At 44.4% G+C, this 123219-nt stretch overlaps 4 protein-coding genes across 9 annotated transcripts; 3 read left to right on the top strand and 1 right to left on the bottom strand.

Moving 5' to 3' along the window:
* The first annotated feature begins 27892 nt into the window (after positions 1-27892).
* Positions 27893-40775, top strand: rgmb (repulsive guidance molecule BMP co-receptor b). The gene is made up of 3 exons (XM_021606201.3): positions 27893-28548; positions 36937-37460; positions 39323-40775. Exons 1-3 carry the CDS (start codon positions 28440-28442, stop codon positions 40073-40075), a joined length of 1386 nt encoding a protein of 461 aa, XP_021461876.3. The 5' UTR covers positions 27893-28439; the 3' UTR covers positions 40076-40775.
* A 10426-nt stretch (positions 40776-51201) lies between these two features.
* erap2 (endoplasmic reticulum aminopeptidase 2) lies at positions 51202-64973 on the top strand. 2 transcript variants are annotated; one of them, XM_036979917.2, is made up of 20 exons: positions 51202-51444; positions 52112-52686; positions 52794-52963; positions 53155-53293; positions 53392-53526; positions 53618-53738; positions 55164-55318; positions 56192-56305; positions 56437-56568; positions 56741-56872; positions 57247-57315; positions 57447-57622; positions 57718-57797; positions 58344-58527; positions 61244-61400; positions 62329-62513; positions 62680-62841; positions 62914-63054; positions 63260-63341; positions 63465-64973. In XM_036979917.2, exons 2-20 carry the CDS (start codon positions 52339-52341, stop codon positions 63609-63611), a joined length of 2829 nt encoding a protein of 942 aa, XP_036835812.2. In that variant the 5' UTR covers positions 51202-51444; positions 52112-52338; the 3' UTR covers positions 63612-64973. The 2 variants fall into 2 exon arrangements, with proteins under 2 accessions (XP_036835812.2, XP_036835813.2); XM_036979918.2 differs by having other exon boundaries at positions 51385-51575; positions 63465-63886.
* A 5777-nt stretch (positions 64974-70750) lies between these two features.
* Positions 70751-89149, top strand: LOC110525774 (leucyl/cystinyl aminopeptidase). 2 transcript variants are annotated; one of them, XM_036979920.2, is made up of 22 exons: positions 70751-71279; positions 75659-75753; positions 75892-76094; positions 76248-76359; positions 76612-76869; positions 77113-77303; positions 77484-77622; positions 77865-77999; positions 78165-78285; positions 78523-78674; positions 78874-78987; positions 79083-79220; positions 79345-79476; positions 81377-81537; positions 81624-81712; positions 81901-82084; positions 82415-82571; positions 82672-82856; positions 83210-83371; positions 84457-84597; positions 84766-84847; positions 84942-89149. In XM_036979920.2, the coding sequence occupies exons 1-22, from the start codon at positions 71258-71260 to the stop codon at positions 85071-85073; spliced, it is 3105 nt and encodes a 1034-aa protein (XP_036835815.1). In that variant the 5' UTR covers positions 70751-71257; the 3' UTR covers positions 85074-89149. The 2 variants fall into 2 exon arrangements, with proteins under 2 accessions (XP_036835815.1, XP_036835814.1); XM_036979919.2 differs by having other exon boundaries at positions 70830-71279; positions 79345-79485.
* A 13844-nt stretch (positions 89150-102993) lies between these two features.
* On the bottom strand, positions 102994-118105 carry slc14a2 (solute carrier family 14 member 2). Of its 4 annotated transcripts, XM_021606199.3 has the most exons (10): positions 116529-116663; positions 114790-114861; positions 108020-108215; positions 107226-107415; positions 107005-107133; positions 106291-106483; positions 105562-105709; positions 105306-105440; positions 105126-105175; positions 102994-103719 (listed from the first exon to the last, which is right to left on the bottom strand). In XM_021606199.3, exons 1-10 carry the CDS (start codon positions 116550-116552, stop codon positions 103342-103344), a joined length of 1515 nt encoding a protein of 504 aa, XP_021461874.2. In that variant the 5' UTR covers positions 116553-116663; the 3' UTR covers positions 102994-103341. The 4 variants fall into 4 exon arrangements, with proteins under 4 accessions (XP_021461874.2, XP_090093819.1, XP_021461875.2 ...); XM_090237693.1 differs by lacking the exons at positions 114790-114861; positions 116529-116663 and adding an exon at positions 117819-118105; XM_021606200.3 differs by lacking the exon at positions 114790-114861 and having other exon boundaries at positions 116529-116707.
* Positions 118106-123219: the final 5114 nt, after the last annotated feature.

Genomic DNA, 123219 nt, shown 5'->3' on the forward strand with positions numbered 1-123219 from the left:
TGTCGAGCCGGCTCTGGCTCCGTGGATCCCGGGCCAGACCGATGCTCCTGCGGTTGAGGAGTGGTTCAGGTGCGCAGAAGAAGTGTGGAGTTAGGCTCACGTCAGACTACAGTGCGCCATCAGAAGGAGCAGGCAGGCCGCCACCGCAGTGAGACTCCAGTGTTCCATCCTGGGGATTGCATCTGGCTATCTACCAGGAACCTCCCACTCCGCCTGCCCTGCAAGAAGCTGAGCCCCCGGTTTGTGTGGCTGTTCAAGATTCCCCGGAGTGTCAACGAGGTGACTTATAGGTTACAGCTTCCCAGTGATTACCGTATCTCACCTTCTTTTCATGTCTCCCTTCTCAGGCCGGTGGTTCCTGGTCCCCTGGCTGATGCTGTCCATCACAACACCCCTCCGCCCCCCCCTGGGTGTCGAGGGAGGTCCCGCCTATGCCGTCATATCCCTACTGGACTCCCAACGTCGTGGAGGTCGGCTCCAATACCCGGTGCCCTGGGAGGGGTACGGCCCAAAGGAGTCGTGTTTGATTCCAGTGGAGGACATTCTGGATCCCAACATCATCCGTGATTTCCATCTTTGCCGCAAGGACCGACCCACTCTTCGTCCTCTGGGCTGTTCCTCTGGCCGGCGGCGTCTTGCGGCTGGAGCCGCGCGTCGGGGGGTGGGGGGGTACAGTCATGTCTACTCCCGCTCCTCCCCTCCGGCGTTCGACGTCGCCGGTTTATTAACCACTGGTCCTGGGAATCATCATTACGCACACCTGTTCTCCATTATCTCACTCATCACCTCCCCTTTATTTGGCAGTATTGTTTCTGTTTCTGTTTGTTCATGTCTAGATGCTACTCCTACGTCGTATCGTTCCATGTTTGTTGTTATATTAAACTTACCACCTACATCTTCTTCTCGACTCCCAGTGTCTACGTTACAGGATGAAACAACTAAAAAAATCCTCGGTACACACTACCCCATAATGACAAAGCAAAAACTGATTAACATTTTTTGGGGGAAATGACTTATTTACAAGTATTCAGACCCTTTGCTATGAGGCTCGAAATTGAGCTCAGGTGCATCCTGTTTCAATTGATCATCCTTGAGATGTTTCTACAACTTGATTGGAGTCCACATGTGGTAAATTCAATTGATTGGACATGATTTGGAAAGGCACACACCTTTCTATGTAAGGTCCCACAGTTGACAGTGCAAAAACCAAGCCATGAGGTCAAAAGATTGACATTTTTTATTTTTTATTGAACCTTTATTTATCTTTATTTAACTATGAAAGTCAGTTAAGAACAAATTCTTATTTACAATGACGGCCTACCCCGGGCAAACCCGAACAACGCTGGGCCAATTGTGTGCCGCCCTATGGGACTCCCAATAAAGGCCGGATGTGATGCAGCCTGGATTCAAGCCAGGTACTGCAGTGATGCCTCTTGCACTGAGATGCAGTGTCTTAGACCACTGCACCACTCAGGAGCCCTGGGGAAGGGTACCATCATACCATCATTCTTAAATGGAAGAAGTTTGGAACCACCAAGACCCTTCCTAGAGCTGGCCGCCCAGCCAAACTGAGAAATCGGGGGAAAAGGGTCTTGGTCAAGGAGGTGACCAAGCTCTAGAGTTCCTCTGTAGAGATGGGTTAACCTTTCAGATGGACAACTACCTCTACAGCACTTCACCAATCAGGCCTTAATGGTAGAGTGGCCAGATGGAAGCCACTACTCAGTAAAAGGCACATGACAGCACGCTTGGGGTTTGCCAAAAGGCTCCTAAAGATTCTTAGACCATGAGAAACAAGATTCTCTGGTCTGATGAAACCAAGATTGAACTCTTTGGCCTGAATGCCAAGCGTCACGTCTGGTGGAAACCTGGCACCATCCCTATGGTGAAGCATGGTGTTGGCAGCATCATGCTGTTGCTATATTTTTCAGCGAGAGGGACTGGGAGACTAGTCAGGATCAAGGCAAAGATGAACGGAGCAAAGTACAGAGAGCTCCTGTTCCAGAGAAAACCTGCTCCAGAGCGCTCAAGACCTCAGGACAACGACCCTAAGCACACAGCCAAGACAATGCAGGAGTGGCTTCGGGACAAGTCTCTGAATGTCCTTGAGTGGCCCAGCCAGAGCCCGAAATAGTTGCGCAGCAACGCTCCCCATCCAACCTGACAGAGTTTGAGAGGATTTGCAGAGAAGAATGGGAGAAACTCCCCAAATACAGGTGTGCCAAGCTTGTAGCATCATACCCAAGAAGACTCAAGGCTGTAATCGCTGCCAAAGGTGCTTCAAGAAAGTACTGAGTAAAGGGTCTGAATACTTTGATATTTCAGTTTTTATGTTTATTAAATTAGCAAAAAAATCAAAAAAACTGTTTTTGCTTTGTAATTATGGGATATTGTGTTTAGATTGATGAGGAAAAAAAGCAATTTAATCAATTTTAGAATAAGGCTGTAACTTAACTTGAAAAAGTCTTGGGGTCTGAATACTTTCCGAAGGGGCTGTATATGGTTACAGGGATGTTATGTGATTTAAGGCACAGCCAGAGGGAGAGTGAAGCTGTGAAATATGAACGCTCTCATTAGCACAATTCCACTGAGAGTTTGTTAAGGTTTCAGGCCAAACGAGCATTTAATGTGTGACATGATTTAATGAGATGATCATTCTACACTCTCTGTCTCGCTTTCTCTCTGAGCTTTTTTTTCACCCCAGTCCCAATTCTCTGGTCTTTCTCCTGAAGAGTGCATTTGGGTACTCATTTGAAGGCTTTTGAGTGGTATAAGTATGGGCAGAGGAGTTTCCACCCTATATTCTTAAACTGGCAGGCCTTTGATGCTCATTTGACTCTTTGGTCCGCTGCAGAGATAGACAACATTACAATTATTACAGACATGTGTTGATCTTGTTGACTGAGATTGTATGACTGGCATTGTTCAATGTTTTTTTTATGATTGATATATAGAAATGAATAGAAAGCCTATTAGTCTTATGACCCTATTTCCACATGATTCCCTCGCTGTGTGTCTGTGTCTCAGTGTGGCAGCATTGATGTGAATTGACACATTGATTAAAAATATATCTGTCTGAATTATTCAGCATGTTATTTTAGTGTCAGCATGTGTGTGCGCTTGTGTGTGTGTGTGTATGTGCGTGTGTGCGTGAGTGAGTGAGTGTGTGTTTAGGTGTGTGTACGTGTGTATTTGGAGGTCAAGGGATTCACTGAAGTCTGGTTGTCACAGAAATCTACTTGAATAATAATGACTCCACAGCTGAGTCCCTCTGAGGGAGCGAAAGGGAGAAACAGAGAGAGAGAGAGAGAGAGAGAGAGAGAGAGGGAGTTATAGAGGGGTAGAGAGAGGGGGGAGAGTGAGATACACACAGAAACATTCACATTGGAGCTATGATAACGCATACTGTAATGCACGTCTTTTAATGAGTAGCTCAACCTGACTGTCTGTCTGTCCGTAGACGATGAGAAACACAACTTTCCATGTCTGACTAAAGCATCTCACTGAGACCAGGCTGTTTGTGTATGTGTTTGGTGTCCAGGGAGCAGTACAGTAGAGTCTGGAAGAACAGCTGTGGGGAGATCTGGGAACTGAGACATGCTTTTTCCACACACACACACACACACGCACACTTTAGTGTGTATTTCACATTATTTCATCAGCAGCAGTGCTGAGGATGTTTTCTTCACTAATGCGACACAAAGAAAATGTGCTTCTCGGCGAGAAAGAGAGAGAGAGAGAGAGAGAGAGAGAGAGAGAGAGAGAGAGAGAGAGAGAGAGACACAGACAAGGGGGGGGGGGGAGACAATAGAGTTGAGGGGAATTTGATTTTTTTGTAAAACATGTTTCATATGCAGGATCCGCATCAGACATCAGCAATGGATCTGTGATGCTGTGAAGGTGTGTGACAAAGGGGTCTAACAATAAGAGTTGTGGTGTAATATTCTCCTCGGGACTAGTCTCCATAACAAAGCTGTTTGGATCTCAGTGGGACTCCAACACCCACGATGCCTCAATCTGTCTCACATGTCAGGAGATGAAAGACATGCTAGAACACACTGCTCTTCTGTGGGACACACACTGGAGCTACAGTATGCTGTGTGTGCTGATTTACACTGTTTTCATCATCTTACCCTATACACTGAGTGTACTAAACATTAAAAACACCTTCCTAATTATTAGTTTACACCCCTTCAATTTCTCAGGCATGGAATCCACAAGGTGTCGAAAGAGTTCCAGAGGGTTGCTGGCCAATGTTGACTCCAATGCTTCACATAGTGGTGTCAAGTTGGCTGGATGTCCTTTGGGTTGTGGACCATTCTGGATACACATGGGAAACTATCAGTGGCGACCCGTCATTCAGGGCAGGTGGAGCAAATATATTTTTTGGGGGACTTGCCTGTTTTGCATGTTATTTTGACATTAATACATGTCACATATCAGTTTGCAAACAGGGTAAAAAACATATAACATTGTGTTAATAAAGCTGCATACAAACATGTTCTCTTTTTTGTTTTCTTGAGTAAGGCAGCTCCAAAATACAGGTGTTTCAGCCTAGCTCAGTGCTTTCTATTGTGGTGGTGCAAGCCAGCAGAAAATACGGAGCGTTGCACCATGATTGGCTCAGTGTTCTGTCACTCATTTGGACACCATGCCACCACCAAGTCTAAGGGTAGAGCTAGAACATTCTAGCCCCTTGGGTGCTACCGTAGAGTTACATTAGAAGTGCCCATCCAAGAAGGCTCAAGGCCATTGACCACATATAAAATGACATCAAATCACATTATATGTACAATAGCTTTGATTGGACTGATCATGTCAACATCATACTTTACATTTTTTTAGCTAACAGTCATCCTCATGAATCAAGTCGACAATCTACTAGCAAATCCTTTTTAATCTTTGTCACATGGAGATTAATAATGAAAATAAATTATAGATAAAATGTATCGGTGCTCATCGGCCAAAAACATTACACAACAAGTTGGAAATCGCAAATTCAACAATGAGTGGTTTGGAACGAATCAGTGAAAGTGGCTAACTACAAGCATTGCAAAGCAATCACTAGCCTGCTATTCAGTGGAGTGGCTGTGTGGTCCCAAATCTGGGATGAAGTGGCTAATTTCCAAGTTTAAAATGATAAACATTCAACATTGGCCATGCTGTCAGTGAAGCATGATTTGTGCCACGCTCAAAACAACTGTTAACCCGGAACTCTGAAAATTTGACTTCAGTGAGTTCAAGACAACTGGAATAAGGAATAAATGAGCTCCGACTGGGAAAATATGTTTTGAACGGTCATCCAACTCGGAATTCTAAATCCAGCCTCTTTCTATGACATTATCATGATTTAACCTTGTTTTTTTTCAGAGTTGCTAGTTGTTTTGAAAGCACCATGAATCCATAGAATGCAAGACTTTGATGACGAAATTGTCCCATGAAGGACCGCGGCACCACCTTCCAAAAATGTATTGTATGGTGCTGCATAAATTATGCAATATGCCAGGGAGATATGTATACTGTAGCTAAGAAAGTAATACTAAGTATATGTTGTGTAGTAAGATGTTAGTAGTCCATGTCTCTCACCCAAATCATTTGCTATATTTGCCCCTCTTAATTTCGCCTATTGTTCTGACTTGGTGGTGCACTTGTTTTAGAGAAATGTAATCATTGAATATTGTAAGAGCTTTCATTGTCTGCTTATATGCCCCCTTTATTTATCCTACGGTTCTGACTTGGTGTACAGGGAGAACACTGTAAGAACGGCCCATGTTCTGAATTCTGTTGCTGTACATTTCAAAAGTGCTAAACAAATAGTTATATTGACTACGTCTGTCCTAGCTCACTCATAAATGTCTTAATCGAAATTACGGATCGCCTCTTATCCGCTTGACATCCCCTTTATTCCATAGTTTGTACATCTCATTTGTCATTAGAAACCACATTTGTTTAAGCAAGTCAGCGACATCAGCTGTTTTTTTAAAGGCAGGTTAAATAACAAATTAGGCTGAGTGAACTGTTTCGCTGCCAGACAAGGCTCCGCTGATAGCCAGGTGAAGCAGAGGTAAACTGTTGGGACTGCTGTTGGGACAGCTTTATGTAGGCCCTAACAGTTTGTGGGCACCGTTTGTTACTGTTATAGTGCAATTAATGTATTGTTTAGTGTATTTGCTTTGCTGGCATGCATCCCCCCCCCCCCCCCCCCCCCCCCCCCCAAGATTTACATGCTAAAATCGCCACCGGAAACTTTTGAGCGTTTTAAACCCAGCGGCATTGCAGTTCTTGACACAAACCGATGTGTCTGGCACCTACTACCATACCCAGTTCAAAGGCACTTAAATATTTTGTCTTGCCCATTCACCCTCTGAATGGCACACATACACAATCCATGTCTCAATTGTCCAATGGCAACAACAAAAAAATATCCTCCCCTTCATCTACACTGATTTGAAGTGGAGTTAACAGGTGACATCAATAAGGAATCATAGCGTTCACCTGGATTCACCAGGTCAGTCTATGTCATGGAATGTTTTGTACACTCAGTGTATGTTAATTAATTCCCCTGGGACCTGACTTTCTCCTCTCCTCTCAATGCTTCCCTTCTCAGGATTGTTTTCTCATTCAGGTGGGATGTGTGGACTGCTACTATCCCCCTCTCTGTGTGTTGTCTATGTCCCTGTCTCATAGCTGAGAATCTGTGTGTACACCCATTCTGTCTATCTGTACTATGGAGTTCTGTCTGAGCTAGATCTAGTCTGTATGTTTGTTTTCCATTAGATATGCTTCGTTAAACAGACACACATCATAGCTCAGATTCCAATTATAACGCATAATGACACTGATTAGAAAAGATTTAACATCCACATGAGATATAAAATGTACATAATCCAATGTGTAATATTCATTTGTGATATTCTAGCAATAGAAGCGGTCTATTTTTGCATCTGCAGACTGTAGTGCTACTGGTTGGAGACTGGCATACAGTACTCTGATCTGTTGCCTATTGCCAAGACCCCCACACACACACGCACACACACACACACACACACGCTGTGGGTAATGAAATGCTTCACAGCTCGTTTGGCTTCTGCTCTTCAAAAAAAGCTGCACGGCACTGGGTCTAAAACACAACTATTAGATCTATAATGACTCTCCTGCCTACTCCCTATGGAACTACACACACATACCCACGCATACACGCACACACACACACACACACACACACACACACACACACACACACACACACACACACACACACACACACACACACACACACACACACACACACACACCCCCTGTTAAGTCTATGCATTATACATTCCACCCATCTGCCACTCAGAGCTCTCAATCCCATAGGGGGGCAGAGGAGGAGAGGGAGAAGAGAGGGGCTCCCTTCATCTGTTTTTAACAGCTGGAAAAAGGAGGGAAGGTTTAGCATGATCCTACAGATGTAGGATCTTAATTTTAGCCAGTTTGCTCAAGTCGGAAAATAGTCCTGCAGCAACAGGAAATGGGAATTGTTAAGTGGATTATAATTAATGGATTTTTTTGTAGGGGATGATACATTTTTCATTAGGGCAAATCAAGTCTAAAACTTAAAATAATGAATTACAAACTTTAGAAGCCTTCGCAGGAAATTATCATTAATAAAGGAGTGATCAAATTAAGATACTACATCTGTATTTAGAACTTTCTTTCTCCCCCAAACCCAGTCACTTTCCCTCTCTCTATTCCCCATCTCTCCTCCTTTCTCAGCCCTCTTTCTCTCAATGGCCTCTCCTCCTCTCTCTTAACCCCCCCGCACCTCTCTCTATCCCCAATCCTCCCCTTTCTCTTACACTCCATCTCCCCCCTCTCTTCCTCTGTATATCTGTCAGGAGCCTGGCTTGTGGAATGTGAGGCCTTCACCTGTGTTTGGGCCTCATTAACAAACACCCAGAGAAATACACTATGTGTCTGCTCTATGAGTGATTTATACACACACATACCGCCATCTCTTTCTCTCTCTCTAGCTCTCTCTCGCACTCTTTCTCTCTCTCTAGCTCTCTCTCGCACACTCTTTCTCTCTCTCTCTCTCCTCTCCCTCTTTCTCTCTCTAGCTCTCTCTAGCTCTCTCTAGCTCTCTCCCTCCCTCCCTCACTCCCTCCCTCCCTCCCTCCCTCCCTCCCTCCCTCCCTCCCTCTCTTTCTTTCTTTCTTTCTTTCTTTCTTTCTCTCTCTCTCTCTCTCTCTGTCTCTGTTCTTCTCTGCTCATATTCCTACATTACACATACACCTGCTTTGTCTGTCTGTATGTATGTCTGTGTTCCGTTCTCCGGGGGATCAGGAAGCTGCCTGGAGACCAGACCATCTGCAGCCTGGAACCTCACTATACCTCTGATCTGATCCCTCCATCTGGGAGAGAGCGAGAGGAAGGAGAGGGAGAAGTCTGTGAATGAGCCTGTCTCATTGTCTCAGAACCATGATGACTGTCATGAGAATCAACTCAACCCACACCTCCATCAGGTGTGTTGCCTAACCTACACCTGTGTAACAACCCTGCCTCTGACTTCTTTTTTTATAAGTGTGCAACAAGCTCTCACAGTCTCACTTCAGAATCCGACGTTTGTCCATAAACATCACATTTAGAAGGTTAAGTTTAGCATTAATTCCAAATGTTTAAGGTAAGGGTTAAGGTTTGGGATAGGGTTAAACCAAAAACAACGCAACTGTTACGTTTAGTAATTAATTCCAAATGGTTAAGGTAAGGGTTAAAAGTATACTTCAGGATTTTGTCAATGAAGCCCTTTATCTACTTCCAGGCGGCAGGTAGCCTAAGAGTTAGAGCGTTGGGACATTAACTTGAAGGTTGATTGTTCGAATCATGAGCCGGCAAGGCAGTTAACCCCCACAATAACTGGGGCTGATACATCTGATGTCGATTAAGGCAGCCCCCAGCACCTCTGTGATTCACTCACCATTGCCCCTAGAGGCTGGTTTTGAAATCATCTCCCGACGTCCTGGCTACCTGGACAGACGTCCAATTTTGCCTTGGATCTTGAGCAACTTGGCTGGTGTGTGTATACAGTGGGGTCCGAAATGATTGACACCCTTGATAAAGATGAGGAAAAATTACTGTTTAAAATAAATAATTCAAATACTGAGCTATACTGAACAAAAATATAAACGCAACATGCAACAATTTCAAAGATTTTGCTGAGTTACAGTTCATATAAGGAAGTCAATCAATTGAAATAAATTCATTAGGCCCTAATCTATGGATTTCACGGCTTGGCAGGGGCACAGCCATATGGCGGACCCACTGGGGAGTCAAGCCCCAGCCAATCAGAATTAGTTTTTTTGTTCAGTGTATATTGTATACTAAAAAAAATTGGGAAATTATATAATTTAATACTAATGCAATTGCTCAGAGAAAGAGATTTCGTTTAGCAAGTAATACTTTTTTCTCTCAAAAAAATTATTGACACCCCTTTTTTCAATAACTTTCAATACCTCACCTTGCAAGGATGACGGCACTGAGCCTTTTTCTAAAATGTTTTATGAGTTGGAGAACATATTGGTAGGTGTCTTAGACCATTCCTCCATACAGAATCCTTCCAGATCCTTGATATCCTTTGTCTGTACTTAAGGATGTGTGAGACAGACACACAGCTGCCCTGACAAACAGACACACAAACACTCATCCAATCCAACCACTAACTGCATGATCTTACTCTGCCTTTTTACATTCCTCAGCTGTTCCACTCAGTGTGTGAGTATGGTCTGGATGAGGACACAGGTTTTGTTGTTTTCAAGTGGCACTGTGCTGCTTTTATTAGTAATATGTACAGTATACTCATGGTATACATCGTTCAACGAAATGCTTACTTGCAGGTTCCTTCTCGACAAGACAACAACATTAAGAAATATTTTTTTTAAATAAGAATACGAACATAAAGTGAACATATATATATATATATATATATATATAGATATATTGTAGCATAAATATAATACAGGAAGGAACTATTTATAGCACAATATTTACATGTGTATTGAGGAAGGGGGGATGGGGGACAAGTATGAGTCTGGTAGCAACAGTTGTGATGTGTGCTAAGATGCAGAGAATCAGAGCAGGTGGTCAGTCCATTTCAAGTGTTCAGCAGCTTGATGGCTTGTAGATAGAAACTCATGCTCCGATACTGCCTGCCCGATTGTAAGAGCGAGAACAGCTAGTGGCTGGATTGTGTGGGCACCTTGATGATGCTGCGTTCCCTCCTCAGGCACCATTTCGAGTAGATGTTCTGGATGGGTGAAAGCACGGTCACAGTGAGGTGCTGGGCCATCTTCGCCACCTGCTAGAGGGCCTTGCGGTCTTGGATGATGCAATTCCCGTACCAGGCCATGATGCAACCGGTCAGGATGCTCAGAATGGTGCAGCGGTAGTATTTGGAGAGGACCCGGAGTCTCCTTAGGAAGCAGATTTGATTTGATTTATTAGTATCCCCATTAGCCGACAGCTAGTCTTTCTGGGGTCTGGTTCGACATATAACGAAAAAGACATTACAGACAGAAGACTCTACATTTTACAGTGCCTTGCAAAATTATTCATCCCCTTGGCACATTTTCCTATTTTTTTGCACTACAACCTTTAATTTAAATGTATTTTATTTGGATTTCATGTAATGCACATACACATAATAATCCAAATTGGTGAAGTGAGATGAAAAAAATAACTTTTTCCCCCAAAAAATAATAATAAAAAATGGAAAAGTGGTGCGTGCATATGTATTCACCCCCTTTGCTATAAAGCCCCTAAATACGATCTGGTGCAACCAATTACCTTCAGAAGTCACATAATTAGTTAAATAAATTCCACATGTGTGCAATCTAAGTGTCACATGATCTGTCACATGATGTCAGTATATATACACCTGTTCTGAAAGGCCCCAGAGTCTCCAACACCACTAAGCAAAGGGGCACCACCAAGCAAGCGGCACCATGAAGACCAAGGAGCTCTCCAAACAGGTCAGGGACAAAGTTGTGGGGAAGTACAGATCAGGGTTGGGTTATAAGAAAATATCCGAAACTTTAAACATCCCACGGAGCACCATTAAATCTATTATTAAAAAATTGAAAGAATATGGCACCAGAACAAACCTGCCAAGAAAGGGCCGCACACCAAAACTCACAGACCAGGAAAGGAGGGCATTAGTCAGAGGGGCAGCAAAGAGACCAAATATTGAAGATTGTAGTATCTGTCCATAGATCGACTTTAAGTCGTACACTCCACAAAACTGGGTTTTACGGAAGACTGGCCAGATAAAAGCCATTGTTTAAAGAAAAAAATAAGCAAACACATTTTGTGTTCGCCAAAAGGCATGTGGGAGACTCCCCAAACATATGGAAGAAGGTACTCTCGTCAGATTAGACTAAAATTGAGCTTTTTGGCCATCAAGGAAAACGCTGCGTCTGGCGCAACACCATCCCCACAGTGAAGAATGGTGGTGGCAGCATCATACTGTGGGGGTGTTTTTCATCGGCAGGGACTGGGATACCGGTCAGAATTAAATGAATGATGGATGGCACTAAATACAGGGAAATTATTGAGGAAACCTGTTTCAGTCTTCCAGAGATTTGAGACTGGGACGGAGGTTCACCTTCCAGCAGGACAATGACGCTAAGCATACTGCCAAAGAAACACTTGAGTGGTTGAAGGGGAAACATTTAAATGTCTTGGAATGGCCTAGTCAAAGCCCAGACCTCAATCCAATTGAGAATCTGTATGTATGACATAAAGATTTTTGTACACCAGCGGAACCAATCCAACTTGAAGGAGCTGGAGCAGTTTTTCCTTGAAGAATGGGCAAAAATCCCAGTGACTAGATGTGCCAATCTTAGAGAGACATACCCCAAGAGACTTGCAGCTGTAATTACTGCAAAAGGTGGCTCTATAAAGTATTGACTTTGTGGGATGAACAGTTATACACACTCAAGTTTTCAATTTTTTTGTCTTATATCTTGTTTGTTTCCCAATAAAAAATATTTTGCATCTTCAAAGGGGTAGGCATGTTGTGTAAATCAAATGATACAAATCCCCCAAAAATCTATTTTAATTTCAGGGTGTAAGGTAACAAAATAGGAAAAATGCCAAGGGGGTGAATATGTTCGCAAGCCACTGTACATACATTTAAAAACATTAACATGTAGCCAGTGTGTGTGTGTACATCAATTAGTTACACATACATGTCAGTACATACACACAACATGTAGGTCACATGGGGAAGAGGAGTTGTGCCGTCAGGTGTTGCTTTGTTTGTTTTATGAAACCATGTTTGCTGTTCATTTGCACTATATACTGTAAGATGAAAAAGAGTTCCATGCACTCATGGCTCTGTACTGGACATGGGGACTGTGAAAAGACACCTGGTGGGATGTCTGGTGGGGTAGTGTGTGTCAGTGCTGTGTGTAAGTTGACTATGCAAACAGTTTGGATTTTCCAACACATTAATGTTTCTTATAAAGTCAGTCTTTCCTCAACTCTTAGCCAAAAGTTTAAGTGGCTTCATTAGCTGTGGTTGCTGATATGTATATGGTTGAATCATCAGCATACATATAGACACACATGCTTTATTTAATGCCAGTGGCAGGTCATTGGTAAAAATAGAAAAGAGTAGAGGGCCTGCGGTACACCACACTTTACTTGTTTGACATTAGCGAAACTTCCATTAAAGAAAATATATTAGATAGATAGCTCTGAATCCACTATATGGCAGATGTTGAAAAGCCATAACACATATGTTTTCTCAACAACAGGTTATGGTCAATAATATCAAAGGCTGCACTGATGCTGTTGCGCCTTCATGACAAGAGTGGAGAATCTCTAAAACAATGGGTTAAAGTTATGTATTGTAACTCTAGGTGTAAAATAGTAAATATGGCTACATCTCAGAGTATTAAATTGTCAAGTGGAGAAAAACAAGGTTGTCCATGATCAGCATATCTATTTATTAAGGCCATCGAAATGTTGGCTATTAAAATTACATTGAACAATAATATCAAGGGTCTAGAAGTCCAGGGCTTAAAATCAAAGGTGTCATTTTATGCTTATGATTCATATTTTCTTTTAAATCCACAATTTAGATCCCTCCAGCATCATAGAGGATCCAGATAATTGTTCTAATATCTCTGGAATACAACCAAATTATGATAAGTGTACTGTTATGTATTGGATCACAAAAAAATACAACTTTTACATTACCGTGTAGTTTGTAAAATATACTGTGTCCAAACATACTATGTAAAATATACTGTGTCCATAAAATGTATATAGGTTCAGAACTTTTGTGAAACAGCACAAGTTGAAAAATATATGGCAAATACAAATCTAAACTGGATGGTCTTCAGAGGTAGATGGGAGGGGTTGAGGGTCACTGAAGGATGGGACTAAAAACAAATAAAAGATAACTATTGTAAAATATACTGTGTCTGTAAAATGTGTTTAGTATGTATAAGTTGGAATGGAAGCCTGATTTTGTTGTCCATTAGTTTAGTTGAATTAGGGGAGGGGTGGTAGGGTTAGTGGAAAATATATTTACAAATATTTTTTTATGTGTTGGTGTTATTGGTCCGTGACAAGCCCTCAGTGATGTGGATGCCAAGGAACGTACAACTTGTGACTCTCTACTACAGTCCCATTGATGTGGATTAGTGCATGTTCCCTCCACTTCCCAAAGTCAAAAATCAACTCTATCAGAACTGAGGATAAGACCCAGATGCAGATAGCTAGTCACAGATTAATATTGACCCAAACAGGGGGCAGGCAAAAGACAGGTCAAAGGCAGGCAGAGTTACGTGATCCAGGGCAGAGTCAATAAGGTACAGAACAGCAGGCAGGCTCGGGGTCAGGGCAGGCAGAGGTTCGTAAACGTGTCAGAGTCAGACAGGTACAGAACGGCCGGCAGGCTCGGGGTCAGGGCAGGCAGAATGGTCAGAACCGGGGAAACTAGGAAACAGAACTTGAGAAAGCAGGGAGACAGGAAAACACGCAGGTAAGACCTGGCAAGACAAGAAGAACTGGCAACAGACCAACAGAGAACACAGGTATAAATACACAGGAGATAATGAGGCAGATGGGCGACACCTGAAGGTGTGTCAAAGACAGATGAAACAGATCAGGGTGTGACAAACTCCTTTGTTTTGTTGACATTGACAGAGAGGTTCTTGTCATGACTCAACAATGCCAGTTCACAGACCTCCTTCCTAGGGTTCCCCTGTGTTAAGAGTAAGTGTGGAGGAGGTGTTGTTGCCAACCCTCACAGACTACAGCCTGTAGTCTGCCGATCAAGAAGTCTCAGATCCAGTTGCAGAGAGTGGTGTCCAGACCCACAGCTTTTGGGGTCAAGCTTGGAAGGAACAATAGTGTTGAATGCCTAACTGTAGTCAATTAACAGCATTCTCACATGGGTGTTCTTCTTGTCCAAATTTGTTGCGGCTGTGTGAATAGCAATGGAAATAGAATCTTACGGGGATCTGCTGGAGCGGTAGGCAAATTGGAGTGGGTCCAGTGTGCCTGGGATGCTGCCCTTGATGTAGGCTATGACCAGACTCTCGAAGCACTTCATGATGACCGAGGTCAGTATGACGGGCAATAGTCATTTGGGCATGTCACCTTGTTTTTCTTGGGCACTGGGACGATGGTGGTCTCCTTATTAATGCAGCTGGGCAGCCTGGGACAGGGGTAGGTTTAAGATGTCAAAGAATACACCCACCAGCTGGTCATCACACACTCTGAGGATGCGGCCAGGGGGCCGGGATCAGAGATGAACTCGCTCAGGTAGAACAAACTTAAACTTGCGCCTTTTTTCAATGCTGAATTGAACTTCATTGAGAAAACAGAAAGGTGTCAATGTTTTTTTTCCGTAAACATTCTTTCTGAATTTAAAAGTAATCCAAGTAATCATCTATTTTTTTTTAAAGTATCTGTAAACAATATTTTTGCTGGTAACATAAATGATTACATTTGCAGTTTTTTTGTAATCAGCTTACATGTAATCAGTTACTCCCCCGCCCTGTTTGTCTATCGGCTGCCTGTTTCAGATGTTGTAGATGCAAGGCCTAAATGAGAGGAAAAGATGGGGGAAAAGAAGAGGAGGAGAGGAAAAAGAGAGGAGGAGAGAGAGAGAGGAAAAGAAGACATTGAGGAGGGTGAGTTGAGGACAAGATTGCTCCAGAGAGTGAAAGGGAGGTGGAATAGGATAATTAGGGATGGAGAAGGAGAGAAGGAGAGTGATGTGGAATAGGAGCTGTGTTGTCTTCCCTGCCAGGGGGCCGGGACCAGCGATTAAGGAAGCTCTTTGTATGGCTGGGAGAGGTACAGCTCTGCTCTGCTCTGCTATTGGTCCAAAATAATGTAGGAACCAATCAGAGACAAGATATCTGTGTCACATCCACCCCAACCATCTTACACATTCTTCAACAATGTGATTTACATATCTATCTCATCTATCTCTCTTTTTTCTCTACCTCCAGTTCCTCTTACACTCTCTTTCTCTTTCTGTCTCACCTGATGAGTGTTATCTAGACACACAGTCCAGTCTGATAGCTGAGTGTAACCTAAGGTACTGAGCGGTAAGGCACATGTGAGGTAAGGTGAGTATGTAAGGTAAGATAGGTGGTAAGGTAAGATGTACTGTAAGAGACAGAGATATCCAAGTGAAACACACCATTATAGGGTTGAGTTACCTACTAACCTCACAACACAGAGACACATGTTGTCATAGGGAGCTTTATCATTGACTCTCATCAGGTCGCATCAGATACCTGTGACTATCGTACTCTGACCATCCCTGTGTGTGTTTGTGTGTGTGTGTGTGTAGCTCAGCGTTCTCCTGTCCTGTGATTTTATGACCCCTCACGCCCAAACACAAACCCAGGGCTGGTAATGGCCCCTTGTGTGTGTGTATGTGTGTGTGTGGTGGGGGGAGGGGGGTTGTGTGGGGTTCTTTGCTATTTAGCACAATAATAGCTGCTGTCAGTTCCCAGGTGAGTCCCAGGGCTAGGAGTCCCGAGACTGTGGTCTTATTCTGTTCCAATCCTACTCTGCCAGGTAAATGAAAATTACATTTAAACTGTTTGTATCTCTTATCATCCATGTACCAGTAGACAAAAGAATATGTCTGTGAGGCTGTATTTACTCAGGAAGGGCCTGGCTAATGGCTGGCTCACTGTGTCTCTGTGACCCCTGCTCTGGATAGACTTTGGGGTCAGACTGGAGCAACAATAGCTACTTACACAGGTCACAGGTGTTCCCTGACCTGGTTTTAAAAACTGAGACATACAGGTGAAGTCGGAAGTTTACATACACTAGGTTGGAGTCATTAAAACTTGTTTTTCAAACACTCCACACATTTCTTGTTAACAAACTATAGTTTTGGCAAATTAAATAAATCATTCTCTCTACTATTATTCTGACATTTCACATTCTTAAATTAAAGTGGTGATCCTAACTGACCTAAGACAGGGAATTTTTACTCTGATTAAATGTCAGGAATTGTACCAAACTGACTTTAAATGTATTTGGCTAAGGTGTATGTAAACTTCCGAGTTCAACTGTACAGTATCAGTCAAAAGTTTGTACACACCTAATTATTCAAGGGATTTTCTTTATTTGTACTATTTTCTACATTGTAATAACAGATATGGAATCATGTAGTAACCATAAAAGTGTTAAAACAAATCCAAATATATTTAATATTTGGCATTCTTCAAAGTAGCCACCCTTTGCCTTGATGACAGCTTTGCACACTCTTGGCATTCTCTCAACCAGCTTCATGAGGTAGTCACCTGGAATGCATTTCAATTCACAGGTTTGCCTTGTTAAAGGTTAATTGGAATTTCTTTCCATTTCTTTCCTTAATGCATTTGAGCCAATCAGTTGTGTTGTGAAAAGGTAGGGGTAGTATACAGAAAATAGCCCTATTTGGTAAAAGACCAAGTCCATACTATGGCAAGAACAGCTCAAATAAGCAAAGAGAAATGACAGCCCATCATTACTTTAAGACATGAATGTCAGTCAATCCGGAAAATGCCAAGTATTTTAAAGGTTTCTTCAAGTGCAGTTGCAAAAAACATCAAGCGCTATGATGAAACTGGCTCTCGTGAGGACCACCACAGGAAAGGAAGACCCAGAGTTACTTCTGCTGCAGAGGATACGTTCTTTAGAGTTAATTGCACCTCAGCTTGTAGCCCAAATAAATGCTTCAATGAGTTCAAGTAACAGACACATCTCAACAACATCTGTTCCAAGGAGACTGTGGGAATCAGGCCTTCATGGTCGAATTGCTACTAAGAAACCACTACTAAAGGACACCAATAATAAGAAGAGACTTGCTGGGGCCAAGAAACACGTGCAATGGACATTAGACTAGTGGAAATCTTTCCTTTGGTCTGATGAGTCCAAATTTGAGAATTTTGGTTACAACCGTCATGTCTTTGTGAAATGCAGAGTAGGTGCATGGATGATCTCGGCTTGTGTGGTTCCCACCGTGAAGCATGGAAGAGGAGGTGTGATGGTGTGAGGGTGCTTTGCTGGTGACACTGTCAGTGATTTATTTAGAATTCAAGGCACACTTAATCTGCATGGATACCACAGCATTCTGCATCTACAACAGGGCAATGACCCAAAACACACAAGAAGGAGAGTGATGGAGTGCTGCATCAGATGACCTTACCTCTACAATCACCTAACCTCAACCCAATTGAGATGGTTTGGGATGAGTTCGACCACAGAGTGAAGGAAAAGCAGCAAACGTGCTCAGCATATGTGGGAACTCCTTCAAGACTGTTGGAAAAGCATTCCTCATGAAGCTGGTCGAGTGAATGCCAAAAGTGTGAAATGGTGCCGAAGAGGATGGATGACGTTTTACATGCTCCTAACCAACTGTGCTATTTGTGAGTTTTTTTGCATTGTTTGTCATTTATTTTTTAAACTTATTTTGTACATAATGTTGCTGCTACCGTCTCTTATGACCGAAAATAACTTCTGGACATCAGAACAGCGATTATTCACCTCGAACAGGAATGAGCTTTTTCTTTTAACGAGTCCAACGAGAAGGATATACTGCTTTCCCGGGAACAGGCCCAAATCCACGTCATTTGCGTGAAGTAAAGACGGAGTTAAAGGGGGCGGAGGTCGGGCCTTCTGAGAATTCGTAGGCGAGTGAGTAAACTCCCACTGCCATCCGTTCTATTGGCCAACGTGCAATCATTGGAAAATAAAATTGATGACCTACGATCAAGATTACCCTACCAACGGGACATTAAAAACTGTAAAATCTTATGTTTCACTGAGTCGTGGCTGAACCACGACACGGATAATATAGGGCTGGTGGGATTTTCCAGGCACCGGCAGAACAGCGAAGCCACGTCTGGTAAGACGAGGGGTATGGGGGGGGGGGGGGGGGGGGGTCTATTTGTCAATAACAGCTGGTGCGCAATGTCTAATTTAAAGTCTTGAGGTATTGTTCGCCTAAGGTAGAGTATCTTATGATAAGCTGTAGACCTCACTATCTACCAAGAGAGTTTTCATCTAGTCGTGGCCTTCTATTTACCACCACAAACCAATGCTGGCACTAAGACTGCACTACACCAACTCCAAAAAGGCTATAAGCAAACATTAAAATACTTTTCCAGAAGCGGCGCTCCTAATGCAGTCAAACTTAAATCTGTTTCACCTCATTTCTACCAGCATGTCACATGTGCAACCAGAGGAGAAAAACTCTAGACCACCTTTACTCCACACACAGAGATGCATATAAAGCTCTCCCCTGCCCTCCATTTGGCAAATCTGACCATAATTATATCCGCCTGATTCCTGTTTACAAGCAAAAACTAAAGCAGGAAGTACCAGTGACCTGCTCAATACGGAAGTGGTCAGATGATGCGGATGCTACGCTACAGGACTGTTTTGCTAGCACAGACTGGAATATGTTCCGGGATTCATCCAATGGCATTGAGGAGTATACCACCTCAGTCATCGGCATCATCAATAAGTGCATCGACGACGTCGTCCCCACAGTGACCGTACATACATATTCCAACCAGAAGCCATGGATTACAGGCAACATCCGCATCAAGCTAAAGGCTAGAGCTGCCACTTTCAAGGAGCAGGACAGTAATATGGAAGCTTATACGAAATTGCGCTATGTCCTCAGACGAACCATCAAACAAGCAAAGCGTCAATACAGGATTATGATTGAATCCTACTACACCGGCTCTGAAGCTCGTTGGATGTGGCAGGGCTTGTAAACCCAGATGTGAGCTGCCCAGTGACGCAAGCCAACCAGATGAGCTAAATACCTTTTATGCTCGCTTCGAGGCAAGCAACACTGAAGCATGCACGAGAGAACCAGCTGTTCTGGACAACATATACAGAGCCGCGGGGCCAGACGGAATACCAGGACGTTACTCAAAGTATGCGCGGACCAACTGGCAAGTGTCTCCATATTCAACCTCTCCCTGACTGAGTCTGTAATACATGTTTACATGTATTACTGCATGTTTCAAGCAGACCGCCATAGTCCCTGTGCCCAAGGAAGTGAAGGTAACCTGCCTAAATGATTACTGCCCCATAGCACTCACATCGGTAGCCATGAAGTGCTTTGAAAGGCTGGTCATCGCTCACATCAACAGCATCCTCCCGAAAACCCGAGATCCCCTCCAATTCGCATACCGACCCAACAGATCCACAGATGACGCAATCTCAATCGCACTCCACACTGCCCATTCTCACCTGGATAAAAGGAACGCCTATGTGAGAATGCTGTTAATTGACTACAACTCAGCATTCAACACCATAGTGCCCCAGAAGCTCATCACTAAGCTAATGACCCTGGGACAAACACCTCCCTCTGCAACTGGATCCTGGACTTCCTGACGGTCCACCCCCAGGTGGTAAGGGTAGGCAACAACACTTCTACCATGCTGATCCTCAACACTGGGGCCCCTCAGGGGTGTTCACTTAGTCCCCTCCTGTACTCCCCATTCACCCACGACTGGGTGGCCAAACACAACTCCAACAACATCATTAAGTTTGCTGACGACACAACAGTGGTTGGCCTGATCACCGACAACAATGAGACAGCCTATGGGGAGAAGGTCAGAAACCTGGCAGTGTGGTGCCAGGACAACAACCTCTCCCTCAATGTGAGCAAGACAAAGGAGCTGATCGTGGACTACAGGAAAAGGTGGACCAACAGGCCCCCATTAACATCAACAGGGCTGTAGTGGAGCGGGTCGAGAGTTTCAAGTTCCTTGGTATCCACATCACCAACGAACTTTCATGGTCCAAACACACCAAGACAGTTGTGAAGAGGGTACGACAAAACCTTTTCCCCCTCAGGAGACTGAAAAGATTTGGCATGGGTCCCTAGATCCTCAAAACATTCTACAGCTGCACCATCAAGAGCATCCTGACCGGTTGCATCGCTGCCTGGTATGGCAACTGCTTGACATCTGAACTTGACGCACTACAGAAGGTAGTGTGTATGGCCCAGTACATCACTGGGGCCAAGCTTCCTGCCATCCAGGACTTTTATAATAGGCAGTGTCAGAGGAAAGCCCCAAACATTGTCAGAGACTCCGTCACCCAAATCATAGACTGTTTTCTCTGCTACCACACGGCAAGCAGTACCGGAGTGCCAAGTCTAGGACCAAAAGGCTCCTTAACAGCTTCTACCCCCAAGCCATAAGACTGATGAACAATTAATCAAATGGCCACCGGAATATTTACATTGACCCCCCCCCCCCCCCCCCGCCCATTATTTTTGTATATTTCTGCCACTCGCTGTTTATTATCTATGCGTAGTCACTTCACCCCTACCTACAATTACAAATTACCTCGACTAACCTGTACCCCTCCCATTGACTCTGTGCCTGTATAAAGCCTTGTTATTGATATTTTATTGTATTACTTTTTATTATTTTTTACTTTAGTTTATTTGGTAAATATTTTCTTAACTCTTCTTGAACTGCACGGTTGGATAAGGGCTTGTAAGTAAGCATTTCACGGTAAGGTCTACACTTGTTGAATTCGGCGCATGTGACAAATTGTCACGTGTGCTCCCTCGCCGGCCTCTAGGTCACCAGGCTGCTCATTATGGCTCACATCTGTCACCATCGTTAAGCACACCTACGCGCCATCAGGCTCACCTGGACTCCATCACTTCCCTGATTACCTTCCCTATATATGTCACTCCCTTTGGTTCCTTCCCCAGGTGTAATTGTTTCTGTTACAATTTCATATCTGTGCGTTGTTCATGTTTCTTGTTTTGTATTGTGTTGCGTTTATTTATTATAACACTCACTCCCTGAACTTGCTTTCAGACCCTCAGCACACCCGTTACAGAATAACGCCTCACCTAAGGGAAGCATCTGGGAGTGTTTTTTTTTTAAAAATGGTTTCGGTGGGAATGATGTCAGGTCCAGGAGCCGCTACAGACTTTCATGCCTCAGCCAGATCGCCAGGCTCTCCTGCCTTTGTCGGCTCATCAGGCTCTCATGCCTCAGCCGGGTCGGACCGCCAGGCTCCCCTGCTTCCACCGGCTCGTCAGACTTTCATGCCTCAGCCAGATCGCCAGGCTCTCCTGCCTTTGTCGGCTCATCAGGCTCTCATGCCTCAGCCGGGTCAGACCGCCAGGCTCCCCTGCTTCCACCGGCTCGTCAGACTTTCATGCCTCAGCCAGATCGCCAGGCTCTCCTGCCTTTGTCGGCTCATCAGGCTCTCATGCCTCAGCCGGGTCAGACCGCCAGGCTCCCCTGCCTCAGCCGGTCTGTCAGGTTCCTGTGTCCCAGCCGGTGATAGGTTCCCGCGCATCAGCAGGGGTGACTGGTCCATTCCTGATCCCCGGAATCGTCCCTGGGGTTGGCGTCCTGCGGCTGGAGCCGAATGTGCTGAGGAGGGGGTACCGTCAGATATGCTCTATCTCCGGCGCTCTAAGTCACCATGCTCCTGCATCTCAGCTGGATTGACAGGTTTCCCGTGCCTCTGCAGAGGTATCTGGTCTGCTCCTGATCCCCGGGATCGTCACCTTGGTTGGCGTCCTGCAGCCGGAGCCGCGCGTCGGGGAGGGGGTACTGTCACGTGTGCTCCCTCTCCGACCTCTAGGTCACCAGGCTGCTCATTATGGCGCACACCTGTCACTATCGTTAGGCACACCTGCGCGTCATCAGACTCAGCTGGACTCCATCACTTCCCTGATTACCTGCCCTATATGTGTCACTCCCTTTGGTTCCTTCCCCAGGCGTTATTGTTTCTGTTCCTGTGTCACGTCTGTGCAATGTTTGTGTTTCTTGTTTTGTATTGTGTTGCGTTTATTTATAAAAACACTCACTCCCTGAACTTGCTTCCCAACTCACAGCGCACATTGTTACACAAATAAAGTTTGATTCGATTTTGATTTGAGTGTGCAAAGCTGTCATCAAGGCAAAGGATGGCTACTTTGAAGAATCTAAAATCTAAAATATATTTTGATTTGTTGAACACTTTTTTGGTTACTACATAATTACATATGTGTTATTTCATAGTTTTGATGTCTTCACTATTATTCTACAATGTGGAAAATAGTAAAAATAAAGAAAAACCCTTGAATGAGTACATATGCACATACATACATACATACATACATACATACATACATACATACATACATACATACATACATACATACATACAGACACAGACACACACACACACACTCACATACACACTCACATACACATACACATATGCAGGTGTTCCCTGGCTGACAGAGGTGTGAGTCATGTAGTGACAGACGGGCTGTTTGAGGGAATGGAGAGAGGGAGGGAAAGATGGTTAGATGGAAGGAGGGAGGGATTGAGGTGTGGAGGTGTGAAGAAACGGTGTGTGTGTGTGTGTGTCAGTTTCAGCCTCCCCTGCTCTCCAGGCTCAGCTGTGGATGTAATTAAATGGATTGGTATGGAAATATGAATTTAGCTTGATGAATAGAGTCAAGTATGTGCACAGTTCGAGTGTGTATTTGTGTGTCTGTGTGTGTGGTTAGAATGTGTGTGTGTGTATCTGTGTTTAGTAAGAGATGTTACATTAGCCTTAATGAATAGCAGATGAGAGCTGTAATTGAACCAAGCAACATTTGTACCTGTTGCTGAAATGACAGACCAGGTAAAGAGCGTTTACCTGATCGCTCCAAAATAACATTTGTGTTTTCTCCCCTCTGAAATAGACTAATGTTGAGATAATTATCCACATCACGTCATGTTGTGTAGAGCCAGCTATGTGACTCAATCCCAGAAGATGTGAAGAGACTGTCCCCAGAGCAGAGAGGAGCTAACAGGAAACAGCAGATGTAATTTAATATCAGTGTCTGGTTAACGAGGATAATTTCCTCTGGCCATGTCCAACGAGTTTAGTTGTGTGTGTGTGTGTGTTTGTGTGTGTGTGCTGAAGGACAGTGGGGCGTATGTGCGGTGTGTGCTGTGAGTATGGGGGGGGTGTACATATGAGTCATAGCTGTAGTTATTACATGATCGGACTCCCTGCATTTGCCTTTTATTGCACTGACTCTATGCACACTCACTGGACTCTACCCACACACTCACACATACTTACACTGGCATCCCAACACACACACGGCACAGCACACGGACACATGCATACTGACGACACACACACACATTCACACTCACCACATACGCTGCTGCTACTGTCTATTATCTATCATGTTGCCTAGTCAATTTACCCCTGCACGCGTATCTGTACATAGCTACCTCAAATACCTTTACCCCTGCACATCAACTCAGTACTAGTCCTCCCTGTATATAGCCATGTTACTTTTACCCTTCATTGTTATCGGTTTTTCACTGAGAATGTATTCTTCATGTCACTCCGCATTTTAGAATGTTTGTATCTTAACTCTGCGTTGTTGGAAAATGACCCATAAGTGAGCATTTCACTGTTAGTCGACACCTGTTGTTTCCGAAAGCATGTGACAAAGTCAAATGTGCTTTGATTTGACCAACCTATAACACACACCAAACATACAGGTAACTGCCAAAATAGAGGATACACTTGAGCAAATGAGAGATACAAAGTACAGTGCCTTGCGAAAGTATTCGGCCCCCTTGAACTTTGCGACCTTTTGCCACATTTCAGGCTTCAAACATAAAGATATAAAACTGTATTTTTTGTGAAGAATCAACAACAAGTGGGACACAATCATGAAGTGGAACGACATTTATTGGATATTTCAAACTTTTTTAACAAATCAAAAACTGAAAAATTGGGCGTGCAAAATTATTCAGCCCCTTTACTTTCAGTGCAGCTCTCCAGAAGTTCAGTGAGGATATCTGAATGATCCAATGTTGACCTAAATGACTAATGATGATAAATACAATCCACCTGTGTGTAATCAAGTCTCCGTATAAATGCACTTGCACTGTGATAGTCTCAGAGGTCCGTTAAAAGCGCAGAGAGCATCATGAATAACAAGGAACACACCAGGCAGGTCCGAGATACTGTTGTGAAGAAGTTTAAAGCCGGATTTGGATACAAAAAGATTTCCCAAGCTTTAAACATCCCAAGGAGCACTGTGCAAGCGATAATATTGAAATGGAAGGAGTATCAGACCACTGCAAATCTACCAAGACCTGGCCGTCCCTCTAAACTTTCAGCTCATACAAGGAGAAGACTGATCAGAGATGCAGCCAAGAGGCCCATGATCACTCTGGATGAACTGCAGAGATCTACAGCTGAGGTGGGAGACTCTGTCCATAGGACAACAATCAGTCGTATATTGCACAAATCTGGCCTTTATGGAAGAGTGGCAAGAAGAAAGACATTTCTTAAAGATATCCATAAAAAGTGTAATTTAAAGTTTGCCACAAGCCACCTGGGAGACACACCAAACATGTGGAAGAAGGTGCTCTGGTCAGATGAAACCAAAATTGAACTTTTTGGCAACAATGCAAAACGTTATGTTTGGCATAAAAGCAACACAGCTCATCACCATGAACACACCATCCCCACTGTCAAACATGGTGGTGGCAGCATCATGGTTTGGGCCTGCTTTTCTTCAGCAGGGTCAGGGAAGATGGTTAAAATTGATGGGAAAATGGATGGAGCCAAATACAGGACCATTCTGGAAGAAAACCTGATGGAGTCTGCAAAAGGCCTGAGACTGGGACGGAGATTTGTCTTCCAACAAGACAATGATCCAAAACATAAAGCAAAATCTACAATGGAATGGTTCAAAAATAAACATATCCAGGTGTTAGAATGGCCAAGTCAAAGTCCAGACCTGAATCCATTCGAGAATCTGTGGAAAGAACTGAAAACTGCTGTTCACAAATGCTCTCCATCCAACCTCACTGAGATCGAGCTGTTTTGCAAGGAGGAATGGGAAAACATTTCAGTCTCTCGATGTGCAAAACTGATAGAGGCATACCCCAAGCGACTTACAGCTGTAATCGCAGCAAAAGGTGGCGCTACAAAGTATTAACTTAAGGGGGCTGAATCATTTTGCACGCCCAATTTTTCAGTTTTTGATTTGTTAAAAAAAGTTTGAAATATCCAATAAATGTCGTTCCACTTCATGATTGTGTCCCACTTGTTGTTGATTCTTCACAAAAAATACAGTTTTATATCTTTATGTTTGAAGCCTGAAATGTGGCAAAAGGTCGCAAAGTTCAAGGGGGCCGAATACTTTCGCAAGGCACTGTATATTGAAAGCAGGTCCTTCCACACAGGTGTGGTTCTTGATTTGATTATTAAACACATAAAACATCCCATCAAGCTTAGAGTCCTGTATAAAAATACCCAGTTGCTCATTACCTGGGCTACCATGGCAAGAAGAAGAGATCTCATTGAAGGAGGGTTCTCAAAGGAGCATAGGGGTTTTAGGGTGTGTGTGTTTGTGTGTGTCTCAGTCACACGATCTCAACCCAACTGAACACTTATGGGAGATTCTGGAGTGGCGCCTGAGACAGCGTTTTCCACCACCATCAACAAACCACCAAATCATGGAATGTCTCGTGGAAGAATGGTGTCGCATCCCACCAATAGAGTTCCAGACACTTGTAGAATCTATGCCAAGGTACATTGAAGCACCTGGCGGCGCTGGCGGCTTGCGGTGGCCCAACGCCCAATTCAGACACTTTATGCTAGTGTTTCCTTTATTTTGGCCGTTACCTGTACCACACCATCCACAGAGCCGCTCTGTTCCATACTCCGGCAAGCCTACAGAACACACACACACACATCGTGACCACACTGAGTAGAAGTGATGTTAATGTGAACAGAGATTCCTACTGGTGTCTAAGTGTTCCCAACACCTGACACATTCCAACTGGACTAAAGGAGAGGATTAACAGACACACACACACACGCACACACGCACGCATGCACGCACACACACACACAGTGTGTTGCTGTGAAGCAGAGAAACCTGAGATAGACTCACAGGAAGCATATGATGAGGCAGAGAGAGGGGTCATAAATTATGAGTGTCGGTTTGAAGACGTTTCGCCATGATAGAGTGTCATCATAATAATGAGTTAGGGCTAGTAAAACTTCACATTGTCTAAATCTTTGTCTGGCTTCTGGAAATAGTTTTTTTCAGGCTAGTAACAGCTAGACCTACATATAAGATGATCCACAATGACTTGAAATGCCTTACTGCATCTATACATGATCGTTATTATTTTTAATAACTGAACACTGTTCCTCTCTCTCTCTCTCTCTCTCTCTCTCTCTCTCTCTCTCTCTCTCAATTTAAGGGACTTTATTGGCATGGGAAACATATGTTTACATTGCCAAAGGAAGTGAAATAGATAATAAACTAAAGTGAAATAAACAATAAAAAAATAGCAGTAAACATTACAATTTCCAAAAGAATAAAGACATTTCAAATGTCATATTATGTACATAGTCAAATATTTTCTTAATTTTGGGTCAGTCACAGTGGTCAAGTATTCTGCCCAGTTTAGGGCCAAATAGCAATCTAGTTTGCTCTGTTTTTTTGTAAATTCTTTCCAATGTGTCAAGTAATTATCTTTTTGTTTTCTCATGATTTGGTTGGGTCTAATTGTGTTGTTGTCCTGGGGCTCTGTGGGGTCTGTTTGTGTTTGTGAACAGTCAGGGACCAACTTGCTTAGGGGGCTCTTCTCCAGGTACATTTTTCGGATGATGGCTTTGTTATGGAACGTTTGGGAATTGCTTAATTTTAGGTGGTTGTAGAATTTAACTTCTCTTTTCTGGATTTTGATAATTAGCGGGTATCGTCCTAATTCTATTCTGCATGCATTATTTGGTGTTTTACGTTGTACACAGAGGAGTCTCAATTTGGTGTTTGTCCTATTTGGTGAGTTATTGGTTGGTGAGCGAATCCCAGACCTCACAACCTATAACTGATTCAAGTATTTTTTAGCCAGATCCTTATTGCTATGTCGAAATTTATGTTCCTTTTGATGGCATAGAAGGACTTTCTCGCCTTGTCTCTCAGATCGTTCACAGCTTGGTGGAAGTTACCTGATGTTTAGGCCAAGGTATGTGTAGTTTTTTGTGTGCTCTATGGCAATGGTTCTCAATCCTGGTCCTGGGAACCCAAAGGGGGGCACATTTTAGTTTTTACCCTAGCACTACACACCTGATTCAAATCATCAAAGCCTTTCGATGAGTTGATCATTTGAATCAGCTGTGTAGTGCTAGGGCAAAAACTAAAATGTGCACCCCTTTGGGTTCCCAGGACCGGGATTGAGAACCAGTGCCCTAGGGCAACGTGTCTAGGTGGAATTTGTATTCTCTCTCTCTCTCGCTCTCTCTCTCCCCCGCGAAGCCCAAGGCTGACAGGGCGGGCGGGTCCTGCTCTCTCAGAGGCGGGTTTTCCGCAAAAGGGTTGGTTGATTTGCTATCGATCTGAGGAAGAGAGGAGAGGGGAGGATTCTTAGGTGAGGCCTGGAGAGAAAGAGAGAAAGAGAGAGGGAGAGGGGGCGAGAGAGAGAGAGCGAGAGAGAGCGAGAGAGCGGAGCCGAGATTTATTGCTACAACAAGACTCAACTCAACCAGGACGGAATAGCGCTGCTAGAGACAGGAAATATGATGCAGGGAGCGAAGAAGGAGTGAAAGTGTTTGGTGGAAGGACTGCTATTTTTCAATCGCTACTGTTTTCCCCCTTTCCTCCTCTCCTTTTCTTTCCATTCCTCCTCCCTGACCGATCGCATTCCGCGTAGAATCTGCACTTTAATGCCCCTGCGCACCCGAGGAGTGGAAGGAGAGAAGAGCAAGGAAGAAGAGAGCGAGGGAGAACAGAGCGAGGGAGAAGGAGAGCAGAGGCCTGACTTTAACGGAAACCCCGCCGCCGCACCTCACCCCTCTCCCCCGTGGCTGCCTGTCCCCTCTCCCCTCCTGGCCCTGCATGGACGGGGATGGGGAGAGCCGGATGTTGTTACCGCGGGGCTGAGCGCCTCGCATCCTCGCCTTCCCTGCGACCGCTGCTGCTGCTGATCGTCGCTCTCTGTTACGGGGCGCACAGAGGTAGGCTAACTAGATAACTTCAAATGTTGTTAATTTTCCTCAGTAGCCTCATCGGGACCTAGTTCCTTGTCCGCGGAAAACTTCAGATCGAGCGCTGTGATTGTGACTTAACAGTTAGAGGCTAATGGTGAGTTAATAACCAGTTAATAATGCCAAAACTAGGTATTTCGGATTGGCCTAGCATTTGGTTAAGATTAGTCTATAGTGCATTTTATAGGCCTGTGTGTTGTAGCCTATTGGAGTGTATTCGAACCTGAACCTCCCGTTGTCGTTGTGTTATTGTCTGATATTGCTTGTCTCTTTCTCTCTCCCGCGGACCGGGAGCGCAGCAGTCAGAAGGGAAAGTGTTTCCTCCCCCATCGCTCTCTTGTTTCTCCGGAGTTTCTCCAGTGGTGGCTCTGCCGTGGGTCGCTATGGCTGACAGAGAAAGGGAAGGGTGGCTCTGCCGTGGGTCGCTATGGCTGATAGAGGAAGGGAAGGGTGGCTCTGCCGTGGGTCGCTATGGCTGATAGAGAAAGGGAAGGGTGGCTCTGCCGTGGGTCGCTATGGCTGATAGAGAAAGGGAAGGGTGGCTCTGCCGTGGGTCGCTATGGCTGATAGAGAAAGGGAAGGGTGGCTCTGCCGTGGGTCGCTATGGCTGATAGAGAAAGGGAAGGGTGGCTCTGCCGTGGGTCGCTATGGCTGATAGAGAAAGGGAAGGGTGGCTCTGCCGTGGGTCGCTATGGCTGATAGAGAAAGGGAAGGGTGGCTCTGCCGTGGGTCGCTATGGCTGATAGAGAAAGGGAAGGACTGGCTCTGCCGTGGGTCGCTATGGCTGATAGAGAAAGGGAAGGGTGGCTCTGCCATGGGTTGCTATGGCTGATAGAGAAAGGGAAGGATGGCTCTGCCGTGGGTTGCTATGGCTGATAGAGAAAGGGAAGTGTGGCTCTGCCATGGGTTGCTATGGCTGATAGAGAAAGGGAAGGGTGGCTCTGCCATGGGTTGCTATGGCTGATAGAGGAAGGGAAGGGTGGCTCTGCCGTGGGTCGCTATGGCTGATAGAGAAAGGGAAGGACTGGCTCTGCCGTAGGTCGCTATGGCTGATAGAGAAAGGGAAGGGTGGCTCTGCCATGGGTTGCTATGGCTGATAGAGAAAGGGAAGGATGGCTCTGCCGTGGGTCGCTATGGCTGATAGAGAAAGGGAAGTGTGGCTCTGCCATGGGTCGCTATGGCTGATAGAGGAAGGGAAGGGTGGCTCTGCCGTGGGTCGCTATGGCTGACAGAGAAAGGGAAGGGTGGCTCTGCCGTGGGTCGCTATGGCTGATAGAGAAAGGGAAGGGTGGCTCTGCCATGGGTTGCTATGGCTGATAGAGAAAGGGAAGTGTGGCTCTGCCGTGGGTCGCTATGGCTGATAGAAAAAGGGAAGGGTGGCTCTGCCGTGGGTCGCTATGGCTGATAGAGAAAGGGAAGTGTGGCTCTGCCGTGGGTCGCTATGGCTGATAGAGAAAGGGAAGGGTGGCTCTGCCGTGGGTCGCTATGGCTGATAGAGAAAGGGAAGTGTGGCTCTGCCGTGGGTCGCTATGGCTGATAGAGAAAGGGAAGGGTGGCTCTGCCGTGGGTCGCTATGGCTGATAGAGAAAGGGAAGGGTGGCTCTGCCGTGGGTCGCTATGGCTGACAGAGAAAGGGAAGTGTGGCTCTGCCGTGGGTCGCTATAGCTGACAGAGAAAGGGAAGTGTGGCTCTGCCGTGGGTCGTAATGGCTGATAGAGAAAGGGAAGGGTGGCTCTGCCGTGGGTCGCTATGGCTGATAGAGAAAGGGAAGGGTGGCTCTGCCGTGGGTCGATATGGCTGATAAAGGGAAGGGTGGCTCTGCCGTGGGTCGCTATGGCTGACAGAGAAAGGGAAGTGTGGCTCTGCCGTGGGTCGCTATGGCTGATAGAGAAAGGGAAGGGTGGCTCTGCTGATGTCTTGGTGTCAGGTCCTTTACATCCAGCCAGACTAACAAAGGCTTGTTGACACAGTTTTAAAATAGTGTAGGCTTATAATAATAATGGGAATGTAAATTATAATTCGGTATAATTATGTCACAAATGTATACATTTTAGCCTACTTTTACTTTTAATACACAAAAGAATATGAGTTCAGTGTAATAGGACCAAATGGAGACAATAGAATAGAATGACATGTAATAAACCAGAAAAGAACAGAACCAAATGGAAACAGTGTCATCAATAATCTGTTCTTAATTAAATTCATATGTATCAATAAAGGTTAAATAGAAAACAAAACAGAATATAATAGAACCATATAATCTGGAATATATTAGAAGGGAATCAAATCATACAGAAACTCTAGGATTGGTAAATAGAATAGGCTAGAATACCAGAGGGTGGTAGTAGGCTACTTGAAGTCATCCTATAGAGGCTGGGTTTGCCCTTGTGACCCAGAGCTAGCTGACTGCTGTGCCTACACAGAGAGGCCTGTTCTGGACTGGCACTGTGACAGCCCACCACCCCTCTCTGGATGTCCCCCAGCCATAACCCAGACCCCAGGCCCTGTCATCCAGCCCGCGCTCATTGACTCTTGCGCGTATTTGTGTGTGTGTGTGCGCAGCAGTCACACCTCTGGTAATTCATTTAACACAGTCCCAGGCAGCTGGACATGACACTGTCTGTGCACAGTTCTGTTCAGTAGGGGGATGGGGACGGTTTGAGAAGCATGAAAAGCATGTTGACGCTCCCTGCCAATAAGAATTTACATTTGAAATCAGTTACATTTCAAATAATCTATTTAGAAGTTGGTCCTATTTCACTTTTCTAAGTTAGTTCAGGACGCCATATAACACATTTTACATTATAATTACATTTAATTGATTGACACTTTTCATTTATCAGCATGTCCTGTCTCATTGTGAATGTCAGATGTTGCAACGAGGAGATATACACAACACACTATTTAGATGACTTGGTGTGTGTGTGTGTGTGGCTAGCTAGTAACAAGACTTGGTGTGTGTGTTATAGTGTGTGTGTGTGTCTGTGTAGCTAGCTAGTAACAAGACTTGGTCTGTGTTATTGTGTTGAGGGTGTGTTGTGTGTAGCTAGCTGGTCTGTGTGTTATTGTGTTGAGGGTGTGGTGTGTGTAGCTAGCTGGTCTGTGTGTTATTGTGTTGAGGGTGTGGTGTGTGTAGCTAGCTGGTCTGTGTGTTATTGTGTTGAGGGTGTGGTGTGTGTAGCTAGCTGGTCTGTGTGGTATTGTGTTGAGGGTGTGGTGTGTGTAGCTAGCTGGTCTGTGTGTTATTGTGTTGAGGGTGTGGTGTGTGTAGCTAGCTGGTCTGTGTGTTATTGTGTTGAGGGTGTGGTGTGTGTAGCTAGCTGGTCTGTGTGTTATTGTGTTGAGGGTGTGGTGTGTGTAGCTAGCTGGTCTGTGTGTTATTGTGTTGAGGGTGTGGTGTGTGTAGCTAGCTGGTCTGTGTGTTATTGTGTTGAGGGTGTGGTGTGTGTAGCTAGCTGGTCTGTGTGTTATTGTGTTGAGGGTGTGGTGTGTGTAGCTAGCTGGTCTGTGTGTTATTGTGTTGAGGGTGTGGTGTGTGTAGCTAGCTGGTAACAAGGCTCCACAGCTGTCTTCTCATAGTGCTCATCACCACCGGACGCATCAGACCAGCTGGGGAGTCATCAGCTATCACTCCTGATATTATATTGCAGTGTCATTACCGCCAGCCATCCCCACAATTTACCGTTATTCAGCCCTGTGTGTGTGTGTGTGTGTGTGTGTGTGTGTGTGTGTGTGTGTGTGTGTGTGTGTGTGTGTGGGTGTGTGTGTGTGGACTTAAACAGAAGTGAGTGTTGTCTGAAGCGGAGGCCAGAGCAGCTGTGTATTGTCCCACAGTCAGTCACAGTTATCAGTACGTTCATACTAGACTCACTGCACAAAGACCAGTGTGATCAGAAAGACCTGGAGACGCACGTGTTTGCTGTGGAGTTTTACTCTCAAGATTCAGCCTGAGAATGAGAATGTGTGTAGTCGTTCACTCATTGTATCTGTGAGTAACTCTCTGTGTGAGTGAGTGAGTGAGTGAGTGAGTGAGTGAGTGAGTGAGTGAGTGAGTGAGAGAGAGAGAGAGAGAGAGAGAGAGAGAGAGAGCAGTGGGCTCTGGATCCTTGGTGTTTAAGTAAATACAACACTGATCAAAGAAAAACGTTTACTTTAAAACTGGAAATCAACCAATCCTCCATTGGTAACACAATGGAAAGGCCAAGTGCTTTATTATCTAAATGTTGGAAGTGTGTGGGCGACGAAGAGAGACGACATGGTGCATGTGACCATGAGGCAGAGAATGGTGTGGGTGCTGGAGATGGGGGTATGAGCAGGTGGGTCTGGGCATGGTCATGTCCTTAATGTTTGTTTGTGTTTGTATGCTGTCATTTGTATGTGTATGTTTTGTATTGTTTGAAAAAAGATATACAACACGGATCAGTGGCTGGGAGGAGAAGTGACTCCTGGACAGGGAGAGGGGTGGGCTATGTCTGGCCTCTGCCCACACACGGCTGAGTGAGACTGAGTCGGGATCTCTCACCAGGAGTCCAGTTTGAATGTGTCATTCTGTAAACACTGGGATGTAGAAAACTCATTTGTCCATTAAGGGAAGCCTGGAAGGGTCAGACGATAATGTTAGCATTGTGTGGATGTGTGTGTCTGTGTGTGTGTGTGTGTGTGTGTGTGTGGCATCCAGTTGTTATTTGATTTCCTTATTTCAGTAAAAATCTGTTTGATATGGGGAAAGTGGAGATTGATCGACACAGAGATACCAACTGTACGTAGACACACTCCACCTGGAGAACTAATTGAATCATCAGTTATACTGTAAAAATAGAGTTGGATTCATGATGAGGATTTGGATTAGTTCTAAGGCTCTGGGTCTAGGCTTTCAGAGGTGTGTGTGTTTGTGGCTGTGTGTTAGCTGAGGAGTAGTGTCAGTATTTAACACACTGGAGGGACATTCTAACCCAGAGTGTGAGTGGAGTGATATATTGTGTACCCTCCCTCTAATACCCACCACAATACTGCCCCCACCTGGTAGGATCAGGTACTGACACACACAGTGAGAGAGGGTTGGCTTTCTGCAAACATTCCTCTTCTCCTTTCTTATCCCTTTATCATATGGTTCAGTGCATTCACACCAAGACAACTATGGACGTGTTTGCTTTATCTCTGTACACACCAGGGGAACTAGGCCTATTGTTAGCATTAGTTCTATGTGTGAATAGACCTATGCTGCGTGTGTATTCATGTGGCTGTGTGTGTGTGTTCATGTGGCCGTGTTTGTGCTGGTGTCTGTTAGTAAATCATGCCATAATCAGATGAGCTTTGACAGTGCGTGTTGTTGGCAGTGGAAGCAGAGCCAGGATCCTTTCAGAGATAGTTATTAGTGTGTGTGTGTGTGTGTGTGTGTGTGTGTGTGTGTGTGTTTGTTTCTGCTTTAGAGAGCCTCTGGTCTAATCTAATAGGAGCTCACTGTGGCTGATACATTAGGCCTGGCCTCTCCTCTTCTCTCTCTCTCTCTCTCTCTCTCTCTCTTCTCTCCTCCTCTTCTCTCTCTCTCTCTTCTCTCCTCCTCTTCTCTCCTCCTCTCTTCCCCTTCTCTCCTCCTCTTCTCTCTCTCTCCTCCTCTCCTCCTCTTCGCTCCTCCTCCTCTTCTCTCTTCCTCTTCTCTCCTCTTCTTCTCTCTCTTTCTCTCCTCCTCTTCTCTCCTCCTCTCTTCTTCTTCTCTCCTCCTCTTCTCTCTCTCATCCTCTCCTCTTCGCTCCTCCTCTTCTCTCTCCTCTCCTTCTCTCCTCCAGTTCTCTCTTCTTCTCCTCCTCTTCTCTCTCTCTTCTCTTAGTCAGGCTGACACTGAGACCTCTGAAGAACTTCTAGATCTTTCCTCTTTTATAGCTCAGACACACCAGGACAACGGTTCAAAGCAGTGGGTGGCTGTCGTATCACCCCTGACCAAGATATCAAACTTCTTTCAACAACAACAAACGATGAGACCATACCATGAACACGGGGCCATGATAGTCTGGAGAAGGACAAGCTTCATCAGACAGCATAGAGGATCTAACAGTGTGGATGTGTGTGATCTGTTATTCTTCCACTCTGTGTCTCAGCCTTATCTCTGGCTCTGTGGGAAAGTCTGCAAGTCTCTATTTGAGTCTCTCAGCACTGCTCTTTGTTCTGGTTTCTAAAAGTCATAAAGCAGTGTTACTGTACACACACACACGCACACACGCGCCCGCACACACACACACACACACGCCAGCCTGTTCTTTCTCAGCTTTACTGGTTTAATATAAACAGGCCAGTAGCGTTGTGTTAATTTGGGCCATAGAGATCAAAGCTCCTAACCGACCTGACTCTGTGTGTGTGTGTGTGTGTGTGTGTGTGTGTGTGTGTGTGTGTGTGTGTGTGTGTGTGTGTGTGTGTGTGTGTGTGTGTGTGTGTGTGTGTGTGTGTGTGTGTTTGTGTGTGTGTGTGTAAATGAATGTGAGAGCTTTCCTACAGATGTATGTCATGCCAAAGCCAAAACCCAATGACTATGAGTTTCTATGACAGCCTTGGTCTGGCACACATACAGTGCCTTGCGAAAGTATTCGGCCCCCTTGAACTTTGCGACCTTTTGACACATTTCAGGCTTCAAACATAAAGATATAAAACTGTATTTTTTTGTGAAGAATCAACAACAAGTGGGACACAATCACGAAGTGGAACGACATTTATTGGATATTTCAAACTTTTTTAACAAATCAAAAACTGAAAAATTGGGCGTGCAAAATTATTCAGCCCCTTTACTTTCAGTGCAGCAAACTCTCTCCAGAAGTTCAGTGAGAATCTCTGAATGATCCAATGTTGACCTAAATGACTAATGATGATAAATACAATCCACCTGTGTGTAATCAAGTCTCCGTATAAATGCACCTGCACTGTGATAGTCTCAGAGGTCCGTTAAAAGCGCAGAGAGCATCATGAAGAACAAGGAACACACCAGGCAGGTCCGAGATACTGTTGTGAAGAAGTTTAAAGTTGGATTTGGATACAAAAAGATTTCCCAAGCTTTAAACATCCCAAGGAGCACTGTGCAAGCGATAATATTGAAATGGAAGGAGTATCAGACCACTGCAAATCTACCAAGACCTGGCCGTCCCTCTAAACTTTCAGCTCATACAAGGAGAAGACTGATCAGAGATGCAGCCAAGAGGCCCATGATCACTCTGGATGAACTGCAGAGATCTACAGCTGAGGTGGGAGACTCTGTCCATAGGACAACAATCAGTCGTATATTGCACAAATCTGGCCTTTATGGAAGAGTGGCAAGAAGAAAGCCATTTCTTAAAGATATCCATAAAAAGTGTTGTTTAAAGTTTGCCACAAGCCGCCTGGGAGACACACCAAACATGTGGAAGAAGGTGCTCTGGTCAGATGAAACCAAAATTGAACTATTTGGCAACAATGCAAAACGTTATGTTTCGCGTAAAAGCAACACAGCTGAACACACCATCCCCACTGTCAAACATGGTGGTGGCAGCATCATGGTTTGGGCCTGCTTTTCTTCAGCAGGGACAGGGAAGATGGTTACAATTGATGGGAAGATGGATGGAGCCAAATACAGGACCATTCTGGAAGAAAACCTGATGGAGTCTGCAAAAGACCTGAGACTGGGACGGAGATTTGTCTTCCAACAAGATAATGATCCAAAACATAAAGCAACATCTACAATGGAATGGTTCAAAAATAAACATATCCAGGTGTTAGAATGGCCAAGTCAAAGTCCAGACCTGAATCCAATCGAGAATCTGTGGAAAGAACTGAAAACTGCTGTTCACAAATGCTCTCCATCCAACCTCACTGAGCTCGAGCTGTTTTGCAAGGAGGAATGGGAAAAAATGTCAGTCTCTCGATGTGCAAAACTGATAGAGACATACCCCAAGCGACTTACAGCTGTAATCGCAGCAAAAGGTGGCGCTACAAAGTATTAACTTAAGGGGGCTGAATCATTTTGCACGCCCAATTTTTCAGTTTCTGATTTGTTAAAAAAGTTTGAAATATCCAATAAATGTCGTTCCACTTCATGATTGTGTCCCACTTGTTGTTGATTCTTCACAAAAAAATACAGTTTTATATCTTTATGTTTGAAGCCTGAAATGTGTCAAAAGGTCGCAAAGTTCAAGGGGGCCGAATACTTTCGCAAGGCACTGTACCATCTGCACCACGTGTTCTCTATCGGTCTTTGGTACCATGAAGGAACATTGATGTTCTGCATGTATGCCGGCCCGCCAGGGCCACTGGTACTGTATTAGTGCTGTAATAATAGAACTGTAATATTATTGTAGTTGTACCATAGTACTGACTGTTAGTATGTGTGTGTTTCTCCAGGTCATTGCCAGGTCGCCACCCCTCAGTGTCGTATCCACAAGTGCACCACAGACTTTGTGTCCCTGACGTCTCACCTGACCCCAACGCTGGATGGCTTTGCCGTAGAGTTCTGTAAGGCTCTGAGGTCCTACAGCGCCTGCACCCAGAGGACAGCCAAGTCCTGCAGGGGCAACCTGGTCTTCCACTCTGCTGTCCTGGGCATCTCAGACCTCATGACCCAGAGAAACTGCTCCCGTGACGGGCCCACCTCCTCCACACACCCCGAGATACAATCAGAGCCCTGCAACTACCACAGCCGCACCCAGCACACTCACCCACACCCTCACTCTCACACGCACACTACCACGCGGCCGGGTTACCTGTTCTGCGGGCTGTTTGGGGATCCCCATCTGCGGACGTTTAAGGACAGCTTCCAGACCTGCAAGGTGGAAGGGGCGTGGCCGCTGATTGATAACGACTTCTTGTCTGTGCAGGTGACCAACGTTCCTGTGGTAACGGGATCCAGCGCCACAGCGACCAATAAGGTGAGGGGAAATCCGTACGGTATATTACTGTGTATTGAAATGAAAGCCTCGGCACTTAACTAGTTAAAAAAAGAACATGGTTCAGAACAGGTGCAAGTCCACAAAGTAGAAAGTTATACACTAATAAATACAGGAAGACTGTTTTGTTTCAATATAAAACAAAAACCTTTATTTGGAGCATGTTCCATCTTGTAGGGAATTAGTATATTGAGAAGAGAACAGGCCCCAGTATAGAGCCCTGAGGTACTCCCTCGATAAGACGTCTGATAAATGGAGGTTCTTACCCAGCTCTCCACTGAAGCAGCAGTGTTGTAAAGATGCAGTAAACAGTACATTCTGGGATGGGAGAAAAGAGGTTGAGAGTGACGTACAGAATAAATAAACCGTCTAGTATGAAGAGCTTTGCAGCTGCAGCCTGGCCCAGATAGGTTTTATAGCAACTCCCTTCTCTCTCTTTTTGAAACCTCTTTTTACGTGTTGCGTTTTCACTTTGCAGACTGTGTTAGTCTTTTTGTGTTCTAGTTTGAGTTTACTGAATGGCTGGTGTGTGTGTCTATAGTCACCTCTGAGCTGCTGTGTCTCAGAGAAAGACCTCTTTTCGTCGAGAACACACACACACACACACAGGTGCGAGGAGAGCAGAGTGAACAGTTGAGTCTTGTGACTAACACTTGTGACTAACGTGGTGTTGGAATCCTAACTTAGTTAATGGCTGCTTATAGCATGACCCCTAATACCCTGAAATGAGCGGCGCGTGAAAGGAACCACTATGTGTGTGTCAGCAGAGGGCCCGAGACCTTTCACACACATATGGCTTTAAGCAGGTTACGGTCGAGAACGAGGGGCGCCATACCATAAAAAGACAAAAACGCACACACACATGGACACACAACACACAACACAGACACAGACACAGACACACAACACAGACACAGACACAGACACACAACACAGACACAGACACACAACACAGACACAGACACAGACACACAACACAGACACAGACACAGACACAGGCTGAGAAGGTCTTTAGACGTCACTAAGTCAGTTCTGTGGTGGCCAAGCGGCCATGTTGCCCCCCACCCAGGGGATAGTTGTACGACTGGTGCTCTGACCCTGTGTCAGGGGTGGGGCTCGCTATTCGTTCTAATTATTAGCACACACACACCCGTGACTGCGCCTGCAGCTCCTGGCCTCATCCCTCATCGCTGACAACTGGACAAAGCAGTCATTCATGCTATCACTAATGCTAACCCTAAGACTGTGTGGCTATGGCCACAGCCTTGCGGATACAGTTGGAGGACCCGGCTAAGGCTAACACCATGCCACTGCTAGCCGTTAGCCTGGGTGTGTTTGCTTAGCTGTGCCTGCTAATCACGGCTTGTTAAAAAGTAATTGGGTCATTGCTAAAATGGATTCTGTGGCGAGTTAATGGCATGGGTGTTTGTGTGTGTGTGTAGGTGTGTGTCTGTGTGTAGGTGTGTGCGTGTTTGTGTAAGACAGAGTTGGGCTGAGCCCTCTGACAAATATGATTTCAGCTCGTTTTCAGGGCACATGGGTGTGTGTGTGTGTTTGTGTGTGTGTGTGTCTATGTAACCAATAAATAACACAGTAAAAGCCATTTATAGTTTATATTGTAGTGTTGTATATTAGTTGTCAGTGTGCAGTCAGTGTCCTCTTTGCTGCAAAGAATTGGGGTTTGAACAAAACAAGTGAAGGTCAATATCCTTGCCATGTTTGTAATGTAATATATTATAAAGTGTCTGGAAAAGCTGTTTTTAACCTGTTTTTAACCTTGTTTTACACAAATATCAAAGTTATTGTGTGTCTGGTCATACGATGACCTTTTTGTGTGCCCATAGATCACCATCATATTCAAGCCCTTTGAGGAGTGTACAGACCAGCGTGTTTACCAGGCAGTAACAGATGACCTGCCCGCTGCCTTCGTAGATGGTACCGTGAGCAGCGGGGCCCCCAACCACAACGTTAACGGGAATAACGGTGACTCTACCGGTAAGGTACGGGCGCTGTGGATCTCGGAGCGTAGCCCCGGTCACCACGTGGAGCTGCACGCCGGCTACATCGGCGTGACGGTTATCGTACGACAGCTGGGGCGCTACCTGACCCTGGCGGTGCGCATCCCGGAGGAGATGGCCCATGCCTACGACGCTACGCAGGACCTGCAGCTCTGCCTCAACGGATGTCCCACCTCGGAACGCATCGACCGGGGAGGTCACCTGCCACTGCCTCTCCCTCTACCCCCTCCAGCCCTGGGCTTACATCTCCAGCAGCCACACGGCCAGGGCAAGGGCCAGCCCTCCCACACGGCTCCCTACAGCGCCCCCCAGTGGTTCAGTGTGGAGGGTGCACGGGCACGCTGCAAGGAGCAGCTGGAGTTACAGGATATTTATTTCCACTCATGTGTGTTTGACCTCATGACCACCGGGGACGCTAACTTCACGGCAGCAGCGTTCAGCGCTCTGAAGGACATGGAGAGTCTCCACCCCCACCGGGAACGCTGGAGGATCTTCCCACAAAGCTCCGCCGACACCTCCCAGCCTATCACATGGCTCCTACTGCTCACTCTCTTTGCGCTCGGCTCTGCACTGGTATAGCGTTTGTGTGTGTGTGTGTGTGTGTGTGTGGTGTGTGTGTGTGTGTGTGTGTGTGTGTGTGTGTGTGTGTGTGTGTGTGTGTGTGTGTGTGTGTGTGTTCATATAGAGCCCCTAGCTGAGCTGTAGGATAAAGTTCCCTCTATGCAGATCTAAGGTCAGTTTTGTGTTTTCCTCTAACGGTTATGATTGAGGAGGGTAAACTAAGCTGATCCTGGATCTGTGTCTAAGAGAAACTTCTAACCAGAGCCCCTCTGGAGATTTCACTTTTTATTCTTCTTGGTGAAAAGAGAATAGTTGACTGAACACCCTAAGGCATATTACTGCCATAAAGGTGGCACAGCTGGCATCTGAACAGATTCCACGACACTCCTGTGTTCTTCCCATCTCTGCTGTGTGGGACCTAGCAGGCTTCCTGGAGATGATGACCTGTCTATATGTGAGGATTACCAACCAACACTCCAACCTGTGTGTGTATATTGTAGAAACACACTCCAGACTGTAAATAGTGTGTGTGACGTATCCTGGAACGCTGGATGGCGTTGTTTTGGTTTTTATTTTTGCGTGATTTTGTTGTGATAGTTTTTTTTTATACCTCATAGACAGAGGACGTTGTTTTAAGAGAAGCACTTTATTTAGATTTTTTGCTAAATCCACACCAGTGTTCCCCCTCTCCCCTTTCAACCCCACCCCCCCACTCTCTTCCCCTTTCAACCCCACCCCCCCACTCTCTTCCCCTTTCAACCCCACCCCCCCACTCTCTTCCCCTTTCAACCCCACCCCCCCACTCTCTTCCCCTTTCAACCCCACCCCCCCACTCTCTTCCCCTTCCACCCCACCCCCCCACTCTCTTCCCCTTTCAACCCCACCCCCCCACTCTCTTCCCCTTTCAACCCCACCCCCCCACTCTCTTCCCCTTTCAACCCCACCCCCCCACTCTCTTCCCCTTTCAACCCCACCCCCCCACTCTCTTCCCCTTCCACCCCACCCCCCCACTCTCTTCCCCTTTCAACCCCACCCCCCACTCTCTTCCCCTTTCAACCCCACCCCCCCACTCTCTTCCCCTTCCACCCCACCCCCCCACTCTCTTCCCCTTTCAACCCCACCCCCCACTCTCTTCCCCTTTCAACCCCACCCCCCACTCTCTTCCCCTTCCACCCCACCCCCCCACTCTCTTCCCCTTTCAACCCCACCCCCCACTCTCTTCCCCTTTCAACCCCACCCCCCCACTCTCTTCCCCTTCCACCCCACCCCCCCACTCTCTTCCCCTTCCACCCCACCCCCCCACTCTCTTCCCCTTTCAACCCCACCCCCCACTCTCTTCCCCTTTCAACCCCACCCCCCCACTCTCTTCCCCTTTCAACCCCACCCCCCCACTCTCTTCCCCTTTCAACCCCACCCCCCCACTCTCTTCCCCTTTCAACCCCACCCCCCCACTCTCTTCCCCTTTCAACCCCACCCCCCACTCTCTTCCCCTTCCACCCCACCCCCCCACTCTCTTCCCCATCCACCCCACCCCCCCACTCTCTTCCCCATCCACCCCACCCCCCCCACTCTCTTCCCCATCGAACCCACCCCCCACTCTCTTCCCATTCCACCCCCCCACTCTCTTCCCCATCCACCCCACCCCCCACTCTCTTCCCATTCCACCCCACCCCCACACTCTCTTCCCCTTTCAACCCCACCCCCCCACTCTCTTCCCCCTCACCATTTCCCCCTCCCCAACCCCTCAAACTCTCCCCCTACATGGCCCTTCTTTAGACTCTAAGGAGCCATATCAATGACCCCCTCTCTCCACTGCCCCCTACCATCCTCCAACAGCCCAAGCTGTGGATTTCATCTGCAGTTTTGTCACTCACAGTGCAAATCTCAAATGACACCTGATTCCCTGCAGTATGCTACTTTTCACCATAGGGAGATAGGGCATGTAGTGAACTAAACAGTGAACTATATAGGAGATAGGGAGCCATTTGAGACAGTTAACCAGCTCACTAACACAGTGAGGTGGAACCTCTGTTTTAAAGCAGAGATTCCAAAGGCAGTTGAGTTGATTTAGCCTCTGTTCTATAATAACTTAATGTGAGCTATTTTCTGTTGAATGTATTCTGTATGGTACCATAGCAGCTGTTCAGAACAGTTTCAGACCCACCATTACCGTTCAATGTTTGATTATCATTTACAGTATATCTGCAAATACTGTGTGTGTGTGTGTGTGTGTGTGTGTGTGTGTGTGTGTGCGTGCGCAAGTTAGCGTGTTTTACCTGGCTTATTGTCTAAGGACTGAAGAGACAGTCCTCTTTTTATGAAGGTATTCACTGTTCACTGCTCGTTCACACTGCTGTATTGACTATGACCTGCTCTTACTGAGTTTTCTTACTGGCGCTACATTTCAGCTGGTGGTAACAGTTCAATCCATTTACCAAACAGCTTTGACTATCAGCTTTTCTATGTTGTGTGTTTCTCTATGAGTGTTCAGTTTGCTTGCTGTTGCAACCAAAGACAACCACATACGGTGATTCACCATCGAAGCTCGCCTGTTTTCATATACGAACATGATGACCACACACCCCCTCCGAACCCAAACCGTAACCTCTCTACCCCCTTCTTCCCTACCCACCTCTAACTCTTAGTAAACTTGCTACTGTAGATGGACTCTGTTTTGCTACTCCTGCCAGAGCTGACGGGCTGCTCCCGGATTGGGATACACGGACTAGGCTTTAGTAAACTGTAGACCAGGTTTGCACAACTCCAGTCCTGGAGGGAAGTAGTGTACGCAGGTTTTAGTTCCAGCCCAGCACTAACACACCTGATTCAGCTAATCAAGATCTCGATGATTGGTTGATTAGTTGAACCAGGCAAGTTATTGCTGGGGTGGAACAGAAGCCTGCATACACTGCAGACCTACATAACTACCTGCTATAGGCAGGGCACTGGGACTTCCACAGGCCGAGACGAAGTCACACCCGCTGATGGGATATATATGCCCTCATATTAAATGACAAAGCAGTGTCTGGTGGGAAATGTATGCTCAGTCTGCCTCTGGCATTGTGAACTCTTAACTTGTGTGTGAGTGTCCGTGTGGTGAAGAATGACTGCTCAATGTTGAAATACGTAACTTATGTATAAACGTAGTGTCTGTTAGAGGAAGGTACGCTCCATATTCTGGCTGTTTCAGATGTGATTGTACTGCCACCTAGTGGCGCTCCATTGCTATGTCAGTGTTTTACTCTTATGGAGGCACTAATGAAAACTTGGGAAAAAAATTTACATCTGTGCAAGTGTTTTATTTAAAAAACAATAAATGAAAAATGGACCCAATGTGTCTTTTTCTGATGTATTTTGTCTTTGATTACAATAAATACTTCTACAGACCAAATAATATTGTTCTACAGCTGATTTGCATTTGATTGACATATCTTACGTTATCTCACATTGTCTCTGGTCTTAGGGCTCGATTCAATCTGTATTGTCGAAGTTCAGCGCTGTAGCGCGATTAAAATTTAAAGGCAGTGTTCAAGCATTCGTGGAGACTGCATTCACGGTTAACGCTGCATATATCGGCTCAATTGGAAATTACCTTTACATTTCAATCGGATTGAATCGAGCCCTTAGTGTTTCTAACTGACAGAGAATTAGGTCAGAGTGGAAGCCAGTTGTCTCTGCATGTGCATCTGTCTGGGATGATCACATACCACAGGTTCATACACACACATACACACACACTATGTAACTGTCACCCTAACATTCACAGGGACACCTGCGATCTCCAACAATCTCCAAGTTTCTGAGAAGCGCGCCTAAACTCATGAACACACAGCTACATCTAGGAGACGTCTTCTGCAGACCCAGCCAATACTGGACATCCTCTCTTCTATGGTCATCATCATAGTCAAGATTTAAAAGACATCCTCTCACTCACTCACGCACACACACGCACGCACGCACGCACGCACACACACACACACACACACACACACACCGAGCCCTACCTGTGAAGGTGGCATGGTGTGTCCTGATGACTCTGGCTTGGCAGCGGTGACTGACTAAACAGCTGTATGACGTCCACTCACTGGTCGCCACCGTTACTATCTCCACGGCACTGCGGCCACTGTTCTTTTCCTCACCGGCCACACTGTAGAGAGCACTGGCAGGACTCACTGGTCGCCACCGTTACTATCGCCACGGCACTGCGGCCACACTGTAGAGAGCACTGGCAGGACTCACTAGATGAACATGTCAGAGAGAACAGAGGTGTCAAGTCATTAGACCGTCATGTTGGAAAGGACAGAGATAACAAGATTCTCATAAAAGTAACATCAGGTCGTGTGTGTGTGTTTCTGTGTGTGTGTTGTGTGTGTAGGGCTACCTTCCCTCCCCAAGTAACATCAGGTCGTGTGTGTGTGTCTGTCTGTGTGTTGTGTGTGTAGGCCTACCTTCCCTCCCCAGGTGACATCAGGTCGTGTGTGTGTGTCTGTGTGTTGTGTGTGTAGGCCTACCTTCCCTCCCCAAGTAACATCAGGTCGTGTGTGTGTGTCTGTGTGTTGTGTGTGTAGGCCTACCTTCCCTCCCCAAGTGACATCAGGTCGTGTGTGTGTGTCTGTCTGTGTGTTGTGTGTGTAGGCCTACCTTCCCTCCCCAAGTAACATCAGGTCGTGTGTGTGTGTCTGTCTGTGTGTTGTGTGTGTAGGCCTACCTTCCCTCCCCAAGTAACATCAGGTCGTGTGTGTGTGTGTAGGCCTACCTTCCCTCCCCAAGTAACATCAGGTCGTGTGTGTGTGTCTGTCTGTGTGTTGTGTGTGTAGGCCTACCTTCCCTCCCAAGGTGACATCCAGTTACCTTGGGAAGTTGTGACTTCCGGCGCCGACAGAGATGGCCGCCTCGCTTCGCGTTCCTAGGAAACTATGCAGTGTTTTGTTTTTATACGTGTTATTTCTTACATTAGTACCCCAGGTCATCTTAGGTTTCATTACATACAGTCGAGAAGAACTACTGAATATAAGATCAGCGTCAACTCACCATCAGTACGACCAAGAATATGTTTTTCGCGACGCGGATCCTGTGTTCTGCCTTTCACCCAGGACAACGGAATGGATCCCATGCAGCGACCCAAAAAAACGACTCCGGAGACGGGCACATCGTGCACCACTCCCTAGCATTCTTCTCGCCAATGTCCAGTCTCTTGACAACAAGGTTGATGAAATCCGAGCAAGGGTAGCATTCCAGAGGGACATCAGAGACTGTAACCTTCTTTGCTTCACGGAAACATGGCTCACTGGAGAGACGCTATCCGAGGTGGTGCAGCCAGCGGGTTTCTCCACGCATCGCGCCGACAGAAACAAACATCTTTCTGGTAAGAAGAGGGGCGGGGGCGTATGCCTTATGGCTAACGAGACATGGTGTGATGAAAGAAACATACAGGAACTCAAATCCTTCTGTTCACCTGATTTAGAATTCCTCACAATCAAATGTAGACCGCATTATCTACCAAGAGAATTCTCTTAGATTATAATCACAGCCGTATATATCCCCCCCCAAGCAGACACATTGATGGCTCTGAACAAACTTTATTTGACTCTTTGCAAACTGGAATCCATTTATCCGGAGGCTGCATTCAATGTAGCTGGGGATTTTAACAAAGCTAATCTGAAAACAAGACTCCCTAAATTTTATCAGCATATCGATTGCGCAACCAGGGGTGGAAAAACCTTGGATCATTGTTCCTCTAACTTCCGCGACGCATATAAGGCCCTGCCCCGCCCTCCTTTCGGAAAAGCTGACCACGACTCCATTTTGTTGATCCCTGCCTACAGACAGAAACTAAAACAAGAGGCTCCCACACTGAGGTCTGTCCAACGCTGGTCCGACCAAGCTGACTCCACACTCCAAGACTGCTTCCATCACGTGGACTGGGACATGTTTCGTATTGCGTCAGACAACAACATTGACGAATACGCTGATTCGGTGTGCGAGTTCATTAGAACGTGCGTTGAAGATGTCGTTCCCATAGCAACGATTAAAACATTCCCTAACCAGAAACCGTGGATTGATGGCAGCATTCGTGTGAAACTGAAAGCGCGAACCACTGCTTTTAATCAGGGCAAGGTGTCTGGTAATATGACCGAATACAAACAGTGCAGCTATTCCCTCCGCAAGGCTATCAAACAAGCTAAGCGTCAGTACAGAGACAAAGTAGAATCTCAATTCAACGGCTCAGACACAAGAGGTATGTGGCAGGGTCTACAGTCAATCACGGACTACAGGAAGAAATCCAGCCCAGTCACGGACCAGGATGTCCTGCTCCCAGGCAGACTAAATTACTTTTTTGCCCGCTTTGAGGACATGCAGCCGAGGTGAGTAAGACATTTAAACGTGTTAACCCTCGCAAGGCTGCAGGCCCAGACGGCATCCCCAGCCGCGCCCTCAGAGCATGCGCAGACCAGCTGGCCGGTGTGTTTACGGACATATTCAATCAATCCCTATACCAGTCTGCTGTTCCCATATGCTTCAAGAGGGCCACCATTGTTCCTGTTCCCAAGAAAGCTAAGGTAACTGAGCTAAACGACTACAGCCCCGTAGCACTCACTTCCGTCATCATGAAGTGCTTTGAGAGACCACCCTACCCGACACCCTAGACCCACTCCAATTTGCTTACCGCCCAAATAGGTCCACAGACGATGCAATCTCAACCACACTGCACACTGCCCTAACCCATCTGGACAAGAGGAATACCTATGTGAGAATGCTGTTCATCGAATACAGCTCGGCATTCAACACCATAGTACCCTCCAAGCTCGTCATCAAGCTCGAGACCCTGGGTCTCGACCCCGCCCTGTGCAACTGGGTACTGGACTTCCTGACGGGCCGCCCCCAGGTGGTGAGGGTAGGCAACAACATCTCCACCCCGCTGATCCTCAACACTGGGGCCACACAAGGGTGCGTTCTGAGCCCTCTCCTGTACTCCCTGTTCACCCACGACTGCGTGGCCACGCACGCCTCCAACTCAATCATCAAGTTTGCGGACGACACCACAGTGGTAGGCTTGATTACCAACAACGACGAGACGGCCAACAGGGAGGAGGTGAGGGCCCTCGGAGTGTGGTGTCAGGAAAATAACCTCACACTCAACGTCAACAAAACTAAGGAGATGATTGTGGACTTCAGGAAACAGCAGAGGGAACACCCCCCTATCCACATCGATGGAACAGTAGTGGAGAGGGTAGCAAGTTTTAAGTTCCTCGGCATACACATCACAGACAAACTGAATTGGTCCACTCACACAGACAGCATCGTGAAGAAGGCGCAGCAGCGCCTCTTCAACCTCAGGAGGCTGAAGAAATTTGGTTTGTCACCAAAAGCACTCACAAACTTCTACAGATGCACAATCGAGAGCATCCTAGCGGGCTGTATCTCCGCCTGGTACGGCAACTGCTCCGCCCACAACCGTAAGGCTCCCCAGAGGGTAGTGAGGTCTGCACAACGCATCACCGGGGGCAAACTACCTGCCCTCCAGGACACCTACACCACCCGATGTTACAGGAAGGCCATAAAGATCATCAAGGACATCAACCACCCGAGCCACTGCCTGTTCACCCCGCTATCATCCAGAAGGCGAGGTCAGTACAGGTGCATCAAAGCTGGGACCGAGAGACTGAAAAACAGCTTCTATCTCAAGGCCATCAGACTGTTAAACAGCCACCACTAACATTGAGTGGCTTCTGCCAACACACTGACACTGACTCAACTCCAGCCACTTTAATAATGGGAATTGATGGGAAATGATGTAAATATATCACTAGCCACTTTAAACAACTGTACTCGATACCATCTACTGTATCCTGCCTATGCTGCTCTGTACCATCACTCATTCATATATCCTTATGAACATATTCTTTATCCCCTTACACTGTGTATAAGACAGTAGTTTTGGTATTGTTAGTTAGATTACTTGTTGTTTATTACTGCATTGTCGGAACTAGAAGCACAAGCATTTCGCTACACTCGCATTAACATCTGCTAACCATGTGTATGTGACAAATAAAATTTGATTTGATTTGATTTGAGTTAACCTCCAGGTGACCCCTACTCAGGTCAGAGGTGACACACACCAGCAGCGTCCAGCCTACCCTCTCACCTTCCAGGGAGGCCAACACATCACCATGTACTGGCCCTGTGGTAAGGTGGAGAGGGGATGGGAGAGGGGGAAAGAGAAAGACAGTCTGTAATAGTCTCAGACTCAACCCGTCAGTCCTTTTGTTTTTACTCAGTATGTTCGCAAACTAAAAAAGAACAAACCAACAAAAAACTATCGAGAACAAAATACAGTGTGTGAAGATATATGTTTAAGTGAGTTAGTTAGTCGGTCAGTTCTTTAGTTAGCCACAGACTGTTCACTCTGTCACCATCTGGCAGGCGGGATCGAAGCATTGGGTCTTGGACCAATAGGCTCCGGGACAACTTTTACCACCAGGCCATCAGACTGCTGAACAGCGAACCCTAGCTATCTACCTGCACCTGCACCTTATTCAATTATTTTCTGCTTAGAGACTATTTGCACAGACTAAATTCTAACCCGAACCCTAATTGTAACCTTAGCCTCAAACCTAACCTAACACGCACGCGCGCGCGCACACACACACACACACACACACACACACACACACACACACACACACACACACACACACACACACACACACACACACACACACACACACACAAAACTCTGCTGTTCTATTATATACTATGTATTCAACTGCGCGGCCAAGATACTGCCCACTTTATAGTTGTAAATACAGTTATAATTGACACAGCACATTCAGTATCTATTATCCTATTGTATCTATACTGTATATCATACTGTGTACATAAAAGGCTATTATTACGACACTACCGCTTCTATTACTTGTTATTTTGTATTTGACTCGTATTATTGATATTGATTATTGTACTGCAATGTTGATGGAACTGGCACAAAAGCATTTCCCTGCACCTTTTATACCTGGTGTAAACTGTATGCGTGATGAATACAAATTGATTTGATTTGAATACTTCACAAGTTGTTACTGGGCAGCAGTGCATTGTGGGGGATTACCAGCCCCTAGTCATGTGACCTCACACCCGCCACAGAATCTCCCCACAGATTGAGAGAGAAAGAGAGAGAGAGAGCAAGAGAGAGAGAGAAGACAGAAAAGCTATTTCACCTCTGCTCTTTCACAGAGTCGTTCTACCGGTATCATGTTTACAAAGTGTTGTGTCTATAGTTCAGAGGTCCATAGAATCCTACTGTAGTGTACAATAGGGAGATCTCTGGTTGTGTCCTCTACTGTGTGAGTAGATCAGTAGTCTGCCAGCAGTAGATCAGTAGTAAACAGGTAACCTCAGAGGACACCTGCAGCTCTGGGCTGTTAGATATAAGGTGAGAGGCTGATCATAATAATCATCCCCAAAGTACACCTGCATAGACAAACACACACACGCACACACGCACGCACGCACGCACACACACACACCAAGGTTTGGTCTCAATTCAGGATTTTGGAATTGACTCAACTAATGAGTTGAAATTCAAATTGGCCACACCCCACAGGATGTAAAATTAGAATTTGAGTCTGAATAACAGGAAGTAGAATTTAATTCAGTGCAATTCAAATAAATTACACTCTGTCATAGAACACAAGAGTTTCATTGAATTTGACAGGTCACACTTCCAGAGGTCAAAGAATATATCACTTTTCAATATTTCTATTCTCTTTTAACCTTAGTGCTTCCAATACCCAATTATATTTCGCCCAAACATTTCATTTGTTTGGCTTCTTTTTGAAGGCCTCAGGGTCAACTAGTGCATTCTGGGAAATGTAGTATTTTCCACATATTTAACAAGATTTAAGTGGTTAATTAAATATAATAACTTAGACTATTGGCATGTTGATTTTTACTTGATAATTCAAATCAACTGTTTCAACAGTATTTCATATTAATTTATAAACTGGGTTGTTCGAGCCCTTTATGCTGATTGGCTGAAAGCCGTAGTATATCAGACCGTATACCACCGATATGACAAAACATGTATTTTTACTGCTCTAATTACATTGGTAACCAGTTTATAATAGTAATAAGGCACCTCGGGGGTTTGTGGCATATGGCCTGCTCCAGCTCCCCCTCCCTAGTGCTCGAGGGCGCCAGGCTGCCCATCATTACGCACACCTGTCACCATCGTTGCATGCACCAGCGCTTCTTTGGACTCACCTGTACTCCATTACTTTATTGATTGCCCCTCCTATATCTGTCTGTTCCTCAGTTTGATACCCGTGTCAGCATTATTGTCGTTATGTTTCCCCTGTTCAGACGCTGTCCTTGTTTGTTTTTTCTCGGTTATTTATTAAATGTTCACTCCCTGTATTTGCTTCTCGTATACCAGCGTCTGTCTTCACAGCCAATATACCACGACTAAGGGCTATATCAAAGCACTCCGCGTTGCGTCATGCATAAAAACAGCCCTTAGCCGGGGTATATTGGCCATATACCACACCCCCTCGAGCCTTATTGCTTAAGTAAATAATGATGTTTTATGTGTATATTTGTAGACTACACCTAATATAGAATAGAAGAGGGATTCAAATTTAATTGAATTTGACTGAATTTAATTCCTTTAATAAAAATGTGAATTGCAATTCTGTATCCTGTTTACTACTTCAATTCAAATTCTAGAATTTAATTGGAGTTTATGAGGCATTCACAATTCAATTCTGAATTGAGCCGTACCCTGACAGACACACACACACACACACACACACACACGCACACGCACAAATTCCTACCAAGATCATCACTTCAGGAACCTCCTGGTACTGTCAGAATGCTAGTTGTGCACTATGGACGAGACACATGGAAAGTATGTGTTCTTGCAGTGTGTGTATACAGGAGAGACAGTGTGTTGGAAATAGTATGTTGGTCTCCAGTATGAAATGGGTGGTGTTGTTGTGGGGGTAGTGTGGATTAACCACCTGGTTTCACCCGCCTCACCAGCTGACAGGTTAAATACAGACACAGCTATATATATATATATATATATATATATATATATATATATATATATATATATATATATATGTATATACAGTCCTAACATCAGCCTGGAAAATATGGAGAAACACTCTAATAATATCACTGCAGTCAGTAATGCATGGACAATCTAAACCATCCTATATGAGGGCTGGACTGGTGAAGAAAGGAAAAGTTTACAAACAGGGAAGGTCACACACACACAGCTGCTGTACTCGTGGGGATAGGAAAGGGGGCGGGAGCATGAAAGAGAAAATGAAAGCTGTCAGCAGAGACCGAGAACGAGGGAAGGATGATGCAGCTCAAATGAGGTAAATGAATAAAAACACGGAATGAACCTCCGTCTACACCTCCATCCAACTCAGGGAACATCTGGGGTGCTAGGGCAACATGATTTCTGTTCTATGGTGATAGTGTTGGACTTGTTAACATCAAAACAAAGGTATTCATCTGTTTAGGGGGTGAATGTGCATTTGTGTCTGTCTATCCCAGTATCAGATTACAATTACAGTCCTGTCCTTCTCTATTGTAGCCTGGACAGCTAGGGTAACTAACAACCAGTCCTTCTCTATTGTAGCCTGCCTGGACAGCTAGGGTAACTAACAACCAGTCCTTCTCTATTGTAGCCTGCCTGGACAGCTAGGTTAACTTTCCACCAGTCCTTCTCTATTGTAGCCTGCCTGGACAGCTAGGGTAACTTACAACCAGCTATCTCTTCCACTCACCATGTTGTTTTTTGACATGTAACACACTGGGCTTGCTGCCTGGCTGTAAGCGTGTGTATCATTGCATAGAATAGATAGCAGCCTTTCTCGACCAGATCGGAATTTAAATTGTTCAGCTTCTTGGCTATATAAAATCAGACCTAATTAATTCAACACATAACCACTTCATTACTGTGTGAGATCCTAGATGAAATAGATTCACTGTAAGAAAAATAAAAAATAACATAGCTCCATATCTTCTGTCTTCCTTCAGGTTCAAGAAATAACTTCTGGACATTTCTCCTAGCCTGTTGCTGTAAGGTTATACATTTCCGTCTAACCAAAGAGAGACTACGTTCCTCCTGAAGTGTAATTATCAACAGCTATCCTCCCTGATGTTTCTCTACATTCTGAAAACCAACTGAGTGCCTGCAGACTGTTTGATGCTCTCAAGAGTGATCCTTATCCTTACAGTAGGCCTCCAACAACATTTCCACCATAATGGTCAGGTTCTTGGTTCTGGCCCTCCTGTCTCTGGCTGGTGTGACCCAGACCTCCGCTAGCCCGACCCAGGCCTCTGAGCCCCCTAACCCCACTGAGGAGCAGCCTCCCTTAGGTACAGGAAGCCTCTCATTCCCTTGGAGCCACCTCCGTCTTCCAGGGTACATTGTTCCGCTCCACTACCACCTCCTGCTCCACCCTAACCTCACCATGCTCAGCTACAGCGGTACTGTCCGGATAGAGCTCCAGGTTCAGAACAATACCAACTGGGTGGTGCTGCACAGCAAGGGGCTCCGTATCACTACAGCAACCATGTTGGATCAGAACCTGGATCACCTGTCAGACAAGGTAGGCTACTCCCTCAGAACTAAACCGTCATGCTCAGTTTGTAACGATGTCCCACTTTTGTCTTCTCTGACATGTCCGTCTAATTACTACTGCATGTGTGTCTTCAGGTGCTCCCTGTGCTCCACAATCCTACCCATGAGCAGACTGCCATCTTCTCTCCCAGAGTGCTCAGCAGTGGGCAGAAGTACTTCCTATTTCTAGAGTTTGGGGCGGAGCTAGGAGAAGGCTTCTATGGCTTCTACAGGAGCACCTACAGAACCAGCAGCGGAGAGACACGGTACGGAGCGTGTGTGAGTGTACCTCCCTCTCTCTCTCCATGGGAGGGAGAAAGGCTGTGTTGTGCATCACTCCCTAACCAAATGTTTTTTTTGTGAGACATCACATGATAAACAACTTGTAATGTCTCTCTCTCTCTTTCTCTCTGCTCTCCACTCTCTCTCTCTGCCCACCCTCTATCTATCTCTCCAGGAACCTGGCCTCCACTCATTTTGAGCCCACCAGTGCTCGGATGGCGTTTCCTTGTTTTGATGAGCCGAGCTTCAAGGCTAATTACTCTGTCAGTATCAGGAGGAGCCGGGCACACATCGCCCTGTCCAACATGCCTGTAGTGAGTTAACACACAAAAGCAACACGGTGGCAGGTGGATCATAGTATGTGAGTGTGCATTACAATGTGTGTGTGTGTGTGTGTGTGTTTCCCCTTTAGGAGCAGACAATGGTCCTGGATGATGGCCTAATGGAGGACCGTTTTGCTGTGAGTGTGAGGATGAGCTCCTACCTGGTGGCCTTCATCGTGTGTGACTTCAGATCTGTCAGCGCAACAACGGCCTCAGGGGTCAAGGTAGGTGGGACAGGGGTGAGTGTGAATGTGTGTACGTGTGTGTGTACAGGCGGTATATGTGATTTCAGAACATCACTGTCATATGTTTCAGGTATCTGTCTATGCTGCTCCTGAGAAATGGCAGCACACCCATTATGCTCTGAAGGCTGCAGTCAAACTACTGGAGTTCTATGAGAAATACTTCAACATCAAATACCCACTACCTAAACAAGGTAACTAAATACTTCAACATCAAATACCCACTACCTAAACAAGGTAACTAAATACTTCAACATCAAATACCCACTACCTAAACAAGGTAACTAAATACTTCAACATCAAATACCCACTACATAAACAAGGTAATTAAATACTTCAACATCAAATACCCACTACCTAAACAAGGTAACTAAATACTTCAACATCAAATACCCACTACATAAACAAGGTAATTAAATACTTCAACATCAAATACCCACTACCTAAACAAGGTAATTAAATACTTCAACATCAAATACCCACTACATAAACAAGGTAACTAAATACTTCAACATCAAATACCCACTACCTAAACAAGGTAATTAAATACTTCAACATCAAATACCCACTACATAAACAAGGTAACTAAATACTTCAACATCAAATACCCACTACCTAAACAAGGTAACTAAATACTTCAACATCAAATACCCACTACATAAACAAGGTAATTAAATACTTCAACATCAAATACCCACTACCTAAACAAGGTAATTAAATACTTCAACATCAAATACCCACTACATAAACAAGGTAACTAAATACTTCAACATCAAATACCCACTACCTAAACAAGGTAATTAAATACTTCAACATCAAATACCCACTACATAAACAAGGTAACTAAATACTTCAACATCAAATACCCACTACCTAAACAAGGTAATTAAATACTTCAACATCAAATACCCACTACATAAACAAGGTAACTAAATACTTCAACATCAAATACCCACTACCTAAACAAGGTAATTAAATACTTCAACATCAAATACCCACTACCTAAACAAGGTAACTAAATACTTCAACATCAAATACCCACTACCTAAACAAGGTAACTAAATACTTCAACATCAAATACCCACTACATAAACAAGGTAATTAAATACTTCAACATCAAATACCCACTACCTAAACAAGGTAATTAAATACTTCAACATCAAATACCCACTACCTAAACAAGGTAACTAAATACTTCAACATCAAATACCCACTACATAAACAAGGTAATTAAATACTTCAACATCAAATACCCACTACCTAAACAAGGTAACTAAATACTTCAACATCAAATACCTACTACATAAACAAGGTAATTAAATACTTCAACATCAAATACCCACTACCTAAACAAGGTAATTAAATACTTCAACATCAAATACCCACTACATAAACAAGGTAACTAAATACTTCAACATCAAATACCCACTACCTAAACAAGGTAACTAAATACTTCAACATCAAATACCCACTACCTAAACAAGGTAATTAAATACTTCAACATCAAATACCCACTACCTAAACAAGGTAACTCAACGGTGCTGATGACCAGGGTTCAATAGCAGTTGTTGAAACAAAGGTAATCATTGAAGTTGCTACCTCCCCCCCCCCCCCTCCAGACCTGGTTGCTATCCCAGACTTTCAGGCCGGAGCAATGGAGAACTGGGGTCTGATCACCTTCAGAGAGACCAGCCTGCTCTACGACCCCGCCACCTCCTCAGGCTCCGATAGGGTCTGGGTTACCATGGTGATCGCCCACGAGCTCGCCCACCAGGTGAGAGCCGGACAGAAAGTTGTTCAGGGTGTTGAACAGGAAGTAGCAGGTCATGGCAGGAAGTGAACCTTGGTAGTGTGAAGAGGGATTAGACTTTCATGTCATAAACCTCTGCATTCTTCGGGAAGTGTATCCTCACTGGGAGACAAATGGCTCTCCTCACAGTGAATGGACCTGAATGAAATGACTGGAACAGATGTCTGTCCTCTTCCTCTGACATCTCTCATTGTCTATCCTACTCTTCTGACATCTCTCATTGTCTGTCCTCCTCTTCCTCTGACATCTCTCATTGTCTGTCCTCCTCTTCCTCTGACATCTCTCATTGTCTGTCCTCCTCTTCTGACATCTCTCATTGTCTATCCTCCTCTTCTGACATCTCTCATTGTCTATCCTCCTCTTCCTCTGACATCTCTCATTGTCTATCCTCCTCTTCCTCTGACATCTCTCATTGTCTATCCTCCTCTTCCTCTGACATCTCTCATTGTCTGTCCTCCTCTTCCTCTGACATCTCTCATTGTCTGTCCTCCTCTTCCTCGTCCTCCTCTTCCTCTGACATCTCTCATTGTCTATCCTCCTCTTCTGACATCTCTCATTGTCTGTCCTCCCCTTCCTCTGACATCTCTCATTGTCTATCCTCCTCTTCTGACATCTCTCATTGTCTGTCCTCCTCTTCCTCATCCTCCTCTTCCTCTGACATCTCTCATTGTCTATCCTCCTCTTCTGACATCTCTCATTGTCTGTCCTCCTCTTCCTCTGACATCTCTCATTGTCTGTCCTCCTCTTCCTCTGACATCTCTCATTGTCTGTCCTCCTCTTCCTCTGACATCTCTCATTGTCTGTCCTCTCCTGCCTGCCCGTTTGTCTGTCTATCAGTGGTTTGGCAACCTGGTGACCATGCAGTGGTGGAATGACATCTGGCTGAACGAGGGCTTCGCCAGATACATGGAGTACATCTCAGTCAACGCCACATACCCCAAACTCAGAGTGGTAAGATCCTGTTACTCATATGTTGTACACATCCCTACTCCAACTTCACAGTAGTATTATTGATTAGTATGTATGTTTCACATGTCCCTGAGGGAAATTCCTGTTGAAAAGGTGCCCTTTTTATCTCTCAGGAGGATTATCTGGTGGACACCTGCTTTGCTGCGATTGGTCGAGACTCTCTTAACTCCTCCCGTCCCATCTCCAGTGCGGCTGAGAGCCCCACACAGATTGAAGAGATGTTCGACACAGTATCCTACAACAAGGTAGACAAAAACGCACACATGCATGCATGCAAACACGCTCATCTTTTTTCCATCACATTGCTTTTATCAACCCTGTCTTTGCTTCAAGGGAGGGAGTAAGGATGAGTGTCTAAAGTATTGGATCAGGGCCACAGTGTTAATGTACTGTACTGTTTATGTGTTTATCCACCAGGGTGCATGTGTCCTGCACATGCTCAGACACTACCTGACTGACCAAGTGTTCCAGAGTGGAATCGTGCGCTACCTTCGCAGATACAGCTACAGCAACGCTCACAACCAGGACCTGTGGGACAGCCTGGCCAATGTGCGTAGATCGTTCAAATTATATATATTTTATTATAAACTGGGTAGTTCCAGCCCTGAATGCTGATTGGCTGACAGCCGTGGTATATCAGACCGTATACCACAGGTTTGACAAAACATTTATTTTTACTGCTCTAATTACGTTGATAATCAGTTTATAATAGCAATAAGGCTCCTCGGGGGTTTGTGGTATATGGCCAATATACCATGGCTAAAGGCTGTATCCAGGCACTCCGCGTTGCGTCGTGCATAAGAACAGCCCTTGGCCGTGGTATGTTGGTGATAAACCACCCCCCTGTGCCTTATTGCTTAATTAAACCCTCTGTGTAGGATGATTTAGTGTGTAAATGTAAGGTGCTGTGTTGTTGTTCTCAGACGTGTTCAGAGGAGGAGTTCAGCTCTGGAGAACACTGTTACAGCAGCAGGCAGGCAGCTAAGAACGCAGTAAACACACCTCTCTTTACACAGCAGTACATTACATTACAATACCAACAGTCAAGTCTCACAATTGATTTAAGAGTTTGATGTTTACGTGTGTGTGTGTGTGTGTGTGTGTGTGTGTGTGTGTGTGTCAGAACCTGTACGCTGGGGAGCACCTGGACCTGACATCCATGATGAACACCTGGACGCTGCAGACAGGTGTGCCCTTGGTAACGGTTACTAGGCAGGGGTCTCATCTCCTGCTGAAACAGGAGAGGTTCCTGAGGACCGCACATCCTTCTGATCCAGCATGGCCCAGCCTGCAGCAGGGGTAAACACACACACACACATTCTCTGTGATTGTCATGTGCAGTGAGGTCATATTCCTGCGCCTCATCTCTCCCCTCGCTGATCTCTCTGTGTTAGGTTCCTGTGGCACATCCCTCTGACATACAGGACTGACACCTCAACAAGTATCCACAGACACCTAATGACCACACTCACAGGTAAGACACCTAATGACCACACTCACAGGTAAGACACCTAATGACCACACTCACAGGTAAGACACCTAATAACCACACTCACAGGTAAGACACCTAATAACCACACTCACAGGTAAGACACCTAATGACCACACTCACAGGTAAGACACCTAATGACCACACTCACAGGTAAGACACCTAATGACCACACTCGCAGGTAAGACACCTAATGACCACACTCACAGGTAAGACACCTAATGACCACACTCACAGGTAAGACACCTAATGACCACACTCACAAGTAAGACACCTAATGACCACACTCACAGGTAAGACACCTAATGACCACACTCACAGGTAAGACACCTAATGACCACACTCACAGGTAAGACACCTAATAACCACACTCACAGGTAAGACACCTAATGACCACACTCGCAGGTAAGACACCTAATGACCACACTCACAGGTAAGACACCTAATGACCACACTCACAGGGAAGATAGTTGTGGTCTCGCTCGTGAGGTTTCACTAATTCATTGATTGCCTAGTCTCTCCTCTCCTCAGACAGTGTGGATGTGGGGGAGGAGGTGGGCTGGGTGAAGGTGAATGTGGACATGGCTGGTTATTACCTGGTCCACTATGATGGTTCAGGCTGGGACGACTTGATACAACTACTGAAGGACAACCACACAGCTCTCACCTTCATGGACAGAACACACCTCATACACAACGCCTTCCAACTCACCACGTAAGAAACCTACCTGTGTGTGTTAATATATGAATAGACGGCCTCCCGGGTGGTGCAGTGGTCTAGGGCTGTGCCACCAGAGACTCTGGGTTCGCACCCAGGCTCTGTCGCAGCCAGCCACGACCGGGAGGTCCTTGGGGAGACGCACAATTGGCCTAGCGTCGTCCGAGTTAGGGAGGTAGGGATATCCTTGTCTCATCGCGCACCAGCGACTCCTGTGGCGGTCCGGGCGCAGTGCACGCTAAACGGGTCGCCAGATGCTCAGTGTTTCCTCCAACACATTGGTGCGGCTGGCTTCCGGGTTGGATGCACGCTGTGTTAAAGAAGCAGTGCGGCTTGGTTGGGTTGTGTTTCGGAGGACGCATGGCTTTCGACCTTCGTCTCTCCCGAGCCCATACGGGAGTTGTAGCGATGAGACAAGACAGTAACAATTGGATACCACGAAATTGGGGAGAAAAAGGGGGTAAAAATATAAATACAGTGGGGCAAAAAAGTATTTAGTCAGCCACCAATTGTGCAAGTTTTCCCACTTAAAAAGATGAGAGAGGCCTGTAATTTTCATCATAGGTGCACTTCAACTATGACAGACAAAATTAGAAAAAAAAATCCAGAAAATCACATTGTAGGATTTTTAAATAATTTATTTGCAAATTATGGTGGAAAATAAGTATTTGGTCACCTACAAACAAACAAGATTTCTGGCTCTCACAGACCTGTAACTTCTTCTTTAAGAGGCTCCTCTGTCCTCCACTCGTTACCTGTATTAATGGCACCTGTTTGAACTTGTTATCAGTATAAAAGACACCTGCCCACAACCTCAAACAGTCACACTCCAAACTCCACTATGGCCAAGACCAAAGAGCTGTCAAAGGACACCAGAAACAAAATTGTAGACCTGCACCAGGCTGGGAAGACTGAATCTGCAATAGGTAAGCAGCTCGGTTTGAAGAAATCAACTGTGGGAGCAATTATTAGGAAATGGAAGACATACAAGACCACTGATAATCTACCCCGATCTGGGGCTCCACGCAAGATCTCACCCCGTGGGGTCAAAATGATCACAAGAACGGTGAGCAAAAATCCCAGAACCACACGGGGAGGACCTAGTGAATGACCTGCAGAGAGCTGGGACCAAGTAACAAAGCCTACCATCAGTAACACACTACGCCGCCAGGGACTCAAATCCTGCAGTGCCAGACGTGTCCCCCTGCTTAAGCCAGTACATGTCCAGGCCCGTCTGAAGTTTGCTAGAGAGCATTTGGATGATCCAGAAGAAGATTGGGAGAATGTCATATGGTCAGATCAAAACAAAATATAACTTTTTGGTAAAAACTCAACTCGTCGTGTTTGGAGGACAAAGAATACTGAGTTGCATCCAAAGAACACCATACCTACTGTGAAGCATGGGGGTGGAAACATCATGCTTTGGGGCTGTTTTTCTGCAAAGGGACCAGGATGACTGATCCGTGTAAAGGAAAGAATGAATGGGGCCATGTATCGTGAGATTTTGAGTGAAAACCTCCTTCCATCAGCAAGGAAATTGAAGATGAAACGTGGCTGGGTCTTTCAGCATGACAATGATCCCAAACACACCGCCCGGGCAGCGAAGGAGTGGCTTTGTAAGAAACATTTCAAGATCCTGGAGTGGCCTAGCCAGTCTCCAGATCTCAACCCCATAGATACCTTTGGAGGGAGTTGAAAGTCCGTGTTGCCCAGCAACAGCCCCAAAACATCACTGCTCTAGAGGAGATCTGCATGGAGGAATGGGCCAAAATACCAGCAACAGTGTGTGAAAACCTTGTGAAGACTTACAGAAAACGTTTGACCTCTGTCATTGCCAACAAAGGGTATATAACAAAGTATTGAGAGAAACTTTTGTTGTTGACCAAATACTTATTTTCCACCATCATTTGCAAATAAATTCATTAAAAATCCTACAATGTGATTTTCTGGATTTCTTTTCTCATTTTGTCTGTCATAGTTGAAGTGTACCTATGATGAAAATTACAGGCCTCTCTTATCTTTTTAAGTGGGAGAACTTACACAATTGGTGGCTGACTAAATACTTTTTTGCCCCACTGTATATACAGTGCCTTGCGAAAGTATTCGGCCCCCTTGAACTTTGCGACCTTTTGCCACATTTCAGGCTTCAAACATAAAGATATAAAACTGTATTTTTTTGTGAAGAATCAACAACAAGTGGGACACAATCATGAAGTGGAACGACATTTATTGGATATTTCAAACTTTTTTAACATATCCAAAACTGAAAAATTGGGCGTGCAAAATTATTCAGCCCCTTTACTTTCAGTGCAGCAAACTCTCTCCAGAAGTTCAGTGAGGATCTCTGAATGATCCAATGTTGACCTAAATGACTAATGAGGATAAATACAATCCACCTGTGTGTAATCAAGTCTCCGTATAAATGTACCTGCACTGTGATAGTCTCAGAGGTCCGTTAAAAGCGCAGAGAGCATCATGAAGAACAAGGAACACACCAGGCAGGTCCGAGATACTGTTGTGAAGAAGTTTAAAGCCGGATTTGGATACAAAAAGATTTCCCAAGCTTTAAACATCCCAAGCCTGACAAGCCTGAAATGTGGCAAAAGGTCGCAAAGTTCAAGGGGGCCGAATACTTTCGCAAGGCACTGTCTGTGAATAGACAACACAAACAGACTTTTATTTCTGACGTCATCTCTCTATACTACTTCGATAGGGCAGGTCGGTTGTCACTCGACAAAGCCTTGGACCTTATTGGCTACCTGCGATCAGAAAGTCACACCGTTCCCTTACTCGAGGGGTTGGGCTACCTGGAAGCTTTCTACAGGATAGTGGAGAGGAGAGACATACCTGATGTCACACAAAACCTCAGGGTAGGACACATACACACACACACACACACACAAACACATAAAACAATTCTAAAAACATTCAGGTTCAGTTGCGGAGTTTGAGTGCGTGTGTGGTCTGATATCCTCTATGTGTGTGGTCTGATGTCCTCTGTGTGTGTGGTCTGATGTCCTCTATGTGTGTGGTCTGATGTCCTCTATGTGTGTGGTCTGATGTCCTCTATGTGTGTGGTCTGATGTCCTCTATGTGTGTGGTCTGATGTCCTCTCTGTGTCGGGTCGGATGTCCTCTCTGTGTCGGGTCGGATGTCCTCTCTGTGTCGGGTCAGATGTCCTCTGTGTGTGTGGTCTGATGTCCTCTGTGTGTGTGGTCTGATGTCCTCTATGTGTGTGGTCTGATGTCCTCTATGTGTGTGGTCTGATGTCCTCTCCGTGTGTGGTCTGATGTCCTCTATGTGTGTGGTCGGATGTCCTCTCTGTGTCGGGTCAGATGTCCTCTGTGTGTGTGGTCTGATGTCCTCTGTGTGTGTGATCTGATATCCTCTCTGTGTGTGGTCTGATGTCCTCTCTGTGTGTGATCTGATGTCCTCTCTGTGTGTGATCTGATGTCCTCTCTGTGTGTGATCTGATGTCCTCTCTGTGTGTGGTCTGATGTCCTCTCTGTGTCGGGTCTGATGTCCTCTCTGTGTCGGGTCTGATGTCCTCTCTGTGTCGGGTCTGATGTCCTCTCTGTGTCGGGTCTGATGTCCTCTCTGTGTCGGGTCTGATGTCCTCTCTGTGTGTGGTCTGATGTCCTCTCTGTGTCGGGTCTGATGTCCTCTCTGTGTGTGGTCTGATGTCCTCTGTGTCGGGTCGGATGTCCTCTCTGTGTGTGGTCTGATGTCCTCTCTGTGTGTGGTCTGATGTCCGCTCTGTGTCGGGTCTGATGTCCTCTCTGTGTGTGTTTTCCGCAGACGTACATCCTGTGGTATTTCCGTGATGTGATTGACCGTCAGACGTGGAGCGACAAGGGCTCTGTGTCTGAGAGGCGACTGAGGTCGGAGCTCCTTTCCCTGGCCTGCCATCTAGGAGACCTCCCCTGTTTGAAGCAGGCCCAGCGCAGCTTCACACACTGGCTGGACTCCAACAGCACGCTTAAGTATGTCTCTCTGCCTGCCTATCTGTCTGTCTGTCAGCTATTTGAGAGTGTGGTTACATCCTTTTGACAGTAACATACCTCCTGAAATCCAGGACCAATCAAAGGTGCAAACTTTGCCTGACTGCAGAAGTAAACCATGTCCTGTCTGTGCCTCTCCATCCACCAGCCTGCCTGCAGACGTGGCAGAGACAGTGTATTCAGTAGGGGCCCAGGAGGACACGGGCTGGGCGTCTCTCCTCCAGACATACACCCACTCCCTCTCAGAGACACACAAACACAAGATCCTCTCTGCCCTGGCCAGCAGCCGAGACACTAACAAACTAACCAGGTGTGTACAGTCTTCTATACTCGGTCAATTCAATATTTGACATTACATTCAGTGTGCGTGTTTCTACCCCAGGTTGTTGGAGCTGGGTCTAGAGGGAGAGGTGATCCGTACCCAGGACCTGGACTCCCTCATCGCCATGGTAGCCAGGAACCCAAGGGGACATCATCTGGCCTGGAGCTACGTCCAGAAATACTGGAGCACCCTGGTGGACAAGTAGGTGGTCGAGAGGGAGGGGGAAGAGAGGTAGAGAAGGAGACTAACACTGAGGATAAATAGGTGGAGAATGAGAGAGGGAAAGGGAGAAAGATTAACTGAGAGACTAATACTGATGACAAAGTAGGTAGTAGTAGGCCAGCAATCCCATAGCCTGGGGGCTTTTGCCAACCTGTGGTGTTTTACTCTTGTTTCTACCCTGCAGGTTCCAGTTGGGATCGTTCTCTATTAGAAACATCATCATTGGTACCACAGCCCAGTTCTCCTCCACAGAGGAACTCACTGAGGTGAGATTACTGATCTTTCCATGGCAATATAATTTGTTGTCAGAAGCAAAGTTCTGTTTGAGCGAGGGAGAGGGTGTGTCCCATAACCCACGGCCATGCTTACCAGGTGTGTGTGTTCCCCAGGTGCGTGTATTCTTTGAGTCGATCCATGAGCAGGCATCTCAGCTGAGAGTGACTGAGGTTGCCATGGATAACATCCAGAAGAACATCCTCTGGCTGCAAAGGAACCTGGGAACTCTGAGGAGCTGGCTGGACCAACAGATAGACTGAAGAGAAAGAGGGAGGCAGAGGGAGGGGGGAGAGAGAGGCAGAGGGAGGGGGGATAGGGAGAGAGAGAGAGAGGGAGGGAGGATTGGGAGAGAGAGACAGGGATGGGGAATAGGGGGAGAGAGATAGAGGGAGGGGGGATAGGAAGAGAGAGAGACAGAGGGAGGGGGATAGGGAAAGAGACAGAGGGAGGGAGGATAGGGAGAGAGAGACGGAGGGAGGGGGATAGGGAGAGAGAGGGAGACAGAGGGATGGGGATAGGGAGAGAGAGAGACAGAGGGAGGGGGGATAGGGAGAGAGAGAGAGACAGAGGGAGGGGGGATAGGGAGAGAGAGGGAGACAGAGGGAGGGGGATAGGGAGAGAGAGGGAGACAGAGGGATGGGGATAGGGAGAGAGAGAGAGAGACAGAGGGGGATAGGGAGAGAGAGCGAGACAGAGGGATGGGGGATAGGGAGAGAGAGAGAGACAGAGGGATGGGGGATAGGGAGAGAGAGAGAGACAGAGGGAGGGGGATAGGGAGAGAGAGAGAGAGAGAGACAGAGGGAGGGGGATAGGGAGAGAGAGAGCGAGACAGGGGGATGGGGGATAGGGAGAGAGAGCGAGACAGAAGGATGGGGATATGGAGAGAGACAGAGGGATGGGGGATAGGGAGAGAGAGAGACAGAGGGAGGGGGATATGGAGAGAGAGAGAGACAGAGGGATAGGGAGAGAGAGACAGAGGGAGGGGGATAGGGAGAGAGAGAGACAGAGGGAGGGGGATAGGGAGAGAGAGAGAGAGACAGAGGGAGGGGGATAGGGAGAGAGAGAGAGCGAGACAGGGGGATGGGGGATAGGGAGAGAGAGCGAGACAGAAGGATGGGGATATGGAGAGAGAGACAGAGGGAGGGGGATAGGGAGAGAGAGAGAGAGACAGAGGGAGGGGGGATAGGGAGAGAGAGAGACAGAGGGAGGGGGGATAGGGAGAGAGAGAGACAGAGGGAGGGGGATAGGGAGAGAGACAGAGGTAGGGGGGATAGGGAGAGAGAGAGAGACAGAGGGATTAGGGAGAGAGAGAGACAGAGGGATGGGGGATAGGGAGAGAGAGAGAGACAGAGGGATGGGGGATAGGGAGAGAGAGACAGAGGGATGGGGGATAGGGAGAGAGAGAGAGACAGAGGGATGGGGCATAGGGAGAGTGAGAGACAGAGGGATGGGGGATAGGGAGAGAGAGACAGCGGTAGAACATGCTTGATTAGAGCTTTGTTTTTATTTTATTTATTTTATGGATAGTTGTGTGTGTGTATATAATTTGGTCATGATTTTCAGTTTACATCAGGGACTTGGAATTGGTTTTGTTGAATTTGATTAAAATGTTTAATAATGAAGTGTTGTCAAAGTGCTCTTTGAAGAGCAGTAAGAAGACCAAGATCATGTGGAATTACACAGAGTAAGAGCAAATGAAATACGAACAGAAAACCAATTTGTAGGTGCCAACAGTGAATGTAGGAGAGGCCTGAAAAGGCAAAAACAGCCGTCTCTGTATGTGAGACAGAATGAAGCTTGGTCTCACACACTACAACCTCACAGCCACTAGAGGGAGGGGACTGCTGAAGATTCAGTAGGAAACATACAGTTGCAGTCGGAAGTTTACATACACTTAGGTTGGAGTCATTCAAATTAATTTTTCAACCACTTCACAAATTTCTTGTTAACAAACTATAGTTTTGGCAAATTTGTTAGGACATCTACTTTGCGCATGACACAAGTAATTTTTCCAACAATTGTTTACAGACAGATTATTTAACTTATAATTCACTGTATCACAATTCCAGTGGTCAGAAGTTTACATGCACTAAGTTGACTGTGCCTTTAAACAGCTTGGAAAATTCCAGAAAATTATGTCATGACTTTAGAAGCTTCTGATAGGCTAATTGACATAATTTGAGTCAATTGGAGGTGTACCTGTGGATGTAGTTCAAGGCCTACCTTCAAACTCAGTGTCTCTTTGCTTGACATCATAGGAAAATAAAAATAAATCAGCCAAGACCTCAGAAAAAAAATTGTAGACCTCCACAAGTCTGGTTCATCCTTGGGAGCAATTTACAAACACCTGAAGGTACTACGTTCATCTGTACAAACAATAGTACGCAAGTATAAACACCATGGGACCACGCAGCCGTCATACCGCTCAGGAAGGAGTTCTGTCTCCTAGAGATTAAGTACTTTACTTTGGTGCGAAAAGTGCAAATCAATCCCAGAAAAACAGAAAAAGGACCTTGAAGATGCTGGAGGAAACAGGTACAAAGGTATCTTTATCCACAGTAAAACGAGTCCTATATCGACATAACCTGAAAGGTCGCTCAGCAAGGAAGAAGCCACTGCTCCAAAACCGCCATAAAAAAGCCAGGTTACGGTTTGCAACTGCACATGGGGACAAAGATCGTACTTTTTGGAGAAATGTCCTCTGGTCTGATCAAACAAAAATATAACTGTTTGGCAATAATGACCATCGTTATGTTTGGAGTAAAAAGGGGGAGGCTTGTAAGCCAAAGAACACCATCCCAACCGTGAAACACGGTGGGAAATGATGTGGATATATTGAAGCAACCTCTCAAGACATCAGTCAGGAAGCTTGGTCACAAATGGGTCTTCCAAATGGACAATGACCCCAAGCATACTTCCAAAGTTGTGGCAAAATGGCTTAAGGACAACAAAGTCAAGGTATATGAGTGGCCATCACAAAGCCCTGACCTCAATCCTATAGAACATTTGTGGGCAGAACTGAAAAATCTTGTGAGAGCAAGGAGACCTACAAACCTGACTCAGTTACACCAGCTCTGTCAGGAGGAATGGACCAAATTTCACCCAACTTATTGTAGGAAGTTTGTGGAAGGCTACCCAAAACGTTTGACCCAAGTTCAACAATTTAAAGGCAATGCTACAAAATATTAATTGAGTGCATGTAAACCTCTGACCCACTGGGAATGTGGTGAAAGAAATAAAAGCTGAAATAAATCATTCTCTCTACTATTATTCTGATATTTCACAATCTTAAAATAAAGTGGTGAGACAGTGAATTTTTACTAGGATTAACTGTCAGGAATTGTGAAAAACTTAGTTTAAATGTATTTGGCTAAGGTGTATGTAAACTTCCGACTTCAACTGTATGTGTGTAAACATGTTGTACACATATCTATGTTTTTCATTTTGCTGAATTTCTGAGTGTTGGTTTACTCAAAAAACAGACCTATCATGCATGCACATTGCTTGAATCATGGATGGAGGGATGGATGGAGAGGCAATGAGAACCTCAGAATCTCTCCTCTGTTGTCTTGGCAATAGCCTGGAAACAAGTGGATGGTGCTGACCTGATACTTGTTCTGGAAATAAACAGAAAAAGCTGTTGGAGAAGTACAGTGCCTTCAGATAGTATTCATACCCCTTGACGTATTCCACATTTTGTGTTACAGCCTAAATTAAAAATGGATTAAATACATGTTTTTTTTCCCAGAATACACACAATACCCCATAATGACAAAGTAAAAACATGTTTTTAGAAATCTTTGTACATTTATTGTTTTTTTGTGTGTTTTTTTTATGTTTAGGGGGTAGATCAGCTTTAATATTGCAGATTGTGTGTTCTATCAATGTAATTATTTGCATAATTTCCTATCCCCCATATATTTTTTGCTTATTTATTCGATATATTTTCTGTTACTATTTTCCCCTAACCCTAAACCTAACTCCCCTCCCCTAATTGGAGTAAACTAATGGACAACAATACTTTGGCTTCTACTTCCAGTTTAACATACTATATACATTTGACAGAAATGGTACACGGACACGGTACATTTTACATTAGTTATCTCATTAGTATTTTTTATTTCACCCTTCAGCTACCATCAACCCCTCCAATCTATCTCTAAACACCATCCAGTCTTGACTTTACTTGACAAATATTTTCCTGTGCTGTGATGTTCCACAAAAGTTCTGAACTTTTCTATTCTCATAGTTTCCACAGATTCTAAATTAAAGATGAACACCTTTACTAAAAGTACTATTATATTATTGATTGACTGGCTATGACTTTTTAAGTCACCCAGCAGTGCTATTTGCCCATTATTCTTTTTTTATTCTTCAAGCTCTGTCAAGTTGGTTGTTGATGATTGCTGGACAGCCAATTTCCAGTTTTGCCATACATTTTCAAGATGATTTATGTCAAAACTCTAACTAGGCCACTCAGGAACATTCAATGCTGTCTTGGTAAGCTTCTCCAGTGTATATTTGACTTTGTGTTTTAGGTTATTGTCCTGCTGAAAGGTGAATTTGTTTCCCAGTGTCTGGTGGAAGCAGACTGAACCTGGTTTTCCTGTAGGATTTTTCCTGTGCTTGGCTCTATTCCATAATTTGTATCAAAAAAAACTCCCTAGTCCTTGCCAATGACAAGCATGCCTATAACATGATGCAGCCACCACCATGCTTGAAAATATGAAGAGTGGTACTCAGTGATGTGTTGGATTAGCCCCAAACATAACACTTTGTATTCAAGACATAAAGTAAATTTATTTTCCACATTTTGGGGAGTTTTACTTTTGTGCCTTATTGCAAACAGGATGCATGTTTTGGAATATTTGTATTCTGTATAAGCTTCCTTCTTTTCACTCTGTCATTTAGGTTAGTTTTGTGGGGTCACTACAATGTTGATCCATTTAAAATGTTCTTCTATCACAGACATCAAACTCTGTAACTGTTTTAAAGTCACCATTGGCCTCATGGTGAAATCCCTGAGCGGTTTACTTCCTCTTTGTAAACTGAATTAGGAAGGACGCCTGTATCTTTGTATTTAAATAAAATAAAAATAAAAATGTAACCTTTATTCAACTAGGCAAGTCAGTTAAGAACAAATTCTTATTTACAATAACAGCCACCCTGGCCAAACCCTAACCCGGATGACGCTGGACCAATTGGACGACGCTGGCGCCACCCTATGGGACTCCCAATCACGGCTGTGATACAGCCTGGAATCAAACCAGGGTCTGTAGTTATGCCTCTAGCACTGAGATGCAGTGCCTTAGACCGCTGCTCCACTTGGGAGCCCAAGTGTATGTAGCGACTGGGTGTATTGATACACCATCCAATTAAACCATGTAATTAATAACTTCACCATGCTCAAAGGGGTGTGTGTGGGGTACAGAAATTAGGTAGTCATCAAAAACTAATGTTAAACAATACTATTGCACACAGAGTGAGTCAGTTCAACTTACAATATGACTTCTTAAGCATGTTTTTACTCCTGAACGTATTTAGGCTTGCCATAACAAAGGGGTTGAATACTCAAGACATTTTAGCTTTTCATTTTTTATTAACTTGTAAAAAATTCTAAAAACATAATTCCACTTTGATGTTATGGGCTATTGTGTGTAGGTGAGTGACACAAAATCTCATTTTAATCTATTTTAAATTCAAGCTGTAACCAATAAAATGTGAAAAAAGTCATGGGGTGTGAACACTTTCTGATGGCAATGTACAACTTTCTCACACTACTGAAACAACCACTTCCTGAAAACACACACACACACACACACACACACACAAACACACACACACACACACACACACACACACACACACACACACACACGAACACAAACAACGATTCCGTTCCCTTGGCTCCTTTGACCCATAATGAACTTCTTAGCTATTGCACATTTACAGATGCACACCCATGTAATGTTTCTGAAGTGCTGTGACACACTGAAGTGCTGTCAAGCATCCATCTCTACATTGAATGTCTGTCTGTGGTGACTGACTGTCTATTGATAAAGACAAGGACATAAGTAGCCAAAGCTCAGTCACATGCTGTTTGTGGGCCATGGGGACATCATCTTACTGCATGTGATTCCTGACCTCCTGAACAATGTGTGTGTGTGTGCATGTGAGCGAGAGAGAGAGAGACAGGCCAGTGTAATAACTCCCCCCAAACTCTGTCCTCGGGACCCCAAGGGGTGCACATTTTGCTTTTTGCCCCTAGCACTACACAGCTAATTCAAATAATCAACAAATTATCAAGCTTTGATCATTTGAATCAGCTGTGTACTGTTACTGCAAAAAAACAAAAAGAGCATCCCTTAGGGCCCGAGGACCGAGTTTGGGAAATGCTGGGCTATATTGTAAAATTCATGAAAACTAAAATTAGCTTTTTGGTCTTAATTTAAGGTTAGGGTTAGGCATAACGTTAGCAGTGTGGTTAGGGTTAGGTTCAAAATCATATTTTAAGAAGATAAATTGTAGAAATAGGCGGGGTGACGACCCACAGGGAGGGTCAAACACAGAGGTCTAACTGTCTTTTAATCACAGGCGGCACCTTAATTGGGGAGGACAGGCTCATATTGTTTTGCATGGGGGTGTGTGTTTCAATCTGAACAGACAGAAGCCCTTTATTTGCGGTAATAAAGCTGTAGGGCCATAAAGCAGACAGCTTCAGCAGAAGGGGTAGTGCTACTGAACCTACAGCAAGAACCTGCTGGTCCTTATCAGATTGAGCACACACCCCACATAAGGAGCCCTATCAAGCACAGGCTTGACCAAGCAAACAGTTGAGTGAGTTAAAACGAAATGTTAAAAAAAAGAAGGCACATAGGGTTGAGTTGTGGGATAAACTCAACTGACTCACATAATGTAGGCCAACTGGAGTGTCCCCTGCAGTTGCTAGTGTGAATATTGCACAGAGCCTTTAGAACAGATAAACAAACTACTGACGGCCTACCCCGGACGATGCTGGGCCAATTGTGCGCCGCCCTATGGGACTCCCGATCACCGCCGGTTGTGATACAGCCCGGGATCGAACCAGGGTCTGTAGTGATACCCCTAGCACTGAGATGGCATCCCTTAGACCCACTCGAGAGCCAATAGTAATGACTGGAATGGAATATATTGAATGGTATTTAACACATCAAACACATGGTTTCCATGTGCTTGATACCATTCCATGTACTCCATTCCAGCCACACTTTTTATTTTTCCTGAGAATTGTGAAATGTAGCCTACCAATAACAATATGTGTATGATGAGGATGTTCCCAACATTTAATAATGGATTCACAAAAAAAGTACATGGAAAATCCAGTACAATAAGATATCGTTGACACGCACACGAATTTCCCAAATTCTAGTTTGTTTTCACAGCAAGCGGTAGGGATTTGTCTTTTTACCTTCGAGCCACCACTCTTAGCCCCGACCAATAGAATTCCGGTAAATACATGACAGAAATCTGTCAATAACTGCCTGGAGAGAAAGGGAATGGGACGCTATCATTGAAATGCATGGCGAACAGTTTGTTGACAGACTATCGTTTGGACGATTGACCATATTCATTATTTTATTCCGTAAGCTACTAACTTCACCGATTGGGACTTGTATCTATAATTCAAAAACGTTAAAGCATGGAGAGGAAAGTTGTGGCCGCTCTCTAGTGTCAGAAGTTAGCTAGCAGCCAAGCTAGCTAGCCCACTTAGCCTGGCTGTACAGTCACCTGATCTGACAAGCTACTGATAGCTAGTAGCATCAGTATTTTTGGTGGCGGAGTTTGGTCCGCAGTGGTTCCCTCGTCCTCCAGCGGGGTGTTGTTATTGGTGAAGTGAGGACAGTTCGGCTCGTCCAGATATCTTGTCATGGAGGACCCATTTGACAGTGGTAAGGAATGACGACGCTCGCGTATCCAGTGAACTGCTACCCAGACTTTCTAGCCAGCCACATTCTCTGTAGTAACTATCAGTTGAGCTTGTAGTAAGGTTAGCAAGATAGCCGAATGTTTCAAGTCAACAAATGTCAGGCTCTTGATTGCCAAAACTGCTCCCTGGCTAACGGACTAATCAGCAATATATGCACTTATAATGATGGGTGTGTTATCTGATAGACGCCTGGCCTTGAGTACAGTAACTAGATTCGGGTTCGACTGAATAAACCGGGAGTCTCTTAGCTAATGTGTCTTATGTTCTCAATATGTCAGTGTGACATTCATTTGTGGACACAAACACATTCCCCATTCGGGCTGAGGTCAGGGTTGACTTTTGACTCTTGTCACCAGAGGGATTTATTTAGCTAGCCCATTTTAAACGCTAGCTAGCTAGCTACATATTAGCCATCTAAAGAGCAGGGAATTTAAATCTTATGGCAGCCAAGTTCCTACTGTTATCTGAGGGGAAAATCTGAGCAAACCTGTTGGATTGAAAAACTCAATTGCACTGACACCCCATCCTCTCTCTATGCTTATTGGGACATTATTCTTATTGTTCAGCTTTGGCCTACACTTTGCCCTACCAAGGAAGGTGAGGAAATCCAACTCAGATTGGTTTACATTTTCTGCTGCTCGAATATGCTAAATCCTCTTGTTTTAGAGGCTAGGCCAAGCTGTGTTAGTGTTATTTACAGTCTTGACTGGAGGCTGCATTAGTTCAGTAGTTTGTTTATGTTCTAAAGACTCATAAAATGTCCTTTTAACTCAACTGTTTGCTTGGTCAAGCCTTTTGCTTTTGATAGGGCTCCTTATGTGGGGTGTGTGCTCAATCTGATAAGGACCCGCAGATTCTTGCTGTAGGTTCAGTAGCACTAACCCCTCTGCTGAAGCTGTCTGCTTTATGGCTCTACAGCTTTATTACCACAAATCATAAATAAAGGGCTTCTGGTTGTTCAGATTGGAACACACAGACACATATCCATACTGGTGGTCAATACAATCCATAATAGTCAATGGAAACACTGCTACTCAATAGACAGACACTGCTATATTTCTCTGAGTGCTTTTGAAGTCAGAAGTTTACATACACCTTAGCCATATACATTTAAACTCAGTTTTTCACAATTCCTGACAATTAATCTGAGTAAAAATGCCATGTCTTAGGTCAGTTAGGATCACCACTTTATTTTAAGAATGTGAAATGTCAGAATAATAGTAGAGAGAATGATTTATTTCATCACATTCCCAGTGGGTCATTAGTTTACATACACTCAATTAGTATTTGGTAGCATTGCCTATAGATTGTTTAACTTGGGTCAAATGTTTCAGGGAGCCTTCCACAAGCTTCCCACAATAAGTTGGGTGAATTTTGGCCCATTCCTCCTGACAGAGCTGGTGTAACTGAGTCAGGTTTGTAGGCCTCCTTGCTCGCACACGCTTTTTCAGTTCTGCCCACAAATTCTCTATAGGATTGAGGTCAGGGCTTTGTTATGGCCACTCCAATACCTTAACTTTGTTGTCCTTAAGCCATTTTGCCACAACTTTGGAAGTATGCTTGGGGTCATTGTCCATTTGGTTGACACATTTGCGACCAAGCTTTAACTTCCTGACTGATGTTTTGAGGTGTTTCTTCAATATATCCACTTAATTTTCCTTCCTCATGACGCCATCTATTTTGTGAAGTGCACCAATCCCTCCTGCAGCAAAGCACCCCCACAACATGATACTGCCACCCCTGTGGTTCACGGTTGGGATGGTGCTCTTTGGCTTGCAAGCCTCTCTTTTTCCTCCAAACATAACAATGGTCATTATAGCCAAACCGTTATATTTTTGTTTCATCAGACCAGAGGACATTTCTCCAAAAACTACGATCTTTGTTCTCATGTGCAGTTGCAAACCGTAGTCTGGCTTTTTTTATGGCGGATTTGGAGCAGTGGCTTCTTCCTTGCTGAGCGGCCATTCAGGTTATGTCAATATAGGACTCGTTTTACTGTGGATATAGATACTTTTGTACCTGTTTCCTCCAGCATCTTCAAGGTCCTTTTCTGTTTTTCTGGGATTGATTTGCACTTTTCGCACCAAAGTACGCTAATCTCTAGGAGACAGAACGCGTCTCCTTCCTGAGAGGCATGACGGCTGCGTGGTCCCATGGAGTTTATACTTGCGTACTATTGTTTGTAAAGATGAACGTGGTACCTTCAGGCGTTTGTAAATTGCTCCCGAGGATGAACCAGACTTGTGGAGGTCTACAATTTTTTTCTGAGGTCTTGGCTAATTTCTTTAGATTTTCCCATGATGTCAAGCATAGACACTGAGTTTGAAGGTAGGCCTTGAAATACATCCACAGGTACACCTTCAATTGACCCAAATGATGTCAATTAGCCTATCAGAAGCTTCTAAAGCCATGACATCATATCTGGAATTTTCCAGAAAATGTTTAAAGGCACAATCAACTTAGTGTATGTGAACTTCTGACCCACTGGAATTGTGATACAGTGAATTATAAGTTAAATAATCTGTCTAAACAATTGTTGGAAACATGACTTGTGTCATGCAAAAGTACACCAATTTGCAAAACTATAGTTTGTTAAGACAACCTAAGTGAATGTAAACTTCCAACTTCAACTGTATGTTATTTCATTTGCCTAATTCAATTCAGAATGCACAAGGCCTACATGGAAAGCCTAACTGATGGGTGAATCCTGTCCTGGACACAGACTGCAGTAGTATGGAAACGAAATGCCAGGAGATTATTCCTTGTTCAGCTGACACAGGTTGTTTTCACTAACACACAGCCCAGAGGAAAGGCCTCTTGCCTGGCCTTATCTGCCCTGAGGCACCAAGTATACCTGGTCTGGGCTCTGCCTGGGGTGAGTCTAGTCCCAGCACCACTATGGCCTTGAACTTCAGGTCTGTGTGGCCCTAGCTAAGTCATATATGGTAAACATATAAGTCTGTAGACTGTCTGTGGATCTGTGTCTGTTTGTTTGAAAACAGGAAGAGTCTGGTGAGATGCTGCTGACACTTTCAGTTTCGTTGCTGCTTCAGCTATAACATTAGACCTTGCTGTGTCAGTTTGAGGTGCACTCATTTTGGTCTTAGTAACAGTTACCACATTTTTAGAATGGCCTCATTTGACACACAATACTAGTTCTAACATGGACTAAAATGTTGCTATGGTTCTTATTTTGATCGGGGTATTATTAAATATGTGCCAGCAGCATACCACCCTTCATCCCACTGCTGGCTAGCCTCTGAATCTAAGCAGGGTTGGTCAGTCACTGGTTGGGAGACCAGATGCTGCTGGAAGTGGTGTTCGAGGGCCGGTAGGAGGCACTCTTTCCTCTGGTCTAAAAACAATATCCCAATGCCCCAGGGCAGTGATTGGGGACATTTGCCCTGTGTAGGGTTCCGTCTTTCGGATGGGACGTTAAACGGGTGTCCTGACTCTCTGTGGTCACTAAAGATCCCATGGCACTTATCGTAGGAGTAGGGGTGTTAACCCCGGTGTCCTGGCTAAATTCCCAATCTGGCCCTCAAACCATTATGGCCACCTAATCATCCCCAGTTTCCAATTGGCTCATTGATCCCTTCCCACCTGTAACTATTTCCCAGGTTGTTGCTGTATATGAGTAAGTGTTTTCAGTCAACTTACCTGGTAAAATAAATAAATATTCAGCTCCATATCAAGGCCTATTAATAGAAGCAGAATACTCTGCAGACCACAGGACTTCTGAATCAGGACTAGATCTGCTGCACGGAGGGATAGGATGAACTCTGATGGCTTCAGTTAGCCTTCTCCTAGTCACTCAGTCTAGGCAGCTGGGCCCTACCAACACGCGTGCATGTTCTCACACAATGGAACACGCGCAATAGAACGTACTAGGTGTATGAGATGGCTTTTTTTATAGTGTCATTGGTTATGATGATACTGGCTCTCTGTTCACTTACACGCAACACCCACTATTCACTGACACACACTGGGACTTCAGGGTGTGTGTGAGAGCTTTGTTTGCACCCTGCCCTGCATTCACCCACCACTGAATCAGAAAACACATAGGGGCTCAGTCCCTCTGCACGGTTTTATTACAGGAGAAAAATGGGACCCTTTACAAAGAGGCACAACGGGACATTTTTTACAGTTCGACTACTGTTGTAATTGTTATTGAGTTAAATAGTTGACAATTTCTCTGTTTTTCTGAGGAGATACTGGGTAGAACCAATGAAAGGGAGCTCCATGCACACATGCACGTTTTATTGAACGTGTGTGTGTGTGTGTGTGTGTGTGTGTGTGTGTGTATATATTAACCTTTTGTTTGCTTGTATGTGTAACCAGAGCGAGCGTCCCTGCCCAGGAACATGATAGAGAACAGTATGTTTGAGGAGGAACCTGACGTAGTGGACCTGGCCAAAGACTCTACAGCCTTCCCGGTAATTACATACTATACAACACTGACATTAACCCATCCCCTCATCACTATTCCCTTTTTTTCTTCCAACTGTTTGTTTTTCCAGATTTTTATATCTTGCCTTCTCTTTTTATTTTCTCTCTTCTTTCTCCTCCTCCAGGAGTTCCCAGCGTTGGACCCAGATGAGGTGGTGTACGAGCCCCGTAGCTCCCGTCTGCTGGTGCGAGGTCTGGGAGAGAACGACCTGGACGATGAGGAGGAGGACTATGAGTCGTCAGCCCGTCTACTGGGCATGTCCTTCATGAACAGAAGCTCCACCCGCAGTCCTAGCGCCTCCCCTTATATCAGACAGGCTCCACCCAGGTTACTTTTCAAGTCGAAATAAACTTGGTTTAAAGTGCATTTAAATATGACAGGCACTTTACAGTAAAATAGAAACAATGAAAGAAACGATACTAAAGATGGATATTATATTTATAGATTATTAAATCGTTTCATTTGTTGTTTTTTGGCCAGGTCATGTTCCCGCCCCTCTGCCCGTATGCTGGTGGTGGGCGTGTTCATCTTGGTACTGGTCACGTCCATGGCGATGGTTCTCTATTTCCTGCCTGGCTGTACCTTCACTAAGGTGTGTGTGTGTGCGTGTGCGTCCTTGCGTTTGTGTGCGTCCTTGCGTTTGTGTGCGTCCTTGCGTTTGCGTTTGTGTGCGTCCTTGCGCTTGCGTTTGTGTTTGCGTGTGTGCTTGTGTGTGTGTGTGTGCTTGTGTGTTTGTGTGTGTGTGTGCTTGCGTTTGTGTGAGTGCAGAGTGTGTGGTTACTGCATCGGCCTCCACAGCTACGGGGTGGTGTGTGTGTTCACCGTGTTGATCCTCTCTCCCCAGACTGGCTGTCCTAAGGCTAACTCCTCCACTCCTATGGAGCTGGTTTATCCTAAAAGCACCACTGGGGAGATGTTTCCTTGGAATGAGCTCCGCCTCCCAGCCAGTGTACGACCTGTAAACTACGACCTCTCCCTGACCCCTAACCTGACTTCCATGACCTTCACCGGCCGCACCATCATCAACATGATTATACAACACAACACCAAGCGCGTCGTTTTGCACAGCTCCGAGATCAATATCATCAAGGCAACCTTTCAGGTAGCAATGCTATGAACATTGACTATTTAACCGGAAATGGTAATATCATTTTATTATTGAAAACTTAACTGTTATTGTTCTTATGTAACTTCCTTACTTGGATTGTGAAGAGAGTAAGAGTTGCTTTCCCTGTGGAGATAAATGATGTATTACTTAGCTTAATGATGTTTCCCTTGCTAAATGTTTTTACCTAGTTAGATTGTTTCACCCTGTTAAATACTGTTTTTACTGTAACCCTTCCAGGTTGGAGAGGGTAAGAGTGTTGAGGTGAAGGTGTTGGAGTATAAACCATGGCAGCAGATAGCTGTCAGCTTCCCAGGGGATCTGAAGGAAGGCCAGGTGTGTGTGTTAACATTGGACTACACAGCCAACCTTTCACACACCTACGACGGCTTCTATAACAGCTCCTACAATGACAAGACTGGAGCCAAGAGGTATGCAAAACACTCTAAAGACTATTTACTAAAGTTTGTCCTAAAAATAACACCCTAACTCGGTGTGAATGCAGTGAGACACATTCTTTAAGTGTGAAAACTTGAGTGTATGTTGACCTTTAGTAAACTTCAAGCCTAGTCCTTGCTCTCTGTGACTGAGTGATTCTATTCAACCCTCAGGGTCCTAGCTGCCACACAGTTTGAGCCCCAGGCAGCCAGAAAGGCCTTCCCCTGTTTTGACGAGCCGGCCTTTAAAGCCACTTTCCTGGTCAGGATCACCAGAGAACCTGAATACATCGCTCTGTCCAACATGCCCAAGGTACACTGTGTGTGTGTGTGTGTGTGTGTGTGTGTGAGTTTGCGTGCACCTGTGTATTTTTAAGTTGTCAACACATTTTGTAATGTATATTTACATCAAATGATTATTGGAGACGCTTTACATGAAGAATGCCAGTGTGTAAACCATCTGTTAATGAAACTATGCACTAACTACTGTAAGTCAATCTGGATAAGAGCGTTTGCTAAAATATAGATGTAATCTAACTGTGTTGTGTTTCCCAGGCTAAGACGACTACATTACCCAGCGGCATGCTGGAGGATGAGTTTGAGCAGACTAGTGTTAATATGAGCACCTACCTGGTGGCCTTCATCGTAGCCAACTTCACCAGCATCACTAGAAATGTGTCCAATACACTGGTACGTACAGAGTCCCTGCCTCAATCTATTCACACTAGTTATGTGGCCTGCAACACACTAGAATGCAAATCTGTCTACTCTGTGCCTACCCCCCCCCCCCCCCCCCTCCCCCCCCAACTTTGGTTCTATTGTATTTATTCCATGTGTATGGTGTGTGTGTTGCAGGTGTCGGTGTACTCTGTGCCAGAGAAGAAGGAACACACACAATATGCTCTGGACACCGCGTCCAGGTTGCTGCAGTTCTACAATACCGTATTTGACATCGACTACCCTCTGAGGAAACTGGGTGAGAGGAGAGACAGAAACACACAGACAGACACAATTAGCTCAACTGATGAACACCTTTTACATGTAGTAGTTAAATAAAGGTTCAATAAAAAATAAAAATGAAGGCCAAAAGATGAATAAAAACAATGTGAGGGAAAAGTCTGTCTTCAATAATGTGACAGAAAATACACAGTGGTATTGACCCCTCCATGTTTCTGTATCTCTCTCTCTCGCTCCTTTCTTTCTTTCTTCCCAGACCTGGTTGCTATCCCAGACTTCCTGGCGGGAGCGATGGAGAACTGGGGTCTGATCACCTTTAGAGAGACCAGCCTTTTGGTACAAAACCAGTCCTCTCTTCTCGACAAACAACTAATCGCTAACGTCGTAGCCCACGAACTCGCTCACCAGGTGTGTAGACGATTACGCGGCGATGGGGAACACGTGTGTGTGTGTGTGTGTGTGTATGCACGTCGGCAGTCTTAATGCTGTGTTGACGTTTGGTTAAGAAGCGTTGCTGTTCTTATACAGTTGCTTTAACAGTGTCTAATGCTCTTATGATACTGTTATAAAGCTGCAGTAACACTCTTCTAATGCCGCCATGTGTCAGTGGTTTGGGAACCTGGTGACGATGCGCTGGTGGAATGACCTGTGGCTCAGCGAGGGCTTCGCCACCTACTGGCAGTACGCATCTCTAATGACAGAGTTCCCACAGCTGTACCTAGTAAGTAGTACCACGTCACGTGCGTGTAAGTGCTGTGCAAGGGGTCAATGTAGATTAAGATGGCCGCGGTAGAATGACCTCTCTTCCGTCTCCAGGGCAATGTGTTCCTGGAGGAGCGGTTCAAGGCGATGGCCAAAGATTCTCTAAACTCCTCCCACCCAGTCTCCGTGTCGGCCCAGGTGACCACACCTGAACAGGTGTCTGAGATGTTTGACTCGATCACCTATGAGAAGGTACGTCAATTACATGATTTGCCTTTACTTACAACTTAATTGATTAGTATAGTGAATGATATCGAGTCCTATGGTCACAGCAGTGATGTGTGTGTTGTCTTTGTGTGTGTTTGTTTGTCACTAGGGTGCGTCCCTCCTGCTGATGTTGAACTCCACTCTGCCAGACGGTCAGTTCAGGAAAGGTCTCCTCGAGTATCTGCGTCAATACAGAGGATCTAACACTGTTACTGACGACCTCTGGAACAGCATCACACGGGTAGCAGTGGTCTGTCTGTGAAACCCTGTCTCTGTTTCCTGATTTTTAGTTATTTTCACAGGTTCCTTATTTTGCGTCTGCAAAATCTGGTGTAGTATCCTTCCCCCTTTCACACCATCACCCTGCATGCGTATTGTGTGTGGAGATGTCTTGTCTATTGTGTTAGTACTACTGATGGGGATGATTCTCCAGCTCTCTCTGGCCCAATGTGATGACTAGTAATATAAGTAGTAGGGCTGCCCCTTACTACAACAACAACAAAAGATTGGTCGGCCGAAGAAAAAATGAAAGTATTTTTTTCCATATGTTTGAATACAATCTACTGTATCTAGGCTACTGAGCTTGTCTGATGCTTTAAACACTGTGATTAAAAATGAAGAGAGACAAACCACTAAAGAGGGAGTCAGATCCAAATAGCCTCCTCCCGCTGCTGTTGGCCTTCGCAGATTCTGCCGTTACGCTCCTGAAGTTGCCGGTAATAGGCTACACCAGCCGTCGGCAACCTTTTTCGTTTGGAGTGCTAAGTTATCGTACCATTTCTACTGATCTGCGTGCAAGTTATAATTTTCATATAATGTAAAAGTAACATCTATTGCCATTGCCAATATATAAAAATAGCCAACATAAAGCCAACAAATAAAAACATTGCAGCCCGCAGGTAGGAAATAACCTGATAAGTATCTAAGAATCACATTGGCTACGCTATTAACTTGGTCTGGCCCCGATGCTTGTGCTAGCAAACTTCCGACATTGTATAAAATCTGACCATATCCTCCTGATTCCTGCTTACAAGCAAAAACTAAAGCAGGAAGTAGTCGTGACTCACTCAATGCGGAAGTGGTCAGATGACGCAAATACTAAGCTAGCACAGGCTGCAATATGTTCCAGGATTCTTCCGATGGCATTGAGGAGTACACCACATCAGTCACTGGCTTTATCAATAAGTGCATCGACGACGTCGTCTCCACAGTGACCGTACGTACATACCCCAACCAGAAGCCATGGAATACAGGCAACATCCGCACTGAGCTAAAGGGTAGAGCTGCCGCTTTCAAGGAGCGGGACTCTAACCCAGACGCTTATAAGAAATCCCGCTATACCTGCCAACGAACCATCAAACAGGCAAAGCGTCAATACAGGACTAAGATTCAATCCCACTACACCGGCGCCGATGCTCGTCGAATGTGGCAGGGCTTGCAAACTATTACGGACTACAAAGGGAAGCACAGCTGTGAGCTGCCCAGTGACACAAACCTACCAGACGAGCTAAATTACTTCTATGCACGCTTCGAGGCAAGCAAAACTGAAGCATGCAGGAGCGCACCAGCTGTTCTGGATGACTGTGTGATCACGCTCTCCGTAGCCGATGTAAAAACCTTTAAACGGGTCAACATTCACAAGGCCGCAGGGCCAGACGGTTTACCAGGACGTGTACTCAGAGCATGCGCTGACCAACTGGCAATAGTCCCTGTGCCAAGAACACCAAAGTAACCTGCCTAAATGACTACAGACCAGTAGCACTACAGTTGACCGTTGCAGCTCTAGCAGGGCAGAAATTTGATGAATTGATTTGTTGGAAAGGTGGCATCCTGTGACGGTGCCACATTAAAAGTCACCAAACTCTTCAGTAAGGCCATTCTACTGCCAATGTTTGGCAATGGAGATTGCATGGCCGTGTGCTTGATTTTATACACCTGTCATCAATGGGTTTGGCTGAAATGGCCAAATCCACTAATTTGAAGGGGTGTACACACTCTTGTATGTATAGTGTATTTGCCACTGCTTGACTAAATGTTCTTCAACCAACAGCCTATCGATCAAACAATCGACCAGTTGATTAAATTGTGTTAGCCCTAATTAGTGGACATATATCATTGATTATTGTTTCTGGATGTGCCAGGTCCAAGTGCTTCCCCAGCAGGAGAGTGTGTCAGACATGATGAGAACATGGACACTGCAGAAAGGCTTCCCATTGGTTACCGTCAGCCGCAAGGGTGGTGAGGTGACCCTCACACAGGAACACTTCCTGCTCTCCACAGACAACACCACACACACCTCCAGGTGAGATGCATGCACACACATATGCTCGCGCTCACGCACACACACACACACACACACCAACCAGTTTTTTTTTTTTTTGTCCTCAGCCTGTGGCACATCCCTGTGACATATGTGAATGACAGCTGTAGCTCCGCCCCTTCCTGCAGACAGATGTTCACTCTGAGGAATAAGACAGGTATAACACATTCAACTTCTGTACATTGAGCTGGGTAGCTGTCATTTAGTTTGACTTAATGTTATGCATTGTCTAGTTCGTGTGTCAGGCTTGTATAGTACTTAGTGATGTTTGGCCTGCTGGTTGTATGCTCTGAGGTAAGAGCATGTTCATGTATCTGAGTGCATTGTTCTGTGTTTTCCTCTTAGCGACTCTGAAGGTGTCAGAGAGTGTTAAGTGGCTGAAGTTGAACTACATGAACACAGGCTTCTATATAGTTCACTATGGAGACGAGGGCTGGACAGCTCTCATAGACGCTCTAAAGACTGACGTCAGCACACTCACACCTCACGACCGCGCTTCGCTCATACACAACATCTTCTCCCTATCCAGGTCAGTGTGTGTGTGTTTGTACTGTGGCATGGTTCACTCAATGGAGGGTAATACTCGCTAGATGATATCTCTCAGAAGGACAGGATTTAATTTTTTCCAGACGATGGTCGTTGCTGTAAAACAAAATGTGTTCTCAGTCAACCTACCTGGTAAATAGTTAAGAAATGGATGAATTGGAGGCCTTTCTTAATACTCTGCCTGGACTTGTACGATTACCTGAACATGTCTGTCGATATGTTAGATGTTTTGGATGCTCAACTGAACAGACAACGGACACAAATGGACTAAATTGATTCATATCTATTCATTTTTTTCTCTCCCGCTCATCAGGCTGGGTCGTGTGTCCTTCCGTCAGGTTCTCAGCCTGTTGGACTATACTACCAATGAGACTGAGACTGCTCCTCTGACAGAGGCCCTAACACAGCTCAGCTCTGTCTACAGACTACTGGACAAGAGACCGGAGCTAAGACTGGTGGCCCGCATGAAGGTACACACACTAGATTGTCAGGTACCTTGTTCTGGGGCCTAGTCCCACCATTTGGGACAAACTGACTGTGCTAACGTTCTCTTTGTAATGTGTGTTCCAGGCGTACATCTTGGGTCATTTTGGCCCTCTGATGGACAGTCAGGACTGGGGAGTGGAGGAGAGCGTCTCCAGTCAGGAGCGGAGGTCAGCCCTTCTAGAGTTGGCATGTAGTCTTGGACGGAAGAACTGTACTGACCAGGCCACGGCCCTCTATGAACAGTGGACCAACTCCAACCAAACCAATCGGTACACACATGGACTGAATGAAAATGGTTCAAACGATGTATTAAAACAAGATTATATTTTGGGTTCTGATGGGGTGCAACAGTTGAACTAAGCTCATGAGGCATTTATGAGGCATTTATAATATTCTTCAAGAATCAATGGCTATATATCATGAATATAAAAGGTACAAAATGTATGTATTTATCTTATATTGCCCCTTTATGGATATAAACAATGAAGACAGGCTTGCTTGTTTAAAAAAATATATACTATTAGATATTTTGGCTGCCATTGTCTTCATCAGAAATGAGTAAAGCTAGTGATGTGTTCTATAGGGATCTTGTGGTAATGTAGTGATGTGTTGTCTCTTCCAGCATCCCAGGTGATCTTCAGCGAGTGGTGTTTTCTGTAGCAGCCCAGTCTGACTCTGGTTGGCTGTCTCTGCTGGACACCTACAGACTCACCACTTACGACTCGGAGAAACGCAAGATACTGCAGGCCCTCGCCTCCACACAGGACCCACGACGCATCGTATGGTGAGGGAGACCGCGTGTGGGGGGGGGGGGGGGGTGGTACATGGTAGAGGTCTTCACGGATCCACCTGTACCTGAATACCTGCGACCAGAATTCAAAATGGTATCACTGGTCTGAGTCGGATCTGATATAAATGTCTCGGGTATGTGTAGTTTTAACTGACCCATTCAGATCCGAACGCGACTGCTGCAGTGGAGGGAGAGAGAGAAATCGTGTAATTTATGCTGCTGGTCTTTGCTTTTCATGAGAGTGGTGCTGGTTGGAAGCAATAGGCTACAGTCAGCCTCCGTGTGGGGAAAAGGTTAGGAGATATCTAATCAAGGATGGAATGGAAAGTTTAAAGGAGAAGGATGAGCTACAACAATCAAGAGCCAACAGGTAGGCTGCTACTTTATATTTTGAATGGATTTGTATGTAACTGTAGGATGAGAAAGCGCATGCAGCTTCAATTAGCCTAGATGGTTAGTTAACCAGGTTCTCCTGGTTTGATGCAGTCAAGACGGGTACTATGTAATCATATTGGATGATAAATAACTTAGCTACAGTATGGCAGCTTTTAGTCTACTATAGTGCGAGTCGGCTTGTTTGGTTGCGGTCTCTCTCTCCCTCCCTGCACCCTGTGTCACCCGCACAGCACGGCCCCTGCTAGATCGTCACCTCTCTCTACCTCCTCGCCAATGTGCTTAATCAGCTCTGGGTTAGTAAAGTAGCTTAAAAATGGATTATTCTGCTGCTTCCCTCACTCGGGTCGGGTCTGGATCCGACGAGGTCTAAACGGAACCGATCTAGTTGTCCTCGGGTCCGTTCGGGAACGGGTCTGTATATTTAAAAAAATGTATTCATATATATATTGGGTCTGGACTGGAATTCCCCAGGTCCATTTCAGAACGGGTCCAGCTTTTTGGACCAGTGAAGGCCTCTAGTCCATGGTACTTAATCAATCAATATACAGACAATTAACTGGCCAACTTAACCTCTACCCAGAGGTTGTGCAGAGAGTCACAGTTGTAATTAAGCTGTTCCCAGTTATGTTTGTAGCGGCCTGTGGTGTGTGTCTCTGCAACACTCTAAACACATCCTCCTTCAGGATTCTGAGTACGGTGCTCGAGGGAGGGATTATCCACACCCAGGAGCTGCCACTGGTCATCAGCACTGTGAGCGACGGCTTCGCTGGCCACTTGTTCGTCTGGGACTTTGTCAAAGAGAGCTGGGACAGGATCATAGAGAAGTGAGTGCCCGTAAAGAATAAGATCAATTATACGTTTACATACTTACACCGTCAACATACAGAAATGGACACACAAACAATACAGTTTCCCAATTAGAATCTATGGCCCTGTTTTGATTGCATGATGTGGAGATGTGGCCTGTTTTAATTGGCTGTGTGTGTGTGTAGGTTTCCAGTGGGGTCCTATTCCATCCAGAGCATCGTCAAGTCCACCACCTCCCAGTTCTCTACTCAGACACACCTGGAGGAAGTGAGCTGACACCTCAGAACCATGCTGACTATATCATGTCTGTGTATCAGATGCGTAGAGTCCTCTTCTCTCATGTCAACTCTTGTCTGTGTAGGTCCAGGGTTTCTTCTCCAGTCTGAAGGAGCGGGGCTCTCAGATGCGTAGCGTCCAGGAGGCTTTAGAGACCATCAGACTGAACCAGCACTGGATGGACAGGAACCTCGCAACACTTAGAGACTGGCTCTAACATGGCCGCTGGGCAACTGTAGCCCCCGACAACCCGCTCTGGGGACCGTGTTGGCATGGCAACAGCAGCTTTTGCACTGTCGTAGGGCTTGTCTCATATTCCCCTTATTGTTCCTACTTTTTTAAACTACTTTTCGCTAGGGATGGGCACGGTTAATCGAATATCCGGATATACGGACAGACTTGAGTGTTCATTTTTGGAAGAATCAAAATTAGAAGCTTTTTTTTTTTTTTTTTATCAATGGAAAAAGCTTTGTCTAAATTAAGCAAGGCAACAGTAAACATGTTGTCCCCCACAAATTATGCAGCAATCTAAATGGCAGAAAATCCATCACGGCGGGCCTTATTAACGTTGTGAGGAGAGGAACCTCTGTACCGAATGTCATGACATTAGGTCAAACGGGTGAGGGGCGTGACCTTTCATAGTTTGCATTTTCAATCTTGTTATAGCGCCACCAACTGGCCATAACTGTAATTTTGTATATGCCGTATCTCTATGGCAATACGCATTATTCACCCAAGTTTCGTCAATCGGACCAGTGCTATCTGAAATATTGGGCGTAAAGACAGATCGGGGAGGACAATTATACTTGGGACATTTTTACCTACAAGGATATACAGATAACTGCCAAAATAAAGTACACACCAACATAGTGTCTTAATAGGGCGTTGGGCCGCCAGAACGGCTTCAATGCGCTTTGGCGTAGATTATACAAGTGTCTGGAACTCTATTGGAGGGAAGCGACACCATTCTTCCGTGAGAAATTCTATAATTTGGGGTTTTGTTGATGGTGGTGGAAAACACTTGTCTCATGCAATGCTCCAGAATCTCCCATAAGTGTTCAAGAACGGGTGACTGATCCACCCACCCACACTCTTTAAACCCGCTATGCTCCTTTGACACCCCTCTTTCAAAGTAACAGATCTCTTCTAGCCATGGTGGGCAACTGGGCATTTTTATACATGACCCTAAGCATGATGGGATGTTAAATGCTTAATTAACGCAGGAACCACACCTGTTTTGGAAGCACCTGCTTTTTAATATACTTTGAATCCCTCATTTACTCAAGTGTTTCCTTTGTTGGCAGTTACCTATACCATGACAAATGAAATTCTTAATTTAATAAAACAACATTTTGAATGTAGCTAGTTTTTATAACGCTGTGTTGCCCTACTGCTGCACATTTAGGCCTCCAGGCTGCCCTGACATCGGCATGCTAGTTTTCCCATTTCAAATAGCGATTTACAGGCACTCCTCTTACTGAGTTTTCACAATACCTGACAGATCATTGAAAAACACTCACCAGAAAACCTTTTTTTGTGACAGAATCGGTTCCATCTTGGTGAAAATCAGACTTGCTGTTAGCCAACCTCCTGGAGGAAAGCAGCATGTCCGCTGTTTACCTCTGTCATGTGCATTTTCCTCATTCTGATTGGTCGGCAGTCAATATCCGGATATCCGAAAAAGTATCATGATATATTATTTGAATAGTAAAATAATTTCAAAGGCCCATCCCTACTTTTCGCAATGATCAGAAGTAGTGCACTTTACTGTATAGGGAACATGGTGTTATTTTTAGGCTTGTCCTATGAGTTTTAGTAGTATTTAGCTCAGGGTGAACTCAAATTCCTCTCTATGCTGTCAAGCAAACTTCCCCTACAGCTTTTACCACGACACCATGCCTGGATACAGCAGCCCGTCTCTCTTTCTTTCAAACTCGACGTGCTTCACATTGTATGGCGGTAACTCGCCCCTTCTGCCACCACATAGTGTATGTGTAGCAGCCACCTGAAAAATAAGGAAAGGGAATACAGGAAGAGAACATGCTGTCTGTCATCAACGCTGGCCACGTGTCATCAGTATGGGTCACCTGTGAAACTCATGGTGCAGTGACTAACTGCTCTCTCAGACCCTGGCCCTGACACCAACCTCCTCATGACTGTCCTACTGACTGTGAGCAGTGGGGGAGATGGGAGAATGTCTGTTGAAGGCCAGAGTTGGGTTACAGAGCTGATACACAATACTACCCAGGCTTCAGCCAGAACATGTACGGCTACCAGTAACATGTTGAAGGAACATGAAAATACCTTCTCACTGTTTAGATGCTCCCAAAGTTCTACTGTACCACATTTCCACCACTAGGTCTTTTATTTAGACCTCAAGAAGTATTGGTTAGATAGTGGAAACGTTGCTGAAACGTTGTTTTGATGAATCTTGAAGCATCTCCCCCCCCAGCACTCCCTGTGAGCACTTCTTCTGTTGATGTAACTTTATTTGTTACATTTTGAAAGTTAAAGGAAAACTCCACCCAAGAATGATCTTTTGGTATTTATTTCATTAGTCCATTGTTGATCTGGTCCCAAAACCGCTTTTCTACTTTTCCTTTGCATATGAGGCGATCTGTGTACAGAATATTTCACTCTCACAATGCTTGTAAAGATGTAATTATTATTATTACTCCTATCTCTACCTTGCGTTTTGCTTGTCCTATTTTATGTGAGCAGATCTCTCACTTGTTGTTTAAGTTTGGTTTCTGTTGTGTGTGTGTATATAGTGTGTACAGTGTGATACCACAGACATAAGAGTCCCGGTCAAAGGGTTTTGTTTTTACTAAACAATGACGTATACTGATTTATAATGTTGGCTCACTTCAATGCCTCATGTTGGAATATGGCAGGGTTTCCAAAACTCACCAAAAAGGTGAATGTTGGTGAATGTTGTGGTTAATATACAGGGTCGCCTGATTATGTCTGTCTTTTCCATTAAAGGACTTGACAGTGAGGGACCCAACAGTGTTGCGTCTGTACAGCTGGGTAGAGTCGTTTTCTATGCCGTGTCTGTAGTCCAACAAAGTGTGGATAATCAGAAAGTAATTTCACCAGTTTAAGTTCTGTGATTGGTTAACCTGGCTCAGTCAGGGCTAGGTTACGTTGTCTCGCTGTGTGTGAGGTTTATGGTATTCAGTTCTGTATGGTAGCCTTGTTGACGTAATTGTTTCAGCCTCCCGGCTGGCTCTGTTAGAGCTCCCTTTAGGAACAGATCTAGGGCCAGTTACCACCACCAAAGCCAATGAAGACCCTGGATCTGTGTTTAGGGGCATCTTCATGCTACCTCCTCTCTGCTACAGCAGCACTAGCTCCAGTGGTCAACCACTGAATGTCCTGAAGGAACTCTTCTATTACAAAACAGCATGACCAATGACTGAGTGTCTAGCTAGCTCCGCTTCTAATCTAAAGCCTCAGATGTCTGTATGTCTCTTGTTGGTACTGGCTCATTCTGAAGGAGGATTCACTTCCCTGTCTCACTCTGAATGTCATGTTGAAAACATTGGAAAAACCAGGTCATATTGGTGGTTATGATATTTATTTTTTATTTAACCCATATTTCACCAGGTAAGTTGACTGAGAACATGTTCTCATTTACAGCAGGGACCTGGGGAATAGTTACAGGGGAGAGGGGGGATGAATGAGCCAATTGATAGCACTATGAAATCAAATATGGTAGCTTTGGTGCAGAATTGTGAATCATATTGTTGATTTTTAGATGTTAATCATTCACTCACTCACCAGAAAACAACAGCCCGTACTGTACCTCAGAGCTCAGGGAGATATGTTAGTAACTGTTAACTCTTCACTGAACCTACTGGCATAAAGCCTACCTAACACTGCCACAAAGATGACATGTTATATAACCAGTCATCATTACAGCTGATGCAATCTCATGAAAACGGCCTTTTCCACTACCATAACTCAAACTATTATTTAGGTTTGTTAGATTTTATATCAAGTTAATTAGCCAAAGCCTACATAATGACTGCTTGTTTTCTATGTCAGTCTTACGACAGTGTTATAATGCCTTATGACAGACGGTTTAGGTGAAGTGTATGAAGACCCAGATGGAGGTGGCATGTCTCTAGATTATGATTCTATGTTAGTGTATTCCTATGCCAAGCTCACCTTGAGATTGTTGCTCATCATTTTAAACTTTTTTTGCACTGGGGTTGAATGATGGTGAAAAATGTAAGGCTCTTCATGCCATGAAAAAACAAATATATATGAATAAAATTGTTTTCTGGACTTTCATTGCTCTGTGTTTTATGTTCAGCAGGTCAAGTGTTAGCTTGGGATTTATCCAAATGTGCTACAGATGGGAATGTAATGTAGACCATACATAGAGTTGTTAGGACTGTATGCTTAATTACACAACTAGACCACCAGAGGCTGCTCTTTCCCCCCTCTCCCAGTGACGTCTCACTGTCTTCAGTCTTGCTCGTCATTTGTGTGGTGGAGGGCTCATTTTAATACACCATAGATCATGTGTCTTTTCATTCCTTTTCCCCACCACGAAAACACAATCTTTAAGATAATTTCTGTCATATTTTGTACTCCAGACATACACAACTGCACCACCTATCGCACCTTCACAAAAAACATGAAGATGTGGCTAAAGGCCAATCCGACTTGAACATAATCCCTAGCTGTGTATTTCAGTTTTCCATGTGTGTAGTTTGTGAGATGTGGAAACACTGTTGCTTTTGTGTTTTGTGCTATTGCTGTCAGCATGATACGTGTTGCTTGTCCTATGTTGCTCTGCGCGTGCTCACTGCTCATTGTTTTTAATAACCTTCCCAGGGACTGCAGTTGAAAATTAGCCGCGTAGCTAAAACCGGCACATGTACTGAAACGTTGATTAATGTGCACTGTCCCTGTAAAAATAAACTCAATAAATTCCTGTCATACACTGGAAATGGGGCTGTTTAAAAAATAATTCACCACCCCGTACACGAAAATGGTTCGCTCCTACAGAGCAGTGGGTTGCTATATAAAGCAGGCAGACAGGCATTGAGGCATTGTTACTGTTCATTTGAACGTTAGGTTACTCGTTTTGCCCATTCTACGCGGCTTTGAGCGTGGCTAATCTGAAGATGGTGCTGGCTAAAGCTAAAACTGGCGAGTATAGAGATATTGTTATCCACGTCGGCACCAACGATGTTAGGATGAAACAGTCAGAGATCACCAAGCGCAACATAGCTTCTGCGTGTAAATCAGCTAGAAAGATGTGTCGGCATCGAGTAATTGTCTCTGGCCCCCTCCCAGTTAGTGGGAGTGATGAGCTCTACAGCAGAGTCTCACAACTCAATCGCTGGTTGAAAACTGTTTTCTGCCCCTCCCAAAAGATAGAATTTGTAGATAATTGGCCCTCTTTCTGGGACTCACCCACAAACAGGACCTGACCTGCTGAGGAGTGACGGACTCCATCCTAGCTGGAGGGGTGCTCTCATTTTCTCTACCAACATAGACAGGGCTCTAACTCCTAGCTCCACAATGAAATAGGGTGCAGGCCAGGCAGCAGGCTGTTAGCCAGCCTGCCAGCATAGTGGATGGAGTCTGCCACTAGCACAGTCAGTGTAGTCAGCTCAGCTATCACCATTGGGACCGTGTCTGTGCCTCGACCTAGGTTGGGCAAAACTAAACATGGCGGTGTTCGCCTTAGCAATCTCACTAGGATAAAGACCACCTCCATTCCTGTCATTATTGAAAGAGATCATGATACCTCACATCTCAAAATAGGGCTACTTAATGTTAGATCCCTTACTTCAAAGGCAATTATAGTCAATGAACTAATCACTGATCATAATCTTGACATGATTGGCCTGACTGAAACATGGCTTAAGCCTGATGAATTTACTGTGTTAAATGAGGCCTCACCTCCTGGCTACACTAGTGACCATATCCCCCGTGCATCCCGCAAAGGCGGAGGTGTTGCTAACATTTACGATAGCAAATTTCAATTTACAAAAAAAAAAATTATGTTTTCGTCTTTTGAGCTTCTAGTCATGAAATCTATGCAGCCTACTCAATCACTTTTTATAGCTACTGTTTACAGGCCTCCTGGGCCATATACAGCGTTCCTCACTGAGTTCCCTGAATTCCTATCGGACCTTGTAGTCATAGCAGATAATATTCTAATCTTTGGTGACTTTAATATTCACATGGAAAAGTCCACTGACCCACTCCAAAAGGCTTTCGGAGCCATCATCGACTCAGTGGGTTTTGTCCAACATGTCTCTGGACCCACTCACTGTCACAGTCATACGCTGGACCTAGTTTTGTCCCATGGAATAAATGTTGTGGATCTTAATGTTTTTCCTCATAATCCTGGACTATCGGACCACCATTTTATTACGTTTGCAATTGCAACAAATAATCTGCTCAGACCCCAACCAAGGATCATCAAAAGTCGTGCTATAAATTCACAGACAACACAAAGATTCCTTGATGTCCTTCCAGATTCCCTCTGTCTACCCAAGGACGCCAGAGGACAAAAATCAGTTAACCACCTGACTGAGGAACTCAATTTAACGTTGCGCAATACCCTAGATGCAGTTGCACCCCTAAAAACTAAAAACATTTCTCATAAGAAACTAGCTCCCTGGTACACAGAAAATACCCGAGCTCTGAAGCAAGCTTCCAGAAAATTGGAACGGAAATGGCGCCACACCAAACTGGAAGTCTTCCGACTAGCTTGGAAAGACAGTACTGTGCAGTACCGAAGAGCCCTTACTGCTGCTCGATCATCCTATTTTTCTAACCTAATTGAGGAAAATAAGAACAATCCGAAATTCCTTTTTGATACTGTCGCAAAGCTAACTAAAAAGCAGCATTCCCCAAGAGAGGATGACTTTCACTTTAGCAATGATAAATTCATGAACTTCTTTGAGGAAAAGATTATGATTATTAGAAAGCAAATTACGGACTCCTCCTTAAATCTGCGTATTCCTTCAAAGCTCAGTTGTCCTGAGTCTGCACAACTCTGCCAGGACCTAGGATCAAGAGAGACGCTCAAGTGTTTTAGTACTATATCTCTTGACACAATGATGAAAATAATCATGGCCTCTAAACCTTCAAGCTGCATACTGGACCCTATTCCAACTAAACTACTGAAACAGCTGCTTCCTGTGCTTGGCCCTCCTATGTTGAACATAATAAACGGCTCTCTATCCACCGGATGTGTACCAAACTCACTAAAAGTGGCAGTAATAAAGCCTCTCTTGAAAAAGCCAAACCTTGACCCAGAAAATATAAAAAACTATCGGCCTATATCGAATCTTCCATTCCTCTCAAAAATTTTAGAAAAGGCTGTTGCGCAACAACTCACTGCCTTCCTGAAGACAAACAATGTATACGAAATGCTTCAGTCTGGTTTTAGACCCCATCATAGCACTGAGACGGCACTTGTGAAGGTGGTAAATGACATTTTAATGGCATCGGACCGAGGCTCTGCATCTGTCCTCGTGCTCCTAGACCTTAGTGCTGCTTTTGATACCATCGATCACCACATTCTTTTGGAGAGATTGGAAACCCAAATTGGTCTACACGGACAAGTTCTGGCCTGGTTTAGATCTTATCTGTCGGAAAGATATCAGTTTGTCTCTGTGAATGGTTTGTCCTCTGACAAATCAACTGTAAATTTAGGTGTTCCTCAAGGTTCCGTTTTAGGACCACTATTGTTTTCACTATATATTTTACCTCTTGGGGATGTTATTTGAAAACATAATGTTAACTTTCACTGCTATGCGGATGACACACAGCTGTACATTTCAATGAAACATGGTGAAGCCCCAAAATTGCCCTTGCTAGAAGCATGTGTTTCAGACATAAGGAAGTGGATGGCTGCAAACTTCCTACTTTTAAACTCGGACAAAACAGAGATGCTTGTTCTAGGTCCCAAGAAACAAAGAAATCTTCTGTTGAATCTGACAATTAATCTTAATGGTTGTACAGTCGTCTCAAATAAAACTGTGAAGGACCTCGGCGTTACTCTGGACCCTGATCTCTCTTTTGAAGAACATATCAAGACTATTTCAAGGACAGCTTTTTTCCATCTACGTAACATTGCAAAAATCAGAAACTTTCTGTCCAAAAATGATGCAGAAAAATTAATCCATGCTTTTGTCACTTCTAGGTTAGACTACTGCAATGCTCTACTTTCCGGCTACCCGGATAAAGCACTAAATAAACTTCAGTTAGTGCTAAATACGGCTGCTAGAATCCTGACTAGAACCAAAAAAATTGATCATATTACTCCAGTGCTAGCCTCACTACACTGGCTTCCTGTCAAAGCAAGGGCTGATTTCAAGGTTTTACTGCTAACCTACAAAGCATTGCATGGGCTTGCTCCTTCCTATCTCTCTGATTTGGTCCTGCCGTACAGACCTACACGTACGCTACGGTCACAAGACGCAGGCCTCCTAATTGTCCCTAGAATTTCTAAGCAAACAGCTGGAGGCAGGGCTTTCTCCTATAGAGCTCCATTTTTATGGAACGGTCTGCCTACCCATGTCAGAGACGCAAACTCGGTCTCAACCTTTAAGTCTTTACTTAAGACTCATCTCTTCAGTGGGTCATATGATTGAGTGTAGTCTGGCCCAGGAGTGGGAAGGTGAACGGAAAGGCTCTGGAGCAACGAACCGCCCTTGCTGTCTCTGCCTGGCCGGTTCCCCTCTTTCCACTGGGATTCTCTGCATCTAACCCTATTACAGGGGCTGAGTCACTGGCTTACTGGGGCTCTCTCATGCCGTCCCTGGAGGGGGTGCGTCACCTGAGTAGGTTGATTCACTGATGTGGTCATCCTGTCTGGGTTGCCCCCCCCCCCCCCCCTTGGGTTGTGCCGTGGCGGAGGTCTTTGTGGGCTATACTCAGCCTTGTCTCAGGATGGTAAGTTGGTGGTTGAAGATATCCCTCTAGTGGTGTGGGGGCTGTGCTTTGGCAAAGTGGGTGGGATTATATCCTTCCTGTTTGGCCCTGTCCGGGGGTGTCCTCGGATGGGGCCACAGTGTCTCCTGAACCCTCCTGTCTCAGCCTCCAGTATTTATGCTGCAGTAGTTTATGTGTCGGGGGGCTAGGGTCAGTTTGTTATATCTGGAGTACTTCTCCTGTCCTATTCGGTGTCCTGTGTGAATCTAAGTGTGCGTTCTCTAATTCTCTCCTTCTCTCTTTCTTTCTCTCTCTCGGAGGACCTGAGCCCTAAGACCATGCCCCAGGACTACCTGACATGATGACTCCTTGCTGTCCCCAGTCCACCTGGCCGTGCTGCTGCTCCAGTTTCAACTGTTCTGCCTTATTATTATTCGACCATGCTGGTCATTTATGAACATTTGAACATCTTGGCCATGTTCTGTTATAATCTCCACCCGGCACAGCCAGAAGAGGACTGGCCATCCCACGTATGCTCTCTCTAATTCTCTCTTTCTTTCTCTCTCTCGGAGGACCTGAGCCCTAGGACCATGCCCCAGGAATACCTGACATGATGACTCCTTGCTGTCCCCAGTCCACCTGACCGTGCTGCTGCTCCAGTTTAAACTGTTCTGCCTTATTATTATTCGACCATGCTGGTCATTTATGAACATTTGAACATCTTGGCCATGTTCTGTTATAATCTCCACCCGGCACAGCCAGAAGAGGACTGGCCACCCCACATAGCCTGGTTCCTCTCTAGGTTTCTTCCTAGGTTTTGGCCTTTCTAGGGAGTTTTTCCTAGCCACCGTGCTTCTACACCTGCGTTGTTTGCTGTTTGGGGTTTTAGGCTGGGTTTCTGTACAGCACTTTGAGATATCAGCTGATGTACGAAGGGCTATATAAATACATTTGATTTGATTTGATTTGGTATTCTCATTGGTGCCATACGCGCCGTTCACAGAAACGGCCAGCCTCCTTTTCACGCACGATAGTGTCTAGGGTTTACTGAGAATGGTGCGACAAAAACAAAACATCCAGTCAGCGGCAGTGGTGGGTGAAAACAGCTCGATGAGAGGTCGAAGGAGAATGGCAAGAATTGTGCAAGCTAACAGGCAGGCCACAAACAGGAAAATAACTGCGCAAAACGGCATCTCGGAACGCACAACTAATCGATCCTTGTCACGGATGGGCTATTGCAGGAGGACACCACTTCCACTCCCATCAGCTAAGAACAAGCAGCTCCAGTTGGCACACAATCGCCAACACTAGGCAATTGAGTGGAAAAACATTGCCTGGTCCAGCGAATCCTGGTTCCTTTTGCGTCATACTGATTGATGGCAGAGTCAGCATTTGACATAAACAGTATGAGTCTATGGCCCCAACCTGCCTGGTGTCAACAGTGTGGGGATTGTTTTCCTGGCACACGTTAGGCCCCCTAATACCGGTTGAATAACGTTTCCATGCCCCAAAGAATTCAGGTCGTTCTGGGGACAAAGGGGGTTCTGTGTATATCCACAGAAAGTAAAAACACTACTTAAAGTTGGCCCCAAAGTAACATTACTCGGCTGTACATGGTAACTACATAATTGTATTTGTAATGATATAAATGGGTGGCATTTAGATTTCATTGAATTGAAGTTACATGTAAGGACAGACATTTGTGTTTACAGTGCCTTTGGAAGTTATTCAGACCCCTTGAGTTTTTCCACATTTTGTTAGGTTACAGCCATACTCAAATGTATTTAAATAGTATTTTTCCTCCTCAATCTACACACATCTAAAAACACGTTTTTACATTTTTGCTAATTTATTACAAATAACACCACATTTCCATAAGTATTCAGATCCTTTACTCAGTACTTTGTTGATGTACCTTTAGCAGCGATTACAGCCTTGTTTATTTTTGGTATGACGCTACTAGCTTGGCACACCTGTATATGGGTAGGTTCTACCATTCATCTCTGCAGATCCTCTCAAGATCTGTCAGGTTGGATGGGAGTGTTGCTGCACAGCTATTTTCAGGTCTCTCCAAAGATGCTTAAATCGGGTTCAAATCCGAGCTCTGGCTGGGCCACTCAAGGACATTCAGAGACTTGTCCCGAAGTCACTCCTGCATTGTCTTGGCTGTGTGCTTAGGGTCGTTATCCTGTTGGAAGGTGAACCTTCTCCACAGTCTGAGGTCCTGAGCACTCTGGAGCAGGTTTTCATCAAGGATCTCGCTCTCTACTTTGCTCCGTTCATCTTTGCCTCGATCCTGACTAGTCTCCCAGTCCCTGCCGCTGAAAAACACCCCCACAGTATGATGCTGCCACCACCATGCTTCACCGTAGGGTTGGTGCCAGGTTCCCTCCAGATGTGACGCTTGGCATTCAGGCCAAAGAGTTTAATCTTGGTTTCATCAGACCAGATAATCTTGTTTCTCATGGTCTGAGAGTCTTTAGGTACCTTCTGGCAAACTCCAAGCGAGCTGTCATGTGCCTTTTACTGAAGAGTGGCTTCCTTCTGGCCACTCTACCATAAAGGCCTGATTGGTGGAGTGCTGCAGAGATGGTTGTCCTTCTGGAAGGTTCTCCCATCTCCACAAAGAAACTCTAGAGCTCTGTCCGAGTGACCATTGGGTTCTTGGTCAACTCTCTGACCAATGCCCTTCTCCCCCGATTGGTCAGTTTGGCCGGGCAGGCCAGCTCTAGGAAGATTCTTGGTGGTTTCAAACTTCTTCCATTTAAGAATGATGGAGGCCACTGTGTTCTTGGGGACCTTCAATGCTGCAGAAATATTTTTGTACCCGTCCCCAGATCTATGCCTCGACACAATCCTGTCTCCGAGCGCTACGGACAATTCCTTGAACCTCAGGGTTTGGTTTTTGCTCTGACATGTACTGTCAACTGTGGGACCTTATATATCCTCTATATAGACAGGTGTGTGCCTTTCCAAATCATGTCCAATCAATGGAATTTACCACAGGTGTACTCCAATTAACTTGTAGAAACATCTCATAGCAAAGGTTCTGAATATTTCTGCTTTTTCTTCTAAACATTTCTAAAAACCTGTTTTTCACTTTGTCATTATGGGGTATTGTGTGTAGATTGCTGAGGATTTTTATTTAATCAATTTTAGAATAAGGCTGTAGCACAACAAAATGTGGAAAAGGTCAAGGGGTCTGAATACTGTCCGAAGACACTGTATTTATTTATAGGAAGAGTGAACATTAATCAACATCAATATTACAATAATGCAACATCCATGTAAATGTAAATGTGCCTGGGATAGCCAAAAGCTCATTTGCACCCCGCTGACCCCGCTGATCCTCAACACTGGGGCCCCACAAGGGTGCGTTCTGAGCCCTCTCCTGTACTCTCTGTTTACCCATGACTGCGTGGCCATGCACGCCTCCAACTCAATCATCAAGTTTGCGGACGACACCACAGTGGTAGGCTTGATTACCAACAACGACGAGACGGCCTACAGGGAGGAGGTGAGGGCCCTTGGAGTGTGGTGTCAGGAAAATAACCTCACACTCAACGTCAACAAAACAAAGGAGATGATTGTGGACTTCAGGAAACAGCAGAGGGAGCACCCCCCTATCCACATCGACGGGACCGTAGTGGAGAGGGTAGTAAGTTTTAAGTTCCTCGGCGTACACATCACGGACAAACTTAATTGGTCCACCCACACAGACAGCATCGTGAAGAAGGCGCAGCAGCGCCTCTTCAACCTCAGGAGGCTGAAGAAATTCGGCTTGCCACCAAAAGCACTCACAAACTCTTACAGATGCACAATCGAGAGCATCCTGTCGAGCTGTATCACCGCCTGGTACGGCAACTGCTCCGCACACAACCGTAAGGCTCTCCAGAGGGTAGTGAGGTCTGCACAACGCATCACCGGGGGCAAACTACCTGCCCTCCAGGAAACCTACATCACCCGATGTCACAGGAAGGCCATAAAGATCATCAAGGACAACAACCACTCGAGCCACTGCCTGTTCACCCCGCTATCATCCAGAAGGCGAGGTCAGTACAGGTGCATCAAAGCAGGGACCGAGAGACTGAAAAACAGCTTCTATCTCAAGGCCATCAGACTGTTAAACAGCCACCACTAACATTGAGTGGCTGCTGCCAACACACTGACTCAATTCCAGCCACTTTAATAATGGGAATAGCCACTTTAAACAATGCTACTTAATATAATGTTTACATACCCTACATTACTCATCTCATATGTACAGTGCCTTGCGAAAGTATTCGGCCCCCTTGAACTTTGCGACCTTTTGCCACATTTCAGGCTTCAAACATAAAGATATAAAACTGTATTTTTTGTGAAGAATCAACAACAAGTGGGACACAATCATGAAGTGGAATGACATTTATTGGATATTTCAAACTTTTTTAACAAATCAAAAACTGAAAAATTGGGCGTGCAAAATTATTCAGCCCCTTTACTTTCAGTGCAGCAAACTCTCTCCAGAAGTTCAGTGAGGATCTCTGAATGATCCAATGTTGACCTAAATGACTAATGATGATAAATACAATCCACCTGTGTGTAATCAAGTCTCCGTATAAATGCACCTGCACTGTGATGGTCTCAGAGGTCCGTTAAAAGCGCAGAGAGCATCAGGAAGAACAAGGAACACACCAGGCAGGTCCGAGATACTGTTGTGAAGAAGTTTAAAGCCGGATTTGGATACAAAAAGATTTCCCAAGCTTTACACATCCCAAGGAGCACTGTGCAAGCGATAATATTGAAATGGAAGGAGTATCAGACCACTGCAAATCTACCAAGACCTGGCCGTCCCTCTAAACTTTCAGCTCATACAAGGAGAAGACTGATCAGAGATGCAGCCAAGAGGCCCATGATCACTCTGGATGAACTGCAGAGATCTACAGCTGAGGTGGGAGACTCTGTCCATAGGACAACAATCAGTCGTATATTGCACAAATCTGGCCTTTATGGAAGAGTGGCAAGAAGAAAGCAATTTCTTAAAGATATCCATAAAAAGTGTTGTTTAAAGTTTGCCACAAGCCACCTGGGAGACACACCAAACATGTGGAAGAAGGTGCTCTGGTCAACCAAAATTGAACTTTTTGGCAACAATGCAAAACGTTATGTTTGGCGTAAAAGCAACACAGCTGAACACACCATCCCCACTGTCAAACATGGTGGTGGCAGCATCATGGTTTGGGCCTGCTTTTCTTCAGCAGTGACAGGGAAGATGGTTAAAATTGATGGGAAGATGGATGGAGCCAAATACAGGACCATTCTGGAAGAAAACCTGATGGAGTCTGCAAAAGACCTGAGACTGGGACGGAGATTTGTCTTCCAACAAGACAATGATCCAAAACATAAAGCAAAATCTACAATGGAATGGTTCAAAAATAAACATATCCAGGTGTTAGAATGGCCAAGTCAAAGTCCAGACCTGAATCCAATCGAGAATCTGTGGAAAGAACTGAAAACTGCTGTTCACAAATGCTCTCCATCCAACCTCACTGAGCTTGAGCTGTTTTGCAAGGAGGAATGGGAAAAAATGTCAGTCTCAGTCTGTCAGTCTATCAGTCAAAACTGATAGAGACATACCCCAAGCGACTTACAGCTGTAATTGTAGCAAAAGGTGGCGCTACAAAGTATTATTAAGGGGGCTGAATAATTTTGCACGCCCAATTTTTCAGTTTTTGATTTGTTAAAAAAGTTTGAAAAATCCAATAAATGTCGTTCCACTTCATGATTGTGTCCCACTTGTTGTTGATTCTCCACAAAAAAATACAGTTTTATATCTTTATGTTTGAAGCCTGAAATGTGGCAAAAGGTCGCAAAGTTCAAGGGGGCCGAATACTTTCGCAAGGCACTGTATATGTATATACTATACCCTATATCATCTACTGCATCTTTATGTAATACATGTATCACTAGCCACTTTAAATTATGCCACTTTGTTTACATACCCTACATTACTCATCTCATATGTATATACTGTGCTCGATACCATCTACTGCATCTTGCCTATGCCGTTCTGTACCATCACTCATTCATATCTTTATGTACATATTCTTTATCCCTTTACACTTGTGTGTTTAAGGTAGTAGTGTGACAAATAAATTGGATTTGATTTGATTTGAGAAGGCTGATTGACCGAATTTACTGTGTCGAAAATGGACAAAGCAGTTACTGCCGTTGTTATCCTGGAGGTGCTTTCCTTGAGCATGATATGTCAAAATATTGTAGAGGTGGAGGGGCAAAGGCCATGCAGGATCTGAAAGAAAAGACGTGCATCTACATACTGCTTAAAGCTGTCCAGATTGAATAAATTATGTTTGTGAAAGATGTGACAATGGTGGTAATGGTTTGATTTATTATCAGAAATCGTAAGTGTTTGTAGAGTTTTATTCAATTGGTTTCAGAATAGTAGCTCTTGCTTGTGACCAGCATGTGAGGCAATATCTCAGATGTGAGATCTAGCATGCATATATAGTTTGGCGGCCTCCAGTGGAAGATAAGGTCTTATAAACCTAAAGCTGGATAATCCGAACTTGAACCTGTTAACCACCTTCTTTACTCGTTTCTTAAATGTCAAGTTGGAGTGTAACGGCTGTCGGTGGAAGAAGGTGAGGACCAAAGAGCAGCGTGGTACTTGTTCATGTTATTTATTTAAACTGAACACTATCAAACAAAGAACTAAAAAGCACAACCGAAACAGCTCCGTCAGGTGCAAACCACACTAAACAGAAAATATCATCACCCACAAATCAAGGGTGAAAACAGGCTGCCTAAGTATGGTTCTCAATCAGGGACAACGATTGACGGCTGCCTCTGATTGAGAACCATACCAGGCCAAACACAGAAATACCAACTCAAAGAAAAACAAACGTAGACAACCCACCCAACTCACGCCCTGACCATACTAAAACAAAGACATAACAAAAGAACTAAGGTCAGAACTTGACATGGAGTCCAAAATGACGCCGAGATACCAGAAGATAGACACAACTTTCAGATTCTCCCTAATGACTAGAACAGCTCTTTGGGAAGAATGAATGGTTTTCTTAAAGAAGTACATACAAACAGTCTTGTCAATATTTAAATGCAGGCAATAATCAGTCATCCATTTAGAAACCTGTATCATAGCTTCAGTTAACTTGTTTACTTGTTTGTTTTTTGAGTGTACGTACAGGACTGTATCATCTGCATGTTCACCTGTGGGCAAGCAAGTGGGAAATTGTTTATATAGGTAGTAAACAGAAGGGGGCATAATATTGACCCTTGTGGGACCCCAATGTTATAGTAAAGAGAGTCTGACTGAGTGCCACCCAGACGAACCCTTTGGCTTTTATTATTCAGATAGGAATACATCCAACTAATGGCTTCCGTGGACACATGAAGGGAGGATAACAGGACCTCGTGATTCACAGTATCAAATGCCATCCAAAAAGATATCGCCGACTTCACCACTTATATCCAGTTTAGATTTAATACACTCCAGAAAATGGCAATTGGCTGTTTCGGTAGAATGGTTAGTTCTGAATCCAAATTGTATTTGATATATGGAGTTGCCCTGATTGAGATGATCAGTCAGATGATCAGCCACCCTTGATAGCACTGGAAGAATGCTTACAGGTCAGGAATTTTCCACCGGTGTTGGGTCACCAAATTTTACAACATGACATTTTCATACACAACTGAATGCATTCAACCGAAATGTGTCTCAACCCAACCCCTTTCAATCAGAGAGCTGCGGGGGACTGCCTTAATTGACGTCTTGCTCGAGCAGAAAGGAAGATTTTTCCACCTTGCAGGCTCGGGATTCAAACCAGTGGCCTTTTGGTTACTGGCTCAACGCTCTTAACTGCTAGGCTACCTTAACCCTACATGTTATATGTACCCAACTTCTTAGGGCTAGGCGTCCAGCTAGCGGGACAACTTCCAGTGAAGCTGGAAGGCGTGCAATTCAAATAAATAATCATAAAAATGTATTATGGATATTAAACATTTAGGTACATACAAGTGTCTTATATTGGTTGAAAGCCTACATTTTTGTTAATATAACTGCACTGTCCGATTTACAGTAGCCATTACAGCAAAAGCATGCCATGCGATTGTTTGAGGACGGCGCCCCACATCAAAATATTTTACCACCGGCACAGGTTTAATACATTCAGAATAGTGATGAAATATTCACTTACTATTTGAAAATCTTCCTCTGAAAAATCTTGTCATCCAAAGGGTCCCAGCTATAACATGTAGTGTCGTTTTGTTAGATAAAATCCTTCTTTATATCCCAAAAAGTCAGTTTAGTTGGCGCCATCGATTTGAGTAATCCACTCGTTCAACATGCAGAGAAAGGAATCTGAAAATCTACCCCTAAACTTTGTTTCAACAAGTCAAAATATGTTTCTATTTACTCCTCAGATACCCAAAATGTAAACAAACTATAAGATGTCTTACGGAAAGAAGTATGTTCAATAGGAAACCAATCTTAGCAGGCGCATTCTGTATTCATCGTGCACGCATACACGATTTTCCAAGACTGTGTCCCTGTACTAAAACTCATATTTCTTATTCGTTTTGGAAGTTACAAGCCTGAAACCTTGAACATAGACTGCTGACACCCTGTGGAAGCCATAGGAATTGCACCCTGGGAGTTAGAATTCAGATGCCCCTATACTTTCTATTGTAAGAGCATGGGCTCTCAAAAAAAAAACAATTCTGTTTGGTTTTTCTTCGGAATTTCTACAAATTGCAAAGTGTTTTCTTTCCAATGGTACCAATTATATGCATATCCTGGCTTCAGGGCCTGAGCAACAACAGGCAGTTTACTTTGGGCACGTCATTCAGGCTGAAATTGAGAAAAAAGGGGCCTATTATTAAATTAAGAGTATTTGAACTGGTGAACTGCAACTTCCCTGCTGTACCCTAGCTCTTACACAATTGACCATTCAATAATAATCTTCTAGTACATTAACTACAGTAATTATGCATTATGTAATGGCATGTTGAGAATGTGCTACCTGATACCATTATACAGGTCTGTGAGGTTAAACCCATTGTATGTGTGCCAATGGGCTTGACCTCCATACATTCTTACAGTGCATATGGGTAGTGTGTGTCTGAGGATTGGTATGTGTGTGTGTCACGTGACTACTCGAAGATACATATGATGGTGGCATTTTCAAAGAGCAACTACCCTGAGCTTTTGTTAGAAAAATATACTTTTATTAGAACTCAAACTAAGTAAGTATGAAAGTACATAACTGAGGTAATATCCACTGTATAGCAAAGTTAGATGTAATACCATACACCGGAATGACCTACTGTAGCCCTACCTGAGTGCTAGTTACCTGAGTGCTAGTTACCTGAGGGCTAGTTACCTGAGCTTTGGGCATTTTTCAGAAGTAATAAACAATAAGATAATTTACATACAGTATGTATAACGCTAAATTCAGACACCGTCTACAAACACACACACCCATCTGTCCTTCATCACCTGAGTCTCTGCTACTCTGTGTACAAAGTAAAACATCTGGAGTCTGTTGATGAGCTCAGACATTTTCTGCCATGCTGCTCACCTCACCCAAGGCCACCTCCATCATCTCTTCCTCCCGAATCATCATTTTATTAATCTGCTTGCCTTCCATCCCATCACCCTTCTCTTTGCCATCCATTCTCTCCATCCTCAGCACCTCTTTATCGTTACCTAGCAGCTCCTGCTCCTTTACCCTCCACTTTTCCTCATCTCTTTCCTTCTCCTCTCTCTCCAGCTTCTCCTTCTTTCGGAGCTTCCAGAAGAAGCGCAGGTTCCTCTCTGGGTAGGCCACGTTAGCCAGCGGCAGCTTGAATATGGTGTTGGTTTCCGTGGTAAACAGAAGGAAGGTGAGGGCGGAGAGACAGAAGGGCCAGGTGCAGGCTGGCAGGCCAAACTGAACAAAGAGAGAGAGGGAGCGAGAGAGAGTCAGATTTCAGAGATTTCAATTTTTATTTGTCACATGCGCTGAATACAACTGGTGTAGACCTTGCCGTGAAACGCTTACTTACAAGAGTTAATAAAAATGTACTGGGCCAAATGTACAACCCTCTGTAGTGCTTTACAGTCAGATATCGAGCAGTTGCCATACCAGACGGCTATTCAACCAGTCAGAATGTTCTCAATGGTGCAGCTGTAGAACTTTTTGAAGATCTGAGGACCCATGCCAAATATTTTCTGTCTCCTGAGGGGGAATAGACATTGTCGTGCCCTCTTCACACCTGTCTTGGTGTGTTGTACCATGTTAGTTTGTTGGTTATGTGGACACCAAAGAACTTGAAGCTCTCGACCTGCTCCACTACAGTCCACCCTGTTGATGTGAATGGCCTTCCTTTTCCTGTAGTCCAAAATCATCTCCTTTGTCTTGATCATGTTGAGGGAGAGTTTGTTGTTCTGGTACCACACTGTCAGGTCTCTGACCTCCTCCCTATAGGCTGTCTCATCGTAGTTGATGATCAGGCCTACCACCGTTGTGTCGTCGGCAACCTTACTGATGGTGTTGGGGTTTTGCTTGGCCACACAGTTGTGGGTGAACAGGGAGTATAGGTGGAGACTAAGCACGCACCCCTGAGGGGCCCCCGTGTTGAGGATTAGCGTGGCAGATGCATTGTTGCCTACCTTTACCACATGGGGGCGGCCCGTCAGGAAGTCCAGGATCCAGTTGCAGATGGAGGTGTTTAGTCCCAGGGTCCTTAGCTTAGTAATGAGTTTTGAGGGCATTATGGTGTTGAATGCTGAACTGTAGTCAATGAATAGCATTTTCACGTAGGTGTTCCATTTGTCCAGGTGGGAAAGGGCAGTGTGGAGTGCAATAGAGATTGCGTCATCTGTGGATCTATTGGGTGGTATGTGAATTGGATTGGGTTTCTGGGATGCTGGTGTTGATGTGAGCCATGACCAGCCTTTCAAAGCATTTCATTGCTACAGACGTGAGGGCCACAGGTTGGTAGTCATTTAGGATTATGGTCAGATTTGTCAAATGGAGGGCGAGGGAGAGCTTTGTATGAGTCTCAGTGTCGAAGTCAAGGTGGTGTAGAGTTTTTTCCATCTGGTTGCACATGTTACATGCTGGTAGAAATGAGGTAAAACGGATTTAAGTTTTCCTACATTCCAATCCCTGGCCACGAAGAGCGCCACCTCTGAATGAGCATTTTCTTGTTTGCTCTTAGCCTTATATAGTTAGTTGAATGCGGTCTTAGTGTGTTTTCAAAATGTGTTTATGTGCCCCACATTGTGTGAATGTAATTAGGCTACTGTGTAGATAACAGCATGACTGTCATATTCTCATAACATTGTACTTACTGTGGACATGACATTAGCGATGGCTGAGCCCAGATATGCACAGAAGAAAGCTGGTGAAGAAAAGGCAGTCAAATTCAGTCATATTGCTACAGTACCACCCATCCAAACCGTTAAGGCCTTTAACCAGTCATGTGACACAGAGACAAGAGGTCCCCAGTTGGCATTACAGTGTGAACTCACCACAGGTGATTGCCAGCAGGTGTACCTGCCAGGTGAGAGCGTAGAACATCCCTCCAATAGCGATGCAGGCTAGAACACAGTTATACCCCCACAGACCAAAGTAGATCGCCTCAAATGGAGCTGCCAGGGCCAGACCTTCAGGAAAAGAGCCCACACTGGAATTCACTCAGCTGTACGATACTGTCCACTTCAAATACCTAATCTGGAATACTCGTGTTGTGTGTAGTCTGGTGGTTATGTACGTGTGTGTGTCTACCTGAGACCATGCCGACTGCGGATCCAATGGTAGCGTGAGCACAGGTGATGGGAGAGGAAATGAAGAGAGCGACCATGAAGATTCCTCCTGTCCAGGGGTTATCACACCCATACACCTGGCCTATACCAACTGGCACTGCTGTGAACAGCTGAGGAGAGAGACAGAGAGGTGATCAGACTCGCGTGTGTGTGTGCATGCGTGTGTGGCCAGGGGCAATCACGTCATCAAAACACACAGGCACCATACCACAGATGATCTGAGTGACACAAACACACCTTCTGACTCACATATAAATCCGAATTGGTCAAAAATAGTATGATGATCTTTTTTGTCATATTGAAAAGTTCTCAGAGTCGGACAAAACCTCTAACCTACATCAGCAGAGTAGCCTAGTGGTTAGAGCGTTGGACCAGTAACCGAAAGGTTGCAAGTTCAAATCCCTGAGCTGACAAGGTACAAATCTGTCATTCTGCCCCTGAACAAGGCAGTTCCTAGGCCATCATTGAAAAGAAGAATATGTTTTTAACTGACTTGCCTAATGAAGTAAAATAAAAATCTCAGTATGTATGTGAACTATTTCTTGCATGTGGCCATTCCAGATAGATGGGATTCCTAGAGCTACTGAATGACTCAGCCTGGAAGTTTCTAGAATACACCTGAACCACACAACACGCAGAAACACACACATGCTTTGTTTATTCACACACAACACCCTGCTTTGTTTATTACCTTAGCTACGTTGACCTCAGCCCAGGTGATGTTGGCTAGTTCTGTGCGCGGCTGGATGAGGACTTGGGGGAAGTGGTGGTTGTAGTGGCCAGTAGCCACCATGTGGAGACATACCAGGATGTTGAAGGGAAGAGTGAACACTGGCAGGTCCCAACGACTGTTAATGGACGCCAACGCACTGGACACTATAGGGCTGGAGGAGAGGAAGTTAATGTATGCTGCTCAACCACAATGATACATAATAACCTCTAATCTCTCCAGTAGTCACAGTCGAGGTCAAATCTAGTCAGGCATCGTCAAATCTGGTTTTTACCATGTGGGGGAAAGTTATTTCCCTCTCCGTTCTGAGAAATGGTGATTGTCACAAGTCTATTAGTGCACTGCAGATACTGGCTCGATATGTGTCAGTAAGACAGGACCATAATAACTGACATTAGTGAAAGTGGGTTAGACAAGGTAGAAAGAAAGTCAGGAATGTCCTTTTGACCCGAAGATGTGATAGAGGCAGACATGAATAAAACTAGAAATAATAGAGGCAAAAAAGTGGGTCAGTTTGACGTCATGATGTGATTCCGATCTTAATGGACCAGATAGCCATCTTTTCCTGGTACTGAAAAGATTACATTATTCACATGTTTGATTCACGTGCAAAACCCCATGAGACGGTGGTTATCAGCTCATCTGATGGGTATCTGGTGGCACAATCTAACTCACCAGGTCATAGACATGACGATGTTGGGCAGTATGAGCCACCAGTACCAGTCTCCAGCGTTAGAGAACACGGCCATCAGCAGCCCCACCAAGATCCCATTGTAACCATACAGCCCCGCTGCAATCGCACCCCTAAAAGAGAGACAGACACACACACAGTCAGAGATTGCATACGCACGTGTTCACTCACGTGCACGCACGCTCAGACACACACACACACACACCTGCTCTGTTGCAGTATGAGGGCAGCGATGGTGGCGAAGAGTGTGCCCACGAAGCCGTTGAGAGCCCACCAGCGGTTCTGCAGGATCAGCCCAGCAAAGATCACTAGGCCACTCAGAGGATTGTTGACAAACATGACCTGGGCAGCACCACGGAGAACCCAGTCTAGCAGCTGGAGTAGGAAGAACTGTTCTGGAGGGGGAGAATGGAGATGGGCAGCGGGTGAGGGAGAAAGAGAGAGTCATGTTCATAGAAAAAATATGATATATGTTTCTTTGCACACAAAGCTATAGATTATCTGGTCATTGTATGCAGGTTTCTGTATTCTCACACACATACATGTACATACAGTCCCCAACACAGGTCCTATACAGGCTGTCAATATGTAGAGAGATTTCAACAGAGTTGTATTGTATACTTTGCTGCATTGTCTAAAGATTATGAATGTCTTTCTTTTTCGGTGTTGTCACAGTCCTTTTTGGGACGGTCCTGGGCTTGGGACGGTCTGGACGTGTTCTCTGCTCATGGACATTGCCATTGGACATAGAGTCAGAACCACACACTGTACAGTAAAATATGGAGTTCTAGTGTCTGTCCCTGTGTTGGATAATGACGAATGATGTATTTTCTTTGCTGGAAAAGCATTCTGTTGAATTCACTACCTCAAGGTATATATTAAGTGATTTGAAAAATGAAGTTTTTATTTAATGATTTGTCAATGTTTTTGACTAACTGCCTATAAGATAAACTTAGCCTATTTGGAGAAGTGCCATGTTAAAATATAATCCATACTTACTTTTCATCCACTCTGCAAACACCTCCATGTCTCCTGAGATGTAGGACAGTAACAGTAGCAGCCGGGCCTTGGCCTTCTGTTGGCAGGTGGGGACTGCAGACTTCCCAGCCTCGGCGTTTTCCCCCTGAGCCGCCTTCTGCTCCCCGCCCCCTGACACCTCTGGATCTGGGTTGGCCATCAGTGGCTGCTGCTCTTGCTGCGTGGAGGAGAAGAACAGAGAGTTAAACTTGCTGTAAAGCTGGACCCAGACAAAGAGCCAAGTCTATACATGTGTCAACTACTTCGACACAACATAGAAAACGTTCAACATTGTTAAATTGTACAAATATTATACTCAACAAAAAATATAAACGCAACATGCAACAATTTAAAGTTACAATTCATAAAAGGAAATCAGTCAATTGAAATGAATTCATTAGGTCCAAATCTATGGATTCCACATGACTGAGCAGGGGTTGCAGCCATGGGTGGACCTGGGAGGGCATATGCCCACCCACTGGGGAACTAGGCTCAGCCAATCAGAATGAGTTTTCCCCTACAAATGTAAACAAATTTGTGCACAACATTTTTGATAAATAAGCTTCTTGTGCGTATCGAACATTTCTGAGATCTTTTATTTCAGCTCTTGAAGCATGGGACCAACACTTTACAAGTTGCGTTTACATTTTTGTTCAGTGTATGTACAGTTATTTCTATTGATAATGGTGTACCCTGTTATTTTATCTTGTTCTGTCATTCTTTCCTTCATCAACATTTTAGTAGGTATAGCTACTATTATTTTGTTTTAGTTAGCGCTTTGTGTATAATCTCCTAAAAACAACCCTCTGAGCAGCCTGGTGATGTCTTAAAAAACCACACACAAAGTGAAAAAAATCAAATAAAATAAAATTGTATTTGCACCTAATAACACTTTACAGACTTTACAGGTCGGCAGCGTAGCCTAGTGGTTAGAGCGTTGCCCTAGTAACCGCAAAGGTTGACCTAATAACCGCAAAGGTTGCAAGATCGAATACTGAGCTGAGAAGGTGCAAAGTCTGTCATTCTGCCCCTGAACAAGGCAGTTAACCCACTGTTCCTAGGCCGTCACTGAAAATAAGAATTAGTTCTTGACTGACTTGCCTAGTGAAATAATGGTGAAATAATGGAAAAATAAAACAGTGATATGCGTACTCATGAGCCCATTCTCAACAGTGCAGAGATAAAAAGGAAGACAAATATTTGCTGAATAAAAAAAGGAAATAGTAAAACAATAAGGAGGCAGTATACAAAAAGTAGCAGTACTGAGTCAATGTGCCGGGATACCAAGTACTTGAGGTAATAGAGGTAATACAGTATGTACACTACCGTTCAAGAGTTTGAAGTCCCTTGGGAATGTCCTTGTTATGAAAGAAAAGCACTTTTTTTTGTCCATTAAAATATCATCAAATTGATCAGATCAGTGTAGACATTGTTAATGTTGTAAATGACTATTGCAGGTGGAAATATGGAATATCTACATATGTGTACAGAGGCCCATTATCAGCAACCATCACTCCTGTGTTCCAATGGCACGTTGTGTTAGCTAATCCAAGTTTATCATTTTATAAGGATAATTGATAATTAGAAAACCCTTTTGCAATCATGTTAGCACAGCTGAAAACTATTGTTCTGATTAAAGAAGCAATACAACTGGCCTTCTTTAGACTAGTTGAGTATCTGGAGCATCAGCATTTGTGGGTTCGATTACAGGCTCAAAATGGCCAAAAACAAAGAACGTTCTTCTGAAACTCGTTAGTCTATTCTTATTCTGAGGCTATTCCATGCGAGAAATTGCCAGGAAACTGAAGATCTCGTGCAACGCTGTGTACTACTCCCTTCACAGAACAGTGCAAACTGGCTGTACATGTTTTCTCTCATTTATTTTCCACAATGAGCAAATTTCTATTTTATCATAATGTAGGCCTACTAAAGGGGCCTACCGTCAAAAAAAAATGGAGAAACATGAAAATAGCTGTTCCATCATTCAGCCTACAGTAGCAACCAATGTGTGGTGTTAAATGTATGGCCACATTAAATGAGACATTTGAAAAAAACATGCAGGGCTTGATATTAACTTGTTTATCATCTTGTCACTCAGACAAGGAGGTGACTGAAAATGTTGTTGTGTTGTTTGATGCAAAAAAATATATTTTTTTCCCATACCATTGTTACAGAGAATCAGACAAATGATGCTTTCCTCTGTCTACTGGCTACTTAGATTATTCCATACAACACTGGCCCTTTAAGACAAAAAAAGCTCTTTATCTGACTTGCTTTTTAAAAACGATGTCTAGAAAGGTACACATGCCATACTCTTGTAGGAAGCAATCACTCCCCTATTGCTGACTACAAATTATCTGTAACTGGGCTAATGACTCACTAACTAGCAAAGGATATGAACAAAATGTGCATAAATGGCTACATGCAGCTCTTGCTTTGATCCCAAAACAAGCACATCTACTCAGGACCACAGCTGTAAACACAGTCCAGTTTGAATTAAATGGCACAGATCATCCATACATGGCAATGGTCATATACAGAGCATTCGGAAAGTATTCAGACCACTTTACTTTTTCCACATTTTGTTACGTTACAGCCTTATTCTAAAATGGATTACATTGTTTTTGTTCTTCATCTATCTACAGTTGAAGTCGGATGTTTACATACACCTTAGCCAAAAACATTTAAACTCAGTTTTTTTTTACAATTCCTGACATTTAATTCTAGTAAAAATTCCCTGTCTTAGGTCAGTTAGGATAACCACTTTATTTTAAGAACGTGAAATGTCAGAATAATAGTAGAGAGAATGATTTACTTCAGCTTTTATTTCTTTCATCATATTCCCAGTGGATCAGAAGTTTACATACACTCAAACAATTTAAAGGCAATGCTACCAAATACTAATGAACTTGGGTCAAATATTTTGGGTAGCCGTCCACAAGCTTCCCACAATAAGTTGGGTGAATTTTGTCCCATTCCTCCTGACAGAGCTGGTGCAACTGAATCAGGTTTGTAGTCCTCCTTGCTCGTGCACGCTTTTTCAGTTCTGCCCACAAATGTTCTATAGGATTGAGGTCAGGGCTTTGTGATGGCCACTCCAATGCCTTGACTTTGTTGTCCTTAAGCCATTTTGCCACAACTTTGGAAGTATGCTTGGGGTCATTGTCCATTTGGAAGACCCATTTGCGACCAAGCTTTAACTTCCTGACTGATGTCTTGAGATGTTGCCTCAATATATCCACATAATTTCCTCCTCATGATGCTATCTATTTTGTGAAGTACACCAATCCGTCGTGCAGCAAAGCACCCCCACAAGATGATGCTGCCACCCCCGTGCTTCACGGTTGGGATGGTGTTCTTCGGCTTGCAAGCCTCCCTCTTTTTCCTCCATACATAACGATGGTCATTATGGCCAAACAGTTATATTTTTGTTTCATCAGACCAGAGGACATTTCTCCAAGAAGTCAAATCTTTGTCCCCATGTGCAGTTGCAAACCGTAGTCTGTCTTTTATATGGCGGTTTTGGAGCAGTGGCTTCTTCCTTGCTGGAAGAATTATGTCGATATAGATACTTTTGTACCTGTTTCCTCCAGCATCTTCACAAGGTCCTTTTCTGTTGTTCTGGGATTGATTTGCACTTTTTGCACAAAAGTACGTTCATTTCTAGGAGACAGACGCTTCTCCTTCCTGAGCGGTATGACGGCTGCGTGGTCCCATGGTATTTATACTTGCTTACTATTGTTTGTACAGATGAACGTAGTACCTTCAGGCATTTGGAAATTGCTGCCAAGGATGAACCAGACTTGTGGAGGTCTACAATTTTTTTCTGAGGTCTTGGCTGATTTCTTTAGATTTTCCCATGATGTCAATCAAAGAGGCACTGAGTGTGAAGGTAGGCCGTGAAATACATCCACAGGTACACCTCCAATTGACTCAAATGATGTCAATTAGTCTATCAGAAGCTTCTAAAGCCATGACATCTTTTTTCTGGAATTTTCCAAGCTGTTTAAAGGCACAGTCAACTTAGTGTTGGGGCGGCAGGGTAGCCTAGTGGTTAGAGCGTTGGACTAGTAACCGGAAGGTTGTGAGTTCAAACCCCCGAGCTGACAAGGTACAAATCTGTCGTTCTGCCCCTGAACAGGCAGTTAACCCACTGTTCCCAGGCCGTCATTGAAAATAAGAATTTGTTCTTAACTGACTTGCCTGGTTAAATAAAGGTAAAATAAAAAAAAGTGTATGTAAACTTCTGAACCACAGGAATTGTGAATTATAGGTGAAATAATCTGTCCGTAAACAGTTGTTGGAAATATTACTTCATGCACAAAGTAGATGTCCTAACCGACTTGACAAAACTATAGTTTGTTAACAAGAAATTTGTGGAGTGGTTAAAAAACTAGTTTAAATGACTAAGTGTAAATCAAATTTTGATTTGATTTGATTTACACTTAGATTGTTAGGACATCTACTTTGTGCATGAAGTAATATTTCCAACAACTGTTTACGGACAGATTATTTCACCTATAATTCACAATTCCAATTCCTCATTTAAACTCGTTTTTCAACCACTCCACAAATGTCTTGTTTGATTTGATTTGATTTTAAGAGTATGTGAACTTCAACACAACACAATACCCCATAATGTCAAAGCAATAACAGGTTTTTAGACATTTTTGCAAATGTATTAAAAATAAAAAACGGAAATATCACATTTACATAAGTTTTCAGAACGTATACTCAGTACTTTGTTGAAGTACCTTTGGCAGCGATTACAGACTCAAGTCTTCTTGGGTATGTTGCTACAAACTTGGCACACCTGTATTTGGGGAGTTTCTCCCACTCTTCTCTGCAGATCCTCTCAAGCTCTGTCATGTTTGATGGGGAGCGTCACTGCACAGCTACTTTCAGGTTTTTCCAGACATGTTCGATTGTGTGCTTAGGGTTGTTGTCCTGTTGGAAGGGAAACCTTCACCCCACTCAGGGCCTGAGCGCTCTGGAGCAGGTTTTCATCAAGGATCTCTGTGTACTTTGCCCCGTTCATCTTTCCCTCAATCCCGACTAGTCCCTAAGTCCCTGCCACTGAAAATCATCCCCACAGCATGATGCTGCCACCACCATGCTTCACCATAGGGATGGTGCCAGGTTTCCTCCAGATGTGACCCTTCAGACCAAAGAGTTCAATCTTGGTTTTATCAGACCAGAGAATCGTGTTTCTCAGAGTCCTTTAGGGGCCATTTGGCAACCTCCAAGCAGGCTTTCATGTGCCTTTTACTGAGGAGTGGCAAGTCTACCATTAAAGGTCTTATTGGTGGAGTGCTGCAGAGTTGGTTGTCCTTCTGGAAAGTTCTCCTATCTCCACAGAGGAATTCTGGAGCTCTGTCAGAGTGACCATCGGGTTCTTGGTCACCTCCCTGACCAAGGCCCTTCTCCCCCGATTGCTCAGTTTGCCGTCAGAGTTTGGACGTTCCAAACTTCATTCATTTAAGAATGATGGAAGCCACTGTATTCTTGGGGACCTTCAACGCTGCAGAAATGTTTTGGTACCCTTCCACAGATCTGTGCATCGACACAATCCTGTCTCGGATCTCTATGGACAATTCCTTTGACCTCGGCTTGGTTTTTGCTCTGACATGCACTGTCAACTGTGGGAACTTATAAAGGGTATGAACACTTGCCGAATGCATTGTATGTCAATGGTCTATATTGGCCTACTGCAGCTCTGATTGGCTGTGCCACATGGTCTGTGTAGGATACGGTCTCGTGTGCAACAGAGTCGTGAGCAATATAGTCCAATAGAGTCCTGGGTTCTACCTACAAATAAATATCTTGTATAGTTCATTTTGTTTCGGTGTGATGTATTGAAAGTGGCTAATATTGCCTTGATTCTCTCACAATTGTCACAGTAAAGGGAAATGTTGATAGTGTTAACTAACAGGAAAAACTTGAAGATCAATCCTGTGCTTCTCTCAGTGGGCTGATAATTCTCTACGCTCTGCATGGCAGTCCTTGGGAGCTGCTCGGCAGTCTCAGGCTACTGCGAACCCTCACACACATACAGCTTATAGGGAACATTGCATGTGGGTTGGGGTAAAGTGACTAGGCAATCAGGATATAATGAACAGAGTAGTAGCATAGGTAAAGTGTAGTATGTGTGAGTGTGTGCATATAGTCTAGTGTGTGTGCATAGAGCCAGTGCAAGGGAGTCAGTGTAATACAGTTAAGATAAAGAAAATTGTCCGCGTAGCCATCTGATTAACCGTTCAGCACACTTATGGCTTGGGGGTAGAAGCTGTTCAGGTGCCTTTTGGTCACAGACTTGGCACTCCATGACCACTTGCTGTGCGATAGCAGAGAGAGTCTATGACTTGGGTGGTTGGAGTCTTTGACATTTTTTAGGGCCTTACTCCGCCTGGTATACAGGTAGGAGTTTGGCCCCAGTGATGTACTGGGCTGTACGCACTACCCTTTCTATCGCCTTGCAGTCGGATGCTGAGCAGTTTTCATACCACACAGTGATGCAGCGAGTCAAGATGCTCTCAATGGTGCAGCTGTAGAACTTTTTGAGGATCTGAGGGCCCAGGCCAAATCTGTTCAGCCTCCAGAGGGGGAAGAGGTGTTGTCGTACACTCTTCATGTGTTGGTGTGTTTGGACCATGATAGGTCCTTAGTGAGGTGGACACAGTGGAACTTGAGCTCTCGGTTGATGTTATCATCATGATTATGACACACAAAGACCCGTCTATGGCCTGGCTTACCTTTGACTGGAATGCGGATGCAAGTTCTTGCGTTAAGGCACTATAGAAACTGGAGATATTCTTGGGAATATCCTACAGAAGATAAGTCATGTTAAAAAAATATTATTATATAATACTAGTGTAAAACTGTAAAACAAATTCAACATGTAAAAAGTCAATTCAGCTTAAATATCTAAGTTGTCTGGACTTCAAAATGGGAAGTTGTTGAGCTGGTGTGGAATACTCCACAAACCTAATGAATAAAACAATGTTGAGTGAACTGAAATAGTGAAACTGAACTGAAAGTTTGCCATAACAACACAAATAGCTGAGTTGATCACACGAGAGAGTTCAGTTTGCTGAGATCAGCAACGTAAAATACTGTGTTGGCTTAAATACGTGTCTCATTAACATATTACACTGTGTGCTCTTCTGCAAGATGTTTTTAACTTTATTTTTTTTTATCAATTTACATGTCAGGAACCAGTTTACAACTTAAACATTTATTTTAGAGGCTGAAATACGATGCATTAACCCAGATATATCAAAAAGTGAAGTGGATTTGTTCAAACCATTAGTGAGATTGTTTTACCTTTTTATCTGGTGTGTGGTTATTCAGAGCAAATTTTTAAGAACCCACTGTCTGCTTTCAACCAGCCATCTGTCAATAACATTATAATTTCCAAAATTGAGCAAACAGCTATTTTATAGGTAATTCAACTTCGTGTCTCTTGGCGTAATGACTAAGGGGACAGTCGCTGGACCTGGGTTTGAGTTCATGGAGTTAAAAATAGTTCAGCTGAGGATATTCTTGCTTCGTTAAATTAAGAGGACTTGAAATAAAACGTTTTAAAAAGATTACGTTAACCAGCTGCAATTTAATTTCTAGTTTACTCAACTGTTGAGACAACTTAAGAATGCATGTTAGCAGAACTTTTCTGTCCCCCAAAGTTAAGTGAACTAGAAATTGTATTGTAGGTGGTTATCTTGATTTTTAAAAAGTAAAGTGCACTTTTTACAGTGTGCCCTTTAGAAAAATAAATCTCAGTGAACTAAACAAAAGAAAGAGGTGCAACTCTACTGCATTCGAAGAGCAGTGTGAAGAGCAGTGTGAATGCAACTTCTTCTTGAATGCACACAAACACAGGTGTCCCTCGACAACGTGGGCAACCAATAAAAAGTTGCATTCACACTGCTATTTGAATGCATTCTGAGGAAGGTCTAAGGACCAAAACATGCATGCTTCAGTACATTCTGAGGAAAGTCTGAGGACCAAAACATGCATGCTTCAGTACATTCTGAGGAAAGTCTGAGGACCAAAACATGCATGCTTCAGTACATTCTGAGGAAAGTCTGAGGACCAAAACATGCATGCTTCAGTACATTTTCTCTGAAGCTTTCCATTTCTTTTAGCATATTAATATTCTACTTGAAATAAATGATGTAAACAAAGGCTCAGAAGCGTGAATGAAAGTCACACAGTCTTCTCATTTGCAGTGAGATTTATATTATAACCAACATTTTGTTCTGTTCTGTCATCAGTACCTCACCTTAAAGAGTGGCCATTGTTTATTTCTTTATAACATTACTATTTAACATTATCCTTATATAATACTATCTACGTAGGATGAAGTATTGTCATGTCCAACTTTCCTATGTTTTTTTACACAGATCTGTGCCCTTCTGCACGACAGAAAATGTTGCCTCCATTTAGACAGAAAGGAAGACGAGAAGGATGAGTAGTGCAGTGTGTGTCCTACCTTTGTGCGATGTGGTCCAGGCATATATGTTTCCAGTAGGGCAGGGTGCTGTGTGTGGCAGCTGCTGTGAAGCTGTGCTGTACTCCCACCACTGTTTTTATATCTCGCACAACATTCCTACTCTCCTTCTCCGATGAACAAGAGCGATAATGTTCAACCACGCGCAACTTAACTTTGATATGGAATGTGTGTGTGTAAGAGAGAGATGGCCTTGACCTATGGGTGTTCTATCAGCAGGTCCTGTCCAATAGCCAGCCACACAACTGTTAGCATCATGACTTTTGACCTATAGAGAGAGTTTTATCATTTTCCATACAGTGTTTCAATAAAATTTGAAGTGCACAATTCATTTTTTTTAAATCCAAGGGCACATTGTGAGCATGTAGAAAAATGTGTCACTCTTACAATTTCATGATCCTTATGCGTAAGACAAATGATCAGACATTGAGGCATTGCATGCAACATTGATTAAGATCACCTATTTTACGTGACTTGCCAACTGATCACTATCACCCTTCTCCTTGAAATTCATCAACTAACGGTGTATCAATGATATTCAGATAATGAGTGGAATATTGTTATGTAGAACCCAGGTATTTCAGCAGTGCATTTTACACTACACTATTCCAAATGGTAGAGTGACTCTTTCCACTTTGTCCTATTGAAGAACACTGGTTGATGTAGAATGATGATGTAGTATTTAAAGCCACATCCATATAGCATTTGGTTTAACCAACATAAATGTATGTCAAATGTATACATTTATGAGGTTAAAATATAGAAATTGACAGTGTTCAGCAGTTATGTAGCTCTATACGTTAACTAGGCACTACATCATTTTATTGTTAACAAATGACAAGAAAATCATGTAAAAAGTTAAGTGAATATTGCATTAGATACTTAGATTGAAAATGCATCCACATTGAAAGAGTAATTTGGTGGGGTGAACAAGTGACTTTGTACTCAGTCAATTGAAAATGTGTTTAGAGTTTTGAAACATGAGCCATTTTGATGATCTGTTTAGATTTTTGTGCTTAGGGTTGTGAAAATGTACCACATACATGTGAAAATTGCACCAAAGTGAACTGCAACTTCACTCACACCTTCCTCTGAGTTTGTTCAAAGGAATTCCCATCCCTTCAACTATTTAAATCTCTGCAACTATTAGGAAAGGTGGATACATAGTCAGTTGTACAACTGAATGCCTTAAACTGAAATGTTTCTTCCGAATTTAACTCAACCCCTCTAAACAGAGGGTTAACTGCCTTGCTCAGAACAACAGATGTTTACCTTGTCAGCTCAGGGATTCAATCCAGCAACCTTTCGGTTACTGGTCCAACGCTCCAATCCGCCAGGCCTCCCGCCAGACTACCTGCCGCCCCTAACATCTGTGACAGGCCGGCTCGATTTTGTCTTTTGGATTAAAGTAGAGACTCAGAGCTAGAAAATGGTATATCATATACTACAGTTAAGGAACAATGGGAAAGTAATTCTGCTTTGAAAGTTGATAAACTTGTAAAATCACTTCTGAGAAAATTACCCTTGAGTGTTTTGGTACACATACTGGAGAGCTCTTCTTTGTCTACACCCATTCAGCATCGTTCACACCCTCTTAAGCTTTAGCCCGACCCATCTCTTTAAGGATTCACATATGATGCCATGTACAAAACAACCAAAGATTTCAAAGGCTGGTTTTACTACGGGTGTCTTCGTAAATTCAGTCTGGAGTGTCAGAGTGTTTTCTGGGCATTCGTAAACTCAGGGCGTTGTCAGATTGTCAGTTCGTAAATTCAGAGCGTTTCGCTCTCGGTGCGTTCAGAGCGCACACTGGATGCTCTAGCCGAGTAGAAGGGTTGATTCGAGTGTTCTCTTCTAACAACAGCAGTCAAGCACCCAAGCTAACTGGCTAATGTTGGCTAGCTTGCTAGCTACTTCCAGACACAAATGAGAGAACAGCTATGGTGGTAAAAAATTACAAACTTTGTTATGCACATGCGCTGTATGAGGCTTAAACTTGTACGTTTCCACGGTCTGTTTCTCTCATGTAAGAAGAAGCCAGTATTTTTCCTCTATTGTTTTTGAGTAACTTGGTCACGTGCCCAAAGACAAAGAGCCTCTGAGAGTGACCACAGTTTTTGAGTCCATCCTATTATTTTCCTATCTTTCAAGAGCACAGCTGTGTGGAGATAATGAAGAGAACCGAGGCTAGCTTGAGCAGCAGCAACAATTCTATCAGCAGAAAGCAGTAACAAAACTGGCGTTATCACTTGTTTGTACACTATGTTCCCATCATGATCTCACACACCCGTAGACAAAGGTTATAAAAGCTGGGACCCAGCTCTTGTTTGTTGGGATCTTAACTCTGCACCTTTTGAGTGATTGTTAACCACTCCAGAATTGCAATTCTTATAATAAATGCTTGTTGTTTGAAGAATCTACGTTCTCGCTTCCTTTCTGGTTAGAATTTCCACGAGACAGCTCACTGTGACCGTTTTATTCACCCTAGCAGAGCTGGTTAGGGTGTTTTTATGTTATCCAGAGCGTTGGTGACTGCAACTGTGCTGCTGGCAACAATTGAATTACCATATTCAATGAGCATTCTGAAATTTGTCAGTTATTCTGAGTGAATTTACCAGCTACGTGTTTCGACAATTGTCGCAGTGACATCATTAACATTCTATTGAAATGGTTACTTGCATAGTGGAGTCTTTTGTTTAGACATGTAGCTAGCTAGCCAGCTATCTAGCTAAACAATGAACCATAATCCCAACTCATAACTTTCCTACCCTGCATGAATCTCCAGGTAGCTAACCAACCAGGTTTAATGTTAGCTAGCTAACATTAGGCTATAACTAGCAATGCAAATGGCTCTGAGATACGAATAATACTACTGCACAGATCATACATGTAACGTTAGCTAGCGAGCCAGCCAGCTAATGTTAGACTTCCAGCTAACAGTACACTTTAACTTGAAATGAAAACGACTTTCTGACAAAATTAGAAACGTGTAATATCTGAAATTGTAGCTAGCTAGACCATCTTATCCACGTACATGGATGGACGCTTCACCCTCTGTCCTGGATGCCATGGTTGACTTAGTTTGAAGATGTAATCCGGAGACAGGTGTTTTAAACAACAGCCTTCTGTGTGTTTTCTTTTCGACTCCATCTGCATATTTGTAATCACCAGCCAGAATCTTCTCCATCTCCTTAGCTATCATATTCTAATTTCACTGATTTCAAAACTTGGTCCTGCAGAAAGTGGAGAGCAACACATGCAGTTCTTCTATGTGATTTCTTTCAAAAAAGCCAAGTTGGAAAGGATTACCTATACCTACTGACCAGCTAATGTTATAGACAGAAGTGTGCTTTATGGCAGACCAATCCGAACTCATCTATCGGAATGTCCAGCCCACTCATTATTTCAGCCAATCATGGCTAGCGGGAAGGTTTCTGACTTTTTCCGTGGCTAAACCAACTAGGCTCATAACTTAACACTTTTATTCGTCTTTACAGATGGCATACACGTTTGTTATTAAGGCACATGAAAGTTCATATGTTCCAGAAGGCATTTCTGCCAAAATGCATTTTGATTTAAAAAAAAGTTTACGTTCAAATGGCTCTCCGCAAAGTTTTGTGTAACAAGTCATATTTATTCTAATGCATTCTCGTAGTACTATGCCCAACAACAGTCACTATAAGCTGCACTCCCCTAAGTATTTATTTGGACAGTGAAGCTATATACTCCAGCATTTTGGATTTGAGATCCTTTATATGAGTCGACAGTACAGAATGTCATTTTTCATTTGAGGGTATTTTCATACATATGTTTCACCATTTAGAAATGAATGGTTAATAATGTATTGTATCATTTTGGAGTCACTTTTATTGTAAATAAGAATAGAACTTGTTTCTGAACACTTCTACATTTAGTGTGGATACTACCATGATAACAGATCATCTTGAGTGGATCCTCATGAATAATGATGATGATTGGAAAAGTTACTCAAGCAATGATACATGAGAGGCCATGTGTTATGACATTTTTATCATGGCTATGATGTGGTCATTGCCACGAGGGGAAGCCGAGTGTATTATTGCTTCTATACAACGGGTTACCAGCATTAAAAAAGATGAGACAGTGGATCTGTAAAAGTAGTTGTAGTAGTAGTAATAGTGCGTTGCTCGGTAACGATGTAAACGATGGCACTTTTTATGAATGTGGTCATGTGTATGTGGTCTGGTATTTCATGGGCAGGATAGACTCCAACAATGGAAATTCCAAACCACCCGTTGTATAAAGAGTCACACACATCCACACACAGAGGCATAAATATCATACACCCCCCAAAAAATTATGCTAACTTCCCCTGTTAATGGTAATGGTGACTGGTTAGCATGTTTTGGGGGTATGATCTGTGTCTCTGTAACTTACTCATTCATCATTATTCACAATGAATTCATGATTGTCTGTAGTCATGGTAGTATCCACATGACTGTACAAGCGTTTAGGAAAATATTATATTACTTTGTACAATAAAAAACATTCGTTTCACACCATAACCCAAAACACAACCAAAACAAACTGCAAATGCATCCAAGAAGTTTGTAGAGTCACAAGCTTGATGTAGTCATTGCTAGCTAGGAATGTGGTATCAAATACTCAACTTTTAACTACTTTAATAATACACTATAAGTGAATTTGTTCAAATACTTATGAGATCTTAAAATGGGGGAACTGGAGACATAAAGTGCTTTCATTTCTAAACGGTAAAACAGATATGTATGAAAATAGCCTCAAATAAAAGGTGACATTCTGTACTGTCATTTTTCATACATGCAAATACTGAGCCAATTGTGTGCCGACCTATGGGTCTGATCTGATGTGACATTCCTGATCTGGTAGGTTGGATAGGTGCCTCTGTTACTTGTTTTCGAAGTCTATGAACTAGTCACCTGCTGGGGAGTGTGTGTCTGCATGTGCATGTGTGTCTGTGTGCATGTGCACTCACATATGTTTGTGTGTGTTTGTGTGTGTTGGTGTGTATGTGTGTGTGTGTGTGTGTGTGCATACTTGTGTGCATGAGACATGTGTGAGGATATTGGCAAGGCTCTTGGATTCTGTGTGTGTGAAAGCAGGTAATTCCAGCTGGAATGCCACGCCTGCGATTGACACCTTTATCATAATCTTTTTCTTCTTCTCTTTTTACCTTGAACCTTCTAGCAACATGCACGCAGGGGAAAAACAGAGCAAGTCCACAGAGTAGTAAGCATGTGAGTAGTGCACGGTATGTTATGGCTCCCTTGTCTGTTCTGTTTTTTCAGACTGATCACCCCCGTGCGTGTGTGTGTGTGTGTATGTGTTGATATGAAAGGGGGAAGGGGTCTCCAGGTGTGTCATAGACAGAATCACAAAATACATACACACACACACACACACACACGCACAACACTCAACACTGTGAGGCAGACGGATGTAGGAATCTAAACGCCCACGCCTGTGTTTGTTTCCCCGGCAGGGTCGTCTGGTCATTAAACACAATTAGAGTTACATAACCACCTTAACGAGGCGGCCTAACGAGCTACGCTAATTACACAAACGGACATCTAGTCATCTAGTAGTTATCGTTCTTCAATGGAGTAAACATGATTTTGACATGTGCATAGCTCCCGATCCAACAACCTTTTCAAAAAAGGCCTTTGGTTCCTAGAAAGAAGGGGAAAAGTCCTTGTGAGACTACAAGGATTTAAATTCAATAATGATTCCGTAAAGAATACATGCAATGAGAAGCTTAGAAAGTGATGTTGGGGCTATAAATATAGTCAGTAGCGTGTGTGTGTGTGGAGGATATAAATGATGTAGTGTGTGTGTAGTGAATTTGAAGTTATGGTTATAGCTGGGGGTAGTGGTTGATCCAGAGTGCAGACATGAAGCTAGATTAATGGTTAGGGTTGGAGTTAGGGCTATGGCGGAGGTAATGGTTGACCCGGGTGCCGAAATGAAGCTAGGGTAAGGGTTAGGGTTAGGGTTAGAGGCATGGCTGTTTTGTCAACTCCAGTCTGGTAAGGAGTGATGCTGCCCTCTGCTGGACTGACAGGTGACTGACTGATGTCTTGCTCAACACTGCCAATGGTCCTCTTCTCTGTTCTCTGTCCTGTTGTAGAATCCTCCACGACTCATCTCTCTATGTCAGGCACTGACACAAGAACCACCTGTAAACTAGACTTATGTTTTACTATCCAAACAGTTGATTTCCATTCAAAATCCTATTTTCCTACCCCTTAACACGTAACCTAACCCTAACCCTAACCCTAACCCTAACAACCTAACCCTAACCCTTAATCCGAATTGTAACCTATCCTTTACAGTTTTTTTTCGATTGCTAAACGACAGTGGGCACAACTGGAGTCACATGTGCAAAACTCTAACTACAGTCTGCACTACCAACAGTCACCTGAGCTAAACAGTTCACATCACCTGCAAAACTCATTCCAAGCAACACAACTCTTAACACATGGCTCAAAACACGCTCAGTGCAGCCAAACAAAATGCACAACCCTCACTGAGATAACACACACTGTCACTCAGAACACACTGAGAGTAAAAACACTAGCATCAAACAGCAATACAGAAAATACAAACTTTTCATCTTTACAGTTTGAACAATTTCAGTGACTTCATACAAAGTAAT

This window comes from Oncorhynchus mykiss, chromosome 6 (assembly GCF_057628025.1).
Source record: "Oncorhynchus mykiss isolate SJ-2025 chromosome 6, ASM5762802v1, whole genome shotgun sequence".
Classification (NCBI taxonomy): Eukaryota; Metazoa; Chordata; class Actinopteri; order Salmoniformes; family Salmonidae; genus Oncorhynchus; species Oncorhynchus mykiss.

What these genes read in the sequence shown, in the direction of transcription:
- slc14a2 (XM_021606199.3), bottom strand. Translation starts at nt 116,552, where the DNA reads ATGCCTGGACCACATCGCACAAAG. An exon ending in CATCCGCATTCCAGTCAAAG is followed by an intron (nt 108,216 to 114,789) that starts GTAAGCCAGGCC and finishes TCCTCCACGCAG; the next exon opens with CAAGAGCAGCAGCCACTGAT. An exon ending in CTGAGGTCAACGTAGCTAAG is followed by an intron (nt 105,710 to 106,290) that starts GTAATAAACAAA and finishes CTCTCTCCTCAG; the next exon opens with CTGTTCACAGCAGTGCCAGT.
- erap2 (XM_036979917.2), top strand. Translation starts at nt 52,339, where the DNA reads ATGGTCAGGTTCTTGGTTCTGGCCCTCCTGTCTCTGGCTGGTGTGACC. An exon ending in ATACCCACTACCTAAACAAG is followed by an intron (nt 53,739 to 55,163) that starts GTAACTAAATAC and finishes CCCCCCCTCCAG; the next exon opens with ACCTGGTTGCTATCCCAGAC. An exon ending in TGTGGGACAGCCTGGCCAAT is followed by an intron (nt 56,873 to 57,246) that starts GTGCGTAGATCG and finishes TGTTGTTCTCAG; the next exon opens with ACGTGTTCAGAGGAGGAGTT.
- LOC110525774 (XM_036979919.2), top strand. Translation starts at nt 71,258, where the DNA reads ATGGAGGACCCATTTGACAGTG. An exon ending in ATCAGACAGGCTCCACCCAG is followed by an intron (nt 76,095 to 76,247) that starts GTTACTTTTCAA and finishes TTTTTTGGCCAG; the next exon opens with GTCATGTTCCCGCCCCTCTG. An exon ending in GCATCACACGGGTAGCAGTG is followed by an intron (nt 79,486 to 81,376) that starts GTCTGTCTGTGA and finishes TGGATGTGCCAG; the next exon opens with GTCCAAGTGCTTCCCCAGCA.
- rgmb (XM_021606201.3), top strand. Translation starts at nt 28,440, where the DNA reads ATGGGGAGAGCCGGATGTTGTTACCGCGGGGCTGAGCGCCTCGCATCC. An exon ending in CTGTTACGGGGCGCACAGAG is followed by an intron (nt 28,549 to 36,936) that starts GTAGGCTAACTA and finishes GTGTTTCTCCAG; the next exon opens with GTCATTGCCAGGTCGCCACC. An exon ending in GCGCCACAGCGACCAATAAG is followed by an intron (nt 37,461 to 39,322) that starts GTGAGGGGAAAT and finishes GTGTGCCCATAG; the next exon opens with ATCACCATCATATTCAAGCC.